Source organism: Mesocricetus auratus, unplaced genomic scaffold (assembly GCF_017639785.1).
Source record: "Mesocricetus auratus isolate SY011 unplaced genomic scaffold, BCM_Maur_2.0 Super-Scaffold_100020, whole genome shotgun sequence".
In the NCBI taxonomy this organism is placed as follows: domain Eukaryota; kingdom Metazoa; phylum Chordata; class Mammalia; order Rodentia; family Cricetidae; genus Mesocricetus; species Mesocricetus auratus.
Window position 1 is genome coordinate 19,209,111 of NW_024429201.1, and position 141,048 is coordinate 19,350,158.

The window sequence follows — 141,048 nt, forward strand, 5'->3', positions numbered from 1 at the left end:
AGCCTTCAAAATTAAATTCTAGAGTTATTGCTGACTCAGGCACCACAACTCCCCTCTTACTGTACATCCAGGCTTTCCAAGCAAGCCCCTGAGCACTTTGAAATAGGAAGGGCATGTGTGTCCCCATTGTACCTCCCAGACACCTACCAAGAACCCCAGGCTGGGGTGGTGCCTCTGCAGTCTGTTTCACATAGCTTTCTTTCTCTCTCTCTTCAAGGCCCCCAGCCAATCAACAGTGTGCACGCCTGAGTGATGGTGGTAAGGGGGGTTTCCTATTGAAAGACATCCTCCACTGTGTTCAAATACATCAATAACCCCTCACAAGGGCCAAGTGATACACTGCCCTTAGCAAATCTAGGCAATCATTTGAAGATGGAGTCTGAGAGTCCAGACGGAAAGTATCAGGCAGTCCATGGCTCCTGCCTACAAGCATGGACGTTATGGGGGAAGCTGGATTATTAAAAGCCTGGATTGAGCCAGAGAGATTATCAGGCTTGCAGGTACCTGGGCAGAGAAGCATTAAAGAGGTCAAGGGAACTGGGGTAGAATGGTAAGGTAACCCAGAAACACTTAGAAGAAAGGCATTCCTCCTGAGCAGAGCTTGAACCTAGGCATGTCACATCGGGAAGATGTGCTTAGACCCTACCTCACCCAATGCCACCATTGGAAATGACCTTGAAGAGCTGAACTCCAACTGTTTGGGTTTTTAGACAAAGTAATGGAAGCTCAGAGAGGTCAAGTGCTTAATTCCAAAGCACACAGCGAAGCAGTCAAGTAGCTGGATGCCAGGGCAGGGTTTCTGGCTTTATGTCTGGTGTTCTTTCCTTCCGTGAGGCTGCGCCCTCTTCCATGCGGCTTCCTTCCCTCCTAGTACTGCGTTTTAGTGAGAGAGTGTTGTCCGTCAGTCATGCAGCAAACATGGAGGACACCACGATGGCTGCTGGGACTGAATGAAAGCTGCCACCCTGGGAATTCCCCACGTTGCAAAGAAAGTGGCCGTGAATCAGTTATGACCAGCAATGCAGAGCAACTGTACCAGGGTCAGGCTGTCTGTGCCATGAGCAGAGGAGGGCCTGCAGTCAGGCACAGCTTCGTGAAGGACGGCCAATAAAGTAAACAAGTCGTTTCCCTAATTATCAAGCTTTAATTATTGCTAGTTATGTCAGACGCTGGCAACAGCCCAGCCACAAGAGGAGAGTAAGATGGGAGAGGATGGGCTGGGGCTGGTAGAGATATGGGCATGGGCCCTTTCCGCTGAGCTCAAGTGGGCAGCAACACTTCTCACTGGTGAATAGGACTTTTATTGACCAGAATCATTTGGAGCATGAAATGAGAAAGTGCCAGGGGTGACTATAGCACACACACACACACACACACACACACACACACACACACATACTCACACACACTCACACACACACACACAGTGAGCCCCATCACTGCAGGTGTTCCAGGGGTGACTATAGCAACACACACCCAAACACATACACACACACACACACATACTCACACACACACACACATACTCACACACATACACACACAGTGAGCCCCATCACTGCAGGTGTTCCAGGGGTGACTATAGTACACACATACTCAAACACACACACACACACATACTCACACACACACACACACATACTCACACACACACACACACAGTGAGCCCCATCACTGCAGGTATGCCAGGGGTGACTACAACACAACCCCCCCATACACAAACACACACACATAGTAAGTCTCATCATTTCAGGTGTGCCAGGGGTGACTATAGCACACACACACACACTCACACACTCACTCACACACACTCACACACACACTCACACACACACCACACACTCACACACACACTCACTCACACTCACACACTCCCTCACACACACACACTCACACACACTCACACACACTCACACACACTCACACACTCACACACACTCACACACACACTCACACACACTCACACTCACACCACACTCACACCACACTCACACACACCACACTCACTCACACACACTCAGTCACTCACACACACTCACTCACACACACACTCACACACTCACTCACACACACTCACACACACACACCACACTCACACACACTCACTCACACACACACTCACACACCACACTCACACACACACTCACACACACTCACACACACACACACTCACACACACTCACACACTCACACACACACTCACACACACACTCACACACCACACACTCACTCACACACACACACTCACACACACACACCACACTCACACACACACCACACTCACACACACTCACTCACACACACACTCACACACACTCATACACCACACACTCACTCACACACACACACACACTCACACACACACACACCACACTCACACACACACACCACACTCACACACACTCACTCACACACACACACACTCACACACCACACACTCACACACACACACAAACCACACACATAGTGAGCCCCATCATTGGAGGTTCTATGTGATACTTGACTGTGTGAGTTCAAAGTTCTGGGAGTCCAGCAGCCTATTCGTTTAGCTATAGGAATGATGACTCTGTTTCAGGTGCTCCCCCAAATTCTGATGTTCTCTTGGGCAGGGGCCCTGCTGTGTTAATTAGGAAGACTGCAGTCATAAAACATTCGGCTTTTCTTTTTTGTCACTCAAAAAAACAAAACAAAACAAAACAAACCACTCTTTTGATAGGCACCATGAGCACATGTGCAAGGCCTTGCAAAAATGTGTGAAGAATACAAACACGGTGCCACCTCCTCTGACACCAACCCCCACACATCCGAGGTAGGATGGAGGAGCACCTTGTCCCAGATGGCCTGGATGGCTGTCGTTTGTACTGGAAAGAAGAAGCCATTCTCCTGATGGCTCCCACTTGAACCCAGGCCTCATGAGCCTGAAGCATTGGGGAGCACGGGAGAGCATGCAGCATTGGGGAGCACAGGGAGCATGCTGATGAGCACCAGCCCGGTGAGAACCACATGCCCCCACATGCCCAGAGTGGGCTCACACATGGGTGGGCCGTACCCTCACGCTCCTAGGCTCTGCTTCCAACCATGACCACCTGGACCAGCTTCCTGGGGGTGGCAGGGAGGGATTGAATAGGAACACCGTGAAATGAGGAAAGTAGAAAGGGAGGGAAGCCAGGACTCCAAACTCCCCTCTTCCACGCCAAGTATCATTTCTGGTTAACTAAAGGGACAAAACATGGATACTGGGGCTAGTATTTCCTCAAGAATCTGCTATTCCCCGCACCCTGACCCCTGACAAGATTTAGCATTTCTTCACGTCCTTCTAAAGGCATCAGTTAACCTGTAGATGTCAGGTGGTTCAGGTTTGGTCACAGAAGTATGGCAACACATGCCCTGTGAGGATGAGAGATTGGTCATGAGAGGGCCCTGCCCACTTTTCTCAAGGCCTCACTTCTCTGTTTGGTTCCTGTCCGCCTCTCGGGACTACTACAGACACCGGAAGCCCCGTCATCTTTCCATGCCTCCCAGACTCTGTCTCCCAGACCCAAGCAGCTCTAGTCATTTTTGCATTCGGTTTATAATAGAAATTTCAGAACGTGCTTTCATCTCATAGAGGAAAATCACCTAAAGGGACTCTAATCTGCTTCCCAAATGCACATAGAGTGACAGCCTCCTCAATGGGATGGAACTAATCACGGCAAATTGGTTTTTCTGGTACAATCCAGTGTCCCTGAATGTGCTGCACAGCTTCTTCTTGGAGTAAAGCAGAATCGGGAGCTCACCAGCCTTACTCCTCTCTTCCCAGGGCAACATCTGGACAGCTGTGTGCACTAAGGGCAACAGGGTAATCTGGCTGTGGGTAGGAATTAATGAGACTACAGCTCTTAGGAGACATAAGCTGTCTGCCCCCTCTCTAAACATAGTTGAAGGGGGTCTCAGGGGCCCCAAATCCACAGACAGATTTCCTTCAGAGCTCTGCTTGAGGCTGCCGTTGCTAGCCCCCACCCCTGAGCTGACTGGGGAGATGGCGCAGGGACACGAAGATGGGGAAAAGGTTTTAGATAGCAGTAATCGGACACCTTTGCTGGTTGAAAATGTCAGCAAACCAAGAAAATGAAATGTTTGAATCAGCCCACAAGAGTTTAAGTAGGAAAAACAAAAGGGAGGGTCCACCGAAATTTTTGGCAAACATTTTTTTTCTTCCCTTTGGGCAAGATGGAGATCCAGTTTTGATTGATACAGAGAATCAATGGTCATGATCCACTCACTTCAAGGGGTTAATTAAACAAATCTGCTATCTATCTATCAATCATCTTTCTGTTGTTTATCTTTCTATCTATGTGTGTACATATATCCGCCACTGCAAACATAGGTATATGTAATTGCAATAGCACTTTGCATTAAGGCTGTCTACCCTCTTCCTGACTTTCTACAGGGACCTAAGAGCACATTCACTGTGCTATAGGACAATAATTAGAAAAGCTGGCAAACTGAAAACCAGTCCCAAATTGCCACTGCTTTGGGAAGACAGAAGTATTGGTTTCAAGAAAATATCACTCATAATAGCTAAGTATCTTCCCCTTCCCACATTCCCTTGTGACTTTCTCAATTCCTTTCCAAGCAAAAAGCTGATATTTTCTGTATGAGCTGTGTGTTCACACCCAGGAAAATAACACACCGAGGGCTGGGTGACTGGGCTTTGGAACTGCTTTCCTCTCCACAGCACAGGCAAGCCCTCTGCCGCCCCACGCAGCTGTCTGAGCACGCTGTCCCAGGAGCTGGCCTATGGTGGACACCGTGTAGACTCGGGACTGGTGAGGGTCTTTGTTTGTGCTACTACAAAGCAGGGCTGCTCTCTCCATGTGACTCCCCTTCTCTGGGGCTGTACCTTCTCATGGGGTTAATTACACCAACCTGAATCTCAGGGAGTGTGAGTTAATTGCCAAGCACTTCACAATTATCAGGAGCCCACACGGTACTTCACTGCCATAAAGCAGTACATCTAATTATTGTTCATAACCATAAAGTAAAGGTTCAGAACCAAAGAGGGCTCCCATGGCAACCTTAACACACACACTCTCCCTCTCTCTCTCTCTCTCTCTCTCTCTCTCTCTCTCTCTCTCTCTCTCTCTCTCTCTCTCTCTCTCTCTCTCTCTCTCTCTCCCTCTCCCTCTCCCTCTCTCTCTCTCTCTCTCTCTCTCTCTCTCTCTCTCTCTCTCTCTCTCTCTCTCTCTCTCTCTCTCTCTCTCTCTCTCTCTCTCTCTCTCTCTCACAGACACACACACACACACACAGAATTAAATGCAACTCATAAACCTGCCATGCTGCTGGGGAAATATTTATTTTTCTAAGTGGAGATAAGTAGGCAGCACCGGGGGAAGGATTCTTCTCAATGCCATTGACAGACCTGCTCCTCAGGCTGATGACACTCACAACCCTGCTGAATCCCAGCCAAGGCTTTGCTTGCTCTGCGCAGCAAAATCGTTATCGAGCAGACAGCATGAGGATGTTACGTGGGACTTTTTTAGAATGGTGTTGTAGTTTGTCAAGAATAGTCCAAGGTTACCGAGAGTGTTCTATTAATAAACCAAAGCATGTCCCTAAGTAAGCAGTGTAGGAGACGTTAAACTATCCATCAGTGGAAAGGCTATTTACAGAGAGACGAAGGGCTGCATCTCAGAACGAGGGGAAAGGGCTATGACACAGGTGTGGCCGCTTGGTTAAATGAAATCGCTAAAAGTTGGGTATCCCATTATGACCTCATTCACACAGAACTACTTGAAACTCCACATATGTCTGGCTGGAGGCATGTGTGACATGAAGTAAGTGGCTGGTTTGAAACTGCTGCAAATGCCTGCAGCCATCAAGGAGAAAGCCTGCATTTCTGCTTTGATGGAAGGTTCATCAGTTGCCCCTCTTGTCATCAGTAGGCGCCAGGAGACCTGCTTTCTTCTGGTCGACACATGTGGAGCCCAGTCATATTTTCTCCTTGGAAAAGAAAAACGAACTTGGGTGTGCTTGGTTTCAGCACGGAGAGAGGAATGGCAGGATGGTAAGGTCCCTGGGGAGATGGTCGCACTGTGCAGAGCTGTGCAGGCAACAAAAAAGAGATATTTTTCTAGAAAGACCATGATGGCGGACCCTGAGGCAAGAGAGAAAGTTAGCAATACAGAGGGGAGAGATGTGATGCTGCAGCGAAGGCGCGCCCTGAACAGCTGGCATTGTAGGCTGTGGCAAGAGCCGCAGGGGAGCATCAGCCAGCATGGTGGGTGCACTCCGCTGTGCCGTCTAAGGAGGAGTTTCAGGAGGAGGACAAAGAAGAAGAAAAGACAGCTACTGTAAACTACTTTTCCTAGCAGCCCTGTCTCTTATTAGTTTACAGACTATGTGGCTAGGGAAACGGATAAAAACGCGAAAAGACCAGGACAGGCCCCCAGGAAGTGGATAAACAATGGAGCATTACTCGAGGCAGGTTCCCATGGAGCAACGAGAAGTGAGGGTCAGGGTGTGGCTCCGAAAGCTCCCCCATGGGAGTAAAGGTTCAGGCTTCAAAGACCTGGGCTGGAATCTGCAGTCATTTTGAGACTTTGGGGGACATTATTTCACTTTTCCAGGCTGCCATTTCCTTTTGTAGAATGAGGTACAATTATGGTATGTCTTCAGAGGTAATTATGAGAATTGAGACATGGGCTATCTTTTTATTGACTTGGGCAAAATCAAATATTTGCCCCATTGTCTGACACACAGGGAATATTCCATAAACCTTAATGATCATTAATCTTAATAGGTAGGGTTTAGGAGCTGAGGGGGATACAGAATGAAGTATCTGAGTATGAGTATTTATTGTCTTAAGTGCTGACATACAAGGTTTCACTGCTGAAACTCAAGCTAACTTTGCCTCTTAAGCATGTGTCTGGCGGGCTAATTACCTTTGTGCCTCAGTTTGCCGGTTTATCAATAGGGATGATTACAACAATATCTACACACGCGATTGTCCTGGGAAGACAATGAGTCAACGTGTAAGACAGAACCTGACATACACCGCTCGACCGTGTGCTGGTTTACTATTATTAACGTGCCATGTGCTTCTATATAATTAGTGAAAGTACTTGGTGTTGAATATAAAAAGTTATTAATTATTAATCCCAATTATTTAAGCATGAAATGCTTACTGACAAAGTAGCCCATGAATATGTCTGATGCATGCTGTCATTAGCAACTTAATGTGCTTACACATCACAAAATCATTGCTTTTAATTTCTTTTAATTATATTAAAATTTCAATAAAAATTACAACGCAAAGGTTCTAAGCCCTGGGGAAAGTGTCAGAATTTGTACTTCCTTCAAGCATGGAGTGGCAGGGAGCCTGTGTGGCCAGCTCACAAGCCTGTTACTCCATATGAACTCCCTACAGAAGCTCTGGCCATCTGGAGGGAAAGGTGGGAGAGGCAGTTGCTAGACCATGCATGGGAGATGTGACACCATTCCTGTTGATCCATGCATGTGCTCATTCAACAAATACTTGCTTTGTGTGCCAAACTCTATGCTGGGTTCTGAGGTACCACAGTGAGCAGTCAGACATGGCTCCCAGGTTGTTGCAAGGCCCGGTGCTACAGCAGATGGAAGCACAGGCCATTTCGAAAGAGAGGAGGTGTTGAGCTACCCATGTTGGTAGTCCAAAAGCCCAACTAGGCAGAAAAGGAGGGAAACCATCCAAATGTGGTTTTGTAGAGCAGAACCAATACATTTTTCTAAACTCTCATGCAATTCTTTAAACTGCAGAGCTAGCCATGACACAGAAGACAGCTGAGTGACACTAATTATAACCAAAACATCATTTTCATCATGTTACAAGTTCCTGGCACTTGGGTAGGGCAATACAGAGGGGGGGCGTATAGGAGCAGTCATGGGACAAGGCCTGAGATTAACAAAGCCTATAGAGTCGGTTCCCCTCTCCAGATCGCTGCAGGGATATTCCTCTCTTCCAAGTGCTATGAAGATGGCTGGCATTTAGAGCAGATTTCAATTTGATATTTCTGAAGGGCTTCAAAGACACACATGAAAGGCCAGAGACACATAATAAAATCTGTGATACATGGGTCTCCCCTCTCCATCCATCACCTCATGCCACAATTCCTTGTCCAATTATCTTCCAAGGAAGACGTGACGTTTAAAAATGAAGTGGGAGCTAGGACCATAAGCAGTGCTGTTGGTGCCTAGTGCACCAAGTCGGTTTTCTTCCCCAGAGTGGGGAACGTCTCAAAACGTAGGCATCTGCTCAAAGGGTGGGGACCAGCTCAGAGCGTGGGGTCTTCTTTTCTTGCAACTTCTTCAGGTACTCAGCCACACCTGAGGCGTATTCAGGAAGTTTGGGGTCAGATATATGGAGTTCACGTATGCCAATAGCAATTTCTTTTTCTATGGTGCAGAAAGACTTCTTCGGAGTCAGAAAGTTCATGGCAGTGGCCCCTGAGAAAGGAAATGGGAGGAGTGAGTGAAGGAAGACGGCGCAGAGAACACCGAGACTCATAACTCACTGTGATGAAACTGCTCGTTCACAGCGTGGTCTGAAGCGCCAGTGCTTTCGCTCCGTATTTAAAGCCTCTCTTAACGGGATTAATTTTTAAAATGACAGGTAGTGCTGCCCACAAGGGGAAAATAACTATTTATGTATCTTCCCAGATTACTTATTAAAAGGCATTTCATCGCAATTTAATTTAGTAAGTCGCAATCCTCACCCAGATGAGTTATCCAGATTGGGTAGGATGCTCATTAGCTGAGTGAAAGGACAGAGAGGCAGTGAGGACCGGCAGGGTGAGGCCGAGGGGAGTCCCTGGGCACGTGTGTCCCATTCAGCAAAGCCCCCGTAGAGGGTCTGCAGAGCCCGTAGCCTATGCTGGAGGCATGCTAGCCCTTTTATAAAGCAGTTAAGCAAAAGTGTCGAAGTGTGCATACCGCCCTCCACGGGCTCGGTTTTTAAGTGAAAGCTCCGGTGCCTTACTGTTACAAAACAAACATGTGTGGTTGCTGAAAATAATTGCCAACTTTTTTTTTAAGGCACAAAGAAATAAGTAGTCATTCCTCTTTTCTAACGTATTTACTCCTATGACATTCTGCAAGAGGGGCAATATTTGATGGCAAGTACAAAAACCCTGAGGTGGGAACATCTTGGTGTGTCTCAGGGACAGCAGAGAGACCAGTGTGCTTGAAGCTGGGGTGAGGGTGGGGATTTGAAAGGGAGGTCAGATACAATGTAGGTGCTTGCAGGCCATAGTAAAGAGTTGGTGCTTCATTGTGAGTGACATTGACACCATTGAAGGAGATTCATGGGAAGAATGCCTCAGTTTTCCACCAGGATCTGGCCTCCTGAAGAGGGAGGAGGTTAGCACAGGGTAGGAACATGAAGAAGTTTTAGTAGTCCAGGCAAGACATCGTGATGATGATGATATTGTTGTTGTTGGTAGTGCTGGTGGTGATGGTGATGGTGTTGATGATGATAATAATGTCGCAATGGTGGTTCAGACAAGGATGAAGTACCAGAGGCAGTTTAATCTGGGCAGGATTCTGGTGGTGACTTAAGGTAATGGCTATGGAGGTTAACCTCCATTGTCAACTTGCCTGGATTTGAAATCACCCTGTGAGATACACTTCTGGATATGTCCATGAGGTTATTTCCAGAGAAATTTAACTGAAGAGGAAGGACTGGGAGCATCGTCACCCCATGGGCTCGTCTCCTGAGCTGCATAAGCAGGAAGAGAGGAGAAAGATGAGTGTCAGTGTCATCTCTCAGTGTGTCTTGACTTCAGAGCCAATGAGACAGGGGCATAAGCTCCTACCATGGACTTCACCACCATAATGCCCTTTGTAGTTGAAGGTTTCTCATCCCACATGCCAGCTCCCAAATAACCACTCTAAGGCTTAATATTAATTATAATTGTTTGGCCAATGGCTCAGGCATATTACTGACTTACTCTCACAATTAAATTAACCTGTTTTTACTAATATGTGTATCATCACATGACTGTGCTTAGTGGTAATGTTCTGGCATCTAACGCCTTTGGTGACTATATAGCGTCTCCCTGACTCTGCCTTCTTTCTCTCCGTGTATCTCTGTCTGGATTTCCTGCTTCTGTCCTGCCATAGGCCCAAACAGCTTTGTTCATCAACCAATAAAAGCAACGCGTATTCACAGCATATGGAAAGACACCCTGGATCAGTCCTTTTCCCTCACACTGTGAACCAAAAGCAACACGTATTCACAGCATATGGAAAGACACCCTGGATCAGTCCTTTTCCCTCACACTGTGAACCAAAAGCAACACGTATTCACAGCATATGGAAAGACACCCTGGATCAGTCCTTTTCCCTCACACTGTGAACCAAAAGCAACACGTATTCACAGCATATGGAAAGACATCCTGGATCAGTCCTTTTCCCTCACACTGTGAACCAAAAGCAACACGTATTCACAGCATATGGAAAGACACCCTGGATCAGTCCTTTTCCCTCACACTGTGAACCAAAAGCAACTCTTCCTTCCTTAGATTGCTTTTGATAAGTATTTCATCATCACATGGAAGAAATGCATCCTTAAAAGATTAGTGATAAGCTGCATTGGAGATGTCAGAGACGGGTAGGGAAAGCGGTCCCTGGTTTTGCCTTGAACAGTAGAAAGAAGAAACTGCAGTTTATTACAAAGTGGAAGAGCAGCGAAAAGGAACCTGGCTGCGCATGCGTCGCATTTGAGTCGTCACTTAGACCCTCCACGTGGACACGCCAGGGTGGAGGTGCAGTTGGGCTTGACTTATCGGGGCTAAGGGGTTAGGTCTTGGCCACACGGTAGTGGTGCTGAAGGATGCTGAGTAAAGGAGATCACTTGGGAGGAGCCGGGATGGGTCTGAGACCAAACCAGCAGCATTTAGAAGCTGGGAATAAAAGGGAACTCGAGAAAAAGAAACTGGAATGTGGAAAGGGGGACAGCATGAGGCTGATGCCCCAGAAGCCAGGGGCAAAATGTTTGAAACAAAAGGCTGCAGCCAGTTATCAAACGCGACTGAGTGACTCTTGTGGAGACGCACCCTTTGGTTCTAGTGATGGAGAAGTTATCTGTGGCCTTGACAAGAAAGCTGACGTGGAATATTGGAAATGACTCAGGTTTCCATCATCCTTGAAGCCCGATCCCAGCACACTGAGTGCTCTGGAAAGTTCTTGAGATACCGTCTCCATTGTCTGTCAGTGTGCATGTACCCTTTCACCCAGCTCCACTCTCAGTCACACTCACAAACGGTATACCCCAGAGACACCTGCTGCCTCCAAGGGGCAGGAGCAGCAGCTGCTGCCACTTACTTTGTTTGGGTGATGTAATACAACAACCAGATTGGGGAGAGTGGGTTAACATCAAGCTCTACTAAATATGCAATTTCATTTTCGTGACAAAATCTGAGCTCAGGCTGGTTGTGAACTCACTGTGCAGTATGTAGATGAGTCTGACCTCAAGCTTAATCTTCCTGGCCCGACTCCCTAGGTGCTGGGACTGCAAGAAGGCCACCAATATTGGCTTTCGGGTGTGCTACTTTCAAAGTGAGAGGCAGGGCTGTTTCACAGGCTGCTGGCTGAATGCACAGTCACAGAACCAGGTTCAATATTTAGCACTTAGCAGTAGACACCTCAGAGAAGGTGTGAGGACACAGCGCCCTGGAAGAGAAAGCCACAGAAGCGTTGAGAGCAGAAAAGGACACCAGGGTTCGGAGAAATGTTGCCCCCATAAACATCGCTGACACTGCATTGGGGAGGATATTTTAATTTCTTCTGCAAGTGGTAAGAACGGATGAGGTTTTTAACATGTCCATTCTGGAAATGGCATTTCATCATTCTTAAAAGCAAGATGAATCATTCATTTTCCTCATACTCCTTGATCAATAAAACAAGAGGTTTGGCTTCTGTTGGAGAGTCTGATTCCACACTTGGAACATGCAGTCAGGAGATCCTGGTGACCACAGGTAAAAATGGAGGCCAGAATCATGACTTGGGGGAGTCATATTGGTCTCCATTTTCCTCCTCTGACAGATGGGAGCAGTGTGCGAGTCTCTGCCAGGGACACTATTTCTGGTACCTCGATGTGAACATTTAAACCTCAAGGGAGGTGGGATGTGGTGTGCACACCTCTCAGCACTAGGGAGGCAGAAGCAGGCACATCTTTGAGGTTCAAGGCCAGTCTGTCCTACAGAGGGAGTTCCAGGACAACCAGGGCTGTTACACAGAGAAACCCTGTCTCAAAAAACAAAACAAAACCCCCAAAGGATGATCACTCTGATGTGTCTATATGAAAGACAAGGGTTTATTTATATTGCTAAAACTTTAGCTGGTTAAACGCCTCATCAAACACAACCAGAAAATCAAATGATGCGGAGAAGCATAGATAACACATTTTCAACAACTGAAAAAGGTTTGGCTGGAAGAGTGAAGATAGAGTAGCTGTGGAAGTAAAAAGCTGAGTGAATGTGTGCACCTATAATCAAAATAGTAAGGAGGTGGAGGCAGGAAGATCACTGGGACGTGTTGACCTGCTAGTCTGGTGAAACTGGTAAGCTTCAGGTTAGGTGAATGACCCTGTCTCATAAAATAAGGCAGAGGGTTACCAAGGAAAACATTGACAACCTCTGATGGACGGACACACAACGCACACACACGCGCACGCGCACGCACACGCATACGCACACACAGAGCTTAGATGAACCTCAAGGGCACTATGCTGGGTGAGAAAAAAATAGTCACAGAAAGTCATATACACTATGATTCCATCTATGAAACAAATACTAAAATGACAAAATTCTACAAATGGAAAACAGATTGCTCAGGGTTATATATGGTGGGAGGCTGGGTAAGGGAAGAGTGTAACCATAGCAGGATGGCACAAAGGAGATCATGGTTTAGTTCTGTTCTCTCTCTGTATTTTTGTAAATTGTTTGCTTAATCAATTTTTGTAACCTGCTGAGTCCAATTAGGGCTTCCTATATGTACATGGCCGAAGGAACCACACCCTCAAAGGAAATGGGCCGTCTCTCCCAAAGAAGCTGTTAACTGCCAATAGCTCCTTGGCCAAGGGGTGGGGCCTCATGAGCCCCTCCCCACACATGAAACTGGCTTGATCTAGTTCAGATCTTGTGCAAGCAATCACCATTTGTGTGAGCTCCTGAGTCCAGCAGCCCTATCTTGTCCAGAACATACGCCACCCCTGTAGTCCTCCCTGAACTCTGGTCCTTAGCATCTTTCTAATCCCTTTTCCAGAAGAGGGATTAGATCCCTGGACCTTGTGGTGGAAGAGGGTGTGATACAGATGTCTCCTATTCGGTGATGAGCACTCCACACTCACTTAGTGACTGCTCAGCAAACACTTCTCCAAAGTCTCCATGTTGCCTGCTGTGGAAGGCTACTATAAACACACATATTTAGAAGGTAGTTTAAAACTATGTCCAGTTAGCAAAAATAATGGTAGTAAGATGTCCTGTGGGGCCCACGACAAGTTCTATATCTTGGTAGCAGTGATGGTTACACAAATCTGCACCTGTGTCAATGGCATAAATGTGTGTGCTGACATTGTTGTGATGTCTGTTTCCTCTCCTGTCTTTGGTGTTGTACTACAGTTATTCAAGAAAACAGACCACCTCTGTGCTATCTTTGTGAGTCTTAATTGGCTCAAAGTAAAAGGTTTTTAAAGGCCACAGCATCCTGTGGCCCAGGGAATGATAAGACAAGCACAGGCTGGGAAAATGTACCTCTATACAAATGGCTCACATTCACATAGATAAGGAATTCTTACAAATCAAGTTTAAAAATACAAGTCAATAAAAATGGACAAAAAGAGAGAGCCAGCTTCCTAATGGGCACTGCATTTCTAATGCTCAGCATCATTAGTCATTAAGAAAATGCAGATGCAGTGCAAATTTAAACCGAAGAGGACTGTCAGTACCCAGCTATGAGAATGGTTCAGTTAAAAGAGACTGATGTCAGATCTGGTGAAGGTGTAGACCAATCAGAATTCGCCTGTCCCGGCCAGGACTGTAAACTGGACTGGCTAGTCTGGAAAGCTCTAGCATTTGACTTTCCCAGGAAGCTAGCAATAACGATTAGTATGCAGGGAGTTCACTGGGCAGCATGTTCAAGACCAATGTAGAAGGGGAGGAATAAGGGAGAAGGGGAAGGAAAGGAAGGAGGGGCTGGGTGCAGGGAACAGCTACTCACATGGTACTCTCAGGAAAGATATCAGCAGACCACATAGGGAAAGCCAAGCTGAGACTGATATTCTGAGATGTTCTCAGTGGGGCAAGAGGACTTCGTTTCATATTTCAGTGATGAACGGTCATTAGATGAAGGCTGTCCGGGGAAGGAGTATCTGGGTGACATCAATCATCAATCAAGGCAATTCCTGAAGAGGGCTGACCCAGGGGCTGACTTCAGTCTCGCTGTCCCCTATCTGGGGACATAGCAATATGACACAACTCCCCTCATCCTACCCTTGAGCCACCTGGCTTCACTGCCCACTTTGGGGAGCAGCTCCTCCAGCATCTGTGAACAGAACATGGTATTTTTCATCTGACTCATCTTCTGCATCCTCATCCTCACAGTCTAGGTTCCCTCATCCTCCACACTGAAGTGCTGGGCACAGTGGCTTATCTGCAGGTATGACCCAGACTCTTATTCTTAAAAAACACCTTGTCACTGGTCACCGTGGTCATCTCAGGCTGGGATTGCTGGGCTTGCCTGTGTGTGTGCATGTGTAAATCACAGGTCAACTTCAGTTGTTCTTCAGATGATGCCCAGCCTGCTTAGAGACAGAGCCTCTTATTGGCCATCAATTAGAATAGGCTAGCTGGTGGTGGAATCCCAGTGACCCCCACCCCCATCCCATCCCACCCCACCCCACCCCCGCCCCAATACCCAGTGCTGAGATTGCAAGTGCAAACCACCATACCCATTTGGGTTCTGTTAATCCAAAGCAGGTTCTATGTTTGCATGACAAGCACTTTACTACCTGATGGGGGGCTATTGCCCCCACTACTTGCCCTCTTGTCAACAAGACAGAGCACAGGTGCATGAAGAGGGTTACTCTCCTGATAATCTGGTGAATTGTGCTTGTCAGTTCAACACTTGTCTATTTGTTTACTTTTTCTGATAGCCGGTCTCTTAGCCTAAAATTCCCAACCAGCAGTCAGTGGCACTCATGCCATGTCCCCTATGGGAAAGGTTCCTGTCTGGGAAACAGGATCTCTAACCCACAGAGGCCCAGATGCAGCAATGAGTCATGTTAGGTAAGACCCCATTTCTTCCACACCTTGGCTCCTGGACCAATACGTTCAATATACTGAGCATAGAGCATGATGTAAAGGCTGTTGACTTAGCATGGCTACCCGGTCCTTTCAAATGCTACTTGCAAACAGACACTTGAGTTGCACCTTTGATAGGGAATTCCATCTCTCCTGTGCTGACTGATTCTGGATTACATGATGCAATCAAGTTTGGCCTGACTAGTAGACCCCAAAGTGAATTCTTTGCTTTAAAGTAAGGGTTAACTGTAGGAATCTTCCATGATAAGGGTATTTGTAAAAGGAAGCTTTTCCTTGAGAGAAGCCTTCCCGCCAGCCTGGTTCTAGAGCCGCATCAGTCCCAAATAAACACACAGGAGGCTATATTCATTATGAAGCTGTTGGCCTTGCTTGTTTCTTACTGGCTAGCTCTGACTTAAGTAATTACCCCATAATTGTTAATCTAAGTATGTCTCTTACTGGAGAAGTTTCCGGGCTTCCTACCCCATGGCATTACATCTCGACTCTCCTGTGTTTCTCCTTCCCAGAGTCCTCCTGGACTCCTAGTCCCACTTATCTAGATTCCTATTGGCTCAACAGTACTTTATTGACATAATCACAGGACTTCCTCCACATCTCCTCTTTTCTGTTTAAACAAAAGAAAGGTCTTAACTTTAACATAGTCAAATTATATACAACAGAACAGCTATCATGCAAGAACACAGTTACAACATTTTGTCTATCAACATTTAACAAGATTTAAAGAAAATATCATCTATCTAATTCTTGTGAGTCCAAAGTCCTATATGTAGTTTATCTCTTATCATAACTAAGGAAAACTATAATTATAACTATCTGTCTTCAACTCCATCAAAGACCACAGAAGGATAATATATAAACACTAAGATTGACAAAGACATCTTACTGCCTGGACAGTCACCCGAAGTTCCTCTGTAACGTTGGGGCATCCATCTTCAGCCCATAGGTCACAATGTATCCACAAGATTTCTCAGCAAAGCAGGAAATTTCAAAACTGTCCATCTGCATTGGCAGTCTGTCAGCCATTTTTCTTTGTCCTGTAGAAAGTCTCGTAGACTCTTTCATGAAGCAGGAACCCTGAAGGACTATTTGAGTTCAGCAGTCACTTTCCTGTGGGTCCTGCATATCCAGATTATACAACAACAGTCAAGCAGTCCAGGCAAAAGCAGTTTCTTGCCCAAATGGCTAATCTTGCCATGTTGAAAGCAAACTCCATAACAAGTTTCTTCGATGCCCATCTTCCTCTCAGACGTAATTGGTGCTGCCAGGAGCAGACATTTCTCATTGTCAAGAAAAACCCTAAACCATTTTAAATGCCATTTTCTGAAGAAGGTCTTTAAAAGGTTTGAAGACTGTTTATCTGTCTCAAATACACCTCTATCTATCTAGAAAACCTAACTATAAGTTCTGACTATTATAAGTAACTATCTATAATCTGTATTAATTATGCATTACATTTTAAAAGATCAGTATAAGCATAATACTTAATCAACAGGAGCAATATACATATCACAAAATTGACCTTGAATTTGTATCAATAAATGAAAAACAATACCCATACCATAATTCCCCTTTTTACCATTAAAAGAGATTGGTTGTGATCATTAACCAATTATAAACAATCCCATTTAAATGAAAACAAAGATTTATAAACAAGATGGGAATTGGGACGTGGCTCATTCCAAACTGCTTCGTGCTGGAAGGGGGCACTATTTATACCATGGAGATCATGACAAAACTCAGAAGCCTGTATAAGTCCTTATTTTCGGGGTCTGTAAGACTGCATCATCTTAGCTGTTTCGATTGGTGGAACACCTGGCCCACTGCTTCCGGGGGTCTTGGTTCATCAAACCACAGAAGCCTGGAAGGAATCCTCAGCTTTTCATTTTCTGTAGAAACATAAACAAAATCTCCTTTCCCAAGTAACATATTCTTATACTTAAATTTTGAAGTTAAGGCATTTTTAAAAGATATAAGTTGAGTTAATTCAGCAGCATTTATAATCAAGTGTACTTTAGTAGTTGTTCCTTCCTGAGCAATCAAAAAACTGAAAAACACAATAGCGTACAGTATCCAGACTCTCTGTGTGTTTTCCATCTTTACTTGGCTTATTTATTTATCTATTATTACTTTATTTGTTTTACTTTTATTTCTTTTTCTCTGGGACAGGGTTTCTCTTTGGAAATCCGCCTGCCTCTGCCCCTGGAGTAAATATTACCTGCGTGTGCCACCACAACGCCGGCTTTTCTATTTATTTACCACTTTGCCGTTTCATTTTCTCTCTCAATCTTACGTATATTTTTAAACACACTGTAAACCTTTAGAGGTTTTGTTCATCCAAGTCTGACTTTACTGTAAATCTTTACGTTTTTCTGGTCACGTGTCTTATCTGTTAAATCCGCGGCTGTTTTAAACTGCCGTTTCCAAGATGGCGGGCGTAAGCGTGACTCCAGCTGCTGGCTTGGAGATGTGGTCACTGCCACTTCCAGCTGTACGTACAACTTTTAAATTGTTAGCAAAGCCTCTTAAAAGAACCTTGCTGGTTTTTTTTTTTTTTCTTTTTATGCCGAGTCAGGAAGACTCCCGTAAGCGAGCCATGTGAATCTCGGCTTGTCGCTAGCAGAACAGAGCCCACCTGAGAAAGTGCTGCTACCAAAAATCTGTGCTTCTCTCCGTTCTTCTGTTTCTAAAATTCCTTTAAAGTTTTTTGTCATTCTGCGTGGAAATTCATGATCCCACTCCTGATCACCATTATGTAAAAGGAAGCTTTTCCTTGAGAGAAGCCTTCCCACCAGCCTGGTTCTAGAGCCGCAGGTATTGAGTTAGATCATCTGGGCAGGAGAGACAAACCTGTATCTAAATATTCACCTGCTATTTTCAAAATGAAAGAGGACCCTTCGTTCCATTTGTTGAGTGGGAGAGGTCCAACACAATCAACTTTTTGGCAAGTGATGGGCTGACCTGCTGAACAGAAGGTACCACATAGGGAGCTTATCAGTGACATCCGTTACTGGCAGTTTGGACATAAAACAGCAGCTCTAACAAGATCAGCCCTCATCATTGGTCCATTGGTGTGGTTGGCTGTCTCTGTCTGGTTTGGTACTTATTGGCCTTACAGCTTTTTAAGGACGCGGACAATAGCGAGTACCCTCTAAGTGTTAGCACACACGCCAGGACATTTACACACCATGCTTGTTCCCTTGTGTTCATTTTTCTCCCTAGGACTTCATTATTCTTGATCTTTCAGTCCTTGCCCAACCAGATAAACTGCTGGTCTATGCCTATGAGCTTATTATTTTCTAACTGGGCCACTTCTCTCATAACACAAAGTCATCGACCGTGCCTGAAGCTTTCTCACTGAAGGAATTTTCCCTCATTACAATATTCCTGTGTACTTGTGTGAGCCATCATGCATGCTTGGCTTCTACTCACACCCCTAACAGCCCACGTGTGAACTGAACACACGCTTTCCCCTCCTTTGTCTGGAAATACTGCTTAGAAGGACATGTTATCGTGTTCACTAAAAGTTGTGTGTGTGTATGTGTTCATGTGTGTGTGGGTATGTGTGCTGTGGGAGGAACCAATGTGTGTGAATATTAGTGGAGATCAAAGGAAAAACCTTGGATGTCACTCCTTAGGCACCATCTACCTTTATGTGTGTGTGAGAGAGTGAGATGGGGGGGTCTCAAATTAGCAGTTAAATCTGGACATAGATCCAGCCTAGTAGCAAGAAATGAGTGGCTTCATCCACAGAGTTTCTTATATAATATAGCAGCTTAATTCACAATAGCATCAAGATGCAAACAGCACAAATGCCCATAAACTGACGAATAAATACATAAATAACAAAGAACTTTATCACACAATGAAATATGTGTGGAAACTGAAATATGAAAGAGAGAACTGCTATTCCCAGTGATGATGAGTAATTCCTTCAGATGTAGTTGAGTTTAAAAACCCAGAGCCAAGATAACACACATCAGTTATCAGGGGTTAAAAAAAACTAGCTCATGGAATTAGAAGTAAGAATAAGAGGCCTGTGTGTGTGTGTGTGTGTGTGTGTGTGTGTGAGAGAGAGAGAGAGAGAGAGAGAGAGAGAGAGAGAGAAAGAGAGAAAGAGAGAGAGAGGGAGGGAGGGAGAGTGTTGTGTGTGTGTGTGAGAGAGAGAGAGAGAGAGAGAGAGAGAGAGAGAGAGAGAGAGAGAGAGAGAGAGGGAGGGAGGGAGAGTGTTGTGTGTGTGTGTGTGTGAGAGAGAGAGAGAGAGAGAGAGAGAGAGGGAGGGAGAGAGAGAGAGAGAGAGGGAGGGAGGGAGAGTGTGTGTGTGTGTGTGTGTGTGTGTGTGTATTAAAACGCTTGCTGAGTAAGCCTGAGGACCCGAGTTAAATCCCAGCACCCACCTTAAAATCCAGGCACAGTGTTTCGAACTGTACTGAGGAGGTAGAGACAGATGGATGCCTGGGGCTCAGTGGCCAGCCAGACTAGCCCAATTCTAGGACCCAGTGAGGGATTCTGCCTCAAAAAGCAACGTAGACAGTCACTGTGGAATGACACTCAAGGTCAAACTCTGGCCTCTACATGTATGGGTAAAAAACACCTATGACCTTTTGGGATAATGGAGAAATGTTTTGTGTCTTGGGCATCATTATGTTGAGCATGTATTATGATGAGGCTTGTAAGCAAAATTCAAATTTATTACCCTATGTGTTTATGATTCATAAGCTTTTTTTGTACTTTATACCTCAAGTGAAAAAAAGGAGTTATATAACACTGTGCCTAAGGCAGGGAATACAAGTGGAACATGGTTTTTGGTTTTTTTGTTTTGTTTTGTTTTTGTTTTTTGAGACAGGATCTCACTATGGCTGTCCTAGACCAGGATGGTGTCGAACTCACAGAGATCTGACTGCTGCTTCTCCCTTCCAAGTGCTAGGATTGGGATTAGTCAGCACGCTCTGCTTAGAATACAATTTATTAAAGGCAGCTTGTGTGAGTCCTTAATCTGCAGTGCCTCTTTTGATCTCTTCTCGGGCATTTTTAAGAGGCTATGCCTCAGGACCACTGGCTACTGAATCCCAGGGCTGTGTGTCTCTCTGCTCTGATTTTCAAGAGGAGGCTGGGAGATTTCTGCTTTCTGTCTGCAGCAGCCTCTCACTCCAAACTTCTGGAATAATATCCATTCTGGATCAGACTGCCTCTTAAAAACATGAACAAGCTGGAGTCCCTTCACCCCAGTCTCCAAGTCTCCCAAAACTGGTGTCCCTCGCCTTCTACGTTGGAAGCATCTATGTTCCTATTCCTTAGCTATTTTTCAAGTACCCTGGTGCTTCCCTTTCCCCATCCCCCAAGGCTTTCTGGGTATGAATGATTTATCAGTACTTGGTAATCAGATATTTAAAGGGACATTCTTCTTTTAAAACAATGACTTTTATTTTACACAAATGAATTACTTCAACACCAAAAAATGAGTTATATATCATCCTTGATTTCATGATAAATGAGCTGGGCAGTGATCCTGTTGGTGTTGTACAACAGGGCCATTTACTTCTGGTTCTGGAGTCATTTCTTCATCTGTAAAATCCAGAAGTACCAGGAAGAATAAAGTTATTGTGGGGATTATGTCAGCAGACATGAAACACTAAAGCAGTTCTAGAACACACTGAGCCCCTGCAGGAGAATTTCCAGTGAGGTGGAGTTCTCTGAGCATGTGCACAAGCAGGCCTGAAAAACAACTGCAGAAGAAATCTACTATGTAGATCACGCTCCTCCCATGGGAGGGGCAAATCCCAAACAGGAAACCAGCCCCGCTGTGAACACGCAATGATCTTCCATTGTCCTCAAGGCAGACAGAATGATTTGTTACGAAGAGAATTTTTCTTTAAAAGATCGAGTTGAATGAATTATTAAAGACACGTTATGTGTGGGCAGGGTAATGTCAGGAGCTCTCAATTATTTATGCTTTATTGCGCTTCGTCTGTGGGTGTCTGAGCCGTCTCCTCCTCTGCTGGGGGTTTCTGCAGCGCGTTCTTGGCCCGGCGTATTTTCTGATAAAGCATCTCCCAGCATGCTCTTGCAGCATCTCACTCAATTAAAATAAGTGTAAATGTTTGAATTATGCTTTGGGGAATACCTTCTTTGTGTCACAGAAGCTATCTTTCACTTTAAGATGTGTGAGAGTGAAAGGATTTTCCGAGAAGTATGTTCACTTTTGAATGCACTACCAATTCTCTGCTATCTGAAACAGTCCTTGGAAGGTATCATCACTCAGCTTCCTACTGCTTCCTGTTTTGGTACCTTAGATTCCCAGATGAGCCAAAGCGCCCATGTACTAGGTTGAATTCCTTAATGCTAAACAACTTGAGTATCCTGCCTACACATTCCCTAGGCTAGGTACACATAAATGGGAAGGGGACCAAGATGTCCCCATGGTTCCAAATTGCACAAATCTAAGAGAAGGGTATTTACAAACAATCATGGAGAGAATTTTGCTAAGAGGCAAGAGCTCATTGGCCAACCTGATGCTTTTTTCTCAACTTACCCTATACAGCAAGAAACAGAGGAAAAATTCTATTCTAAATTCATCGGAGTGAGCATCTCCTTAGCATTCCAGACCCACCTTACGTCTGCTCTGCCTGCAGAAGCAGGAATGACAAAGGAGACAGATTCTAGAAGAGTGTAATGCACCTCCAAGTCTCTATAACAAAATATTCCCAAGACAGTCGAGTTCGGGCTGTGAGCAATCACCCAAACCTAGGATTAAAGATGGATGCAGGGAGATGGGGGGTGGGAGCAAGGACTGAGGATTTCCTGGGGTTTCTCTCTGATTACTGTATCCTGATTAAAAGGTCACTCTGGGAATCTCTGTGGTAAGATGCATAACTCGGCTGATAGCTTTTGGATGAAGAAAGAAGCTAGGAATGTGAGGGACATGATTAGAAACTGAATCAGAGCCATTGGCAACACTTGTTTTCTTTCTATAGTTCTCCCCGTGTCTGTGAGCATCTAACTTCTTTCTGGTGTTTTGACCACCCACGGTGATGGCAATGGGGTCTTCAGATTATCACAGAATGCATGAGGGGAGACCAAAAGTTCCTGCTTCTAATCTTCAGGTGTGCCGGATGAGGTCTGTGGATCCAAACCCCATCTTCCTCCCCTCCCCCTCTCAGGAGCAAGTAGTAGCTGTGGGTGGTTCTGCTTGGGAAGTCTTGATATTGGCCTTGGGGGTAGCTATCTGTGTCCCAGAAGGAGTGGAGACCAGAAGTTATTGGGCAATGATTTAAGATGCTGTCTGAATTCGTTTTTATATCTTGACTCTAGTACTCGTGTCCTAATTCGAATGGGCAGCTAGACCCAAACACTCTAAACTCGTTAGCTTATAAATAACTGAAATGTATGGTTCTCGGGCCTGGGGGCTGAGAAGGCCAAGACCAGACGGCCAGCAAGTCAGTGTCTAGTGGGGGTTGCATCCTAGCCACAGATGGGACTTCTTTGCTGTGTGCTCATTGGTGGGGAGGGCCAGGGCGGCTCTCTGGGGTCTCTTCTAAGAACACTTTCTTGGTCATGAAGGCTCCCGTCCTTATAACCCAGTCAGTCATCCACCTCCTAATAACATGGGGGTGGGGGTGTTGAAGTTTCAACATGTGGCATTCAGGGACACAGAAACATTTCAGGCCTTAATAATTTGATGGGGGTTTCTAGCCTCTCTGGGAATGTTTATTGAAATGAATTAATTTAGAAGGACATCTCCAAAGTAGCTAAGGTGGGTTATCTTTCCATCCCTCCAACCCAGGGTGACCATTTTCTTCCTGGCATTTCCCTTTGCGCCCCTGTCCCCTGCAAGGGCACAGGGGTGTCACTTTCCTTCCTTTTCTCTGTCCTCCCCCATTTTTGGCCCACATCTCTGAATGTTTTCCAGACCTTTAATGTTTCTTTCCAACCCCGACCATTGCTTCTTCATCATTCTGGGCAACTCTTGGCTGGCCCACTGCTTCTTCCAGGAACACTGAACAGGACCTGACAGGACACAGGTCCTGAGGAGCTGGCAGCTAACAAACTGAATACCCTTCACTCACCTACAGTTTATCTTCAGCCTCAGTTTCCCCTCCCCTCAGAGACCTCAGGAAGACATCTCTGATATATTAGGTTTGTTGAAATATTTCTGACAAGATTCCAACCTCTTCTTTCTCCTCATACCAGAAGTGCTCCCTTTTCCCTTCACAAACAGACCTCTTGGCTGCTCACGGTCCCCTCAGGTTCTGTCACAGCAGCCTTGGAACTGGCTAACCAGAGTAGGAGGGAGGCTAAGGAATGAGCAGGAGAGGACATGTTCTAAACACAGCGGCTCTTAGCTAATTAGAGCTCAGGCAGGTGTGTGTGTGTGTGTGTGTGTGTGTGTGTGTACAGTTGTTTACATTTTCTCTCATTGGGAAGCTCACCCTACAGTCTACTGACACTCAGGAGCAGGTATCCATGCTGGCCTCTTGTGATGCATAAGCCTGGTACGAGGAGCCCTTTATTTCGCCTGTTATGAAGTATCTCTGAGAAGTGGAGCCTGCTATTTTCCCCACTTTTCGGATGAAGATGCGCATGTCCAGGGAAGGGCAGAGCTCTGCTGGAAACTCCGTTCCAGCCCTGCCTTGCAGCATTTGCTTCAGCCGGAACATTGCCGTCCCTCCTCTGAGGCTGCCCCGCCAGCATCTTCAGCCAGATCATGTGGGAAATGGAGGGACACAGACTAAATCAGCATCGACAGACATGTTACAGTGGCAGTGCCGTCTGCCCGGTCTCACTCATCTTTGCTGTCCGTGCGAGGGCTCTGGCTCCTGCCACCCTGGGTTGCCTTGTGATCACTTCCGGTGCTGTGTCCCTCTGTCCTGCAGTGTACAGACCCCAGTGTGGTCACTGTGCAGTTGTATGCCTGCCTGTGTGTGTAGCTGTGGTTTGAGGTGGCTTGTTTGAGTTCACCTCTAAATGTTTTCCCAGGCAGGATTGGACCCAGCCTCCTTATCCATCTCTGTTTAGAAGCCCAGATCTGCTCTCTGCTCTGTGAACAATGCCAGTGGATTATCATGGCTGCCCTTCCTTCCTGTTCCCGCTCTGTGACTGTCCTCTTCTACGCCTTCAAAGGCCCTCAGACATGTTGTGTTTTCGTCTAAGAGGCAGTGTTCCTTCTGTGACTCCTGCTAGGCCATCAGGAGTAGCCTAGGACATAGTAGACAACTAGCAAATGCTTACTGAATGAATGAATGAACGGATGAATGAGTCTCTAACAGAACTGAATTGCTGTTATAATTCCTTTTGAAAAGCACTTCATTTAGGAGTGGAAGGATTGGGGCAGCAATTAATTAGCCCCCCCCCCAACGCTGTCCAAGTTCTGGAATTATATGTGTATGCACCACCAGGCACGGTTTACTAGGTTTTTCTAGAAGCGAGGGCCTGGTTCATGCTCTACCAACTGAACTTTGCCTCCAGCCCCTATGACTCACCTCTTGATAGTTCCTGGGTTAGTCTGCTGTCTCTTGGTCCTGCTGAACAGAGTCCCCCACATTTCTCAGGGCACCATGAGGGCTTCCCATCCCAGCTCACTATTTCCCTACAGAAGCTTGGAAGAAAAATAACCATTTTTCCTTTTGTTTCTTGGATAGCCCTATGGGCTTTTTTAGGGTCACTGCACAGCCATCCAATCACTTTGTGAAGTCCAAGTCGGTGGGACCCCATATGGAATGCTGGATTATGATTGAGATATGAAACTTCAATGTCTAACTCTCAGCTCAGAAGGAAAGAATATGGCCTTACCAAGGCTGTCCAGCAGAAAGTGCATAAACCTACATAGTTCATCACCAAGCAGGGTACTGTGTCCACTCAGGAAGTGTCCAAAGAGTTCCCCGTGTATATTTGTTTCATCATCCAGTCTTTAGCCAGGCTGGATCAGGTAGCTATTGTTGGCTGGATACCATCTCTGTGTTCAGAATATTGCTTGACTCTTGGTTCCTTTTCCCTCCACACTGCCCACCCCTTAGCCTAACTCGCCTCTTCTAGAACCATCTCTGTCCTTCCCCAAATGACTGGGAGAGATTCACTAAGTGCATTGCCCCAGATAGCTCCCAGATGCTGGCTAGAGAGACCGATTTATAGGAATACAATGTCCCCAAGTTGTAACTGGGTCATTCTCCAAAACTTTGCAAATTGGCCACTGGAATCAACAAGCTTCTAATCTCTTAGAAACAATGCTATGGAGGGTGTCAGAACATACCCCCAGAATGCTGTGGAAGGTGTCAGGACATACCCCCAGGATGTTGTGAAGGGTGTCAGGACATACCCCCAGGATGCTTGGAGAGTGTCAAGACATACCCCCAGGATGCTGTGAAGGGTGTCAAGACATATCCTCCCCTCCCCCTCCCCCAGCCAGCTGATCTGTAAAGCAGCTGATTAATTACTCAAGTGAGAGATCTACACGCAGAATATGTGTGGATGAGGACATTGTGATGCTGTAAGATGGAGGACAGGATGAGACCTGGTAGGAAGAAGAGATTTCAACCCTCTTTATTAATGTGGTTCTAGTCCTGGACCAGAGGGTTAGATAAACAGTCTTGCTCATGCAGCCGCATGTGGCCTTAGGGCTAGCAATGAGTGGAGTTCATGGTTCCACGCAAGTTAAGCCATCTCCTATCAGTTCAATCTATAAGAGCAGTTACTCACCAATAGCAAGTCCCCTAGCTGAGCACGCGGCTGGCAGTGTTCCCTGGTTACAAGGAAGCTGGCGCTGTCGGAAAACTCTGTGGTGAGCATCCCTTAGCTGAGGGTTTTGTGACAGAACATGCACCCAATGCCTGAAGGAGCAAAGAAGCAAAGGCAAGGAGATGGAGACAAAACAGACTTTAAAGGCCTGCCTCTACTGATCTGTTTTTCCCAAATAGGTTCTGCCTCCTCAAGGTCTCCTACTGCCTGACAGTGCTAAGGTCGGCATCCTCACTCCCATCCTCTGGCCACAGCTGCACCATGCATCAAGTCTTAGCTCTTAGCTTTGGAGGAAGGACCATCCAGATCCAGACCAAAATAAGCAGCACATGGAGGGCTGGACAGTTTGGACATTCTATTCCCTCCTCTGGCCACACTATTCCTCCATTTCACAGACTTCCTGGCCCTTGGCCAGCCTTAGTCTTGCTCAGACTGTGAAGTTATAGGTTGAATAACCAAAATCTGAAATGCTTGGGAGCGGGAGTGGTTTGGACTTTGGATTTTTACATATTTTGGAATATTTGCACATATTTAATGAGATAGCTTGAGAAAGGAACTTGGCTTCAACCCCAAGATTTGCCTGCAAGCCACAAGCACCTTAAACATATGACCTGGGTCAAATTTTACCCAATAGTCCTAATGTCTTTGTTTGTGGAGTTTAACGGCATGGAATTCCCTACTTGTGGCATCATGTTGGCACTGAACACATTTCAGCGCTCGACACGTTTCAGATTTTGGAGCATTTTGACTTATGAATGACGTTCAACCTGAATCTTTGATCAGATCAGACCCCAAACCAGCAGATCTAGAATCCATTCTGATTCTCCAAAGTTATGATTTTGCCATACTTTGATTCAATATGTGTGGATTTAACAGGCATTGAAGAATATCTGTGTTCTCATATACATCACTTCAATGCTGTGTTTCCAGCGCCCACACTACTTATACATATACATATACATATATATACACACACACACATACATGCACAAACACACACCTGCTGAATCCAACTAGTGTTGTTCAACATGTGACCAGTTGGGATTGGATAGTCCTTGGAGAAGACTGGTTCTCCCTCTCTTAGCAGTTATTAATAGTCCAACCTCTTTATGTAAAGACAGGGCTCTGTGAGATTTCCCTCATCCACGTTGGCATGTCAAGTGTCAAGTGGCGTTATTGTGCAGGTCTTGTTTAGATGACCACATTGTTGAGATTGCATGGGTGCTGCTTCCCTGTCATATGAAGAAGACACTTAGAGCAGATGTCTGTCTCGGTCCTCTGCTCTTAGGATCCCCATTCCCACCCCCACATCTGTGATGTTCCCCAAGCCCTGCACATAGGGACTTTGTTGTTACTTGTTATCTGCATTTTGACCAACTGAGGATTTCTGGACTAGTCTTCCTTGGCTACAAAAAGAAGTTTTTTCCATAGATGTTGAGATCTACACTTATCTGTGGGTATAAGGACAAATATCTAGAATGCAGTAGGAATTACCCTGATTTTTGATTCATGTCCACCCAACCAGCCTACAGAGAACACTGGAAGCCACACTTCATTGAACCGACGACTTTGAACATCCGATGCTTTCACCTCTACCTTCTAAGTCTGCAATTACAGATTTGCATGACCTTGCTCAGTTTAGGTGCTGCTGGGCATTGAACCCAGGGCTTCATGTGTGCTAGGCAAGCTCTCTACTGACTGTGCTGTAGTCTTGGCCCTGAATAACCTACTTTTAATTCAAGTTTTTGTCAAGGTAAAATATTAAATTTAAATTGGACCTTGGCACATCCAAATTCTAAGCTCCCTGATTGTATTTCAAGATCTTAGAAACAAAGTAAGCCTTATAAGCCAAAAGAGCAACCTGGTCTACAACGGTGCAGAATGGGTTTCACAAACATAATAGACTTATTTCACCTTTTTTCGTGATGCTGTGTTCCTCAGCAGTTGACAACAGGAGCTCAAATTGCAGGAACGCTGACTCCCGCCCCCACCACCACCTCAGCCCTGCAAGGTGCAGCCACAATGCATGCCGGACTAACAGGAAGAGAGCTGTTAGAAGCAGTAGTGACTGATTCAGTGTAGCTCTTTTCTCAAAGGGGGAGAGCTAAGGTTTCAGAATAAATTAAAATGCTAACTTTGACGTGTGCTTCCTTAAACCACACAAAACGAAGTAATACAGGCACAGGAAGGCTTCAAAATGGAAAGCTATTAACTTCCAAGTAATTTCTATGGTGTAATAGAAGATCAGAATGCAAAATTAACACAGACCGGTGGGGAAATATCTAACACAATTAATTTTAATTATTTTGTGTGTGGGGGGGTGCCTTGCTCCACTGTGCATGTGAGGAGGTAAGGAAGCACCTTCCATAACTAGGTTCTCTCTATGTGGGTCCCGGGGATGTCAGGCTTGGTAACAAATGCTTCCCTCACCCCCAGACATCTTGCTAACCACACGACAGGCTTATTTTATTCTTTATTTTCTGACTAATATGTATTTTTATTTTCTTTCTCTTTTTCCTTTTTTCTTGTTTCAGCACTGCTGATTAAAACAAAACAGTAAGCTTAGAATTCTGGCTGTGGGAGAATCTCCTCTCCCCTTCTCTGGAATTCTTTACACTCCATCTCCTCTCTTACCTAGACTTGAGCCCCAGCACCCTGTATCCACCTCTCCTTGTTTCCTAGCAACGAGGCTGGCTGCTGGTTTTCCTGGATTGGTCCTCTCCTCCTCCACTCTCATTTAAACTTCTCCCCCAGATCAGGAAGAATTCATCTACTGCTTAGCCCAGCACAGAGGAAGCATGGTGCTGGGTACCCTTCTGTGTTAATCCCAGCTCCACATGTGGGCTGAAAATAATGGTTCTGAAACCCTATGGGACCAGTTGCTTAGATGCTCCACATGACTAATTCCTTCAGGACAAGCAACATGATCATCAGAGTCAGCCAGAATGACCGGAAGACCTCTATTGCCTTTTTGCTCTGTGACTTTCGACTGCAAACAAGGCAAACCCCATAGGAACCCTACCCCTTGGAATAGTGGGGTGTACCCGGATGCTGTATTCCACACCCTCTCTCAGAGGCCAGCTGAGGTTCCCTACTAACTGCTCTGCTGTGTTTGACTCGTTCTCCACCACCGGCTTCTGAGAATACCAGTGGCTACGTTAAACACCCAACACGTTTGCTACATGAATGCAGAGAGCACTGAAGAAACCAGTAACCTCAACATGAATGAGCTGCAGTGTTTGCATGCATGGGCCTGCCACTGCAGGAGTGGGCACCATGCTAGGCTAGGATATTGTGATGGGGAAGGGGGAAGCTACACACGCTCTCACGCATTTGACAGTGACCTCGGTGACAGGGAGGGGGAGAACCCCAGTATTTCCCCTGCAGTCAGAAGACTGTCTTCAGAGTCTTGGTCCTTAGTTCACCCGTCATGGATGCCTTTGAGTCCCCTTTTCTCTTCTGAACCGTGAACTTCTTGAGCACGTGTTCATTTTCATGCTTTTCTCCAGGTCTGTCTGCTGTATTTCCCTCGTGTCTGTTACACGATCTCTCTAATATCCTTACCTTATGGGGTCAGTGACCAAATCACATGAAAGCTACTGACTACCCAGACAATCCCCAAAAGAAGTGACCATAACAGGACCCACTGAGCCTCGCTAGTGGCACGGTCTTCCGGGACTAATGTGGTCTCACCCCCCTCCATCCCGCCTCTTGGCTCACAAAATTCCAACCTTGGCCCCTTGGCTCCCGACTGGCCAGTCAGACACGCTGGGCATCAGGGCCTGCCTCTGTTCTCTGAAATAAGGGACATTCCTGTCTTATTGTCACATAAGCCCTCAATCAACTGATCCCACCGGCTGCTCAATAGTTCCTCCACAGAGAGGTAATCAGTGCCTTCCAAAACAGAATATTTGCAACTCCCTCTCTCCTGATGCTTGCTTTCTCTGCAGCTCTGTTCCTAGCTGAAGCATCATGCGTCTATTGTCTCACTTTTAATCTGAATGCTAGCTGTGTTTGGGACAGATTTTTGTCTGTCCTTTCCAGCGTTCCATCCCTTACACCTCCCCTGAACTAGGCCCAAAGTGGGCTCACAGCATGCATTGTGACTCCTGGTTATGTGCTTCCCAGGGAAGAACCCTGGCCGTCACACAGGCTAGGCTTGTACACTACTCTCCCAACAGTGCTTCGTCCCCAGCCACACAGTTAGAAACACACACACACACACACACACACACACACACGCAGAGAGAGGGGGGGACAGAGATGTGATTTAAACCTAAAGTATCTGATTCCCAAGTTCATGTTCTCTCTCTGTGTCTGTGGTCTTTCCTTCTTCTCCCCTAAGCTTCCAGATTTTCCATGGCAAGCACTATTTATTTTATATCTCATAAGCCAAAGTTATGTTAAAGTTTCTGGCATGTGGATGGGATCCCATAAATGTCAGCTGAAACTACACAGTTAGCTCATAGTTGGTGACTGGAGCAGACAGGAGTATGTTTCCTACAGGGACCCTGTACAGACAAGGGCACAAGGGCCCGAGAAACCCAGGGGGAAAGCGCAGTGAAAATGCCTTCCTAAGTGGTGAGCTTCTCACCCGGGGCAGCTTAGCCAGTGTGAAAAATAAAGTCTATTGAACGGGTATAATCGTCCTTCATCCCTTTCAGCAGCTGGAGTCCCTGCATCCACACCTGGCCTCACAGCCCACATGCAAGTTTAAATGCCTAAAATAACCATGTTAGTCTTCAAGAGACGTCTATATGATGAGACACAGCCAGGATAAAAATGTGTTAATCTTTAAAACAAGGACAGATGGCAGATTGATAGTACTATGGTGCAATCAGAGGACGCAGCACTGGTTTGGAATGTCTAGCGGACACCAGACGCCTTGTTCAGGTTTACAGAGGGAGTCTCAGCTCAAACCTGAGTGATTTGGTGTCTAAGCAACAGGAAGACTGATGCTTCTTCGCTGAGGGGCTTTAAACCCTCCAGGGAAGTCACAGGGCAGAAGGCTGCTGTGGCACAATCGATTGTTCCCTGTTGCCAAGCTCACTCCCTTCTTTAATCAGCACCTTGAGTCTGGGAGAAAATGTAACCAGAGCCCTCCCTTGGATTTGGCCCATGTAACTCAGGCCAGGCCGAGGCTCTTACTGGTTCTTGGCAGCAGTATCCATGATAGTTCCTCAGCTTCTAGGTTGTGTACGGTGACACACGTCGCCTTTATCTGCTGTGGACATTTGGTCACTTATAATGTACTCCTTTTGTAGGTTACAATGGTTGCCATCCCTTTCTCCTATCTGGTTCTCAGCCCCTCTTCCCTCTTCACAGAGCTTTAACCTCTTTTGTCCCAAACTCATCGTTAACTTTTAGTAACTCGGCTCAGAATAAAAGAAAACGAGCTGTGTGTCCAGCTGCATTGCGGAGTTTGATTATTCCGTTCTGTAAAGATGTTTTCTACATTAAGCCAGCGTGTTTCCCAACCTCTAGAGCGAGCCTTCTTCCTCTGGGAGGATACAATGCACCTCCTTCCACAGGACTACAGACTAGAAAGCAGCCATCATCCACTCACTGCCCCCAGATCTCCTGGGGATCCTAACTGCGCTGCTCGGAAGAGGCAGGAAATGGTGACTCACAATGAAGCATGCTGGGACACTGATGGGCTGGGTGGCCCGTGGAGAAGCAGGCACCAGGCACCCCACCAACTCCATCTGTGCAGAACAGTGTGAGCCCCCAGCTTGGCCAGGCAGCCTCTGATGAAATGTGAACACAGATTTGGAAACGTGCCTTATAACTAATAACAAATACATCCCCAGCTCGCACAGATGTAAAGAATAAGGTTAATAAAATGTGCTGAGAAAGGAACGCTCACCAGACCATCAAAACGATGGCAATGCTTGCCTGCTGCTGGCAGGGAGAGCACTGCGATCCATAGCTGCTGGAAATGTAAATGAAGCCACTCTGCTTTCTTGTGAAAGCTGCTACATTGTAAAGGACACACTTGCTCAGATGTGTCCTAGTGAAGGCAGCACGTTCCAAACATATCTATGCCTGCCATGTTTTAGTCTCTTCACAGGTTTTCCTAACATCTGAAATTAGAGTAAGATGGAGTACGCTCCTTTTTATATAAGACATTACTTATGCAGCTTCACCACTGTATTTTACATACAGTAATGTTACCATATACTAACATATGCTAGCATACACCAGTGTGCTGGTGTATGCTAGCATATTAGTATATACTTTTATAGTTCATGTATGCTATTATGAATTGCTTTTAACTACACAGTATGATGAGTTTTAGAAAAAAAGTATACCTTATACAGCCATCACCATAATTCAGTTTTGGAATACGTCTATTGTCCTGAAAGACTGTAGACAACTGGAACTCCATCTCCCTTGTAGGACCCAGCCTGTGAATCTGCACCCTTTGACTTCACAGTGCATTCATCGTTAGCATGATAGATGATGCGTTGAGATAAATGAAGACTTTTGTCTTTTCCATTTGTCGCCTCTCTGCAACAGCTTTGCTCTATCTATACTGCATAAACATCTTTTATCACACTCTTTGTACTCTTCTTCTGACTTTTAGCCACACAGCTCTGAAGTATTTTTGGTGATTACTCTAGAGATTAGGATACTCATTTTTCAATAATTTTAATATGTTCATGAATGTTTGTGTGGTATGTGTGCACCCACACATGCCCGTGCATGCATGGGGAGACCAGAGGAGGGGGTTGCGAATCCTCTTTATCAACCCCCACATATTCGTCTGAGGCAGGATCTCTCACCGAGCCTGGAGCTTGTATATTTTTTCCAGGTTGCTCGCCTGTAAACTCCAGTGACTTCTTATCTCTGTTCCTCCCCACATGTCGGGGTTACAGGATGCACAGAAAAAAATCCTGGCTTGGTACATGGGTGCTGGGATCTGAACTCAGCTCTTCAGTGTTGGGCAGCAAGCACTTTTAACCACAGTCACAAAAAGACAAACATGGTATGTACTCACTCATATATGGATTTTAGACATGAATCAGGGGAGTGTCAGTTTACAATCCCACTGCCAGAGAGGCAGGGAAACAGGAAGGACCCTAAGAGAGATATCTATGGTACCCCAGAGAAGGTGGAATGAGGCAAGATCTCCTGAGCAGATTGGGAACACAGGGTGGGGGAGGGGAAAGGAAGCCAGGAAAAAGAGAGGGAGAGAAGAGGAAGGGAGAGGAGGACATGGGGGAGCAGGAAAGTTGAGTTGGGGGAAGAATAGAGGAGAGCAGGATAAGAAATACCATAATAGAGGGAGTTATTATAGGTTTGAGGGGCGATCTGGCACTAGTGAAATCTCCAGAGATCTACAAGGATGACACCAACTGGCAAACTAAGCAGTAGTAGAGAGACTACTTTAAATGCCCCTCCCTGATAATGATTTTGACGACTATTTTATATACCATCCTAGAACCTACATCCAATGACAGATGCAAACAGAGGCAGACACCCACAGCTAAACACTGAACTGAACTCCTGGAACCCAGTGACAGAGAGGGAGGAGTGATGAGCAAAGGGGTCAAGACTAGGCTGGTGAAATCCAGAGAAACAGCTGACCTGAACAAGGGAGAGATTTGGACCCCAGACTGATGGCTGAGAGGCCAGCATGGGACTGATCCAGACTCCCTGAATGTGGGTGTCAGTGAGGAGACCTAGGCAATCTTTGGGGCTTTGGGTAGTAGATCAGCATTTATCCCTGGCTCACAAATGGACTTTGGGTGCCCATCCCACAATGAGGGATGCTTTCTCAATCTGGACACTTTGGGGAGGGCCTGGGCCCTCTCCAGAACGAAATGACAGACTCTAGAGATCCCCCATGGAGGGCCTTACCCTCCCTGGGGAATGGAGTGGGGATTGGATAGGAGGGAGAGGGTGTGGAGGGGAGAGCTGGGACTGACATGGGAAGCAAGCTTGTTTCTAATTTAAATATATAATAAAAAAGTGAAAAAAAAAACATAGAGCCACATCTCCCACCCAAAAACATGCATCTTTATGTTACCATAGCCCAAGGTAATACCATGTGTTTTAAATGTGCCAATACAATATTCTGAGAATATCTCTTACATTCTAAGAGGCTGGAACTTTTGCTGGACCTCATAGCCAGAGAAAATAATATATCCTAAGGTCACTTTAGACTGGTACCTTGTGTACTCAAACTGTTTAGCCTACCTTTAAGAGTACCAGTGTAACAACCAACCTTACTTGTTTTCCCATGTAGTCAACTTTTACAACCCAAACTAATGCTGAACTGTAATCTTAAACTATGTATTCTTCCATGCCCCTGACCCAGAACAATGCACATGTATCATTTGCTGAAAGCAGCAAATTTGAAAATAAAGAAACTTTCTAAAATCTACTATAAATGTTGGAAGCATCCATTTATGAATATTGGTTGATAAACAATGATATTCGTCATCTGGGTCAGTAGGAACCTTCTGGAGCCAGTGACTTAATCCCTTACAAAACTCTGTTTCTGGATTCACTTCCCCATATGATGTCTTCTGTACTGTTCAATAAAGACAGCAAAACACACAGACATGCAGATCATGTAACACACAGACACAGAGACACACACAAATGGGAGCAGACAGCCGTGCACAGGAGACAGACACACATAGATCTAGGGACAAACAGAGTCACCAGACAGCCTTGCAGCAGGCACAGAGTCCATCTCAGACAGACAACAGACAGACAGAGGGCAGAAGGCACCGGGAGCATGAGGCAGAGAATTCGAATCACAACTCCAAGGGGAAGTGCTTTCATTTCGTTTTTTAATGCAACATCAATGCATTATTGGTGACTCGGAGTTAATTGCCAATGTGTATAATCTATGCATTTAACATGCTCCAGTGCACCCTTTTGTGCTGTTACTGTCATATGTGTTATCCTTTCAGCCTGAATGACTTCCTCTGACATTTCTTGCATTACAGGTCTGTAGCACTGACTTCATGCTTTGCTGATTTCAAAACATTTGCTTTGATTTTTATTTGCCTTTGAAGAACAATTTCACTGTTCATGCAATTCTTGGAGCATTTTTGCACTTTGAAAATCTCTGTCCAGCATTCTTCAGAGTCTACTTATGATGTGGTTGTCGCCTCCTATGTCACTGTCATGATCTTCTGCTTTCAAGATTTTCACCCTCTCTTTGGCTTAGGTTCAGTGATGCGTCTGGCTGAGGTTGCCTTTGTGCCTATCCTACCGGGATGCGGCAACAATTTTGGACCATAAGGTTAATGTTTTCCTCAACTTGTGTAGGGCCTTGTTATATTTTTTCCAATATATTTCTGCCTCTTTCTCTGTCTTTCTGAAACTACAAAAACTTGTAGATGGAATATTTCCTATTTTACTATGCATTTATGTCAGTTTTTCTTCTGTCTTTGTTCTCTGTGATCTCTGAATTTATTTTCAAGTTCACAGGTTTTATTTCTTTTCTTTGCAGTTTTAAATTTGCTGTCAAAGCCATACATTAAAATGTTCATTTTAGTCAGTGTGATGGATGAGTATTTTGTTGTTGCTGCTGGGTTTTTTGTTGGTTGGTTGGTTGGTTTTTGGTTTTTGGTTTGTTTTTTTTTTTTTTTTTGGTTGGGTTTTTTGCTTATTTTTGTAAACTTAAAGTGAGTTAGAATCATCTGAGAAGGAACCTCAACTAAGACAATTTTCTCAGTTAATGTTTTACATAGAAGGACCTGGCCCATTGCCAGTGGTGCTACCCCTGGGAAGGGGTTCTTGGAGTATATTTTTATTATATAAAACACACTAAGCAAGCTAGAAAGAACAAGCTTACATGCCAGTAAGCAGTGTTCCTCTGTGGTCTCTGCTCCAGTTCCTGCCTCTGGGATCTTGCTTGAGTTCCTGCCATGGCTTCCCTTGATTAGGACTTAAAGCTGTAATTTTCTTCCTCAGGTTGTTTTTCTCGTGGTATTTTATCACAGCAATAGAAACCTAACTAAACCAGAAGTTGGTACCAGGAGTGGGGTATTGCTGTGACTGACCTGGTCAAGTTGTTTTGGAGAGAGTTGTGGAAAGAATCTGGAACTTCGAGCTGGAAAAGCTGTTGTATGCCAAAAGCTTAATGGCCTTTTCTGTGGGAGCTTAGAAGAGACCAGTGAGAGCAATGCAGACGACAGAGCCCCGGACTGTGACGTTTCAGAAGGAAGCTAGGTGTTTCTTTAGGACTCCTTCAGAGCCGTTCATGTGATATTTTGAATTAAGAATCTGTGATTGTGGGTGTCTACAGCTAAAGGATCAGCTGTGACTAAGACGAGACTGGAATCACTAAAGGGAAACTTTTGCTTTACTGGGAGGATTGATTCTGGTCAGCTGGAGCTGAGAAATTAGCTGTTATTAAAAAGAAGCCAACACCGCTGAAGTGGAGTCTTCTGGGTGTGTTTCTTCAGGGGCAGCACACAGGAGCTGTTGTCCAGGGGACCAAGAGATGCACCTCATGCTTGCAGCCGAATTGGTAACATGTAAAAGTTTCTCAGGTGATATTGGTTTTTGCCAGCTTGGAAACCTCAGAATTTAAGAGGTCACGGAAAACAATTGAGGCTCAGCAACATAAGAGGTCACAAGAGACTACTGGTGAAGGTGAAACTTGAGTTACCATAAGAAGTCCATGATGGAAGAGTTTTTGGAGAGAAGTTGAGGGTTGGCTCCATGTGGCAGGGTCAGAGTCCCTGAAGAAAGCCCAGGAGAGGCAATTAGTGAAGGTGCCACCAGGTTGCAAATGAAGACTCTAGCATGGTGGGGGTTCCAGGACTTTGGGGTGACCACCAAGGACAGTGACAGTAGGGAGTGGACCTGGCCTGACCCTGTGTGACTAGCTGGGTGCACTACAAATGGTAAAGGTGAGAAAATGAATGTTCAGGCCCTCTGGAGACCAGATACTGAGTGAGTCCCAGGCATTGAGCACTGAAAACTCCATGCTGTTGAGTGTTGGTTTCACTTTGATTCTAACTGAGCCCTGGTTCTTCTTTCTTGGAATAAGAAGTATGTAACTTATTTTTTTTTAATTACTGTATAGAAGCCCACAGTGGGGAGGCTTTGGGCTTTTAAAAGACTTGGATTTTTAGAGAGATTTGAGATATTTTAAAGAGACCAAACTTTTGAAGGCTGTAGGACTTTTAAAGTTACAAATGTGTTTTATATTGTGACATATTGACATGACATCTTGGGAACAAACAAGAAAGCCAAGTTTACGGTTTAATAGTGATACATGTGTATGTCAAGTTGACAGGGGGCCAGTTGTGTTGATTAGTTTTTTGGGTTTTTGTTTTGTTTCGTTTTGTTAACTTGGCACAAGCTAGAAGCATCTGACAAGAAGGAATTCCAATTGGAAAACAAAATGTCTCTATAAGACTGGCCTGTAGGCAAGCCTGTGGGGTATTTTCTTTGTTAATGCTTGATTTGGGAGGGCCCAGCCACTTGCGGGTGTTGGTCCTGGGACATATAAGAAAGCATGGTCTTGAGTTCCTGCCTTGGCTTCCCTCAGCGATGAACCATATTTGAACTTACAAGCTGAAATGAACCCTTTCATCCACAAGTTGCTTTTGCTCATGGTATTTTTATCACAGCAGTAAAAACTGACAAAGACAGTCAGTACATCTCTTTAATTGCATTTTTAAAAATTAAAAGACGGTTTACATAAACAAAGGAACATATGCTAATAATAATGAATGAATCAGTTATATATATACTCACGCCTTTAATCCCAGCACTCGGGAGGCAGAGGCAGGCGGATCTCTGTGAGTTCGAGGCCAGCCTGGTCTACAGAGTGAGTTCCAGGACAGCCTCCAAAACAATGCAGAGAAACCCTGTCTCGAAAAACCAAAAAAAAAAAAATCAAACAATCAAAATCTTTTTAAAGTATTATTCATTTATTTATCTATTTATTCTGAAGCAGGGTTTTGCCATGTAGCCTAGCATGACCTAGAACTCTTGGATCTCTTGTCTCACCCTCATGAATGTTGGAATTACAGCTGGGTACTAAACTCAAATAGAAATTAAAGTTTCTGCTTCAGTTTTTGTCTTTTCATTAATTTTTAAACATTTTAATTAATTATTTACCATACATTAATTGTATTATTCACATGTATTATACAGCATATATTATTATATATAGCATATATGTTAGTATATGTTTTTGTTAGTATATATTGATTATACAAAATAACAAGTTAAATTTTGCAATCTAGTGATTTCAGATGAAATCTAGACAGTATACCAATGCATAGCAGAAACTGTGCATTTTATTTTACTGATGATTTTGAAGGGTGGGGCTAGCCAAAAGCAATCTACAGATTCAATGCAACCCCCATCAAAATACTGGCACAACACAGACCTTAAAAGAACAATAATCAATTTTATATGGAAAAAGAAAAGACCTAGGATAGACACAACAACCCTGTATAATAAAGGAACTTCCAGAAGCATCACCATCCCTGACTCCAAGCTCTATTATAGAGCTATAGTTTTGAAAACAGCTTTGTGTTGGCACAAAAATAGACAAGTAGACCAATGGAATCAAAATGAAAACCCTGATATTAACCCACATACCTATGAACACTTGATTTTTGACAAAGAAACTAAAATTATACAATGGAAAAAAGAAAGTATCTTCAACAAATGGTGCTGGCATAACCAGATATTGGCATGTAGAAGACTGCAGATAGATCCATGTCTATCACCATGCACAAAACTTAAGTTTAAATAGATCAAAGACCTCAACATACATCCAGCTACACTGAACCTCTTAGAAGAGAAAGTGAGAGGTACCCTTGAACAAATTGGTACAGGAGACCACTTCCTGAACATAACACCAGTAGTACAAACACTGAGATCGACAATTAACAAATGGAACCTCCTGAAACTGAGAGGCTTCTGTAAGGCAAAGGACGCAGTCAACAAGACAAAAACACAGCCCGCAGAGTGGGAAAAGATATTCACTGACCCCACATCTGACAGAGGGCTGATCTCCAAAATTCGAATATTGAAATTCTAACCCCATTGTTATACTAGGAGGAAAACATATGTTATGAAACCTTTAAGAGGTAGTTGTGTCAAAAATCAACATGAATGAGGTTGCAATGCCATATAGTTACAAACACAGCATGAAGAAGGCTTCGACAGCTTGTCCAGCAACTCCAGGGTGGCAAAAACATTCTCTGGTGATGCAAGAATGCACTCGTGTCTATGGGAATCGCACGGGAAGGTCACAACAGGAAAGCATATTAATACTGAGATTCTAGGAATGGGTCATTTTCTGCAAGGGACATTGAGTATGCAGCTTTTTATCTGGGATTTTCCTGTCATTCATTGCTCTGTAGGAATATTCAGCTTTGCTGATAAGAAGGGGCAGGTTTTGTTTAAAACTGGTGAGGAAAAAAATGCTTTTTTTAGTTTTAAAAACAGATGAAGGAGGAAATTTATGGCAGAGATTTTTGGAAGCAAGGAGACATAGAAGAGTTGAAATAATGAACTCCATACAGATCCCTGACCACTGCTAATATACACTGGCATATGTACAGGAGCCCTCAGGTGCTGTGGAATGAGGAGGTCTGGGGAAAAGGCTGGAGAGTGTTTTGGTAGTATGCCACAGAAAGCCTTCCTGCCTTCTTTACTGGAAGCCATCTTTTGGACTATCTAACCAAGCAGTAATCAGTGGCAAGAGCGAATGCACTGAGAATTCATAGCACCTCCCTATGGCCTCTTGGTTTCTGTCCCAAGGCCATGCCCATGGCCAAGAGTCATATTTTTTTGAAAGGCAGATCATGCATGAGCTTGTACACAATCTAGCAAAGAGTAATTTGTTCAGAGGTTTGGTGTATCTATCTATCACTCATTTGTTGCTTTGTTTGTTTGAGAATGCAATGACCTTCTGCAGCTACAAAGGTCCATTATGCCAAGCCATAGAGTTGGACAGCTCCAGATGGAAAATGATGGAACTGATGCAGATCCATACCTCCAGAGAGCCAGAGGGCACACACTGATTCCCATCATCCCACAGGGCTGAACCAGCAGCCATCCCCCAGCTCATACCGGTGGTCATAAGAAGACCCTCATGTCATCAGCCAGGGAAGGAAGAAGAAGGCCAACTTGTATAGCTGGACTGATTCAGTATGAGAAAGCCAGCTGAAAATGGGGTTATAGCACATCAACCTGTGGGGGTGACTTTAAAGCAGAAAATCTTTCTCAGTAGGTAGAGTTGTAAGTGGCAACCTTAGTCATTTACTTTTAATAGAAGAAATAACCGGAGGTAAGAAAATATAAATAAGTATCCATATAGATATTCTGTATATTCTATAATAATATACATAAGATATAAAAAGCTTCCACAAATACAAAATCAGAGGCAAGACTGAGTAGGGTAGAGACTTGTGGATGGACACATGAGAGAGGGAGCAATGTGTGAAGAATTCATATCAAGGTTTAACACCCACCAGAGAGCATCCAACAGAAGAACCATTGAATAACGATGTAAACAAAATGATTCATTCGTTGACATTAGCCAGCCCTCATCACTGCCACCCCAAAATTGGAAGCATGGGTGCATAAACACAGTTGCCATGGTTGGCAGAGGCGGAAGCATCTGTTCTTGGAACCCATTTCACAGCAACAATCGGTGGAAATGGACTTCTGTCCATGGCATCCACTGGCAATGTCATGTACCACATTAGGGGGTGTACAGCATACTCTGGCCTTGTAGGACATGGGATGGCTACTGACAGCACCACTAAAATCACAGCATGGATGCCTACTATCTAAGATCAATATAAATAATGACTGTGTTTCCCAATGTATGAGCTGACAGTAGCCAGTGATGTTTATAAACCTTAACACTGTAGCATTAATAGAAGAGATCAACTGGTCACTTCAGGGAAGGTTTAATAGTGGAGATCCTTCTATTTTAAAAGGGACAGTAGCTTCCCTTATAAGATGTCTTTTCTGTCGTGGACTTACTTCTCTTAACTGCCCCATGATTCTGAGGAATGACTTCATGGTTTTGGAATGTTTGACAGGAGTTTAGAGACCCACCTAGCACGGCTGTTGGGGAACCCACTTCACAGTAAGAGATTTATCATCACAACCTCAAATGGCATAACACATCCAACCATACCATTGGGTTCTCTCAGAGCATGGGAAAGACCTGCTGGCACCCTACCTGGATAAGCTTAGAGTCAAGGCTGTTCTGTTCCTTAGACTGCGGTGTCTAGGATAAATCAGAGATCTCTATGGGGCCATATGGAAAACTGACTGTGTCTGGAGACCAAAGATGAAAGGAAAAGTGGCCCCATTTGTCACTTTCCTCCATGACCTGTAGACAGTCTCTTGCTTCGCACCCACAAAACCGAGTGTCACAGTCAGCGCAGTGCCCTGAGCAGATGTCCTGCCAACCCTAACTTGTGGCTGTTGCCAGTGTACATTGGTCACCTAGTATCAACAAAACAACAAGAAAACAGGTCATTACCTTGAAGAAGCAACTAACTGATAAGAAGGTCAAGCTGTTTTCACATAATCGAGCAATGTAGAAGCCAGATGACCTACTTGGCACTCCTGGAGTTCAGCTCTCTCCACCAATGGACATAAGCAGTAAACTTGGCTTGGAAACTCTCAAACTCTTCAATGACGACTTAAGCACCTCAAGAGGCAAATTACCATCTCCTGCAAAAAGGTTCGCTGGGGATAAGGAAAACCTAGGGTAGAGAGTGGCAATGGGTAGAATGTACATACCTCATGCAGTTGTGTCAGCATCTACAGCAACTGGCTGTCATTAACCCAGGAAGCTCCACCTTCTGTTCTCTCTGAGAGAAAGGGGTCCATGATGCATCTGGAACATACGCAGAAAAGAGCACCTATACAGCATTACAGATGTTCTCCGGTGACCATGGAGGTTTATTGCCTGGTTCTCCTTGTAAAAAAGCCTATTGTGGGAAGTTGTTGATTGATAACTTCTAATCACTGCCTCTGGGTTCACCACAGCTTCCTGTCTACTTTTAGCTTCACTTGGCTGCTGCCAGCCACCAGCTGAGCATCATGGAGGGTGCTAAAGGGAGTCCATTTTGGCTCAATGCCAGACATATTAAGTGGGCAACCTTTGTTCACTATCTCCTTCAGCTAATCAAGACTTCCTTTGAACTCTACTGCAATCCAAGAAGCCATGGTCTTGCCTCCCTCCTGTTACAGGTTTCCAACCGCCTGAGGGTACCTCCGCTTCTCTATGCTCTCTCAGCCTTTATCCTTTGTAGATGCTCCCACAGTAAGTCTCCTGCTTATCTTTTTTAAAGATCATTTTTACATTTATTTATTTATTTATGTGGGGGACAATGGCTGGGAGTTGGTTCTCTCCTTCTACCATGTGGGTCTGGGAATCAAATCCAGGTTGTCAGACTTGGTGTCGAAAGCCTATACCCACTGAGCCACTCGCCAGCCCCATGGATGGCATGTCTAATCCCTCCTTGCTCTCAGCTTTTTAAGGAGCTCAAACCAGAACTTTTACAAGGAACATCATTACAATGAGAAGTGAAAGATGTGTTCCAGTGTAGAACAAGAACATATAGCTTTTTTTTTCCACTTGATTGGTTGGTTGAGATTTAATCAATTGATGTATATGCTTGTAGACACATGTATGGAGCTCAGGGGAAAAGTTTCAGGATTTAGTTCACTTCTTCCACTATGTGGAAGGCTAGGGGTTGAATTCAGTTTGGGCAGCAAGTACCTTTTCCCGGTGAGACATCTCACCAGCCTGTACATAGCTTTTTTCCTTTTCAAAGGCCAGTTGGTAAGCTTTAAGGAAATATTTTTAAAATTATCAGTCAATCTAAGAGAAGCAGGGGGAAGGGCAAGAGGATTTTTAAAAAGCACAGATGAATAGAAAAGTAGCAAGACAGTAAAATTAAGCCCAACCATATTGATAGAATATAAATGGATTAAAGACTCCAATTATAATACAAAAACTGTCAGATTGAATAAAAGGAAAATAGGCAACCATATGTTGTTTATGAGATGTATGTTTTAAATATAATGGAGGCAAGGTTGAAGCCAAAGAGTAGAATTACCATACCATAAAAGACTAGTTACAAGAAATCCGGTATAGCTTTATTAATATCAGTAAAAATCAGTTTCATATAAAAAACAAAGAGGAAACCATAAAAGATGTTTCATAATAACAAACAGACAGTTCATTAAGAAGGCAGAAGCAAACCCCTCAAACTGACAGAACCAAATTAAAAGCTAGGCACCGCATAACCTTGTGTAGGAGTTTTGACACTTCATCTCTGAGTAACTGAGGTAACAGTTAGACTGAAAGTCAGGAACTTGACTCTGAAGATTACCCAGTGCAGCCCGTGGAGCCCTCTGGCTGGCTGTATGTTTGTGTTTGCCCATGGCTGGTTTGCACTACAGAAGGGAGATGAGCAATTGCTTCAGTGAGGGTATGACACATGGAGCTGAGATGATAGCTTTCTAGTGTGCTCCAGGGAAACTCTTCTGACTTCAGGTATAAAAGACCTGAATATTCCAGTCAACCAACTTGATCTAGTAGCTATAGAACACCCAATAACCACAGAGTGCACCTTCTTTTCAGATGTTCATGGAACATGCAGCATAAACCAATTCAAGTGGCTGTGCATATGTTGTCTCACTATAACACATGAAGTTAAAAACCAACAATAAAAATGTATCTACAGAAGTTATTAATTATCTGAAAATTCGGTAGCACAATTTCTAAATTACCCACAGATCAACAAAGAAGATGGTGAACACCCTTCTTCAGGGTCTTAGCTAGGTAAGTGTAGTCCTCACCCCTCATCAAGGAAAATTGTCTCTGCAGTAGGCAGAGATCATTACTGAAAACCACAACCAATCAAAATATAGAGCTGTGGATCCCAGTCCTAACTGATGCACCCACAACACAACTCCCACACTTAAGGCTCGGTGATGCTTGTGGAAAGATTGTAACATGGAAGGCACAGGAAGTTTGTTGTGACACCATGTCTACTAGAAATGCCAGATAGTTGTAAACATGAAGTCTCACAGATGCAACTACCTAAACATGACCTTGCCAAGGACACCAATAGATATGCTAATGTGGGAATGGGAATGCTTATAAGGCCTCAATTGTAGGCAAAGAACTATAGGCAACTAAAGATTTGGAGAGTGGGAGAAAGAGTCTTCTCTAGGGAAGAGAATACCAATTGGTTATCCAATGCCAAATGGTCAGCCCTGAAAACATACGCATACAAGTAACATGGTTTTAATCTATGTATTTGGGAATACACACACACACACACACACACACACACACACACACACATATATATATTCAGCAATTATAGCAAAAAAGAATCTATGAATTTGAGAGAGAGCGAGGAGAAGCACCTGGGATGGTGTAGAGGGAGGAAAGGGATAGGGGAAATAATGTGATTATTTGCAATTTTAGTAGAGTGGTCCAGGGAACTAATGTTGGTTTAATATTGGGAAATTTACAGCTCCCATAAACATCCAAAGGATAATAAAAGTCATAAATAAATTTTAATGTCAATAAATTCAGGAATTTGGAAGAAATAGATAAATTTATTGACATATATAACAAAAGTAATGTGAGAAAAAATACAAAGTATGCCATCTACCTATCTATTAAAGAAATTTAATTCATAATAATCTTTACCGAAAGAAAACCCTAGTAGGCCTGGTTTCCTTGGTGACATCTATTCAATATTTAACCAAGAAATAATATCAACCTCACATTACCTGTCAGAATAAAGATGAGAAGGGAATACTTCATAATACCACACGAAGGCTGATGAGGACACTGAAGAAAAAGATTACAGATCGATAGTCCTCATAATCCTAAACGCGGAGATCCTTCTCAACACCACAATGAAGGAACCGCATATAAAGAGGATGGTGCAGCAAGACTAAGTGGGCTGGCTGGTCCAGGGAGCCAAGGCTGGTTTACTGTTAGGAAATCAGTAAGAGAAAGTCAGTTCATTAACAGAACTAATGAAAGTGATTAGTTCATCAGACGCAAAAACTTTTTTTTTATCAAACTCCAATATTTCCTCACAATGAAAGTAAAAGTCAGAACAGCCAATGCACAGAAGGAAATTTCTTCACTCTGATGAAGACCATCAACAGGATATCTAAGCGAATTTGATAACAATAGTAACAAGATAGTGACTGCTTCCTGCCTAAGACCTGCAGCAAAGTCAGGACATGTTTTCCAGAATAGAATACTGCCTTGTAGTCAACGTTACACTAGAGGTTTGTATCGTTGTAAAAAGAAATGAATGATTGAAGGATTAGGAAAGAAATAATATATTCCTTCAGGATGAGATAGCTGTATGCACTTCAAATCTGACTTCTATCCCAAACTATTAAAACTAATGAAGGAATTTAACAAAGTCACAATATACAAAATCAGGATGTAAAACAAAACCCAATGTTGTGAATTACATTGGGAATAAATAGTGAAATATGAAAGTTTATATTTATAGTGTCTTGCAAAGCGTAAAACACTAGGGATAACTATTTGGAAGTGTAAAACCTCTATGCTAAAAACTGTAACACTGAAACAAAGGAAGGAGACATAAAGGCCTGGAAAGATAGGTTGTAGTCCTAGGTGAGATACATTGTGTTCCTAGATGTAGTCCTAGGTGAGATACATTGTGCTCCTAGATGAGATGCATTGTATTCCTGCATTGTATTCCTAGATGAAGAGACTCAATACCCTAAACTACCATCTTCCCAACTGAGGGGCAATGTAATCCCTATGGAAACCTAGTAGATTTTATTTTTCTGATCGAAATTGTGAACACTAAATCTTAGACCAAATAAAAAGGTTAAAAAGTAGAGACAATCTTGGAAAAAAAGTAACAAAGTTAGATAAATTAGGACAGTGGGTTTTTTGTTTGTTTGGTTGGTTGGTTGGTTTTTGGTGTTTTGAGACAGTGTTTCTTTATTTAGCTTTGGAATCTGTCCTGGACATTGGTATTTAGTACAAATAGAACAGCATGGAAGCTAGAGTTCAGCTGTGGGTCTATATCTATACAGTCACTTTGTCTTCCATAAACAGCCAGAGCAATTCAATAGGAAGAGGAAGTCTTGCTCACAAATGATGCTGGAATAAGTAATCAACTGGCTAGCAGAAACTCACCTTAGCTCCTACCTCACACCGTATAGAAGAATTGGCTTGAGATAGACCATTGCCCTAAGTTTAAATTTGACATTAAAAAATCATAGAAATTCTCTTGGCAACCAAAGAGGATGTTCTGTTTTATCCAAAAAGTTATATAAGCATAACTATTAAAAATTAATTTATAAGTGGACATCAACATCAAAAACTTCTGCTAGACTCCACATTTGATATGCTGTATTTACTTTTTGAAAATATATTTATAATTATAATATTTAAAGAGCTCATTAGTACCACTAATTAAAACAGATACATTTTGCAATATGCTCCCTACTCCTAAGACTCGGAGAAAATCATAGAAGAGGGGACAGAAAGCTTGTAAGATCCAGAAGCCCAGAACATCTGCTGTGAAATAGTGTCTCCCATATATGACAAGGAAGGTGCACCCATGAGCCTGTCCATATGGTTGCCTGGTTGACATGCCAATGTGGACAGAGGAATTCCACATGGTCCCACCCCTGGATAGGAAGCTTCGCATGGTCATTGTTTGGGGACAGAGGGGGGATTTAGTCTCCTCTGGATGTGTTCTTCTACAGAGGTTATCCAGTTCTAAGTAGTCAGCTCTGGACACGTGTGCATATGAGCAAAGCTAAATGGGTTTGATGGGTTATACATGCATGTATATGTGTAAAAAGTGTGTGTGTGTGTGTGTGTGTGTGTGTGTGTGTGTGTAACAATGTAATTCTTAAAAGAACATAAATTTAGAGAAAGGGAAAGAATTGGAGAGCAGAGAGGGGGAGTGAGAATAACGTAGATGCGGTGCTCATGTATGGGGTTCTCAAAAATAAGAAAATTATTAAAATATAAACAATATAAAAATTGCTCAGAATTAAGCAGATACTCCACAAAACAAGATACATAAAAGCTAAGAACGCACATGAAAATAATTCCAAGGTTACTGATCACCTCAAAAATGCTAATTAAAACCACACTGAATATATTTCACACCTACTAGAAGGGCTAAAATTAGAATGATTAACACCATCAAAATTACTGAAAATAAATATCACTAGAATAATCCCTACTTTTAAAAATCACTTGTCCTGTTCTCATCAAGTTAAATGTGCAACTATCCTACACCAGCAAGTCCATTCCTCAGTCTTTACCCAGAGAAAGGAAAGCATCTGCCTACATAAGTGCTTATTCAGGAATATTCCTGACTGCTGTAATGGGGACCAAGAAAGTCAGTACACAACTATCTGCCAACAGAATGCACAAGTTGCCATGTACTCACAAACGTAACCTCTTCAGCATAAGTAGAATGCATCCTTGAAACCCACAAGAAAGATGAAGATCATAAATGCCAAGTTGAACAAAAGTCATAAATAAAAGTGGACGTACATATTGCATGGCTTAATTTATATAAACTCCACAGTAATCCACAGTAACAAAATCTGATTTTTTGTTTTGTTTTGTTTTTGGTTGTTGATGTTTTGTTTTTTAGGCAGGGTTTCTTTGTGTAACAGCCCTGACTGTCCCGGAACTTGCTCTGTAGACCAGGCTGGCCTTGAACTCACAGAGATCCACCTGCCTCTGCCTCTCCAGTGCTAGGATTAATTAGTATACACCCCTGCCATCCACCATGATAAAATCTTAATTGCAGATATGTTCTAAAGAATAAGGAGGTCAGCTGTGACCTTAGAAAACATGTAGGGTGATGGAAATAGTCTCATCTTGATTTGCATTTGGATTAGATGCATATATACATTTGGCCAAAATTCATCATACATCTGAAATCTCTGCATTTTAGTACATACAAATTATTATTTAATTCTTAAAATAAAGAGAAATGAAAAAATCTTGAGTATCTGCTATAGATGAGGCACTGTTCCAGGGATATAGTTTATACAGACAGAAATACCCCTGCTCTTGTGAAAGGTGCTTCTAGACTATACATCAGGTGTATAAATAAAATTCCTATACGCTAAATTAAAGCATCGCTAGTACAAGTTCCCCTGAAAGTCACCCCTCCTCGCTGTTTCCTGTGGGCCATCTAGTTAGGAGAGAGGCCAGCTCTCCTGCTTAAGAAGTGATGTGTTGACATTTGGGATTTCCTGAGGGCCAAGATGTGCTAACAGAACTGAAAAACAGCCCTAGTAGGAAATCCCTGGGGGCGATATTTCATTTCTATGCAAAACAAGATTCATTTGGTTACCTGCTTGAGGGAGATTCTGGAGGCCCAGCCTGTTCTGGGTGAACGCTTTAGGGGAGATAGCAGTGAGGCTGCCTCAGAAACCATGGTCTTAATCTTCAAATGCTGGTTCCTATGCCAACTATTAACTATCCTTTCAAAAGTACATTTGGCAGGCTTCAAGAGATGCAGGAAGGCATAAGCCACCTGTTAAAACAGAAGTTAAACCCAAGCAGCAAAGTGAGCAACTGCAGACATCCCATAGGCTGCCAGACTTTTGCTAGGTTCCTTGTCTCCCCTTTGCAGTAGTAAGGTCCAACTAGATGACGGGCCATGAGACCAGAGAAGGTAAGAAGTAGCTGTGGCTAATTCATTGACTACGCACTTCCTCAGGACATGGGCAAGAAGAACCTCAGAGTATGGAGGGAAGTTCATGGGTAGGACTAAAGAAAGTGATGGTTAACAGTGGGAAAAGGGGACTCTCCCGAGCCATCCTGGGAGGAGGGACAGCTGAAGTCAACGTTGTATGTGAGGGCAGAAGACCCAGCTGAAGAGTGCATTGCAAACAGAGACCAGAAGAAAAAGATGTGTTAGGGCCATTGAGAAAGAACTCCCAAGCCACTGGTGGCAGGGAGAGCTAGGAGCAAGGACGGAAATGGGTGTCTGCCGTCATCAAGGTCAGGTGGACACAATGACCGTGATGACTGGCCATGTCAGAAGGAGGACAGCCATAGACTCTTGAGCATAGGGAACTATAGCTCTGGTCCCTGTGACATGGTCCAGCAGATGGGGAGCTGAGAGCATGGGGAGACAGAGATCCCTGAATAAGATCTAAACGGTTCAAGCACAATTAATGTTCTGACCCTATCTCCATCTGAGTCATTTGTCTGGCCTCTGAAGACAGGAGACAGATCAAAGAGGATGGCGACAAATCACCACAGGCCAAAGGAGGCGGTAGACCTGTTTACAGGTGTTGGACACAGTATCTCACTATAATGTTCAATAGAGCTTCAGGGACACAGTATGTGGCTACTGATTTGGCATTCTTTTCTAGTTTACCTAGAAGTAGAATCAGAGACAGCTTGTGTTTCCACAGACTATGTAACAGCATTTATTTGGTTTTGTCTCAGGGATGTGCTAAATATCCACGTTGGTGCTATAACACAGTCTGACTAACTTTGAACTATCCAGGAGCCAAAATCTGAAAATACAGGTGACCCCCCCTTTCCTGTCACTCCCAGTGACACACAGGGACTTTTTACTTTACCTCACAATTGTGAGCCTTGCAGGGTTAGAGGTTCTAGTCTCAGAGAGGCAGCCAATTATCACATGTTTTATTGAACTACAGGTTAGAGGTGCCACTGAGGAACTTTGGACTTCTGTTTCCAAGAGATCAGCAAGCCAGAAGAGGTGAGGTAATTGTCCCTGGTTATCAGGAAGGAAAGCTGCAGTGGGGGGGGGGGAAGCAAACACATTTTAGCATTCTTTCTCCAGGTGTTCTGGGGGCTCAGATCACGCAGGAATAGGAGTGTAGAGTCAATTCACTGGGCGGCTATCGTGATCTGCTGAGGTGACACTGAGAAGGAGCGAATTAGGCGGAGACATGGCCAGCTGCAGAAATGTAGCTCCTCACCTCTCTGTTTCTTTCAGGAAGAGAAGTCCTCGGGACCTGGAAGGGAGCTACTTGAAGAACACACACGGGAGAAGGAACTTTTGCGGCACTGGAAATGGAGGACATAGACATTGTCTTACAACATGAGTAACAAAACTTTTATTTAAAAAGCATCTAATTGGGGCCTGGTTTACAGTTTCAGAAGCTCAATCTATTATCGTCATGGCAGAGAGCATAGCAGCACTTGGGCAGGCATGAGGTTGGAGTGGTAGCTGAGAGCTTTATATCCTGAATCACAGGGGGAGAGAGAGACTGGGTCTTTTTCCTTCCCATGCCTACTCCAACAAGGCCACACCTCCTACTGCTTCTCTAAAGTTCCACTCCCTGGTGACTAAGCATTCAAATATGTGAGCCTGTGGAATCCATTCTTATTCAACCCACTATTGCCATGGACACGGTCCACACAGATATCGTACTATGAGGAGAGTAGACCTGGGGCCTCCAGCTATGCACATCTGGAGAGAATTTGGCATTTGTGCTGAAGCGCTACTCTCCATAGGCTGACCATACTCAAGCATGATAAGACCCTAGGACAGAGCCACACCTGCCCAGCTTGGCACCCTCTGCTCCCTGCTGGCTCGGCTGAGAATCAGTCTGGCTGCAGTCTGAGCCTCCTCCCAACTCTGGTCTCCTTTTCTGTTGCAGCCACCAGCACGCATCACAAGTCTGGTCTCCTTCTGCCTCCCCCACCACACACAGCCCCTTTCCCAGACATTCCCTGTCCACTTAGTTCATTCTGACTGCATCTTCTTTAATAATGCAGTGTGACACAGCAGGACACAGAAAATAACATAATTCCCCCACTAAACAAACTAGTAAACAAATACAGTCCTCTAGCGCAGTGTGGGGAAGTGAACGGACAGAGTTTTAGGACACCCATTTCTGGGCAGTTTCAGAAATACAAGGAAACACGAGTAATGGCCATGGAGAAAGCTCTGCCCTTGATTTCCACAGGATGTCATGACAAGGCATCAATACACTTCACTTCACAGCTTACCTAGATGGAAGAATATTTCCTTACCTGCCTTCTCATTCCCTACTGTGCACCCGCCAGGCAAAGCTGAGATTCTGAGAGAAGAGCATCTTCTTGGGTAGCATGGACAAAAGGGAAGGATATAAACAAGACAGGAATGATGGACTCCTCTGTCACTCCCAGCCAGGGTTCCTGCAGACACAGAAAAACATGCCAGTCTGGAGAACACTATTCATCCTTGGGCAGCAGTTGCCTGGAACCTCAGATTAAATTTTATTTCTCTGCCGTCTCTCCCTTTGCCTAAGGGAGTGGAGGTACCAAAATAATAACACTGGTTTTGACCTAACCTAGTCAACTTGTTTGTCTTGTGATGCTAGTGAATATGTGTAGCTTAAAATGCATTTTAAAGCCAGGCGGTGGTGTCATGCACCTTTAATCCCAGCACTCAGATGGCAGAGGCAGGTGGAGCTTGAGACCAGCCTGGTCTATAGAGTGAGTTCCAGGACAGCCAGAGTTACACAGAGAAACCCTGTCTCAAAAAAGCAAAAACCGAAAAGCAAACAAACAAGCATTTTAAATACATCTTCCACAGTTTCCATCTTACCTGAAATCCAAGGAAGGTCCTCCTTTGTATTCAAGAATCCTATCACGAGGTCTTTCGGAATAGTTAGGCACTTAGTGAACAAATATTGGACAGGATGGAATTGGTGATAGCTTACTTGCCTTTCTCACCGGTCACTGAGTTCCATGCAGGCAAGAAACTGTCTTTACAACCCTGTGTGCCCAGAGCATACTATCAAGCTGAACAATGGGGCAATTAATAGCTGTTTGGTGAATGGATGAATGAATGAATGAGTGAGTGAATGAATGAATGACATCCAGACATCCAGAGCCAGAATGCACTGTCAGGAATGGGTTTCTGGAGTAGATAGCAGTGTAAGACCGTGGAGATTATAACTAGGAGAGGACCCAGGACGTCTCAGTTAGTGTGAAGTGGAGGAAGGACAGGGCTGGGCGTGGGGGAGAGAAAGTGAAGCTCTGAGAGCATCAAGTCCGCGCACTGAAGCTCACGAGAGTGGGCTGAGAGCACTGGCCGTGAGGTCTGGCGTGGCCAGCGGCAGCGGGCAAGCATAGCCGGGACAAACTCCACGCCTCTCTACTGCTCTGAGAGCATCAAGTCCGTGCACTGAAGCTCACCAGAGTGGACTGAGAGCATCAAGTCCGTGCACTGAAGCTCACCAGAGTGACCTGAGAGCACAGGCCGTGAGGTCTGGCATGGCCAGCGGCAGCGGGCAAGCACAGCCGGGACAAACTCCACGCCTTCTACTGCCCTGCCTCACCTCCATCGCCAGCCTCGGCATCTCAGACTGTGAATACAGCCCGTGTTAAACCCTACGCTAGCCCTTGTTTTCCAGCCGCGCTGAATGGCATGTAACCTTAGCAACAGTCTCCTTCAGCCAGCTCCCTCACTCTGAGTCCTTGGCCCGATATTCTATGAGTGAGAGGCAGCTCACTCCAATAACCTCCTCAGTGGTGGAAGTGAGTGATCTGAAAGGCTTTTCCTGTAAACATGAGTGGCGGGCACCCATGTGTGGGAAATTAATGAAGTGCTTCATTCACCCACTCATCTTATCAGGGTAGAGTAATGTGAACACATGATTCTTCATCTGGGGGAGTCCTGTATGTGGGTCAGCTCACGCCTTAATGCAGGAACGTGCTCCCGTGAACAAGACAATAGGAATCATTTCTGTGGATCTGCAGCCATGACAGGAGCAAGCAGAGCCAGTGTGAAGGCTGGGGGAGCATTGAAATCCACCCTATGAAGGACTACCAATTTCCAGTTTCCAGTGCTGGCATGGTCTTCTGTAAATGAGCAAACATTTAGCAAATGTTCACAGAATTAAAGAATCTGATGAACTGTGAGTTTGAGGGAAACTGAAAATATGTGCTGTTTGAAACCTGATGATGAGAGCAAAGAAGACTGAATGGGTGAACAAATGACAAATGTCCTGTAAATAATAGACAGACAGACAGACAGACTGACTGACTGACTGACGGTACCCAGGCCATTAGTGCCTCTGGGCATGCCGTTTTTGTGATGCCTGCAGTGGTTTTGATTACTGCTCTGTGGTCCTCTCCAGGACTCTGACGATGGGTCCCTGGGGGTGTTGCTGACAAGTGCAGTATTGTATGGGGACTCAAGCATCATTACAAAGGATCAGGCTCACCCACTAATTCTACACTGTGGTCTGTCCCAGCAGCCTCCACCCAAGACTCAGCTCTTACAATGGCCACTTGATTCCAGTGACTTACGTTTGTCATTGGAAAGCCTTTTCACATTGTAAACAGAAAGTAACACAGATGGCTATTTCTAATACTATATTAAGTTGAGCAGATAGTTAACTGTCCAGAGAGAAGGTCTTGAGTCAGCTGAATCTAAATGTTTTGCTTCCTTTCACAATTGGAAACTGAATTACTAAATCCAGAGTGACCAGATCAAAAGGATGGCGTCTTCACATTTGATGGGAGAAGTGTAAAGCATTCTAAAACCTAAGGTTGAAGAAGGGTCCTGGGGATTGGAGGGATCTACCTCAGAGACTAAGCACCAAGAAAGGGGACTCTGTCTTCTGAGTAACTGGAACATTGTAACCACACTCATTTTTCTTCTCCCAAATCAGTAACTGAAAAAGGAAAATACAACTCTGTTGAACCAGACAGTTTCTCAAAACTCAAGTCATTCCATAAATGGAGGAAGTGAGGCAGATGGATTAAGATGGCCCTGGTGATAACAATGGTTGCAACTGCCAGAGACTGTTCAGTATGCCAGGGGCTTTATCTAGGATGTGCTCATCTGGCTGATGGTGGTGGCACAGGCCTTTAATCCCAGCATTGGAGACAGAGACAGACAGATCTCTGAGCCAGAGAGCGAATTCCAGGACATCCAGGGCCACACAGAGAAAAACCAAAAACCAACCAAACACACAAACCAGAGACCATAAGGTTGGTGTGGTTCCCTGTAACAGACAGAGCCCAGGGGGCTACCAAGCCTCAGAGATGTCAAGTAACTCTCTCAGCTCACCCAGCTTGAGCAGGCAGGGTCCAAGCAGGCTTGTGTGTCTCCAAAGACTGTTTTCTCCAATTCTCATCTTCAACTGAGAGGAGGAGGGAGGAGGGTCAGGGGGAGTCTGGGTGATTTTCCCAAGAGCAATGAAATCAAGAGGGCACAATGAATGTTCTAACAGGCGGCAAGAGTGAGCGCCACGGTGGTAACTGCAGCCGTGCTGTGAGCATTTAAAGAGTAGCGCATATGTCTTCCGAACAACTGTGTTCCTCGTTTGAGCCCATCATCTGGACCTTATTAGGGCTCAGTGGATGCTTGGAGCCAATAAGCAAATGTGTACCTCTATCAAAACAAGATTGGCCTTTTGCCTGTGCAGTGGGTGTTTCTGTGTGCTTTAAATTTCCCCTCTCGGACAGTAAGCGTTTTAACATCAATGGCTTTTCCATCTGTGCTGCTCTGTATGGCCAGTGAGCATCATTTTTCTTGGAGCAGTGCTATGAGGCCTGGACAGCAGGAATTATTTCTCCTTATTTGTAGGATTCTGGAGCACAGAGAAGTTAAGTGATTCACCCAAAGTCACACAGCTAGCTTTGCATCTGTTCTCCTGCCAATATTCCATGTCCTTTTGGGAGACATGTCCCTTTCCCGTTCATCTCTGGAGTGTAACACCATCAAACCTACACCTTGCTCCCAACAAGGTTGCATACTTCTCTTGGGTGGTTTTAATGAATGAATGACTGTATAGTGAAGGAATGAATGAAACACTGCATACAATGGCCTGATGAGATTTGTACTGCAGCAATGTGACCTTCAGATTTGGCTGGAAAATAGCCTAGCGAATTCTTTTGCCTGTGCCCATTTCATTCAAATGAGTGACCTCCCAAATGCTCAAATGAGATCATTTTGCCGCACTTTCTAGTTGGAGAATGTTTGTTTTAGGTCGTTTGTAGCCATAAATCTTTCTAATCGGCGCCTAACGGTTCTGAGGATGACTCAAGCAAGTATCCCATTAATTGAAAGAAGAATGTTGTCATCTGTCACAGAGATTTCTCATTATGTTCTATCAAATTCAAAACAGAGCCAGGTTTGGGATTCTTTTGTGAACAGTGTAATTACACCGCATCCTATGGTGTTTGGAAGTAGTACTCACAATTAGTTAGCATCCCTGTCATGAGTGGGAAGTGATCCGTGCTAAACAGGAGTGGGACCAGATGGGCCATCACCAAGACCCCGCCCCGCCCCCTTCAGCTCCATTAAATTAAGTTGTCCCTGTATGTGTGGAAAAGGCATAAATCAGTCTTTTACCTCTCTGTGTATTAAGGAAATGTGTCATTTACATTCATTAAAAGCCAAGCATTGCCATTTGCAGTGGTAGGGCAGAACTGGCATTTATTCCAGAAGATTCCAGAGAACCAGCTAGAGGCCAGTGAAGATGCCCCAGGCCTCAGGCAGGCTGGCTGGTCAATGCGAAGAACTCAGATGACAACCAGCCTTCCTTGCCCTTGTCCTGGGAGGCAAAGAGCAGCTCCCCCGCCCCCGCAAACCCCCGGGTTTCTGTTTCCTCACTGCAAAGGGGCCACAGTCAGTACTCTCCATGGCTCTGCAAAAGGCCCCGCCCTCATGAGAGGGATTCCTGCATTGTGAGTCTCACCCAAAACATTCACTTTACCCCAGGGCTCCAGTGTCCCCTGATTCTGACAGGGTTGTGTTAATGTTGCTTTTGGTTTTTGTTACCTCACCCTCTACCACCCCTCCTTCCCCACCCCTGCACTGCCTTCTTGACTCTGTTTCTCCTTCTTCACGGGCAGCAGCTCCCAAGGCACACGTCAGTCACTTGCATCTTGGGAAGAAGTGTAACCAATATGACTTCCATACAAACTACACACTGAGCATGTGCAAACACACAGCTTGTATATAGTGCCCATACAGTACAGAAACTGCCCATGCGTACACACAGTGGAGCATATGCGAACACACAGCTTGTATATAGTGCCCATACAGTACAGAAACTCCCCATGCGTACACACAGCTTGTATATAGTGCCCATACAGTACAGAAACTGCCCATGCGTACACACAGTGGAGCATATGCGAACACACAGCTTGTATATAGTGCCCATACAGTACAGAAACTCCCCATGCGTACACACAGCTTGTATATAGTGCCCATACAGTACAGAAACTCCCCATGCGTACACACAGCTTGTATATAGTGCCCATACAGTACAGAAACTCCCCATGCGTACACACAGTGGAGCATATGCGAACACACAGCTTGTATATAATGCCCATACAGTACAGAAACTCCTCATGCATACACACTGAGCATATGTGTACACACAGCTTGTATATAGTGCCCATACAGTACAGAAATTCCCCATGCGTACACACTGAGCATATGCGTACACACAGTTCTTATATAGTGCCCATACTGTACAGAAACTCCTCATGCATACACACAGCTTGTATATAGTGCCCATACAGTACAGAAACTCCCCATGCGTACACACAGTGGAGCATATGCGAACACACAGCTTGTATATAATGCCCATACAGTACAGAAACTCCTCATGCATACACACTGAGCATATGTGTACACACAGCTTGTATATAGTGCCCATACTGTACAGAAACTCCCCATGCATACACACTGAGCATTTGTGTACACACAGCTTGTATATAGTGCCCATACAGTACAGAAATTCCCCATGCGTACACACTGAGCATATGCGTACACACAGTTCTTATATAGTGCCCATACTGTACAGAAACTCCTCATGCATACACACAGCTTGTATATAGTGCCCATACAGTACAGAAACTCCCCATGTAGGAGCACTGTTCATTCTTGCACCTCATTACAGGGAGAAAAGATTTTATGCTTGACTAAAGTTCTCAGATGTGCATCTTCCTTATATCAATGACCTTTTTGTCTGCCATAAAATAAATATAATAATGGACAGGTTGGGGGGGGACTTTACATGAAACCCCCTCCCTCAGAATTAACTACTACAGATATTTTGATGTATTTTTCTTTTTCAGTTATTTTAACATAATTTTATAAAAATGTAGAGAATGATATATATGTATGTATATATATATATGTATATATATATATATCCAATCAAGCAAAGAAAAAAAACACTTGATAATTCACTACCTTGTAAGGGCTAAAAGTGTTCTAACTGTGAAACATTCCAGGCCTTCCTTTATCATTTCTACAAACACATATATGTATGAATAAAATATGATCTTGCTTGCACGCTTTCAAACTCCAAATATGCCTCTATTCTACAACCTGCTTGTATAAGCATACAGCTCTCAATTTCACTCCTGTCGTGTTTGAAAGTGTAACCCTGATGCCAGCCTCTGGCTTTGGATACTCACTTTAACTTCTGCATAGCATGGTGCTGTGCAGAGGAATGTAACTGTCTATTGCCCATTCTCCCCGGGATGGGTGATGGCCCTCTGGGTTATCTCGAGTCTGTTGCTATTACATGAGAACACGTTTTCTCCCCACGTACTTATGTGAGGGTCCTCCAGAAGGTTGGTCTCAGAAGCTGTGGCCTGGACTGGCACGTGTCATAAAAAACAAACATAGCTTCTAGGGCTGGCTCCGGCGGAAGGGTGCTGCGGTGCTCAAGGGTGGAGGGAAGAGGGAGGATACGCTAAACCTTCCCTCTGGCACTCAGAATCTGCAGCCCAGGCAGCGGAGGTGTCAGGGGCTGCTTGCTATAGCTTGGACACGTTTTGAGTGTTTCTCCCCAAACATTCATATGGTAGGAGCATGCTCATCAGGGCTGTGGTGCTGAACAGTAGTACAACTGTTTTGTTTGTTTGTTTTTTGCGTGTGGTGTTTTGCCTGCATGTACCATGTGTGTGTCTGGTGCCATCAGAGGCCAGAAGAAGGCATCGATTCCCCTGGAACACACACTATGTGTGTGCTGAGAATCAAACCAGAGTCCTCTGGAAGTGCAGCCAGTGATCTTAACCGCTGAGCATCTCTCCAGCCCCTGTGATATAAGTCCTGAGAGGTGACTCCCAGCAGACATTAATTAGGTCATGGGACATGCCACTGGGAAGAGCTGATGTACTTCGGGTTGGTCAGCTGCCTCTGGAGCAGACTAGCATGAGAGAACCCGTACCTCACCTGAACTCTTGCTTCCAGCCTCTCCATGTGATCCCATAGGTTCTCCCTGAGGTGGCATCCACCATCCTGTGAGGCTGCCGGGAGACCTCACCATGGTCTGAGGTGACCACACCGTACTGGGCTTCCAGACCGTAGCAGCAAGTGAAATAAACTTATTTCTTTTATAAGTCATCCAGGCTTGGGTATTTTGCTATGACAACCAAAATCAGATAAACATAAAAGTTGACTTTAAGGTTTCAAAACCTTGCAATTTATATATTCAGGGGACTGGAGAGATGACTCAGCAGTTAAGAGTACTGACTACTCTTCCAGAGGACCTGGGTTTGATACCCAGTGCCGATATGGTGGCTAATAACCATGTGTAACTCGAGTCTCAGGGGATCTGACGCCCTCTTTTGGTTCCCTTGGACACTGCATGCACATAGCACACAGACATACATGTCAGCAGAACATCCATACACATATAACAAGATAAAAATAAGTGAAAATGCTCTTAAATATCTATATAATTAGTATACATTTAAAGCAGGCTTGCTTGTAGTTCACTGCATTTAACTGGGACCCCTTCTACCAACCTGCACAAGTCTCGGGACTGCCACATAAGTGAACTTAATATCACTCATGTGCTTCGTCAGAAGGAGGACAATACGGTCCTGGTCTTCCTTGGGCTCCACACTGACAGTCCATTCTTCATTTCCCTGTTCACAGTAGATTCGTGATCATGATTTTAAAATATAAATACACATTGTCAAGGAAGGTAGCAGGCTGGAAAGAGTTACAACTCCCCACTTCGGCCCTCCTGAGTTTCTCCTCCCACACGTGCACAGAACACTGTGGAAAACAAAGACTTGGACAGAAGGGTTGGGCCATTAGCAGTGACGAATAACTCTTCGTGTGCAGAGTGAAACAGACATCAGGATGTAGCTTTATGCTCCTCGGAGAAGGCTGAATTCTGTGGGGCTGTTTAGAACCTCTCCACTGAAACCAGTTATTTAAAAACCTCTCTAACTTCATGGACAAAGTGCTTAATATATTCAGTTTACAGTCGAGTGAACACTTTCACGGCGGCTGTCTTTGTAACACGGCTGTGAAGCCAGCTGCGCATGTATTTGCACGAGAACTGAGATATCTGTAGGCTTCAGTGTCATGGTCAGGTTGGCTCATCCACGGTCCCTCAGGCTCTGCACCCTGCATGTGCCACCTCCTTTCCTGGAACCCTTCTTTGGGGACCCAGGAATGGCCACCAAGAGGTTAAAGCTAACAACACTGGTCAGAAATGGCAGCCTCTCTGTGTGGTCAGTAAAGCACACACGGAGGACCCACAGAAGCTCTGCTAGTGATCTGACCTCCTTGGGCCTCTATGTATACACAAGCAACACAGAGATAGCATGGTTAAATGTGTTCATTCACATAGTGTTTACACACACAAAAAAAACTAATATAAAACACAGATTACAATCCTTTCCTAACCTGTAGCAGAATAGATGTGAATTTTTTAAAATGGGAGGGTTGGGCATGTGGTAGATCATATGTCTAGCATGTGAGAAGCCCAGGACTCAATCCCTAATCCAAAGCAGGGGTAGAGGATTACAAGCAGTGGGGGAGAGGGAGGACTTGGACAGAATTATGCATCCTGCCCTTTATGCAAAAGTATGCACAGACTCTGTGGTGCTTCTGTCTCCTTTTATTACTAGGTGGGTTTATTCCACTGGAAATTGTTGACTTCTATTTTTTAACTTGGATTTGTATCTCAACAAGCTATGTTATGGTCCCAGAAACTGGAACAGCCTGTCTCTGCTTCTGATTCATGGTGTGGGTCAGATCCCTATGTTTGCAAAAATTGGGAACATTGTTAATGGCATTTTATTAACAGAACATTTTAGTAAAACAAGCTTGAGGTACACAGCGAAGCTATGGCCATGCCCAGACTTCATTGCCAAGTCAGATAAAGGTTTCTGCTTTAGGGAAATCCAGGTGCTAGGTGCTGCTGTTTAAATGGTGAAAAGATCCACTTGAACTTGAGTTTTGTGCAGGGTTCTGGATATGGATCTATTTCTGTTCTTCTACATGCTGACAACCAGTTATGCCAGCACCATTTGTTGAAGATGCCTTCTTTTCTCCATTGTATAATTTTGACTTCTTTGTTAACAATCAAGTGTCCATGGATATGTGGGTTTATGTCTGGGTCTTGGATTTGATTCCATTGATCCACCTGTCTATTTTTTATGCCAAGACCATGCTGTTTTTAATTACTATAGCTCTGTAGTAGAGCTTGAGGTCAGGGATAGTGTTATCTCCAGCAGTAATTTTATTGTACATGATAGTTTTATCTATCCTGGGCTTTTTTTTTATTCCATATGAAGTTGAACATTGTCCTTTCAAGGTCTGTCAAGAATTGTGTTGGGATTTTGATGGGGATTGCATTGAATCTATAGATTGCACAGACCCAGAGAGGCTAGGTAACAAGGAGGACCCCAGGGAGGATGCATGGATCTCCCTGGGAAGGGGAGATAGAGATGTCCTGGGTGGGGTGGGTGTGGGTGGGCATGGGGGCTTGATGGCTTGGGTTGAGAGTTGGGTGGAGAGGGACAGTGCTGAAAGAGATGACTGGAAAGAGTTGAGCAGAAGCCTAATGCTAGGGAAACTGCCACAAGTCTACTAGGATGGCCCCAGCTAAGACTCCTGATAGCACTGAATGCATAGCCTAAACTGGCCGTTCCCTGTGATGGGATTGGTGACTACCCTGGTTGTCATTGGAGAGCCTTCATTCAGTAACTGATAGAGGCAGGTTCAGAGATCCATGACCAACATTGGACCACACTCAGAGAGTCCTGCTCAGGCAAGAGAAGAGGGAGTGTAGGAACGGGGTGGGTTAGGCTGGGGAGTGAGGGACATTGCTGGAAAACCCACAGAAACAATTAGCTTGACTCATGGGGACTCACAGAGTCTGAACCAACAACCAGAGAGCCTGCATGGGACTGACCTAGACCCTCTGCACATATGGGACAGTTGTGTAGCTTGACTTCTGGCAATGGGAGCAGGGGCTGTCCCTAGTGTTTTGACTGGCTCTTGGAAACCTGTTCCTTATGCTGGATTACCTTGCCCAGCCTGAATACAGAGGAAGGTGTTTGGTCTTATGGCAGCTTGATACACCATGCTTTGCTGAAGCCCATGGGAGGCTCTTTGAGTGGTTACAGAGGAGGGATGGGGTAGGGGTAGAGTGGAAAGAGAGGTGGGAGGGGAGGCTGAGGTCAGGATACAAAATAACCAGATTATTTTTTAAAATATTTAAAATGGTGAAAAGACCTGAACTGACTAGCTTCTTACCATGCTCACAGAAGCCACGGGACCATCCTGGGTTGGTGGGAATGGCAGCTGGGAAACCATAAAAAGATCGCAGCTAGTCTTCAGAAAATAAGTGTTAGTTGATGCAAAGCCCTTCTCTTTTCATATATCCCCTAGAGGCTTGAGCTGATTGAATGATGTGGGTCTGCTCTTCCTGGGGCAGGCAGACATTTTTTCCCCGCTGGAATAGACGGATGCAGACTGACAAAGCCCATGGCTTACTGAGCCATCCCACCTCCTACAACTCTGACAAGAAGGAAGATGATAGGAGAGGGAGGCTCACTTTAGAAGAGTTTATGCTTCCATTTCCTCCTAAAGCTGCCGTTTTCAACCTGGGAGCCACAACTCCCTTGGGTTATACAGTAGATATTATGATTCATGACAATAGCAAAATTTCAGTTATGAAGTAGCAATGGAAGTAATTTTATGATTGGGGGTCATCATAACATGAAGAACTGTATTAAAGGGTTTCAGCATCAGGAAGGCTGAGGGCCAGTGGTCTATAGACTCTTACTGACAGAAAAATCGCTTTGCACTGGGTTACTCTTATAGTAGTGAGCTACAGTCCCCTGCTTTGAATTACTTAGTGTGTGACATCCCAAACCAAGTTGAGTCTACTGTCCACTGTTTGCTGGTCCTTAATGGTTCCTCTCCATGATATAGGCATGAGTTCTTGTGATCTGTAAGAATCCCTATTTCAGGATTTGAACATTTACTAACCTAAAATAGGAGCTTCCACTAGAAAACAAAACACATAGTCACAGCACTTCACTTTTGAAAACCTTTTATACCTCATAGATACCGTGCAGCTGCTGGAACATAAAAAATTACAGTTGAGGATAAAGTATGAGGGCATTGTTGTTCCCATTAAAGATATGGGGGCAGGGGTCACAGGTACTAGGTGACAGAGTAAGCGCTGTCCCTTTCCACGCTGGCACACTTGGTCCAGGTACTGTTCTGACACCAGGATGCTGACTTACCCATGGTTATTATTAGCTGATGGCAAATGTTTGCGTCCTGCTTTCAGGGCTGAAGTACCCTGATAGCGATGATGTGGCATGAACTACTGCAGGACCGATGTCTAGATGTCTGATATTCTTGTCATTGTCCAGCTCCAAGGCTACTAAGTTCAGAAGAATTTGTATTAATACTCAAGAGGGTTACCGGATGGTGGCGGTGCACACCCTTAGTCCCAGCACTCGGGGGAGGCAGAGGTAGGAGTATCTCTATGAGTTCAAGGCCAACCTGGTCTACAGAGTGAGTTCCAGAACAGGCTGCAAGCTATAGAGAGAAATCCTGTCTCAATAAACAAACAAACATAAAAAAGAAGAAACAGTCAGTCTAGCAGAAGGGTGAAATAGTCCTTATGTTGCACAACCAGAAACAGGAACACTTAACAACATAGCATCCCTCCTAAGGTGAGCACTCCAATAATATTCTGAAATATTTAAGAAAAGCATGTGAAAGGGTTATGTGACACTAAAGCTTATTTGGACCAACTGGCAAGCAGGATTAGCCCATGAGTCCCCCAAAAGAAAGAGCAGTGAGGGGACTTTGCCTTATGGAACCTGTGACTTACTAAGGCAGTGGCTCCTTCCATCTATGGCTCTGGCACCCTCACACTGTGAGAGGCCTGAGTTGATCTGAAGTCTGTGCTCGTTCGTCCCCAGCCAGCCAGCACTCCATTTACAAGGAGACAAGTCTGGCTGTGTACAAAGCCAGCGGAGTCAGACACAGGAGGGTGACTCAGCTTCCTGAGGACACCGTGAGACGAGGGTTCAGCAGGCTGAGGAGTGTGCTGGTGACGGTGTCCTGAGGCCAACAATGGAAGCTGCTGCCAGCCCGGGACTGTCCTGCAGGGACACAGGCATGCACGCCACACAGACAAGGGTCTTCTCGAACACCTAAAAGTCCTGCCTTAACAGGACCCCTTTCTTCACTTCTGAGCCCTACATCATCCAATACCTTCCAGTGTCATCAATTGCAGAATGAGGCCTTTGCGGGAGGGGCTTAGGGAACCGGAAGCCATTTCCTAGTGTCCTCTGGAAAGCACGTGTCTATAAGATCAGAGGGCCAGCAATCAAAAGCTGTAGTGTTTCCGAGGATCCTGTGTGCTGGAACTGTCCTGACACACTTACTAAGGCTCCTCTCTGGAACGCTCTGATACCCTGATACCCTGTTGTGTATAAGGAAGAGACGACCTGTATCTCAGAGAAGGAGAACAACAACAATAACAACAACAAAAGCCACAACAACACTAAAAACAAAACAAAAAATCCAATGCTCCTGGAGAACAGACCCTCCCTTGTGGGTGACCTTGCATTGCCCTCTAAGACAGTATGAGGGTTTCCTGTACCCCCAGACCCCTTAGCGTGAAGTTCTCTTAGAGTGACTTAAGGGACCTGAGGAAGGCTGGCCTGAGAAGCCTTGTGTTTTCATAAACAGCAAAAATTCTAGAGAATTCCATGAAATGAGTCCCTTCTGTGCTTTCTGTGTGGGAGCAGAACATGGGGGTACAGGTATGTGGGGGTGTAGATGTGGGGGGTGCAGGTGTGTACAGGGGAGGGCGTTCAGGTGTGTGTGGGGAGTGACAAACATTCCTCATATAAGAAGGACAGTAGAAAGACAACATAGAGAAATGTTCTACATAGCTGGAATCCTTTCCTGTTTGCTGTGCAGAGGGAGGAGAAAGAAAAAGAGAGAGGCAGAGAAGGAGTGGAGAGATACATGTAATGTCACATCGCTCTGGGTCATCTCACCCCCTGACCCCAGTGTCCAAGATGAAGCCAATAAGAAGCTGCCTGCTTGGGTCTAGCCATCACTGTCTGCAACACTGTGACGTGTCTGTTTCCATGGAGACGAGCAGCTCTCATAGGAAAGAGGGCTACATGGAATGCCAGCAACCAGCTAAAGGATTTTCTATCTTTCTTTCTTTCTTTGCCTGTGCTTCAGTTCACGGGCCTCTCCCTGGGTAAGTTGCTTCACAGCGGGCATGGAAGACCTGGCTACTGTAACCAGAACCTGAGAATTTGGAATTAAGATCTGAAAGCCATTCACGGACTAAAATAAGGAGAGGCAGGAAGGAAGGCTGCAGCCTAGGCACCAGATTGGCCTGCTCCCACCTGAATCCATTCTGCATCCTGCTAGTCAGAAACCCACATCTCTCCTGAATAACCCACAGGCTGTAACCTGGTAACCCAATCCTACCCCTGCCTCTGCCTTCCCACCAGGGTCTTCCCTTCCACTTGGCCAAGGCCAGGCATTTCAAAGCAGGGAATGTCAGTGCTCAAGGCCCGTGACTCTGAGAGGCATAAAGTAGATGCTCTATTCACCTGAAGACTAACCCCTGCCTCTTCCTGCCGGATACACTCAAGTCACCCCTCAAGATGACTTTTATGTCTTAGTTCAACGGTTCTCAACTTGGGAGGTGGGGGGAATCACAACCTTTTGTTAGGGGTTCTTAAGTAACCCTTTCCCAGGGGTTGCCTAAGACCATCAGAAAACACAGATATTTACATTACAATTCATAACATTATCAAAATTACAGTTATGAAGTAGCAACAAAGGTAATTTTATGGTTGGGATTGCTACAGCATGAGGAACTGTATTAAAAGGGTTGAAGCATTAGGAAGGTTGAGAACCTCTCTCTTAGTAGGATTCTGTGTGAATAGAGACCTAAGAACAGTCTGCCTAAGCCACAGTTTACTTTTTGGATAGAGAGTATAGCTCCCTGGCCTGGCTATTGTTGGCATGCTTCTCTATGTTCTCTCCATGGCCAAGGGATGTCTATCTCTCCTCCAGCCCATCACTCCAGGAAAGGAGAATGAGGAGGAGGAAGGGGAGGAGGAGGGGGAGAGGGAGGAGGAGGAGGAGGAGGAGAAGGAGAAGAAGAAGGAGAAGGAGAAGAAGAAGAAGAAGAAGAAGAAGAAGAAGAAGAAGAAGAAGAAGAAGAAGAAGAAGAAGAAGAAGAAGAAGAAGAAGAGGATGAAATGTGAAATAAGGGTCTGTGCCCATATCAAGACTTTTCCAGATCCTCAGATTTTTCACTCCTGTAACAGATTCCCAGACCTGAGCACAACTGAGGCACCACCCTAACCTTAAAATGCATCACATTGTCCCCAGTACCTGTCAAAATGGGTACAAAGACCTAATCCATCAAAGACCTGGTCCATAGTTCCAGGATCCAGTAAAGTCCCTAAGAACGCACCAACCTTGCTTCCTGGCTTCTGCAGTTCTGCTTCCACTAACTGTTCCCTCTAACTGAAGCATGTCAACTAGGATGTGGCTTTTGTGCCTAAAAGACAAAACAACAGTGAAGCTTGGGGCTGCATGATTTGGGCAAGTTCCCTGTGCAGTCACCAGCCAGCAACACAGACTTTCTATCTGGAGTTGATGCATGTCCCCTGCTATGCTTACCTCACCACACTCTCATGTCATTGGCTAGAGCTGGGTCCTGTGGCCCCAGCCCCGAGCATCCAGGAGCTGGGATGTATAATTGTATAGTTGAGCCAGTGGCTTCCATGACAAAACAGTAGCTATGCTTTAAAAGCAAGATCAGAATGAGGAAAGGAGATGGCTCGAGCCCCGCCCCCTTCCTGCATAGTTCTTCTGATTCCAGCCCATCCCCCAGCTCCCTGTTAATTGGCCCCAGGTGGCGCCATGGTAGAAAATGTTTCACCCCCAGCTCTTGGGGACAAAGACAGCACTAAGCCATAGCCTTCACTGCTTATCCATGTTGTAAATACATCCACTGTGGCCAACGGCAGCAACCACATGATGCCCGATGAGGCTGGAACTGAAAACGGGAACCCACCATTCTAGATTTCTGTCACTCACGAAGACACACAAGAACAAAACAGTAGCATAAACTGTAAAAACAGAAAGGGATGAGTTCTAAAATATTTGTTCTCATTTTTAATAGAACTTACTTAATGGTAAGTCCATTGAAGTTTTTACTAGTGGCTGCGAGCAACTGACTACACAACCTTGCTGGGAAGTGACCAGTCAACTTTTGGTGAACACTCTCCACTAACACATTCCCCTGTTGGTTCTAGTGTCACTGTGGCAACGTGAGGGGCTTAAGAAAGGAAGGGAGAAGGACAGAGAGAGAGAGAGAGAGACAGAGACAGAGACAGAGACAGAGAGACAGAGAGAGAGAGAGAGAGACAGAGAGAGAGAGAGAGAGAGAGAGAGAGAGAGAGACAGAGAGAGAGAGAGAGAGAGAGAGAGAGAGAGAGAGAGAGAGAGAGAGAGAGAGAGAGAGAGAGAGAGAGAGAGAGAGAGAGAGAGAGAGAGAGAGAGAGAGAGAGAGAGAGAGAGAGAGAGAGAGAGAGAGAGAGAGAGAGAGAGAGAGAGAGAGAGAGAGAGAGAGAGAGAGAGAGGAGAGAGAGACAGAGAGAGAGAGACAGAGAGAGAGACAGAGAGAGAGAGAGAGACAGAGAGAGACAGAGAGAGAGAGAGAGAGAGAGAGAGAGAGAGAGAGAGAGAGAGAGAGAGGGAGAGAGAGACAGAGAGAGAAGGATTCACCTGTCTTCGGTTTCAGTCCATTTGCTGCTCTGCTGCCTGAGGCAGACCCTCATGGCAGCGGAGTTTGTGGAGAAGTGGCGATTCACAGGACAGTGACATGAAGAAGCTAGTACACACAGGAGCACATTTTGCCGTGCTCCTAAGTGTTCCTCAGTCTGATCCGGGGACAATCATGTTTGACCATCACCCCGCTCTTCTGTGAGAGTCCCTGGGCTCTTCCTGGTTGAGCTTCTCAGAAGGGGTGGTCACTGAGCTGTTGGTGTGGACTGGTGGTAAGAATCTGTTTCTCCCACTGGACCCTGAGCTCTGCTGAGGCAAGGCTTGTGCCTAGTTTGGGTCAAAATGCACGGAATACAGCGGGTATTCAGTAAGTGTTTGGGACTTTGAAAATATGTTTGGAAGGGTAAAATCTGGGTCAAGGCAGCACACATATTCAAGTATACACGCATAAGCAAATAAGGCAGTAAGTAACCAATGGGTACACGCTGCTGCTGTTAGCCTCCCAACCACAAGCTCTTACATCTCAGCCTAAGGCTTTGGCTCTCCCTTCTCCAGGAGTAGGCAGTACTATGTGCCATGCTTTTAAGCATGGTCATTCCTGGGCTTTGCTGAGGTTCAGATGTGTGACAGTGGCTTGGCACCTTTTTGAATATCTGCTACTGGAGCTGGTTACCAGCCCAGAAAGACAGGTCACAGGAGGGGCCAGCTTGGTTATGTGGCTGCTCTAGAAGAGAAGCACAAACGTTGCCAAGGAAATGAATGCAGTGGTCCACGACGATGGAGTCTGGGATTCATCACACCAGACTGGACTCTAGGATGGCTCAGGAAACTCTTCCTGAGAGGCCAGATGGCTTCAGAAGACTGGTTTTCTGGATGTTAGCAAACCCAACTTCCTCAAATGGCATCTGGAAGAGTCTGTGACTTGGCTTATTAATAATTCAGACTCTTGGGCTCTTTAACCACTTCCAAGAAGTGAAGTTTCTGAAGGAGCAGACACCTACTTCTAGTTGCCTTGTGTGGTACCCTTAAAGCTTAAATTTATTGCAAAAGGGGTGTCAGCCGAGCCTGGGGTCTTGGCATACACAGATACTGTTGTAAGTCATCAGTTACCAGTACTCAACTGTACCTCCTGCCAAATCAATTAATGCTTGGCTTTTGGGTACTAATAAGCAACACTGCACCTCTAGGTACCTGAGCTGTAGGCCCAGTGCTCAAAGAATCCGGTTCAATGGGCCTCAAGAAAGGTGTGGTGTGTCACAAATTCAAATGCTACCATGGCCTTTAAGTTGGTGAGGTTTACCATCTTAAAAGTTATTTTACTCACACCAGAGCAGTCAGCGTGCAAACTCTGCAAAGCCCAGCAGACCCAGCCTGGTGCTTTGCTATGGGAGCTGGAAGGAACCTGGACCCCGTCTGGTGAGATGTTTCTGCTGACTGGAGGCTCAGAGACTGCCAGGTTCTTTACTTCCTCCAGCAAGCACTAAGTGGGCCGGCTGAGGAAAACCAACAAAACACATTCTAGAATTTAAACGGAGTGTACGAGATATGATCTAGACATCCAGCCCAGGCTGCCACCTGCCATTCTCTTGAAGAGGCTCAAACCCTACAATCTGACAAGTGAATGGGGACAAGCCTGGGACAGAAGGTGACAGACTGAGAACCTCAGCTGGTGCTGAAAATAACATTCTGCTTTTGGGGAGAAAACTTGTCTGCTGGGAGTTACAAAAAGAAAGAAAATATTTAGGAAGCTGTGCTGGCCCAGGACAATGCGTGGGTGAGCCTAAGGAGGAGACACAGCCAAACAGACCTGGGGTGAAATGACCTTCAGGGTCTAAATGTCAGCAACACCTGGTGTAAGCTGACTCTGCCCCCAGGAAGGAAGAGGCTCTATGTGGGGAGGAGCTGGGCTGTAGGAGGCTCATGAGAGCAGTCCTGTAGCCTACTCTGAAGGCCACAGAACTCAGAGGCCTCCTCAGATCCAGACTAACCTTGGCTGGATGCTGGCAGTACTCCTGGATCCTGACCTTGGGAGTATGGGGGAGAAATGGGATCCCTTCCAGTCAGTCCTCCTGTTTACAGAACTGGAGGTCAGGGCCTCCACTTACTGAGGTAGCTAGGTCAGAAGCTAGGTTTCCCATTTGGCCTTTGAGATCTCCCACCTAGTAACCTCTTCATCAGCTCCCTGTGGAAACTCCCAGTTGATCTTCAAGGCAACTCTCTCTCTCTCTCTCCCCATCTCTCTCTCTCTCTCTCTCTCTCTCTCTCTCTCTCTCTCTCTATCTATCTATCTATCTCTATCTCTCTCTCCGACATACACACACTCACTCACACACACGCACTCACATACCACAGTAAGCATCAGGGTTTTTTTTTTGTTTTGTTTTGATTTATCAAGACAGGGTTTCTCTGTGTAGCTTTGTAGGCCAGGCTGGCTTCTAACTCACAGATATCCGCCTGCCTCTGCTGGGATTAAAGGTGTGAGCCACCACCATCCAGCCAGCATGAGGCTTTTTTATAAGCTATTTTTAGAGCACCTTCTATGTGTAATTCAAGCTTTAGTTCACAGATTTCCCATAACGCCCCTCACCCATTCCCACACACGCATCACCTGTCTCTTACAGATGTCCCTCTTCATGGGTGCATGGCTGCCAATGAGGAAATATATTGACACAGTCATTGTAAGGATTCGGGCATTATGCTGGCCTGCCTCTGTTACCTGGCAGAATGCACTCAGGCAGTACCCTGGTCAGCCCAGGGTTCCATGGTTGTGTAGTCTGAACGCAGGTAGACAGACCCCCCCCCCCCGCCCACTTATGCTCTCTTTCCCATTCTCTTTTCTGCTGTTCCCCTGGGGCAGACAGGACTTTTCCTGTCTTCTTCTCTTCTGCCCTCCCTCCCTCCCTCCCTCCCTCCCTCCCTCCCTCCCTCTCTCTCTCTCTCTCTCTCTCTGTCTTTACCTCTTTTCTCTTTCCTTCCCCCTTCCCTCCTCTTTCTAATAAAACTTCTCACTTAAGCTCTGTCTGCCTGGCATAATTTGTCCCCTGCCGGGTCAACCTAGCCCACCATGGAATCTGCCAAGGTTCACCAAGCACATTATCGTAACAGTCACTACTCACAGCCCATGGTTAACACTAGGTGTCTTAGTTAGGGTTTCTGTTGCTGAGAGGAGACACCATGACCAAGATGACTCATTCGAAGGAAAGCTTTTAATTGGAGGCTTACTTACAGTTTCAGAGGGTTAGTCATTATGGTCATGGTTGGAAGCAGACTGGCATAGTGTTGGAACAGTAGCTAAGAGCAGTAGACAGAGGGGAAGGGAGGAGGAGGGGAGGGGGAGGGAGGCAGGGAGAGAGAGAGAGAGACTGGACCTCATGTTGATTTCTGAAGCCTCAGAACCCACCCCCTCCATCAAGGCCACACCTCCCAATCCTTCCCAAGCAGTTCCACTATACAGGGCCTAAGCATTCAAACATACGAGCCTATGGGGCCGGTCTCATTCAAACCACCTGGCTAGGGTTTACCTCTGGACAAATGTGTGCCCACTGCTACATGATTATTTGAACTAGCTTCACTGGCCTCAGTCCTTCCTGAGAGAGTTTTCAAAACACCCCTGTGGCAGAAGCTGTAGCAAACAACCCCTACGACAGATGCTGTAATGAGGCTTAGTCCTGTTGGTCCTGGAGCTCTCTGGAACACAGCTAGGCGGATACTCACTGGCTTCATGATACTCCCTTTTCCTTCTGTCTTTGTTGCTGGCACCCAGGATGGCAGTGTTTCAGTGTAGAAGTAAAGGATGAAGATGTGGGCATCTCAGATCGATGGAGTCAAACGACATCATAGTTCAATTCCGTCTGTGACGCCTCTGCTTCTACCTCACCACTGCCTCCACTTCCAAAGCACGCTACCTCTTTTCCTTTCGAGAACAATAACGTCTCCAGTTCCTCCTAAGGCTCCAGGCACCCTTGTACACCGTGTTCCCTCTATGTAAAAAGTGCTCTCAGGAGATGTCCAAGGTCAGGGTTTGGCTATTCATATCAATTGAGGTGCTCAGGTTTCCCTTCCTGGGGACATTTGCTCTGTGGACCTCAGCTTTCCTTGTAGAACAAAAGCATCTATCTTAGACGTCTAAGGTAGTTAGAAGATGGAAAGAAGGTCCTTGCCTAGAATTTGAAATCAACCCAAACAGTACCTCCTCTGCTTTTTGCACTGCACGCCATACGTTGCCTTCAATAGAAACAATGTTAAGGGCTAAGGCCGGATGTGAAGATCCAAAATTCAAGTTACACTTTTCTCAAAATAGAAAGCAGGAAAAAGCTTGATGCTGGTCTGAGTGCTAGGATCCCAGCATGTTGACGGTAGAGGCGGGATTACTGGAGTCCCAGGTCTGTGTGAAAGTAGCTGGGTATCTACAAATTACACTATCTCTCTGAGTCTTGATTTCTTCCTTTCCATAATATTCCAGCTCTAGCATCACATAATTCCAGAGACAGAGTTAAAAGCAATCTAGATGAACCCAGAGCTCCAGTCCTCACACGTCGTTGGCTTTGACGAAGGTGATTATAATGCAGCTTGAGAAAGCTGCTTTGTCAAACCTTGGCCTATACCTCAGGCAGAGGGTGCTAATGTCCAACAGATTGCAGATGCCCCCGTGACAAGAACTCTGCTCCGTTTTAAAGGAAAGTATATTGATTTATTTTTTGGAATAGCCATCTTCTAATGCCTATGACTTTGAGCCAAACAAAAAAATTATGAAGGTTCAGCTTAGTCTTATAAATTTTTAAATCAATAATTGCTGCCTGGAAGAACCTTGCCATCATAGTGGTTCAAAAAAGCAGATACAGGGGTATTTGTGCTGATATCAGATGCACAAGTTAAATCAAGCCGTATACAGGGGTCACTCCTACACAATCTGGCTGTGTTATACCTAAACTAGAGGATGGCCTCTCAGACACGGATTCTGTCTCTGATACTAATCGTAGATAAGCATTATTTGCAAGCTGGGATCCATATCTGTGTTGCTATTAGATCCAGTGCATGCTCTGCAGTGCTGCCTTGGCTCTCCTTTCCTTCAGTCCACTTGCCACCATTTTCCTGAGTAACAGTTACAACTGGCTAACTTACTGCTGTGAAGAAAAAACCTTCACTGATTGGTCATTCTCCAAGCTGCAGCCAGAGTATTCTTTCTAAAACACAAATTTATTCACATTTCTCCTTATTCAAAAAGTCGGGATGGAAGTGTATCCCAGTGGTAAAGCACTGTTCCTGTATGTGCAAGATCTCGGGTTCCATCCCATCAATACACACACACACACACACACACACACACACACACACACACACACACACAGAGAGAGAGAGAGAGAGAGAGAGAGAGAGAGAGAGAGAGGAGAGAGAGCCAGTCTTCTGAAATTCTCAGAACATACCCTTATTTTCTTTTCATGTCTGTAGGCTCTATAGTGATGTCTCTCCCCTTCATGGTCTGAGGTATGGTATTTGGCAAATGTCCTAAATGCCCTTGACAAGAATATGTTCTTCAACTCTTTTGGTGCATTGTTCAGTTAGGGTAAGTTGTTTAATAATGCTGTTCAAACTTCTGCCTCCTTAATGATTCCTTTCCCTATCTATTTTATCAGTTGTTATGAAAGAAATATTAAAATAAAAATTTCATCTATGAAGGCATACAAAATTGATGGGTTTGAAGATTCAATATTATTTTTAGGATATTAGTTTTCACAAGTTGATATATGGGTTCAATGTAATTTCAATAGAAACTCTAGGGGACTTTTTAAATTACTAAAATGTTAAAATTTACATAGAATACAAAGTAGCCTAAACAATTTAAAAAGAAAACAAAGAGCAAATCTTTGGCACTTGTGTTTCCTGAATAAAGTTACTGTAAAATCATAACCATCAGTTGGTTGTGGTATTGACAAAAATACTGATGACTAATAGTTAAAAAGAAACCCATATGTGTGACCATGGATTAAACTCCATGGTGATTCCCTTGTAAAAAGATTGGGTAGGGATAACAAATAGCTACTGGGGTTGGGTGTGACTCGATATTTCTTGAAAATCATAATGCTTTATTTGCAGTAGACCATATATCTAAGTACAAAAAGAAAATATGAAGCTTCTAGAAGAAAATGAGTATTTTCTCTATGCTAAACAATCATTTCTTAACAGAACACAAAAATACTTAATCATGGGGCAATAATAAGTTGTATCTCTAAATTAAAACTCTGGCTTTTGCTTCACAGAAGGTTCCTAAGAAAACATCAGTGTTAGACAGATGGGCCAGTGGTTAAGAGAGCTTGCTGCTCTTCCAGAGGTTCGGTTCCCAGAACCCAGGTTACATCCACCTGTGACTCCAGATCCAAAGGAGCCAACACCTTCCACAAGCATCCATGGCACATGTGTGCATATGCATATAAAGATAAAAGTAATTCTTTTTTAAAGAAAATAAAAAGCAAGCTGCAAAATGAGAAAAAGTATTTATAAAACATATCTAGCAAAGGACTGCATGAAGAATTCATAAGTTGTTCCTTAATAACCACAGAAAGCAAACAGCCCAGCATTTGAAATGGGCAGGCAGCATGGGCAACATTTAGCAAAATTCTCACGTTGTTTGATCCCATGTGTCTCTAGGTGACCCAAATGAATCCCTATCTCTTTTTGCACACCTTCCTTTACCCTAATCTAACCTGCAACCATCACACTTTTTTGTCTTGTTGACTCATCTGTATGTTTTGAACAAGTTAGAATCATATGTATCTTTGTATTTTCAATGCCTGTCTTGCCTCTGTTAAGTGACCGGCTGCTTCAGTTTCTATGATTGAATATGTTTCAGAATCAAGAATCTGTCTGTGTATATTAAAGCAAATTTGCATATTAATGGTATGACTGTGATTGTTTTCACATAAAGCATTGAATCTTGGCTAAATTTTTGATACTTCAGTTCATAGAACATCTTCAATTTTCTACAGTCAATTAATATCTTGATTTTATAATTGTCAATGCGGAGAACTCTGCTTCGCACAAATACTATAAAATGGTGGTATGTTTAGTACATTCAGGAAAATGGAACTATTGCCATAACCTCAAGTCAACACTTATGAAATGGTGAAATTGAACTGGGCAGTTGGGAGTGGGGGGTAAAGGAGAATTCTCTCTGGGTTCCTTACTACCTGGAAGCTTCCAATCTCAGCATTGTGAGTGCTGGTTTGGACTCTAGAGATGTCTTCTAACTTCCCCATGGCCACCCTCAGTGGTGTTTCAGGACACTGATCCCTGACTTTGTCCCTGTGGCAGAGGCTAAGGGCAGGGGAAAAGGTACCATGTATTTCCCACCAGAAGCTCCTGTTGATCCATCCACCATGCTCAGACAACCTCAGGCCCTAGACCCAACTCTTCATCGTGAGGCACAAAGATTTTGCAGTGTGGTCCCTGGAGGCCTCTTCAGTTTTACAGCCTGCCTTGCTCCCTACATTCCCTTCTGCAGCCACAGTGACAGGTGACAGCTCCCCCAAATATACCTTGTCTGCTCTTGCATGAGCTAGGCCCTCTGCCCAGCAGCCCTTTAATCTAATCCCCTAGCTCAATTCATCCTTCAAAATGAGATTTCATCAGCAGTAGGAAACTTTCCCTGCACATCCTTGGTTTGAAGCATCTCATAGCACATACAGAAGTGGCCAGTTATTTGTTTGCTCCTTTATTCAATAACATATCATGTTGTTAAGCCCGTTAAAGGGTATTAGGAAGTATCAAGCCCATTGGGCCTCAGGTTTCATAGAGCTGATAGGAACATAGGAAGATCTAGGCAAAAAAAAGTAGGCATATGGAGTATAGTCTAAGGAACCATCTGTTCTGTGGCACTATTCTTGGAAGACATGAATAAATGTCTATTCATCCCATACGGTGGATTGACAACAGTAATAATACCATCAAAGTCCAACTTCATGAGGCAATGAGTGTATTACGGGAGTATAGGTAAGGGTGTATGGAAATTACAGATAACATAATGCATCAGCATCACTGAAAGCCCATCCTTCCATGGGTGACAAATCATGAAAGCTGTCACTCTCTGCACAACTTGCAATCAACTGGGCAAGTTTGAGAGTCACTTCTCTTCAGAAGGCCTTATTGCTTATATAACCTTATGGAGGGAGGGGTCTTGTGACTCTGGTAAGCTTCAGGGACTTCCTGAGTCTTCTGAGATGTTTAATTTTTGAGTCTTAATGCTCCCCACCCTTAAACTTCTTAAGTCTTAAAGAACTTCCCAGTGCTGTGGAATGTTTTGTTTTGTTGTTGTTTTGGAAACACAGTCTCACTATGTAGCTCTGGTTTATCCAGAACTTTCTACACAAACCAGGCTTGCCTCTACTTCACGGATATTGTCCTGCCTCAGCCTCCTGAATTCTGGCAGTGAATGGAATGCTTACGTTGGGAGGAAATTGTTACACAACATCATTATACTCCAGGCTTGCAGGGCAAAGGAGGACTTCCAATGGCTTTTGCAGATGAAGAAATAATAGGATATAACTTCTCTTAACCTCTCTTGATTCATCATCTACATTTACTGAAAGATGAGATTACAGAATAGGCTGAGAGGGTAAAGCAGGAGAAACAGGAATTCGAGGCTATCCTTGGCTACACAAGTTTGACCCAGCCAGGGCTACATGAAACCCAGTCTCAAAAAAAGGAAGAGGATGAGGTGGTAAATGATGAGGAGGAGGCTAAGGAGAAGTGGGTGAAGGAAAAAAGGAAGGAAAGAAAGGGTGTGTGGAGGAAAGAGGAAGAAAAAGAAGGAATCATTTTCTTCTGGTCATCTCATTTTTTTAAAAAACTACATTTTTTTCAATTTTGTGATGTCATCCAGGGCAGACAGTTATCGTTAGCAGTTATTATGCATGTTTCATGTAATTTTCAAAGCTTCCTGAGTATTAGACTAAAGGAACACAGTTAAGAGCTGGTTCTGAGGCTGGACTACCTGAATGCCTATGGCCAATGAACCACTTACTTGCTTTGTGACCCGAGCCAAGCATGAAAACTCTCTGAGTTGAAGTTTCTCCATTGACAAAATTAGAATAGCAATGGTACCCACCTCATTGCTTGCTGTAAGGACTAAATGAATGATTCTATATTACAAAGTGTTGAAAGGAGTTTAACAGGCACAACCAGCATGCAATAAGGGTAACCATTCTCGGTGAAATATGCAAATGACTAGACAATGCTGCAGACACTTCTCCACTCAGCATTACTCCATGTCTCCCTACCTGCCCCAGGCTTACATTACTCACAGCCTAATGAAGAGTGACTGACAAGCAGTTTAAATGTAATAGCAAAGAGCCTCAGGCATCCTTGGTTATTTTTCTATCTGTTATCCAAAAGGAAAGCACTGAACTATTTCTCAGGTCTGGAGAGGTACTTCAGCAGTTAAGAGTGCTGTTCTTCCAGGGGACCAAGGGTCAGTTCCCAGCACCCACAATGCTCTATGAACCTAGAGGATCTGATGCCTTCTGGTCTCTTCAAGTATCAAGCATTCACATGGTACATGAACATACATCAGACAAAAAACATCCACAATACATAGATTTAATCATTAACAATTATTGAAAATCAAATATCTTTATACTTCTCTCCATATCATTTACCAAGTCTGGAAAATCCTCATAGCTACTTTTTGTCTTTTATTTTTTCATTTCTTCTTTTAGAAGTAAAGTTTTAATTGGTTGCATATCTGATCTCTTCTGTAGCCTGTAAGCTTGCTGCCTCTTAATTGAGACTGGACTTCATAGACCAAACACTGGTGTTCAGTGCTCCATGCCATCAGTCTGGCATCTACATTCATAGCAATCTACCCAAACCTATCCTTTCAGGTCAATTTTTTTTGTAACTTCTACCTCAAATCTCTCTGCCTGCTATCTAGAATTATAGGTGGGCATTGATTATGAGACATGAGCGGAGCTTGAGCTGAGAACAGACCAACATGCAGCATTTTTCTCTTCCAAGTCCCAAATGGAAGTTTAGCACCCATCACTAACATAAGAGTGGTGAGCAGAGGACCCAAGCGCAGCGACCAAAGAGAAAGGCTCAAGTTGATTTCCTCAAGGCAAAACCATCTCTGCCCCACACAGCGGGCTGTCCAGAGAGGAAATGAAGAGAGTGCCGTAGCCAGTTCACCATCTTAGACGATCCAATATTCCTGGTCCACTGTCAGAGCATGGATTTGCCATTGGTCTAAAATCTGACCAAATCTGTGATGCGTAACTCTTCCTGGAGCAGGAGCAATATGGAGTCCTGGTGCCTCCCTTTCCCCAAAGCCCATCCCTCACATTGTTGCCATCAAGAAGGTAGATACATGTAGTTAGCATACCAAAAGTTACATTTTCTTATGCTGAGGATCATCACACAAGGTTCACACTCTAAGTTCCTACCTATGGTCCTAAGCCTACCTCCCTAAGGCTGTTCATCTGTGTGATGTATCTTAAATGAGGTCCGGTATCTAACAAAAGTCTGATTTGAGGGTCAGAATCCTGGGGGAGATTCTCCAGCTGCAGGGTGGATCAAGGTGACATCTCCAGATGTGTAGAGCACAGCTTTACTCTTGGTCTCTGCTTATATACTGTTTAGTGGGAGTCATGGGGTCTATGACTGTGTCTGGTTATCTTGAGTGGGTCCTAGCTATCAGGGGCATCCTTGAGTGTAGTGGGGATCCTGACTAAGCCATTTTCACATGTCTAAAGTGAGCATTTTACCATGCTCATTACATATGTGTTCCTGCCTTTTTACTTATGTTCATTATTAACCATGTCTTGACTATCCCCCCCCCCCTGCTTGCCTGATGAAATCCTACTTAATTATCAAGATCCAGACACCTTCTGCCTCCTGATCACTTCACCACAAATCTGCACCATGCAAGCTCTAACTGCACTGATGGCACTTCTAATTACATGCTTATCACCTCCTGCCTTGCCTTATTAGCCATGTCTTCTTGAGCAAATATGTTGACTCCAAGCTGAACTGACAATTCTTCATGCTACAGATCAAGTCTACTTGCAAATCTGGGGAAGTTAATTAAAATTCCCTGCTTCCATTTTTTGACTCTAAGATCAGCAAAGCTTGATAATTGTTTGTTGATATGTCCGATGTTTTATGCATTAGGCTCTAGTCAAAGGTTTCAGAGTGATGATCAAAGATGGCAGAAATACAAGGATGTTCACTGTTGCCATGTTTACAATGGGAAAATATGGGAGTCAACCATGATGGGTGAATGGAAACTCCTACCCATACATGTTGAAAACCTACACTGGGTAAAATAATAAGCTAGATGCATGCAGATTAACATGAAAGAAATCTAAAAACAACACTAATGAAAAAATCACCCTTTGTATAATGTGTCACCACACTACCGACTCTTTTCTTTTTTTGTATGTTAGTTGGTTTGTTTGGTTTTTGTTTCTTTTTTGTTGTTTTTTGTTTAAATGTTATTTAATTTTTGTGGGTAGGTTTCAAGGACAGAGGAGGATATGAAGAGACAAGGAGGTGAATGGGGTCAGGATGCACGATGTGAAATCCACAAAGAATCAAAAAAAAAAAAGATAAAAAAGTCACCCTTCAGGGGGGCATGGGAAGATGGGAAGGAGAGGGAACCCGGATTGATATGTAAAATAAGATTGTTTCTAATTTAAATTAAAAAAGAGAGAGAGATAACCAACCCCACCCCACAAAAATCATCCTTCAGAACAGAACTTGCCATGTATGTAAGGTTTTAAACCACAGATAAGAAAATATATTCTTCCCCTCGTGGGTTCATGGATAAAAGTGGCTATAAGAATATGCATGGGAAAGCTAGGCATGGTGGTGCACACCTTTGATACTAGCATTTAGGAGACAGAGGCAGGTGGATTTCTGTGAGTTCAAGGCCAGCCTGATCTACAGAGTGAGTTGCAGGACAGCCAAAGCTGTCTCAAAACCCCAAAATCCAAAAGCAACAACAAAAAGGAAAAAGAATATGAGTGAAAACCAGGTTGAAGATGCTGGAGAAATAGCTCAGTGGTTAAGAGTACTTGCCTCTCTTCCTGAGGACCTGGGTCAATTCCTAGGTCCCACAGGGCAGCTCACAACTCTCTAACTCCTGTTCCAGGCATCTGATGCTCTCTTCTCCTGGCCTCCTTGGCACCAGACATCCACATGGTGCTCAAGCATACATGCAGGCAAAACATAAATACAAATAATAAAATAATTATAAAAGCCAGGCTGAGAAAACAACCACCCCTCAACTGAAGAATGGATAAAAAAAATGTGGTACATTTATACAATGAGTACTACTCAGCAGAAAAAAAAAAAAAGTATGGGATCTTGAAATTCACAAGCAAATGGATGGAACTAGAAGAAACCATCCTGAGTGAGGTAACCCAGTCACAAAAACACAAACATGGTATGTACTCACTAATATATGGATTTTAGACACAGAGCAAAGGATTACCAGCCTACAGCCCACTCCGCCAAAGAAACTAGGAAACAAGGAGGATCCTAAGAAAGACATACATGGTCTCCTGGAGAAGGGAAAAGGGACGAGATCTCCTGAGAAAATTGGGAGCATAGGGGAAGGGGAGAGGCAGTTAGGGCATAGAGAAGGGGAGAAGAGGAGGGGAGAGGAGGACATGAGGGAACAGGAAGATTGAGTTGGGGGAAGAATAGAGGAGAGCAGGATGAGAGATCCCATAATAGAGGAAGCCATTATAGTTTTAAAGAGAAATCTGGCACTAGGGAAATGTCCAGAGATCTCCAAGGTTGACCCCAACTAAGAATCATGTTACAAATATGGATTCTAGGGCTGAGGAAGAATCAGAGTTGGTAGAGTGATCACCTAGCATGCATAAAGCCCTGAGTTCAATCCTCCATACAACATAAAATTAATTAGTCACTCCTGTAATTCCAGCACTAGGTGGGTTGAGGCAGGAGGATCAGAAATTCAAGGTTAGTCATGGTTACACAGCAAGCTGGATGCCAGCCCGGAATACCTTAGATCCCTCTTTAAAAATATAAATGTGTAAATTTGAAACTCACCGTTTCGTAGCATTAATGTATGGAAATGAGCGCATACTGTGAGCCAGCAGGTCGGAAGTAAGGTTCTGGGTTTTTCCTAAGGTCTTAGCTGACACTGAGCTGTTGCTGCACTGCACACACTGGTAGTTGACAAGAGAGTAGATGCTGTTGATGTCTGCTCTGGGTCAGAAACCCTACAGGGAACAGCAGGCTTAGGGTTAGGGAATGCACACACCCTCTAGAGAGTCATAAAGGAACAAAGGTCATCTGTTATGGTTCTACCTGATGCCCTCAGAGGCTGCCACTAATGAGAACCACCCCCACCCCTCCACCCCTTCCCCCCTCCCCTACCTCCCCCATCCAAAAGGTGGCAGCTAATAGATGACAATGTCCCCTCATTTGCAAGTCCTTTCTGACAGTGAGAGTTCCCTCAGCTTCTGTGTTGCCAAGCAGAATGGGGAGGATGGGGGCGGGGCGCATAAAGGATGGGGTGGAGACCAGGAGCTGCCAAGGTTTTCCCTAACCCTGAGAATCTGCAGTTTTGATTCAGGACAGACAGGCTGCTCAAAGGAGACAGTGATGGGCTGCAGCCTCGCCTTAACAGCTCTCCCTCCCCTTAGGCCACATTTTTCCAAGCCATTTGTCATTCCATCTCTGTCTATTGTGCATTTGGATGAGCCATCCGAAGCCGAAGCCGGCTTCCCTCCCTCCCGAGGGTCACAATGGGTTAACACCACCAATACCAGCAGCAGCAGAGGAGAGTGGTTTTAATGCGAGAGGAATGTTGACAGATTTGTACAGGAGACATAATTAACTCAGTGCTCTGGTTTTCCAAACCTCCTGGCTTTCCCACAAGTCTTAAAACAAACAAACAAAGAACCTGCTTCATTCGTCAATGGTTTGGCTGTGAGCAAAATGCTCCCACTGAATACAATTGAAATTTGGTATCATTTGGTTGGTTTTGCTGCCAGAGAGACTCAATGGTGCTAAGCTAGTCTCTACCACTGAGCTAAAAGCATGGCCCCTGGTCTCTTCTTGGAAAGAAGTAACACAGATGCTGTGGAGAGTAAAACACTGTACTGACACCTGCCCTCCTGCCACCCATCTTCTTGTGACAGTCTAGCTTTTTCAAGTGCTTCTGAGCTGGGCAAAGGCCACTTATCAAAGGCAGAGAGCTCAGAAGTACAAAGGAGCGCCATGCCGGCCTCAGCAACAGAGGCGGGCGGGGCCTCTGTATAGAAGGAAGGCAAGCTTGGAAGACTGCTGAGAATAGCAGGCCCGCACTCGCTGTCCCTCGGAGACGCTCCGTGGCCTTTTCAATACATCTGTGACAGAAGCTTGCTGCAGAAGGGCCATCTCTCATCTCTGAGCCTCTCTGTAAAACAGGGTGAGCACATTTGCATAACAGAAAAAAGGGACAGATTGCCACTCCGGAAGGACCCGCTGGACACCTGTCAGGAGTACTAAAGAAGCCAGGTGGTACTCCCTCAAAGTGGGAAATGCTTCACGTCCTGGTGTTGAGATGGTTGAAGGAGAGGCCATGTGAATGTGGGCCACGTCCTGACAACAAGCCTTCATCTCCTCTCCTCTCCCTCACTCCATTTCTGGTGCCTCCGGACTGCTGGTTCCTTTCACACAGGATAAAGAATGTGGGTCTCAGGAGCCCATGAACATTTTTTAAGACCCTCTCCCTTACCTGCGGCCCCTTCCCATATCCCATGCTCTCACCCACCGGCCTCCAGTGTGGGTTCCAGGAGATGTGTTCCTGTACGCAAGTCACATTCGGGCCACATAACAAGCAACATTATTTTCAGTAGACAGCGCTGAAATCACGAAGTTGGAGGATTCTAATTCCAGCCCAGCGTGAGTTAGGCTTTGATGACTGCCTGGGTATTACACTGCTTCTGGGAACATGAATTCCAGATGAGCAAACCAATCTAGGGAATGTGACTTGATTTCACTTCAGAATGGGAAGGAAGCGCTCATCTCCCTGGACTCCATTATCTAAGGCAATCGTAGGGGCTGTGAAGCGAATGGAACATGTGTGGGGACGGCCAGTGGAAATGCACCTTCACAATTTTGTATGTTCCCTTGGCTGTAATCCACGGCACTAGTGGCTGAGCCAGAGAACAATAGGTTTGGCACCCAGCTTCTTTATGTAGAATGAGGGAAGTTCTGCTCTGCCTTAGAGATGTCTGGGGCCACGAAGACAAAGAATCGGAAGGCGGCTGACAGGACTCAGAAGAGGGGCCATAGTGTGATGAGCAGAAAGGGACAGGAATTTGACAGAGAGGCTCTATGTAATATGAAGGTCCCTGGTCTCCAGCAGCTCCAGGCAGCCAGTGGGGGAGGAAGAGCCTGGAGAGTCCCAGCTTGGGAGATGGGAGCAAGGCCAGAGCTGCCTGCTGGTGACTCAGAATGGAATTTTCCTCCCAGACAGGGAACACAGGTGCTGAGGTTTCTGTTGTTATGGTTCATATTGGTCTTCTATTGTTCTGTCTCTTTCTCACACATACACACAGACAATTAGAAATAAAGCAAATCGTCTTCTAAAAAGATGAGTGTGGGAAGAAGTGAAAACTACACAGCTCTGGAGAGCACCCGCTCTCAGCAAAGCTGTGGTGCCTAGCCATGGGGTCATGTGAAGCTGAGGGTCGTAGCCTTGGACCCAAGGAAGCTACTGAGGAAGCTAGCTGGGATGGAGGGGAACCAGGCTCTGGCTGCCAGGCACAGCCACCCCTGTGCTAGGGTGGTCTACAAGCTAGCTCCAGCCATTGGTTGCAAAGGCTCATGTGGGCCAAGCTCAGTTTCTTCTGCACATGAGCAAAATGGCTCATTTATTTCTGACGAAACACCAGGTGAGAGTCTAATAAAATGCCTCGTTAATATCTGACCCTTTGTCACTATTAAGCAGGAGTTGCAAGTCAACTACCCCATTTTTGAAAGACTGAGACCAGCGGAAGATTCCCAATTCAAGGGTGGTCAGTGGTCTTGATCTACCCTAGACCTGTGCAGTCTGGATCAATTAGTTAATCACTAGCGTATTCTTCACTGAGGCAGTGACCCTCTACTGGTTATCTTCAGGGTTTGTCTGTTTTTAACCATAAGCCCTCTTGGGAGGTTGATGTTGTCTGTGAATACTCACTCTCAAACAGACACCCACAGGCCTCTACCTCTGGTAAAGCCCCGGGACCTCATACTAAGAATTCCTGCCCTAGTGTTTCACCCATGTGGAGCTCTCCTATCTGTCTCTGGAATCAAATCTTTCTGCTGCTCTAAAAATAGAAACCATACCCAGAAAGAAATTACAGAGCTGTATGCCAGAAACTGACAGAAACGGGGAGCAAGCAGTTCATCTTCCCACCTGCAGGCAACATAGAAAATACCACCACAGGCAGGAGGGAGGCCAGAAGCTTGCAGGGTACAGCTCTGCCTGATAGTTCATCTAAACGCTCCTGCTTTGAGACGAACCTGCTGTCAAGTCTAGTGGGCGCCACCGCACGGTCTGTAATGCCAGCATGATAGATAATGAAGCAGGTGCACAAGATCAAAGCTAGCCTGTGCTAATAGTAAGTTTGAGGCCAGCCTATTTAGGAAGACTCTGTCTCAAAGTAACAAAACAAGGTTAGCCTGGTTTCTTTAGTCACTTCTAGGGAAACAATGAGGCAAGTGCTCATCCTAAAAAGGATACTTGGAATGAATGAACACACACACACACACACACACACACACACACACACACACACACAGGAGTGGGGAAGAGGGGTGGATAGGGATTTTCTTTAGGCAAAATAAGCAGCCTCTGGTCTCTGCTCAGAAAACCTGGACCCCTGGCCTGAACTAAGATAGAGACACAGCCAATGAGACTCTGGGGAGCAAAGTCTGAAGGGAAAGGAGAGGCTGGGCCTCTCACAGATTGTTGGGAGACAGAGTAGTGAGTTATCTTCTTTTCTTGGTGACCCAACACATGGGGCCAGTGAGATGGCTTGGTGAGTGAAAGTGCCTGCCACCAAGCCTGATGACCTGAGTTCAATCCCTGGGACTCACACAGAGACAGAAGAGAACTGACACCATCAAGGTGTCCTCTGGTATCCACATGCAAGCCTTGGCACAAATGCACCTCTCCCCTACAATAAATAAATTGTAAAACTTGTAAGTGGGGAGCTTTGCAGCCTTCGCTAGAAATGCCTGCCAGATACATCATGTTACCCCACAGCCTAGTTCTCATTAAAGCTTCCTGTTAGTTAGAAGTAAAACTTGCCCAGAATTCTTGAAACCAAATATATGCATGACTGCCTTGTCTTCCCAAAGCAAAACTATGCAGTGAGTTAAAAAACAAAATAACAACAGCAAAAAACCACCAGTGAGAATAAAACCGTTCGTAAACCAGTGTCTGATCACAGGGGTTAGGAAGAGATGACTCTGAGAATAGTTTTTGTCGAGATTATAGTTTATTTAAGAAGGACTTTGGTAAATTGTGAAACTTCCTAAAGGAACCAGAATCACAAAATCAGTCAAAGTGAGGAAAGATGCAGTAAGTTCCCGGAAGAACTTAGAGGGTGAAGAAAAAGCAGACTCGGTGTATTGATTGTTCATGTCTGAGCTTTGACCACCTGAGCTACATGAGGTTTGTGGAAGCATGGGGTTTCAAAACTTTTATGCCCTCTCAGGTCTCCAGCTCCCTTTGGTGTGTGTCCTGAGCTGGCATCAGTCTCTCCTAAGTATCTCAAGTAGAGACTGCTTGAGATTTGGCTATTCCCTCCATGAACAGCACACTACCCACAGGAAATTCACCAGCTCCACCACACAGTCTTAGCTCAGGGTTCTTCAACAGAATGCCATATAGTGAAACAGAAGGCATTCACTTCCTACGGTTCTGGAATCTTGGGGACTCAGGCTCAGCGTGTCACCAGACGGTGTTTGGTGAGGGCCCACATCCTGGTTTACAGGTGGCCATATTGGCATTGTGTTCCCACCTGACTGAGGGCAGAGAGAGGGAGTAAGCTCTCTGGTGTCTCTTCTTCATAAAGGCTCTAGTCCTACTCAGAGATTTCCACTCTCACAACACAGTTACCATCTTCAAATATCATCATCTTGGGGACGGGGTTCCCATTTGGGCTTTGGGAAGGACATTCCCCATTTATAGTAGATTACTGTGATCTGCATGTGAAATGTCTAGCACAGGTTTGAACACTTGGTCCTCAGCCAGTGGTGATGTTGTCAAAGGTTGTGGAACATTTAGCAGATGGAACTTGACCTGAAGAACTGGGTCCTTGGTGGGTAGGCCTTGAGGTTTGAGGGCGTGGCCTCACTTGCAGATCATTTTCTGTTTCTTGACTACAATGTGTCCAGTGGCTCTCCTGCTCTCACTGCACGCCTTCCCAGCCATGATGGAATGTATCCCCTCAACCTGTAAGCCAGAACAAACCTTTCCTTCCTTAAATAGCTTCTTGACCGAAATTTTGTCATAGCAACAAAACAAATAGCATACAGATCCAATTTTACTAAAAAAGTAGCTCCAGTTAATGACGTGGTCTATACTGAAGTCCGTTTCTGAACACTTAAGATAGTGAAGCATACTCATAAAAGGCCAATTCTTTTGAGGGAGTTTAATAGCTCAGTCAAGCAAAACATTGAAATATTGGGTCCATCTACTCTCGCTACATGATATTAAGCTCTCATGGTTAGAAGACTTCTGAAAATTGTCCTCTATCCTCCATGCATTTACTGTGGCATGCATACCCATAGGTACACATCTTGCACACATCCACAATAATAATTAATTAATTAATTAATAAAATGTAAGTGTACAAACATTTTGGCGTAGAACCTTCTTTAAAAAAACACAAACATCATGTGTTCTTCCACTGTCCAGACCAACTGCTCTGGAGAGACCCTGTTGTTCTAAACCATGATGCAATGAAGGAAGAATGAGAAAAGACATGGAAAATATAGTTGGACAAATTATAAGGATTCCTTAGAAGGGAGCATCATCATCACTGCCACATCACAAGGAAAAATCATTTCTGTGCCCTTTAAGTTACTCCACACATGGGGCCCCGGGACACAACTACAAAAGAGTTGTGCCTCCAGGCAGCTTCACAGGTGGGACTCATTGTGTCAGTCAACTGAGATTGAGGCAAAGCAGCCCAATGACATGCAGAAATAGATTTTAAACAACCCATCACACAGGGAACCCCTAAGGAGGGATTCTGGTCAAAAGATGGGTCCAGTCATTGGCAGCATCCCTGAGAAGGACTGTCTAAGAGACACAGAGTTGGATTCTTCTTTGAACAATCATCACAATCATGATGCTCTGCTTCAGTAACAGATACTCACACTCCAAACTAGATGATTCTACAACCTTTAGGTTGTAACTGAGAGAGATTGAATTCCTCTGGTAAGCCCTTGTTTGATCACAGATGAGGGGCCAGGTGAGGATGACAAAAGGTAGATGACAGGGTGGGACAATATGGAAAAATCAGACTTCACGCTTTCCTTTGGTGTTAGTCATGATTCTGTACCAGCCAGAAACTCTGGAAAGGGGAAACTCACTCTGTTAATGTCCAACCTCATCCTTTGAAGGAGCTAATTAAAGACCTAATTAGCCTAAAGAGGCTGGAGGACACCATGTCCTTTTAAATGGGAGGAACTGGGCTCTGGCAAGTTGCTGGAAAAAAACTGTCTTCTGGAACACTGCCTCTACAGGAAGTAGAAATCTACAGGGAGTGGGGATGACCGGAGAAAATATCCTGGATATTCTCAAACCTAGAGCTTACACACAGGCTTTTCCTCAACTTACAGAGTTGGGTCTGTGTGACTAGCTCTTTCCTTTTCCACATCTGGGGAGCCTTGCAGTTATTCCTGATACTAGAAACAAAATTGTTTGCTTGGTTTAGGGAACTTTAAGGAGTTCTTCCAAAGAAAGTTACTTGCAACTGTGCTTGTATTGAGGAATTTTAGTATGCCCATGTGTTTCGTGTGTGTAGTTGTGAAAGAGCACACTAAAAGTCACCCTTCCCTTTTCTTTATCTATTGAGTCCAGTCACCTGAAGTGTGGAAGTCATGCTATGTGGCAGCCAGAAATTCCCTACTAGGTCTTCATTAGAAAATACAGATATTTTACCTTTCCCTGGAGGAAATGTGTACTGCCATGTGGTCTAAATAAACAAGAAGGTATCTACACTATTTTATAAAAACACTGCCTAACTTTAAGTGCATTCTGGTTATAAATGGGTAGTTTCCCCTTTCTACAGCAGCATTGAATGCCAGGCTCTGTGGTGTAGACCAGCAGACCCCTCATGTGAGAAGCTGAGGTGGGCCAGCCAGTGGACCACAGCAGTCAGCCTGAGCAACCAACATACAGGTGTACATAAAATTAAATAAAACAAAAACTTGTAGAGCATAGGGAAGCTATTTGCCTAACGTGCAAATCCCTGGGTTCATTATCATCAATAATAATAATAAATATAATAATACCTAAAATTGAATCTTCTTCACCCAACCATCATTTCTAAGTAAGTCCAAGCTGCCTAGTTATCTACAAAACAGAGATTATATGGCCGGTTTGACTTAATGACTACCCTATCTGTATTCTGATTTTTATACCTAAAAACCATTATGAACTAGGCACTACTTTGTGTCTCCATATCCTGGAGATGGGTCTTTGCACTGTACCTCCTAGGATAGGCAGCGGGGCCTGATGATGTCAATGTTCTGATAGGTGGGAGGCTTCTGAAGTCAGGTACTCCACACAAGGACTAGTGGATTTTACAAGGCGTTATGAAGGATGAATGGGCAGGTTGGTTCCGTTGCAAAAGAATGAGAGATGAAATCACTGGACAACGATACTGAGAAAGAGAGTCAAATGGTGGGACTCAATGGGAGATTCAAGATCTTTATAGGCAAGTGTCAGACAGACACGGTGAAGGTGTCAGGTGCAGTTTCTGATGAAGACTTCTGATTAAAAATTGCTGTCCATGAGTGTTCACAGCAGCATCGTTCACAACAAGCAGAATGTGGAGCAACCTCCATGCCCATCAGGTGACGGGTGGATAAGCAAATGTGTAAAGTCGAAACACTGCAATAAACATTGTGTGACCAGAGCAAGGAATGGGGTAGCAGCATATCTACAACACACATGTAGAAGACACCATAGCTAGAGAATTATGTTACATGATTCCCTGGTAGGAGATATATATCTGGAATACACACAGCTACACAACAGGTGCACTAGAGGCTGATGCAGGTGAGACTGTGAACGGACATGGTACTTCTTGTAGGGATGTTAGGACTCAGGTAGAATCAACGTGTTGTGATGGCTGTGTAGCTATATGACCTTACTGAGAATCATCAAATTGTATAGTTGAGGTTTTTTTAGACAATGTGATATTTTTATTAATTGTTTGGGAATTCCATACAACTCATCCTGATCACACTCACTTCCTTTTCCTCCCAGGTACACTCTCCCATTCTTGCAATCTCCCCAAAAACAGGAAGAAAAAAAATACACCAGGTCCAGTTTGTGTTGCCTGTATTCTCACAGAAGCATGGTGGCCGGGCCTCCTGGCGGGCTGAAAACATAGTCCTGTGTCTGCGGCAGCCAGGGTCCCACACCTGGAGCTGCTGCTGCATCTCTGGTTCCAATCTCTCTGCCAGGCGCGCCGCTCCACTCAGCCATCTTTTTCCATTGCTATGAAAGCCCCAAGCATTATTTTTAAACGGTAAATCTGATGTGTTGGATTCACCCAGCATCAACCAAAAATAAGGCAAAATGGCAAATCTTAGTGTCTTAGCCTATCCTACAAGGCCCCGTCATGAAGTTCTTATCTGCCTTCCAGACTGGCTCTTTATCAGTCCTTCCGTGTCCCCACATATACGGTCCAGGCATACCCTTTGACCCTACTCCCTGGGCATGTTTCCCTTTCTCCTATTAAAGGAGCTCTCTGTCTCTGTCTCTGTCTGTCTCTGTCTCTGTCTCTCTCTCTCTCCTCTCCCTCTCCCTCTCTCTCTCCCTCTCTCTCTCTCCCTCCTTGCCTCCCTCCTTCCCTCCCTCCTACCCTCCCCCACCCCCATCTCTGTGTGTGTTAGTGTGTATGTGTTATATGTATATGTTGTGGATAGGCTTCAGTATGCAAGTACCTGTGCCCATGCACACATGCATGAAGCCCAAATCAGGACATTGGGACCTTTCTTTATTGCTGTCTACTTTATGAGCTTAAGACAGTCTTTCTCACTGAACTGAAATATCATATCACCATTTTGGTTAGGTTGGCTTTGCTAAAGAGTTCTTGAGATCCATCTGAATCTGCCCCAATGATGTCCAGGTTACAAACACAGACAGCCATTCTGGATTCAATGCTGAGCCCTTACGCTGAGCAGGGGTTCTTAGCATCTCAGTCATTTTCCCATGCCCAAATTCCATGCTTGAAATGGGTGATTCTGTGGTATGAATGTTACACCTCAATAAAGCTTTCAATAAACAGAGATTACTATCTGGCAGTATTGTCATTGTTCTGTGTTTTCAAGGACTACCTCCTCTATGTAGTGGTTATATGTATTTGTTCTATTTTTCTTTCCTGGTAGGCACAGTTGCATTAGATGTTACTAACTGGGTGAACGACTAGAGACTTGGTGTCCTGGGGCCACAAGGGAGGGTTAGAGAGGAGGCGTTGCCTCCCCCACCACCCACTGTTCCTCCAGGTGTACTGTCTCTCCTCCAATTGTAAGCACCTCATCGTTCTCCAAGTTCAGAGGGGGTTGGTATCATGATGGATACTGGGGCTCCTGAGTTTCTGGAGTGAAGACTGCCTGGCAGAGGAGCAGAAAACAGAGTGACTTCCAGTGAGGGAATGCTGGAAAATAGCAGCAGCCACACAGCCCTGAAACCAATGTGGGATAACAACTCCAGCTAGCAAGAAAGTTTCTCATCCCCTCATCTGACTTTATTTCTTCAAGGCAGATGGTTCTGAGTTACTGTGAATAGCCACACATTTGCATAATGGCTTTTCCTAGTTTTTTCTGGTTTGTTTTATTTCTATTACCTCCCCCTAATTGCTTTGGAATAACACTGTTATTTCCAGCAAACTCCTCTTGTTAGGAAATGGTGCAAACATAAAAAACATTCACCCAGGCCAGGAGTCACAAGTGGACCAAGGACGGTAGAACCCAGTGAGAGGAGTAAAGTTGCCATGCCTCCCACCACGGCAGAGGAAGCTGGGGGGCTCAAGCTGCCATGCCTCCCACCACGGCAGAGGAAGGAAGCTGGGAGGGGGTTCAAGCTGCTGAGGGCCCCCCTGGGGCTCCAGATAGAAAGTCATGAAGCACAAGACACTGTCTTGGGAAAGTCAGTGAGTTTTAATACCACCAGAAGGAAGACTTACCAGCTTCAGAGATGGAGTCACCTTTGACATGAACCAACAAATGTCGAACTTGCTGCTTCTCTGCCATTTTTGACAGGGCAGGATCAGCTAAAAGGTAGCCTGAGGGGAGGGATGATTTGAGTTGCAAAATGGTACATAGCAGTGGGTACATTGATTGGTTTCCACCTTGGGTAATCCACACTTATTACTTTGGCTAAACCTGTTAATGGTGGCCTAGTAAATGGGTATGAAACAGCCCTGCTTCCAAATAAAGAAAAGTTGATTGGGTTGGTTAGAAGTTCTACGCCTGTCTGACTAACTTACTGTTCATTGTTGTGATGAAACATCATGACCAAGGCAACTTATCAAAGAAATCATTTAAATGGGGGCTTTCTTACAGCTACAGGGGTTGGTCTAAGGTCATCATGGCAAGAGCATGGCAGTAGGCAGGCAAGCATGGCACTGGGAGAACATCCATCCAATCTGAAAGTTGTAGGCAGAGATGGGTGGGTGGTAGATGGATGTGGATGGATGGATGGATGGATGGATGGCTGGATGGATGGGTGAGTGGATGTATGGGTGGGTGGGTGGGTGGATGGATGGATGGATGGGTGGGTGGATGGGTGGGTGGGTGCATGGGTGGATGGATGGATGGGTAGATGGGTGGGTGGGTGGGTGGATGGATGGATGGATGGATGCATGGGTAGATAGATGGGCAGATAGAGAAAGAGAAACTGGGGTTGGTGTAGGCTTTTGAAATCTTGAGTTCACTCCCAGCAGCACACCTTCTCCAACAAGGCGACGCTTTATAATCCTTCCCAAACAGTTCTAATAACTATAAACCAAGCATTCAAACATATGAACCTATGGAAGTCCATTCTTAATTCAAACTACCATGCTGTTTATTTTATTTTTGAGACAGGGTTGCAGCTTGTAACTGAGGCTGACCAGGAACTCACTATGTAATTCAGGCCAGCCTGAGAACTTGCAATGTAGCCCAGGTTGGCCTAGAATTCACTATCCTCCTGCCTCAGCCTCTGGAGTACTAGGATTACAAGTGTACACTACTATACCCACCTCCTGGGCCTGTCTTTAGAAAGATGTTATTTTCCATCAGATACGTGAATGTGGCCTAGAAACTTACTGATTTTAAGCAAATATATTCCCCAAATCAAAATGGTGAAAAACAATTTAAGTAATATTTAGCTTTTTTTCCACATGCCACTGAGCCTCCTGGTTCTGTTACAAATCTCTGCTATCAAGGACTGAGACTGAACCTCAGACAAAACAAGATCAGAGACATCACCCTTCCCCTTTGTTACATGGCACAATAAAGAAGGGGTTGGGATTGTGAGCGGAATTCAGTATTGCAGCTTGTAAAATCTAGGCGAAGTTTTTGCAATCTGGGGTAAGCTAACACAAAAATGCAGCCTGATTTGCACTCAAGGAGGCTATAGTGCATGGCTGGCACTTTGGAATATTAGTTGTTTTGAAATGAAGGCAGTAAAGACACGACACTTGCTTGAAGGGCTCTTTTGACCTCTGCCTTCTAAGTAAAGAGAAAAAATCTTTAATGAAAAAGATGCCCTCCTATACCAGGAAGAGGAGGATATTCTTATTCCCGGATATGGAGAGTCAACATTGACATGAGTCTGTGAAACACACCTACTGAAATAACCTTACCTTCCATAGGTTACCCATCTATTTTCTAATCCTCTCCCATACTTACTGGCCCACACCAGACCCCTATTTCCTTCATCTTGTCAATCTCATGAATTCATCCTTGTGTGTTACACTACAGAAGCCCCATCTGCTTCCTGGGGACTTCATTTCTTTTGCTATAAAACCTCCATGATCACATAAAACTATTCACAAAACATATACAAGTTTTTGTCTGTTTTGTTGTGTGTTTGTTTGCTGTTTGTCTGCTTTGGTCATTGTAATTCTCAGGCCTCACACACAGAACCTAAAGGCATAGGGGAAAATCCTTCCCCTTACAATATAACTCCTAAATTTTCACATGAACAATATTCCCTCCTCTGAATAATTCAAGGGTTCTCAAGAGCCACACAAACAAATCAAGTAGGAAAAAAGAAATCTCTGGTAGTCTTTCAACTTGTTTGTATTCCTGTCTTTGTGTGTGTGTGTGTGTGTGTGTGTGTACCATGAGTAGACTATGCTAACTGCCTCCTAAACAATCAGTTCTTTGAACTCATTAATCGGATATAAGAAGGGAATGTCTGTTCACCTACTAGGTCCTACAATAGGGAGATTTTTTGTGTCCTATTTTCAAGGCAGTATCTTGCTACATATTAAGTCCAGGCTGGTCCACAACTTACTATGTCGCCCAGGCTAACTCTGCATCTTCCAGATTCAGTTGTGGGATAAGAGGCATGAGCTACCATGCCCAGCCGGGATGAAAGGCTTCATTATAATTTCTCTCCTCCAGACAGCATGCGATGGAGTTCTTACGTCTGAAAACTCACAACAGAAAAGAAGTGATTGTGGGAAGGATGTCATCCCTACACTAGGAGATAGGAAGGGAAGGCCGTTTGCTCAAGTGTTTTCTGAGAACACTCATGTCTAAGCAGGTGCTGTGTCATTTAGCTCCAACATTATCCTCCAATTTGCCGTCACTGGGGACTCATAGGAGCCCCTCCCAGGGGTGAACGAAGCCACATGTGTCCTCACCCTTTCATCATCCTGGCTTTCCACCCATCCATTTCCTGCCATGCAGTTCTGGGCCTGGAGCGCCAGGCAGTGGTGTCCTGGCAGCTTTAATTAAGCCAGATGTTGAGCAATCTCAGGCATTGTGTCTGCAATTGCCTCACATTTGCTCTTCAAGCGAAGCCTTCGGGAAGGGTGTTCGGAGCATATTTGGGTTCCCTTAATGAGCACCCTGACAAATGTCTGCCTCAGAGCAGATCCCTGTGTGATCCGCCAGCTCACCAGGTTCTGCACGATCTCTACGGAGAGGGAAGCTTGTGACACAAGGTGGAAAGATGGGAGCTTATCTTGTCAGCCTTTTCCAACTCAGGAGCCCTAAGATGTTACAGGTGATCCTGGGCTGCGAACTCAATATCAGAAGAGAGGGTTTGTTTGGGGCCAGGTGGTGGTGGTGCACACCTTTAATCCCAGCACTCTGGAGGCAGAGGCAGGCAGATCTCTGTGTGTTTGAGGCCAGCCTGGTCTACAAAGCTACACAAAGAGACCCTGTCTCGAGACCCCCACAAAAAAAAAGAAAGAGAGAGAAGAAGAAGAAGAAGAAGAAGAAGAAGAAGAAGAAGAAGAAGAAGAAGAAGAAGAAGAAGAAGGCTTGTTCTAAGCATATTTAGGAATGACCTGTTCTACCCAGAAACATGAAAAAGCAAAAACAAAAAAAGCCTACCAATTGAAGAATGTGTAACTTAGTCTTTTTTTTTCTTTTTTTTGGACAGGCAGGGGCAGTCTCAAGCAGTCCAGCCTGACTTTATAGCAGAATATGATCTTCAACTTCTAATACTCCTTTGTCCTCCCCCAAGTGCTGGGATTATAGTTGTATACCACCAAGTCTAGTTCATGCAGTGTTGGGAGGCTCAAACCCAGGGCTTTGTGAAATCTAGACTAGCTTTCCTCTAACTGAGCCTTGCTTTGGTAGTGACCAGGGTAACTGAATCGAAGTGCACCCTTCTGGTAGCCTATGTTATAAATTTAACAAGCATTTGTGACACGTAAGAGTTAGGGAAGCCTTTAACACCAAAACGTAGATGAAGAAAATCAGCAGCAGTTTAAATCACTATAAGCATGCTTTAACTTGCAGTGGCAGGCTTGATTCAGCAGCCTGGGGACTGTACCAGGGGCTCTGTCATTTTGTCACGTTGCCCAGTGGCCCCAGGTTGGAGAGACATCCACCAACACACGTGCAGAGAAGCAAAGAGAAGGAGGAGCGGGTACCCCCAGCAGGCAGTCTGAGAAGAAAGTCTTTCCTGGGGCCCCCAGGGGACTCCCTCGTATCTCAGTAACCACAGTGAATTCCTGTGGGCTTTCAGTGCTGCTAACAAGCCTGGGAAGTAGAGATTTAGCAAAGGATGTCAGGATTATTCTATACCATGTTATCGTTCCCAGTCATCTCCCCCCACACCAGAATAAAAGGGGGTTGTACAGGGATGAGAAGTGGTGGTGTGGGCCTTTTTGAACCCATAACACAAAATCAGAATTCTACAAAGTGACTATGGACTACATACAAGCTGAGATATATGAAACAAGACAATGGTTTTAGAGCAAACTATGTTCAGAGTTCAAGAACATCACCCAACTTGCAGTTCTTGCACGGTGGCTTGGAAAACTCCTACAAGTCTGCATGCTTACTCTGTGTGCCTAACCCCCATACTAAATAAATGACAAATGTGAACGAATAAAGTAAGAAAAGAAGCCCAGGTGAAGAACGGACTTGATGATTCCCTGCTGGAAATATGGGACAATGTTTCCTGTAGCACTCCAATGGTTTCCAAAAAGCTCCTAAGTTCAGTTACTAAAGTCATTATTTATAAGATAAAACATTTTACTTGCAAAGGTACATCCTTTAATGATAAAAAGAGGAAGTTCTAAAAGCAGACAGATCTGTGTATTCAGACTTCCCACTTACTAGCCTTGGTCAAGCCTCAAGTGTCTTTCTGCAAAACGAAGCTAACGCCAGCACTTGTCCTCTCCATTGCTATGAGTCATGAGAGAGCAGTGAATATTAAACCTAGTCCACTGCCAGGCAGAGTAAGGCCTCCCTGTCACTCCTGGTGGTACTTTGATTTTGACCACATTTTAATTGTTGATTACAGTCAATTTAATTTCTGGTCTGATCTCACCCACTGGTAATGGTGATTTTGTTTTAGTTTGCAGTGCTGGGGATTTGACCTAGTAGAGTCTGACTCATGTGAGGCAAGCCCTCCATCACTGAGATACAGTCCCCACCACACACACCCAACAGGGTTGTCAACTTTAATGCATTCATGCATTGCACCTTGTCATGCCTTTCTGCCAAAACACATAACTTGAAAGATATTCTGGGGTGTATTTTGGTAACCCATTAATCAGACCAAGACTTTATAAAGTCTATGGTAGTGAATTGGATCACATCTGATGGCATCCCAGTATTTCCTAGATGGCATTAGTCACAGCTACTAGCCATAGTGATAGCCCTCCACAGCGTGGCCTATAGGCCCTGGACACAGCAGTTTGAAGCTATCTATGGAACTCCTGAGCGATCTTAATAGTTTCTCCCCAGACTCTCCAAATCTCCACAGAAAACATCTCCTTACCCACATGTTCTTATTTCCATCCTTGGATGGTTTATATTTTTGAGCCCAAATGTAAAAGGAGACCAGTTGCAGTATCAATTTTACCTCCAAGGTTATTGTGAGAGATGCCATGTGTGGTGGCTTATGCCTATTAATTCTAGTACTCAAGAGGCTGAGGCAGGAGGATCACCTATGAGTTCAAAGCCAGGAGTTCACACAGTGCAATTCTGTCTAAAAAAAAATCAACACACAGCCTAGGACACAGCTTATAGACGTGGGCTTGGAAACTCAAAATGGGCAAGAGACTGCCTCGTGTCATTCAGGTGACATATTGTGGTAGCCATGAAAATGTCCCACTCCAATCTGCTACAGGAGCAAAGCTGGATGATGGCTGCAGGGGCTGCCCCTTGGGACCACACTTATGCCAAGTCCATGTATTCACCAAACTGATGCCAGCCACTATGGTGAGAGCACTGTGGCAGGCTTGTTCCCGTAAGATGTTGGACTCATCCAAGGACATTTCCCAGACTTGCCTTGAGCTTTCCCCATAGACCTGCTTGAATCTCTCTGGACACTTCTCTGTGATCTGGGTTTGTGTCTTCTCCCTCCCTACATTCCTCTTTCCTTCCATCTTTCTACAGGTGTTAGCTCAGCATTGCTGTCTGTAGATTCCTTTTGTTTTCCTGCTCGCTCCTCCACATCTAATTCCATCATGGCATCTGCTTCTGGGACAACCAAAATAATACCTTCAACATTTCTTTCTCTACCAGCCAAACATTGCTGCCACTCTAAAAACAAAACACAGCATCTGCTGTTTGTGGGGTGAGACACAGATCCCATTTTCTTCTCAGTCCCATGCTAAGTTGGAAAAGAGAGCCTCGTTTCTTTTCTTCTGATTGGCTAATCAGCAATTACTCCTGTATTTTGTAACTTGGAAGATAGGGACAGCACACTATTCTAGGAATTGGCATTCTTCTTAACCATTGGGATGATGAAATGAGAAATGAAAAGGCATCTTGGTGCTGACGTGGGACTTTTAGGGGACACATGGCATTTGCAGCTCTCCAAGAATGCTGTCAGCTCTTCAGAGACAAAGCAAAGATTTCCCTGTCAGTTCCTGTGTCTTAGACCTCACTGACCTACCGTACTGGTTAGTTGTTTTGCCACCTTGACAAAAGCTAGAATGATCTTTGAGGAAGGAATCTCAATTGAGGGATGATCTCCATCAGGTTGCCAGGCAGGTCCGTAGGCATTTTCTTCACTGATGATTGCTATCAGAAGGCCCATCCCACTGTGGGTGGTGCTACTCCCTAGCAAGTGGTCCTGAGGGATATAAGAAAAGATAGCTGGGCTAATCCTAAGGAGTAAGCCAATTAGCACCGTTCTTCCATGCTGTCTGCTTAAGTCCTTGCCTCCAGGTTCTTGCTTGAGTTCCCTCAGTGATGCACTGTGATGTGGAAGTGTAAGATGAAACAAACTCTTCCCTCCCCAAGAAGACAGCTGTTCTCCAGATGTGAACACCAGACAACCAGAGGCTGTCTGCATTTTTTCTTGTTCTTCCTACTGTATCCCAGTAGTTTTGGGAGTGCCTGGAACATAGTAAGTGTGCTCAATAAATACTCACTGAATGACTATGAACCTGGATGGATCATCCGTTTTCTTTTCGTAGGTTCTGGGTAGAATTCCTACTTGTCTGTAGAAGCTGAATAGATGAAGGTAAGGTACAGAGTGAAGACACGCTTGCAGGTTCCATAACTGAGCAGTTAATGCCCAGTTCATAGCTAAGCCTTGGTTCTGAGACTGCTGAGCTCAGAAGTGACTCTGCCTGGCGCTCTTCTGCCTTTTCTTGTGCAGAACTCCTCTTAGGATCGGAAACTCAATCTTTGCAAAACTCAGATACTTCCTTCAACTCCATCCTCCCTGGAATGCCGCACCTCTACATACATGCTCACATGCACGCTGATCATAGAAGAAAGTGCAGTACAGTTATGGATTTGTAATACGGCAACTCAAAAGCTTTACCATAGCAGAATTCATTTTGACTATGGATAATTAATTACAGCAGCCTTAATGGGAAAGAACTTTATAAAAGTCAAAACACATAATCCAGGTTCTGTAGGACAGCACTCCATCATTCAGGGACCTAGGCTTCTAATTGGTTGCCCTGTAATGCATGGCTTTGTCCAAGTTCACACTATCGTGCAAGATAGATCACTCTAGCTCTAGATATCACATCTGTGTTCCAGAAAGATTAAAAAGGAAAGAGAATGCCACATCACCTTATTTTACAAAACCACATCATCACTTTTTGCTAATATTCCATTGGATAAAACTTTGCTACCTGGCCTGAGCTTTGTCACATGGCCAAAGCTGGCTGCCAGATAGACTGGAAAGAATTTGGATTGTCTTCTGAGTACCCAGTGAAAGTTTTATGACAGTAGGTGAAAAGAACAAACCCTGGGAATACCATCTCTCTATGTTGTCTCCAGTTGCCTTCTAATAAATACTGTCTTCCTAACCTGTTCTCAGGGGCCTTGGCATCCTCCCAGGAGTCAAGGTGGGACTTTCTGAGATCTGTTTACAGAAAACAGACATTCACCCCACACACTCCAAATATGTAGTGTTAGAGTAAGGGTGGTAAATACTGGAGAAGAACAGGAAATTGGAAACCCAGAGTAAACAATGGCCCATGATAATTATTCAGTCTCACCAGGAGACCATGTCATTATTGGATACTCTCAGTGCTACAGAATAAGGCTGTAGTAGGCCAGGCCTGTGATTTCTTTGACAATGCAATTCTCTCAGACAGTTATTAGGCTTCTGACTTACTCTATTCAAGTAAATGCTATGCATACTGACGCTTGGAGAGCTGTGAAATAAACTCATAACAGTCGAGACCTTGTGTGGACATGGGTTTTAAACCTGAGATCTCTTCTCACTGCCCTCAGTATTCTATGTATCCTTGACCCCAGCTTAAGGGCAACTGCCCCCAGGCTAGGTGAGGCAGCAAGATGCTGATAAAGGTAACACTCCTAATCTAATTTTACACCCTTAATTTAATCTTTGCTGCCAGACTGGTTTTCTCTGCCTAGCCGAGACACCTAACTGAAGGCAATGGAGAAAAGCTTGAAGCATAAGCTGAATTCCTTCCTGTGGTTAGCATTCAATTTCTTAATTCTTTCTTTTTAAATAATTTATTTCTATTTTATGTGCATAGGTATTTCCATCTGCATGAATGCCTATTTAAGGGTGTTGGATCCCCTGGAATTACAGTTGCAGACAGCTGTGAGCTTCCATGTGGGTGCTGAGAATTGAACCCAGGTCCTCTGGAAAAGCAGCCAGTGCTCTTAACCTCTGAGACATCTCTCCAGTCTCCCAAGCCCTTCCAACTCCTTCATTCTCAAGTTCAGAGACATGCATTTAACTTCCTGAAGTACATCAAGGAACAGGCAGTGCCTCGCCCAGTTGATCCCACCATGGGCATATGTTTATCCTGCAGGAAGCCATGGGCACCCCACTGCACAGTTGCCTGACTTGGGAGACCTACTCTGGCTCCATATCTTATGTACCAGCAGCACATGTCTTTTGCTTCTGGGGTTCCCTTTGCTACAGTCCCTCTTAAGAGTGTGCCAGGGAGATAGACGTCTAACACCAAGACATGCCCTGCAACTCTGAACCATTACCCGCCTGCCCGGCCACTCCTCTCTCTGAGTGATCATCTTGCCTCAATTATCTTCTCCTCACCAAGTCAGTAAGTCCCAGCTTTAGCAGATACATCATCCAGAGCCTGGACCACCAGGCTCACTGGAGCCTCACCACTTGCATCAACTTTAGTGGGGGAATGAAAAGTCACTCACCAAAAAGACCTGAATATTCCAAACACTTTTTCCTCATTCTCCCCAATTCCTTGCTTGTGGAACCAGTATCTTGTGGTTAGATATGGGCAGTTTCTGTAGTAAACTTCCTTCTACAAACCCTGTGAGTTCTAAAAGGGACATAAATTCGTATTGTGACATACTTAGAACTCTTTGACCTCAACTTTTGATCCAGTTGAACCTCAAAGAATGAGGTTGTTCATACAAAATAATGAAGTTGAACACAACACCGTATGTACTTTTAAAAAAAGCTAAACTTAAGAGCTAAAATTGTAAACTCCTAGAAGAAAATTAAATGCAAATTTACATGACTGTGAATCAGACAATGGTTTCCTATATATAACACATAAAATATAAACAACCAAACAAAAACAGGTTAATTATACACTGAGAAAATTCAAAGCAGTTGTGCTTTAAAACAAGAAAATAAAAAGACAATCCACAAAACAAGATTCAATCTTTGTAAATAGTAGATCATATCTAGTATCCAGAACATGTAAAGAGCACGTATAAGCAACCACATCTAGCTGGGCAGTGGTGGCTCATGCCTTTAATCTCAGCACTCGGGAGGCAGAGGCAGGTGGATGAATCTCTGTGAGTTTTAAGGCCAGCCTGGTCTACAGAGTAAGTTCCAAGACAATCTCCAAAGCTACAGAGAAACCCTGTCTCAAAAAATAATTAAATAAAAAGTAACCACATCTAAATGAGCAAAGTATATGAATACATACTTCTCCAAAGAAGAGGTGTTTAGTTAGCCCCCCAAAAAGGTGCAAAATACCACAAGATATTAGGAGAGGCAATGAGATGCCACTTCAAACCCCTTAAAATGAATGAATAGAACATTGGGGATGCGGCTCTGGTTGAAGTGTTTATTGTCATGCAAGTGCAGGAGCGTAGTTCAGATCTCCACCACCCACAATATTCCAGGCAGATATGGCAGCCTGTCTACAATCCCAGTCTTCAAGGGAAATCTCCAAAGGGAAGGAAGTGAACCTCCCAAGCAAGTTGACCAGCTGGACTAGCTGAATCAGGGAGGGGAGTTCTGGTTTCTGTGAGGACCTGGCTTCAAAACACAAGGCAGAGAGTGACTGAGGAAGATGCTCGATGTCAACCTCTGGCCTCCTCTACACACACACAGACACACAGACACACAGACACACACACACACACACACACACACACACACGCACGCACGCATGCACGCATGCACATTGAATGAGCATCTGCACATACACACATGCATGCACACACATAGTCAGACCTATGCATATGCAGGTGCACTGCACACATACACTCAGAATGAACCTAGACACATCAATAAAAAACAAGTGTTGAAAAAAGATGAGGAAACTGAAAATCTTCTACCTTGCTGGTGAGAATGTAAAATAGTATATAGTACCAACTACCCCACAGCCCAGAACCTCAGCACATTTGCTATGTACAGTACAATGAGGAGGCATTAGCTACTGTTGGTAGGCGATCAGGAGGAAGCTGCAGCTGCTAGTTTTTCCACACAGTGGTCTATTGTCCAAAAGGAAAATTGTCCTTAGCTCTAAGCTTCACCTGGGAAAGGCTTTGTCACTCCCAGGGGTCTGAGGCATTGAGGTCCTTGACATGATCATGCTTATGTCAACAACACATGTTCACTCAGGAAGTCATCCATTCCTTACACACCCACTCAGGGCTTTGTCTGCTCCCCACACATACATATGTCCCAGAAATTCCTAAGTATATACTCAAATAAATTGGAAATTTATGTTTAACCAAATGCCTGTACATGAATACTTGTAAACATCCACAAAAAGGACAAACACCCCAAATGTTCATCAAAAAGCAAAAGACAAATAAAATGTGATGTATCCACATAGAAAAATGTTTTTCAGTCATCAAAGGGAAGGCATGTTACAAGATGGATGAACCTTGGATACATAATGCTCTGTGAAAAATACCAGACATGAAAGGCCACATACTATATAATTATGCTTATATAAAATGACCAGAATAGGCAACCCATAGAGATAGAAAGTAGATTCATGGTTGGCAAGGGGGATTCAGGAATCAAAAATGGTCACTAGTAAGTATGGGACATCTTTGGAGGTGATAGAAATTAGAAAATGATAGTTTTACAACTTTGTGAAATAACAGAAACTGCTAGAGCATATATTTAATAGTGTGTATTTTATGGTATGTTAATTTCATCTGAATTAATTTTTACAGTTAGCGGGGCATGGTAGCATGTAATTGCTATCTTAGTTCTGGAGAGGTACAGGCAGGTTAAACCATCTAGATTAAGTAGTGAATTCAGGCCAATGAAAGACCTTATTTCAAGACCTGGGTGGACAACACCTGGTGTCGGCCTCCACAACGTACAGGAGCACTCACATGGGCGCATTCATGCAAACACACACACACACACACACACGTACATTTTTTAAAGTTAGTAAAAAAATCAGGCAAGGACTGGGCATGTACCTCAGTAGCAGAGTGCTTGTCTAGCATGTGTGAGCCCCCAAGTTTGATCCCTGATATCACACACAAAAACATCAAGCTATAGGGAAAGTCTCTTTCAACTTTCCTGTTATGATGGAAGCAAATTGGCACCAGTGGGCTAGATTTGTTTGAAAAAAATATCGATAGATTCATACTAGAAGCATGTTTTAGTATACATTTTAACGCATGCATCAAGTTTTTTCAGAACCAAAGCACATACCTGCTAGTACGTGAATCATGCCACTTAAAGTCTTGTGATCCTCATGTTCAATTGCTTTAGCAGGTACATATACAATTCTCTTAATCCTGGCTATCCTAGAGCTCACTACGTAGACCAGGTTGGCCTTTAACTTAGAGAGATCCTCCTGCTTCAGCTTCCTGAGTGCTGAAACTAGAGGCAAGCATGACCTATCTGGCCTATTTTATTTTATGTGTATGGGTGTTTTGTCTTCAAGGATAACACATATAACCATATGCATGCCTGGAGGCCAGCAAGGTCAGAAGAGGGCACTGGATGCCCCTGACCTGGAGTTACTGGAACCTGAGCAAGCACTGAGCTCTCTCTCCCATTTGTGTTTTTGAGACAGGGTCTTGCTATGTAGCCCAGGCTAACCTCTAACTTACAGTATTTCTCCTCTCTCTGCCTCTTGAGTCCTGAGGTTATAGGCACCACTCTCCCACATGCCATCACCCTACCCCACCCTACACCCCACTGCTGCCTTTCTCTTGGGGATGGCTCCATTCTCAGATACTCCTTTCCTGACATGGACAGATGACCTCTAGCACCTCCAGATATGAATCGAGGTAACTCCTTTTTGAGTTTTGTTTTGTCTTGTCTTGTTTTTGATTTTTGGTTCTTTGGTTTTTCAAGACAGAGTTTCTCTGTGTAACCCTGGCTGTACTCAAACTCGGAGATCTACCTGCCTCTGCCTCCCCAAGTGCTAGGATTAAAAGTGTTGCCACCATGCCTGGAAAATTCTAAATTATCTTTAATGAAAAGAGGACAATGTTGAAGGCTGCAAAAATCAAGAACAGAATCAACTCTTATAACATTGCTGAATTTTGTAGCACATTTATTGTTATACATCATTATAAAGGCTACCACAGTGTAAAAAATAAAATCAGTACTCAAAGCCAACTTCGACAGCTCATTTCTCACAGTAAAAATGAAACTGGGTCTCCTACTAGAGGCTATCTTTTATTGCACTAGGTTGTTGTAAACACTCTGAATGATAAAAGTAAGTTGCAATTACAATCTATTTTCAGTTTCTGTGTTTTAACTTATTAGTCATACCATTCAATAAAACAATTTATAAAAACATATCCATTTGTTTGCAAGCACATTATAAATAACATAAAGATGCCTTGCTAATTTGATAATTAAATACCATTATTTGTTTGTAAAACGCCAATTAAGTAGGTAGAAATTTACTCTGTTAAACATTCTCTCTCTCTTTTCTCTCTCTCTACACACACACACACACACACACACACACACACACACACACACACCTGACTAACTTGGGTGAGCAAAAAAAATATTATATCAGAATTCATAGAACACTAAGGAGCTCATTTTGCCAAGGAGTCTATCTTAACAGGGAGCTGTGACTATGTAGGGGATCAATAAGTTGGCCACATGGGTGGTCTATGTAACCCTTAAAATGCTTGTAAAATGTGATAATGTGTACCATGTCCATGCCTTGTGACCAAGGAGGTCAGAAGCATAACTTTCTTCTGGAGTGAGGACCTGTAATTCCCAGATTAAGAAACTGATATCCTATGATGAATGAGGACAATTGTACTGAGAAACTTGGAGGACTTGTCGGATGGTCCTGGTCTAGTGTGTGAGGAGACAGCACAGATTCAGGGGATGCCAAAGCCTTTAAGGACAAGAATTTATCGTGCAAACAAACCAGAGAAGTGAACCATGGAGTTACTTATAAGTATTCTCATACTTATAAGTCATGGAGATAGTAAATTAGTCTTCTTCTAGGACACAATTGTCTGCTACTGCATGGAGGATCAGGATTCCCGGAAAAGAGGAATAAGCAAGGGAAGGCAGAATAAGTGGTGAAAGATGGGAAGAACTGTAGTGAACTGAACAGAAGCAGAGAAACCAACAAGCACTGATCCTGGAAATGTGGTTTAAATGAGAAGCATCCCCCATAGGCTCATGTCTTTGAACACCTGGTTCTCATTTGGTGGTGCACTTTGGGGAGGTGATGGAACTTGGAGAAGATACAGCCTTGCTTGAGGAAGGGGAGGGGATGGCTTTGAAACACCATAGCCTGTCCCCACTTCTAGTGTGCACTCTGCTTTATTCTTGTGGTTGAAGACATGATCTCTCAGTTCTCTGCTCCAGCCAACTGCTGCCATGCTTCCCTTACTATTATGGACTCTCCCCCTGGAACCATAAGCCAAAATAAATACTTTCTTCCATAAGTCACCTTTGGTTATGGTATTTTATCACAGCAACAAAAAGTAACTAATACAGGAAGATATTGGTAGGTTAGGCTTTTAACATGGTTTTCAGGGAATGAACAGAAAAGATGCAATTAGTTACAAAAACAAAACAAAAACCTTGAAAATGGGGCTGGAGAGATAACACTGCTGTTAAAAGCATGTATTACTGATCTATCTGAAGAATTGAGTTCAATTCTCAGTACCTATGTCATGTGGCTTTGTACCTCCAGATTCAGGACATATAAAACTTTCTTCTGGATTCTATGGGCACCTGAATTCACACACACACACACACACACACACACACACACACACACACACACCACAATTTACTTTTATTAAGTGCCTGGGAAGACAGAAGTCAAGCTAGATAGTCCATATGACTTTATTAAAATCCACCCACCATGAGTTACTTCTTCATTTTAAGTACTCTGAATGCACCCCACAACTATCAGTAGACTCAATCAGAACAATATTTCCTGTGATCTGGCAAATTGGTTTATAGCCACTCAAGAATGCTGAATTTTATTTGTTCCTGATTCTGCCTTCAGAGCCTCCCTTTGGTATCTTGAAATTGGTTGTAATCATTACACATATGCACGTATATGTATAGAGGTCATCAAGTGCCACAAATTAGGATGTAGTTGTCAAATATTTACTAGCATTCACCAATCACTGCCTAGTAGTGGAGCAGGGGCTGGAAGTGTGAAGCCTTAAACAGGATTCACCATTAGGGAAGCATTTGGGCAGACCAGATAGAAGTAAAGCAACCAATCATGGAGATATCTGAGAAAAGAGTATTCTTGGTGCAGGAAATAGAAATCAATGCAAGGCACCCGATAAAGGATGCCCTTGGTGTTCAAGGACAGCAAAGGAGGTCCATATGGCTAGAGCAGAGGGAAGGAAAGAGAGAGGAATAAGGAAATAGGAGGGAGGAGTAGCAGATGAGGTGGGAGACAGATTACTGGAGGGAGGCAGATTATGAAGGACCTTTAAGTTGATGATTGGATTAGCCTTTACTCTAAGAAAAAAATTAAGAACCACTGGAGAATACACAGGAATAAACTGACATTAGTGGGATTTGGATTTTCATCTTTTACAGTGACATGAATGATAGGACTAGTTGTGGCATGTTCTAGTTTTATTTCTATGACAAGTAAACCCCACTACTGGTACCATGCCTGTTGCTATGACAAATAGCATGACCAAAAGCAATTTGGGTGAAGAAAGGATTTATTTGACTCCCACTTCAAATACTTGTTCTGTTATTTGAGTGACTTCAAGAACTTAAGGCAGATACCTAAAAGAGAAACCCTGAAGGAACATTGCTTGGTGGCTTAGCCACTCATAGGATCATGCTTAGCTAGCTTTCTTATACAACCCAAGACCACATGTTTAGGAATAGTACTGCCCGTGGTGTGCTGGTCCCTCCTACATCAATTAATAGTTAATACCAATTTTTAAATATGTATTTTTAACTTTGGGTGGATAGAGACATTGTGAACTAGTGAATTGTAGCTGAGTCTTGTCTGTAGATAGAAAAAAAGCCACCTGTGAGGTACAATCCAGGGAAGTGCCTACCTATCTTTTCAGATCCTCGCTGAAATGTCAGGTCAACTGATTTTGCTAACTCCTCAATCAAGGCTTTTTTCTTTTCTATTTTTTCTTTATTTTTTCCCTTTTACTTTCTATGTTGTGTCAAGTTGATTAAAGCTAACTAGGACATAGAGGGAACAAGTGATATTATGTATATGAATCCATTAGAATCATTATCTTTAAGCATTGTCTTTGTTCAAGAGAAGAAAGTCCTTTCTGATCAAGATTTTATAATCTCCAAGAAATCATCAAGCTACTTGCTCCATGAAACAATCAGACCACCAAAGATATTGCTCACCAAAGATATTGTGGAGGAAAACGATTCAATGGAGATGCTTGCTCTGACTGGCAATATTCCCATAACCTATGAGCTTGACTACACAAGAAGATATTTCTGTTGTAACTTGATAGCTAAGTTAAGGTAAAAAGTGAAACTAGAGTTTTGTTCATGGACTTTCATATTTTTAACTAGCATGTATTCATTATGCAAAATAATGGGTTTCATCTTGATATATTTATGCATGTATGTCACATACCTGGATGATGCTCTCTCTTCCTCACTCCCTCCATCTTCCAAATAGTCTCCCTGATACTTTCATGTCTTAAAATAATATCTAGATTCCACGTGTGAGGGAAAGCATGCCAAGTTTGTCTAAGTCATCATGATTTCATTCTTCTTTATGGATAAATAAAACTCCATTATATATTATATATAACTTACACACACACACACATACACCACATCACATTTTCATTATCCACACACATACACCACATCACATTTTCATTATCCACATATCTGTTGATAGACATCTAGGTTGATTTCATAACTCAGCTATTGTGAATACTGAAATGAATGTACGTGTACAGATATTTCTGCTGTATATTAAATTAGACTCCATCAACAATATACACAGGAGTGATATAGCTGGTTTAATTTTTAGACCAGAATATTAATGACTTTTTACCCCTGTGGAAATGTTAATGTGTGGAAACGTGAATGTCGCTTTCCGTGGTGCTTAAATTTCAAAGTTTGCAGGATAATGTTCACCTAACTTGATGACTTTATTCTTAAAGAGTTGAGGTTACCAGGCTCACGTTTAGTATTAATGTGAATAAATATGGTGTTATTGAGGATCTTAAAAACCAAACAATGGACCAAAAAGATGTCTTAAAAATTCAGAACCTAGACTGGGTAGTGGTGCTGCATACCTTTAATTCCAGCACGAAGGAGGCAGAGGCAGGTGAATCTCTGTGATTCGAGGCCAGCCTGGTCTACAGTGCAAGTTCCAGGACAGCCAGAGAAACCCTGTCTTGGAAAAAAAAACAAAGTTCAGAATCTTACTATTGGAAAGAATTTCAGGGTGTATCTGGCATAATCCCTTAATTCTGCTACTGAGGAAACGGGTGCAGAGAAAAAAATCACTTTTTCTACGCAGTAAAGATTCAGGACTCAGTGGATGAGATACAATGAGAAATGGATAGCTCTGTTGGTTGTTCTTAACATTGCCAACAAATGTTTCTACCAGTTGGGTGTGACCCGTTTATGGCATCATTGACAGTGCATCCGCATAGCATGTTTTGGCTTGTACTTGAACTTCCCTGAATGTTCCCTAGACACCACCAGTCAGGACTTCACATCCCTGTGTGGAACAGAGCTCTAACTCTGTGTAACTTCCCAGTCTTTGAAGATGACTTCTCCAGTTTCTCAATGTGACAATGCATCTAACTGGTCTACCATGATTTCTAAATGCTGGGTTTTGAGGGAGTCAGATAAGTAAGAATGTTACCCTTTGTTTATGTGGCTGACTATGCTTAGTGGTACTGTAGATCAGTCTTTTGGTGACAGCTAGTGACACTGCAGAACAGGAGAAAGAACAGATGGGTGAATTCATCCTGTAGAGGTTCAGTGAAGCAAAGGTTCATCAACAGATTAATCGTCTGGTTAATCTCTCAAAGGGAAAAGAAGACAAGAATTTGCTGACATGGATAATCATGATGGTCAAACACTGGGGAGGGGTTTGTTTTTGTTTTGTTTTGTTTTTAGACTGGTATCAGTTAGGGACATGCCTAAGAGATAAGATTTACAGACATGAAAAAGCTGCTTTAAGTCTTCATTTTCATCTTTATAAAATTCTAACTCTGTGTGTGTGTATTTTTAACACAGAGACATTAAGAACTAGCGAATTGCAGCTGAGACAGAACACTGACTGAGACAGACAGAGAGAGAGACCAAGAAAGTTGCTGCCTGCCCTTGCAGAGGCTCATTGACACCTCAGGGCTCAGTTGGAGGCAACTCAGCTGCTCCAAGAGTCATTTGCTCTTAGGGTCCCAGAGCCAAGAGCAGGTGCAGGCCACTGGCCTATTCTCCCAGAGGCTGGCAAGAATTACCTTGAGACACACAGAGTGAGTAAAAGCCCAGGAAAAAGACTTTCTTGGATGTTCCAGTAGCCTGTGCCAGAGATGGAGACTCGATGTCAAACAGAAAGACTGTTCTCATGTACTCCAATCCCTCCTTCTTGCCTGTACACACGTTACTTCAGACCCAGAGATGCTGAGGGTACCTCCAGTCCTGCCTTTGTATTCTCTCTGACTGAATCATTTAAGCACTGATGAAAGCCTCTGCCATGGCTGCGCTGTCTTTCTCCCACACTAGAAGATCAGCATCTATCTATCTATCTATGTATCATCTATCTATCATCTATATCTACTTAACTGTCAATCATATATACATCATCTGCCTATGCATCATCTATCTATGTATCATCTATCATCTCTTTATCTATCTATTCTCAGTTATCTTTTCCACTTAATTTAATGTATCATTTCTTTACAATTATAAGAACACTCCCTCTTGCAGACATTTTTCCCCACAAATAAAGTGTACCGACAAACCAGGGCCTTCATCTCTCATTATGCAGAGAGAACCTAGGAGCCCAGGTTTGCCCTCCAAAATGCCAAGAACTAGGAAAGTGCTGGGTCGGAATGCTGCTGCAAATCAGGACCCTCCACCCTCATCCTCCCACAGAGCTCAGATTTCCTGAGCTGACATCAGGGAAGTTTAAGGAAACTAAATAAATGATTGGGGCTGAGGTAGGAAAGGCTCCTGCGTCGTGTTCCGGAAAGGCCCTCGGGAGGCTACCAGGCAGCACCAGATCCTGCTTTGCAGGCTGAAGCCGACTTAATTGCTGGTAATTAAGGCCGGATCTATAGTTTCTGGGCATGCCCAGTGGGGGAGGGGCTGTGTTTCTGGCCTCCGGTGAGCTGCGGGGAAGCAATCAGTGTTCCTTGGAGCTTGCGGCTCCACAGCTCCTAGTGGAGGGGCCTGTTGCTGGGCAGTTTTCAGCACGAGGGGTCTTTGTAACGCTGCTTTCTGAGGCAAGAAACTTTTTTTCCAAAGGAAATCAAGATAGAGTAGAAATGGTTAATCCTTGCGGAGCATTTACTAGAGGTCTGGCACTGTGTTAAGCAGGCTTAATTCTCAAAAGATGGTGGTGGGTGAATTTTTAATTGCTGATGGTAAGATTAGATAATTCACTCAAGATCCACAGTTGGCACAGAATTAAAATCTAATTAATTGGATTCCAGAAGCCCAGCTGTTGGGGTTTGCAGTCTTCAGCCGAGACTGCAATTTGGTAACCTTGTAAGTCTTCAAGGTGTGGCTCCTACATTCTCTTTCTTCTTCTTCTTCTATTAGGTGTAAATGTTTGCAAACATTACCAACATCTTATGCTAGCGGCAATGGTGCTAGAGAGTATCGCGCAGTCTCCACGTCTCCACGCAGCAGGGCGAGAACCACCAACTATGTGATAAACGTTGTGATGAACCTTGTGGTCCTTTCCTTGCCCGTGGTTCTTGCTGCCTGCTGGTGTCAGCCCACACATCTGTGCTGCCTGTGCTTTGTGGACTGCTTTGGTGACCCACTGAGTGTCAGGGTTCCTTCTGAGAGCTTTAAGGAATGGCCCAATGAAGATATCGCTAAAGACTTTATATGTAGAATCTCCACTTACAGCAAGAACTCAAGACTCTCAAACCCTGCAAACTAGCCGTTTAACACCACGATGGAATGGCTTGTGGTAACATTCACCTTTAGAAACTCAGAGTTTGCAGCCACCATGGCTGACAAGAATCCTGTGACATAATCCATCTGAGTACCTTATCCAGCTGGGCAGTCAAAATAAGAGAGCTGGCTGTGTTGCCAGCAGCTGACCCTCAGGAGAAAACGTGTCGCTGTTGCCTGCCTAGCTCCTGCATGTGCTTGTGTATCATCTAAGCTCACCTGCCGCTGTCTTAGAGGGAAAGGAAGAAGCCTTCTTCCACAGTACCTTTTGTGGTTTTGCTCACATTACTTTAAAATACGGAAGTGGCCGCCAGGTGGTGAAGGTTCAAGCCTTTAATCCCAGCACTTGGGAGGCAGAGGCAGGAAGATCTCTGTGAGTTCGAGGCCAACCTGGTCTACAGAGTGAGTCCCAGGACAGCAAGGACAAAGAAATCCTGTCTTGAAAAACAAAAACAAACAAACAAAAACAAAAACAACAACAACAAAAAAGGAAATAGCCAATGAAATTTCAGATTTCTGATAATACAGTCATGGCAGCAGTGATGTGGGTCTGAGTAGCCATTGCCCCTTCAACGGAGGTAGCCTCTAGCTGTTCCCGATGCTACTACTACCTCATCTAAATCCTAGCCTATTTCTGGCCCTCCTTGGCATGCTGAGACTGTGACAGTTTCTCATAAAGCAAAGTACACTGGAGAATGAGCAAGGGGTGGAATAAAGGGGTGGAGTAGTGAGGCTCAGACACACCGGCAGCAAGGACACTTGCACTCATTCTTCAAAGAGGAAAAACTCATTTCTGAGTCCAATTTGTCCTCAGTCTCATCTCAAAGCTCATAGACAAGCAAGCTGACTCAGGGTGGCATGAGAGTCACAGAAATCCCAAGATGCATTGTGGTCCCAGACCGGGTGTCTCTCCTAGTCTGCTTTTAAGAGATTGTTTTTCAGAAGGTTTGGCTCTAAGCTCTGCTGTCTCATCCCGGCCTGCGCTTCCAGCTGGACAGAATCCGTGAGCTAAAAGCTTGAGTCCTCCAGAGAAGAAGGACATTTGGCTGCCTGCAGCTGGCCAGTCTCACCAGCCTGCTTGCTCTGGGGTAACCAAGTGGGAAATTCCATCTGTGTTTCTTGTGGTACCTGTCTGCTCCTGGTACCTGCAGGGTTCAGGTTCATGTCTCCACATCCACAACCCTGCCCATTAAAAGGAGACCTGGGGAGAAGAGCCACTCAAAGGCAAGAGTTATCATGAACTGGGGGTGGGGGGAGGGAGGTGCCGAGGTGCTGTTTGTGACATACATTAAGGAGGCAGGAATGATCTCATAAGTACTCCCTAGGAGGCACAAGGTCAAGTCCTCCCACTCCTCAACACATGCACCGACCTCCATCAGACTCCAGAGGGCTTTGTCTCAGAGTACAGCCTTCTACACATTGGAGGGACAATGAAACCTGGCTATTGACACTGACGGTGACTAGGTTTCCTACTAATGACCTGGAGGGTAGCTGACACGCTCACACTTTGCTCAGCTGCAAGACTCTAGTCTGCTATGTGCATGTTTCTCCTTTTCTCCCAGATTAGTTCTTGAGACTCCCTACAGACTAACTCAAACAAGGCTGCTTCTCCCTCAGCTTGCACCTCAAAGCTTCCTGGAGAACGAGAACGAGCAGAGATAATGTCATGGTCTGAATGTGACATCTCTCCCCACCATTGAACGCTTGGATCCCAGATAGTGATTGTTTGGGGAAGGTTCTGAACTTAAGGAGATGGAACCTAGCTGGAGGAAAAGGGCCATTGGGGCAGGGATTTGGGGATATCTTGTCTCTAGTTTCTTCCTGTCTATCTCTGCTCTCCATTCACCCTGAGGTGACCAATGCTCTCTGCCACCCAATTCTACCACTATGATGTTCTGCTTTAGTATACAGGGCAAAGAGACCGTGGTCTGAACCCTCTGAGACTGTGAGACATGCTAGTCTTCTGACGTGGTTATCTTGTGGTTTTTGTTTGCATTTCCCTAGAAGCTAATGTTGAGCATCTTTTCATGCACTCACCATGTATTTTTGTCTTCTTTGGAGAATATCTATTAAAATCTTTCACCTATCTTAAAGTCATGTTATTTATATTTTTAATTGGATATGAGAGTTTCTTAATATAGTCTATATGTAAGTTTCTTTTAAAAATTTATTTTTATTTTATGTGCATTGGTGTTTTGCAAGGGGTGTTGGATCCCCTGGAACTGGAGTTACAGACAGTTGTGAGATGCCATGTAGGCGCTGGGGATTGAACCTGGGTCCCCTGGAAGAGCAGTCAGTGCTTTTAACCACTGAGCCATCTTTCCAGTCCTATATGTAAGTTTCTTAACTGATAAGTGATTAAACTTCAATACTGAAGTATTATATGTTCTATTATGTGTTCATGAACTTTTAAGTATTAACAGAAATTTTTAAGTTAATTTCCTGTATGAGAAGACAAGCATTGTGATTTGAATTTGAAATGCTCTCTTTACCACTTGAATGTTTGGTCCAGCTGGTGGGGCTATTTGGGGAGGAACTGGAAACTTCAGGAGGTGGGACCTCGCTGGGAAAAGTAGGTCACTAAGGATAGATCAAGACAATATTGTCCCTGGCTTCATCCTGTCACTCTGCCTGCATCCTGTGTCCTGTGGGGTCATGGAATTCATTTGCTACATGCTCCTGACATCAAGATGCCAAGTGACTATGAGCAGAACCCTCCAAAATTGAGAGCCAAAGCAAGTTTGTCCTTCCTTTGACTGCTATGTCACAACTTTTGCCACAGCAACAAGAGAAGTAATTAAAACAGCAATAAGCTTTGTGAAAGGAAAAGCAACACCAAATGGGCTTAGAGCAAAGGCTCCCCTGGGACCAGAGGTGAAGTCCCAAGAAGGCACACAACCACCGGAGGTGGGGATTCTGGCCTATCAGACAGTCCACATTCAAACAGGGAAGTTATATACTGTTCATTTCTAGCACTGACTGACTTTTCATGTATTTCAAACAAGTCTCCCTGGTTAGATAGACTGTGTAACCCTCGTTCCCTCTCCCTTTCCATGGCTGCCAGTATAGTGCCTGGTACCAAGCTGAGGTGGACCAGGTTCCAATGGCTGAGATAAAGCCAGCTTCAGAATTCAGAGCTTTCTGGCAAGAGCCTACCTGTTTCTTCATCCTGGCTGTCACCAACAGCCAGGTGGCTTTCCCATAGTCTTCAGTTGTTCATGTCTGGATGACCCAGGAGGGTAGAGGAGCCTGCTGGTATTGCCAACCAAGGAAGTAAGTGGAGATGGGAAGGGGCAGGAGGCCTAACTCAAGCTTGTTTAGAGGGGCCACACCTGGCTGATCAGGGAACAGCACAGATGTTACCCTGTTAAGCCCACAAAGCCTAGTTGGTTATTTAAAAGGTAGGTTTATAGCCATTTAAAACAGGGAAAAAATGGCCTAGACTAGTATGGTGTGTGTGTGTGTGTGTGTGTGTGTGTGTGTGTGTGTGTGTGTGGTGTGGGTCACATTTTTAAGATAAAGGAACCACCAAGAAAACAATAAAACTGGAGGGGAAAATGTGTGTGTGACCCCAGTAGTCCTGAGACCCTCTAACATCTACATTCCAGAGACAGAGACAATGACCTCAAACCAGCATGGATGTTTCAGTGACATTTGTGTTCAATTTGATTTATCATTTAATGTATTTGTTCATTTAGGCCATGACTCATTGCTTCTCAAAAGTCTGTTTTCAGCTATTGCTTCTCAGTGGGATTTTTCCACAAAGGGCAGTGTCTGCCTTCAAGCTGGAAGACTGACCATCCAGTTTTATTAAATTGTGAAAGGTTGCTGTAAAATGTCTTCCACTAAATTTGCTAAGATTGAGTTGTCACCCTGGTCACGGCACTCAGAAGGCAGAAACAGGCAGGATCTCTGAGTTTAGCCAGCCTGGTCTAGAGAGTGAGTTCCAGGCCAGCCGGGGCTACACAGTGAGACCATATTTCCAAAAGAGTGGGGAAGGGGTTGAGATGAGACGCAAGTCATTTTAAATATGTGGGGAAGGATAGCTCTGAAGTGCCCAGAGGGAACTGGAGTCGTCCACCTATGTGTTGTGGTCTAATATTTGAACATGTGATTTCTGTCCCCAGATAGAAACCCAGGGGGAATGTGAACGGAGAGGAGATGGTAGGAAGCCAACAGAGCTAGAAAGGAGGCTGCTAGCAGTGCAATAAACGCTGGGGAAAAGCAGCCGTTCTACAGAACAGCGGAATGCCCCAGACTACAGGGGTGGGGAAGCTGGGATAGGCCGGTCAGGGGACACAGGTTAGGAACACAAGCAGAGAGGAGGATGACAGCATGGCTGTTGACATATAGCCATTTGTCCTCCTTCGTTTTTCCCAGGTCTCTAAACAATGCTTATATATGTCACAGGTAAATGCGTGGGCAAATTCTGGAATGGTGCACCAGATTGGAGGAGATAAGGTGAGTGAGAAGTGGTACAAGTAAAATGGCTGCTTTTCATTGGGAGGGCTCAGAGATGTTTATTGTTCTAAATAACAAAATAATGCACTGATTAAATTTTTATGTAATTAAAGAAAATAGAATGCAAAGCTGTGTGTTTGGTTTCTAGTACTGAAAAAAGAGGAAGAACAAAAGAAAGTGGAAGAGAAAACATCAGCATGGTGGCACTCGCCTTTAATCCCAGCACTCAGGACACAGAGGTAGGAGGAGGCAGGTGGATCTTTGTTGGTTCGAGGCCAACATGGTCTATATAGCAAGTTTCAGGACCACCAAGGCTGTATACAGAGAAACTGTCTCAAAAAACTGAGAGAGACAGACAGATTGAGGGGGAGGAGAGAAGGAGAGAGAGAGAGAAAGAGAGAGAGGACATGAACAGGAGATAGTGGGGTGGGCTGTAAGATTGCGTTCCATTGTAAAAAATAAAATTAGAAGCCCATGACTAGAAGAAGCACCACACTGGGCGTGTACAGAGGCACCTGAACAAGCAGAACCAGAAATTCTCACCCCAACCTGGAGATGAGGGTTTGGAAGCCAGGCAGACAAAGCTCCACTGGGAAAGAACCTGGTACCATACCAGTAGGGCTGGGGACCAGAGGTCAGAACTAAAACGTTGGTGAGATTTCAACAACTGAAACCATCTGCTACACCAGGAGTGAGCAGGTGGGCAGGCAGAGCAGAGAAGTTTGGCGAGACATCAGAGACCAGGGAGTAGAGGGAGCAGCACCAGCAAGCAGGACTTCAGGCTTGAGATACAGCTACCAAATGGCCATCCGTAAACCCATTTTTAGTTTGTGTGTGTGTGTGTGTGTGTGTGTGTGTGTGTGTGTGTGTGTGTGTGTGTGTGCACTGGTGTTTTGCCTGCATTTATGTCTGTATGAGGGTGTCAAATCACTGTGAGCTGGATCACAGACAGTTGTGAGCTGCCGTGGGAGTGCTAGGAATTGAACCCTGGTCCTCTGAAGGAGTAGCCAGTGCTCTTAACTGCTGAGCCATCTCTCCAGCTCTGGGAAGCCCATTCTGAGCCTATTGTGATGAATGTCATCAGTAAGAGGGCTTAGCATCTGCATCCTGACTAGACTGGCTCCTGAGAGTATACCCTGAGTTAACACCACCTACCATGAAGACCTCACTAAAGTCTCAACTAGAAATGAGTCTGAAGACAGCTTCTAAAAAGAGGAGACTGTGGTCTTAGAGACCAGTATTAAATAGGGAGGAGAGGCTTGTGGTATGGAGAATAATGCCTCAGGAAGTCTGGAAGAGTCTAGATGCACTGGCGATGCTGGCTGCATTGGGCAGCCCTGCATTATGGGAATGCCTGGGCAGTGCAGGAGGCTAGGTGCCTCTAGGCTTCTTTTACCATCCACTCCTGTCCTAAACAAATGACCAAAGCCATTAATTACCTTATGCCAACCTGTATGCTCGGAACTCATCTTCGTTTGGGAAGCAGCGGACCCAATGCCTACTAAAAGAGAGGGAACTACACTCCCTCCCCAGATCTCTTCGGCTGCAGGGGCATGGAACCATGGCTTCAAACGGACTCTGATGCCAGAGCCACAAACAGTGGGGCAAACTGGAAATGGATCTGAGGAAAAGGAGTAACAGGAGGAAGGCATGGAGCCAAGAGGCAGAAATGTTGGTGAAAACCAGCCCTCACTTGGGCCTCTTACGGAAGCTAGGAAGGTCTGTATCACTCTGGGCAGAGGCAGGAACCACAGGAGAGATCCCACACAGAACCTGCTCCATGCTACCAGCTACGAAACGAGGTGCCTATGGCAGGCTTCAGGACTGTAGCTTGACATCTCATGCATTTTGAAGGTCGATAAAGGAAGTCAGTTATGGGTCCCACTCTTAGCATAGGAAGAAATGGGCTCCTGACACATCAGCAGCATTGAGCACCCATCGGTAAATTGTGAAAGTCTTCAAGCCCAGGATCTCTGCAGACTTCCAGTTAATGAAAAGCAACTATTCACAGTGTAGAGACAGTAATCAACCAATAAGCCTTGGTGAGATGTGTGTCTTTAGGCATCTCCACAACTGCAGAGCAACACAGTCTTAAGCAACCAGCCTCTCGTTGGAAGAGGAAATATGCATTGCACTTCTGGGGTTGCTCATATCCCTTTTCATAAACAGGTTAATTGATTGGGAATATTTTTACATGAGTTGTCCCCTGTATTCTGCTCCACATAAAACCACTCAAAGGGTCAACAGCTGAAAATAGTTTTGTTTTGTTTGTTCTCTAAGTTTGTTTGAGAAACAGCACCAGAGTCTAACAGGGCAGATTACAAATGCAGGGACCTGAACTGGGCTTGTAGCTCAGCGATAAAATGTTTACCTGGCACAGGAGAGGACCTGGCTTTGGCCCCCAATACCACCCACAAAACAACAAAATGCAGGGCCTTGGAAGTGGCAACAGACGCTGCGACTGTGGAATGTAAATGGGAGTCTGGATTTTTTTTTTCCCTTCAAGCATAAACCAAGTTCATCATCAAGGTTATGTAGAACAATCTTATTCCTTCAGTCTGAGGAGCTCCTGTCGGTTCTGAATGAACCTTTCCATCATCAGCTCAGATACGAGTGGCAGCAACAGCCCCGAGCAATTTCTGAATGGTAACCCTGGGTACTACATCATATAAGTACATTTTCCTGGCACGATCTTATTTAAATCCACAATATCTTAGTGAGGAGGGTTCTGATCTAATTTACAGACATGAAAACTAAGGCACCATCTAGGATGTTGTAGAACAACCCCTGACCCAGGTCTCTAAAATGGCTACCTACTGTTCTCTAGAGTGCTCTCTCTCTCTCTCTCTCTCTCTCTCTCTCTCTCTCTCTCTCTCTCTCTCTCTCTCTCTCTCTCTCTGATACTTACCTTCTCAGTGAGAGAAAAGAAAGGCAAGCAAACATCTCGTCTTGCTGTAAGATCCCAGAGGACATAGGAGGAGCCAGAGATAGACACAGGGCTGGGTTATCAGATTCTGATATCATGAAGCCAAGGTCATATCTAACATCTATTTTTCCAATACTCTTCCAAGGGCAGGCTCATCGTGCAGTTTACTAGCTTGTGGTGATGACCACATAAGTCCTCTGAGTGGACAGGAAAGAATTGGTCTCTGGAACTGGTCCCTCCCTCTGCTTATTCAGCATCTTCTCCCTGTGAGCTGGGAGCAGCTGGACTTAGTGAGCTGGAACCCAGGCAGATTCCTAGCATGCACATGTGAAGGCATCGTTAGCAGTGCACTAATGCTCACTGCACATATGTCCAGGGTGCCAGTCACCGAGTAAAGGTTAAGTAGAGTCAGTCTAATGTCAGGTGATGCATTGTACTGGAACACGGGACATATTTCTGCCCCAGTCACTTAACAGAGCTTCAGTGAAGAGGAACTCCATATTGTTTTTGAGTATTTGCAATGTTTACATAAGTAATACAATTGCTACCTGTCAATATATAGTGTGTATGTATGTGTGTGTGTGTGTGTGTGTGTGTGTGTGTAGATGGTGTGTCTGCTAGTTGCATTGTATATAAAATGAAAATTGAACATAGCTTTTGTTGCATAGTGGAAGGCAGCCAGATGTCAAGTTCTTTGACAAATGACAGTGGAAAAATAACTCTCTCGTGTTTTGCAAAATCAGGTTTTTGCAGTTTGGAGATTATTTACTTTTTGTTGTATTTTTCTTAAACGAAGGCACAATACTATAGCAAGGAATAGTGGCTTTTAATCTAAGCCTGCTTGAAAGCCTTGCTGGTGTTTTGATGCCTGCCCACGCAGGAACCCTCTGTAGGAGTGGACAGAGGGACAGACCTATGTCATCATGTCACCTCCTTCCTGACACTCACTGCCTGTCTTCTATGCATTGGCTGGGAGGCAAGGTTCTTAGCTCAAGCTGAAAAATCAATTGTATTCCTTTAAGAGCTGTGGGGCAGGGGCAGCGGTCATACTCAGTAAAATGGAATAGGAAGACAGATACATCCATTTTTCCTGATAAAAAAATTTCCAGGAACACCTCTCCTCAAAATTAGATCGATCTCATGAAATTTGACTGAAGCCATACATGTAAAACTGCTGGCTGTATCAAAGGCCAACTGGTTTGTGTCTCTCCCGGATGCAACCCAGACAGAGACATTTCTTCAGATGTCTAGCCACCAGATAAAACCGTCCTGCTTGTCGTTTGTCTCACCTAAGATCCTAAGAGGATCAAAAGAAATCACACATTCCTGTTATCCTAGACGTCCCTGGACCCTGAAGGGTAATAAATCCCATAAAGAAAGGGAAATCCTTATAGAGAGGACACATAATGATTGATCTGCTAGTATTTGGAAAAGAACTACTGGGCAGCACAGGACTAGACAAGTTTTATCTGAGTCCCGATAAGCCAGAATGCTGGGGTCAGGAAGATACTGGCTCTTAAGCAAGCCCGCAATCTAAACTCCTTGCTGGCATATTCCAGGAAAAGTGCTGAGTAAGGGTGCACTGCCCGTGCATCCATCTGTCGTGCTGCTTATGGGAGTGGGTGGAGCAACTGTCGGTGTGGACTGTTTAGTTCTGCAACACTATCTTTCTAGGACACGGCTGACCAAAGGTGGGCTGTGATCTATTTGTCTTCTTATATTGACCTTCTGCTGGATTAATTTAAAACAGCTTTTTAAATAAATTATAAAGGCCTCCAGATACCTGTAAACTGTGGCTGCGCATATAAATATTTAGGGGCCGTAATGGCATAAACATAATGTGCTTCTGAGTCTTTCACAAGTACACTCGAAAGCGCTTGGTACACAGCGACAGATTTCTTCATATATGACATCATTCGCTAAATCACAGCTGTTTACCAACAAAAAGAGCTGTTGCCTACAGGAGACCATAAACTCAGAGACTGGGGCCCGGAAAGGGTTGGAAAACACTGACTGGTTACTATGCAGCCAAAAGACAAGGAGAGCCCTCTGCTTGCATGGTTCTCACCTGGGTTGGATTGCTTGAGCTAAATTAGATGAACTAGGAAACAGATCAAGCAGGTTCGCCCTGTTGGAGCTGGTTTGTGCATCTTCAAAATCCGGACAACTCAGAGCCCGGCAACTTTTACCTATACAGTCTGTCTGTGTTCTGTGAACCTGGGTTTGGAGTTTTCTGTGGGACATTAATCACATCAGCCCTAGCAGAGACATGGTGTTCAAGACACAAGAAAGCTGTGGAAGAGATAGGGAGACCTTACGTCACTGCTAGCGTGACTCAGGAGAAGTCCAACAGAACTTTTTCCCTTTCCGATCCAGTACTGGGTTGGCCCCAAGATAAGAGGTTGCCCATTGTCCAACACATCACTGTATTCATCTTTACTGGGGTAGGGAAGGAAACTGCTAGAAACTTTCCTTGGGGGAAGAATCATGTAACTCAGCATTAAGTCCATACCAGCACATCTTACTTTCAAGAGGTCAATAAGAAATTATTTGATCTGAGTGTGAAGGCATACGTGTATAATCCCAGCACCCTGGGAGGCTGAAGCAGGAGGATTCTAGGGTCCAGAAGGGAGCCTTGTCTCAGAAACAAATCAAAGAAATGCATAAAACAAGCAAACAAGGGGCTGGAGATATGACCCAGTAGTTAAGAGCTCCTATTATCCTATTATTCTTGAGGTGACCCGAACTTTGTTCCCAGAGTCCACATCAGCTCCTAACCGCCTGCATCTCCCTCTCCAAGGGATCTGATGCTTCTGATCTCTACACGAATCTCCAGGCACCTGCACATGCCCACCCTCACATACATAAAATTAAAAATAACAGAAATAAAATCTTAAATAACCACTACGAATACAGCACATGTGGTGGCTCATGCCTGTAATGCCACACTTGGAGAGTAGAAGTAAGACGTCTTTATGTTCATGACCAACCTCATCTGTAGAGTAAAATTCAGGTTAATGGAGGGGTTTCACAGTGAGACTGTCTCTCAAAAGATGCAAACAAATGTGCATGCATGCGAACACACACATACACACACACACACACACACACACACACACACACACACACACACGGATTTAAAAAAAATAATCTGACTAAAAGTCGCCCGTCGTCTCATTACAGGTATTATATGTAGTTCTTTAAGTATGTTTTAGGGATAGTTATCCACAGAATTGCTGTGGCAAACAACAGAAGACTCTGCATCAGACAAGCCAGCAAACCACAATGGGCAAGAAGCAAATGGTAAAATCCCCTAAAGATGTGAAGTATTGTTCAAGTTTATGCTCTTTCCTGCAGTTGTGTGTGTGTGTGTGTGTGTGTGTGTGCTTTTACACAAGATGATTTACTCATATTATTTCATTGGATCTAATAGATTCTCTACCCATCTTCACCCTCCCATGACCTTGGTTTTACGATATTTAACTGTGTTGATTACAGTCTCGTTGGATACAAATCAGCTCTGGGATAGCCTGCTTGACAGTGTGGCAGGCGCCACAGATAAACAGGGAAGGCTGAATTATTAGATGCAGACGGGTCGGGGACTCACACAGAAGTGACAGCCTGCAGGGTGGGAGATAATCTTCCCAGGACCTAGCCAGCAGGGACCAGCTTGGAAACGACCAAGAACAACCCTTGCTCTGACCTGGCCTCCTCCGGGGGTCTCTGCTTCGTTCCTCCCAATCTCCCCACAGGAAGAGCCATGCATCATTCACAGTCTGTGTGCCTATAGGTGTTCACTACTTCATTGCATCCTCCCAAGAACCCTGCCAGGTGGGCTGGTAGTCTCTGCCTTACAAATGAGAATCAGATTGGATGACTCGCTCAGCTGGGCGGGCGGCTAGGGCACAAGTTAGTGTTTATCAGTGTTGTGCCAAGCAGAATACTGGAGTTTTTCTTTCTTCCTTGATTTCTTTTGATACCAAAGTTAAACCGCCTTGTTCTTCAGGCCCTCCATCTTCCACTCTGGGGATCCGGTGCTTGCACTCTTACGGAGGAAATACTGACAAATCACTTGAACTTTAAGAATTTTATCTTTGTGCTGTCACCTGCACACCCCCCCCCGTCTTTGTCAGCAGCAATGTTGAGGGTATCGGGAAGAGGGTTACTGCTCGAGAAATGCATCGTTTTTGGGTTCTGCGATATTGCTGATGGGGACTTAAATGGGAGGACCAAGGTCTTAGGGAGCCCCTTTGAGGCACAGCAGCCTCTGAGCTGTGTTCAGGCATCAACCAGAGAATCCATTTCCTCCCACAGCCTAGAACTTTGAGAACCTTCTCTGCAGTGGCTCCTGCTTGCCTATTTTTATCCCTGTCCAGTTACTGATGAGCCGAAAGTCTTTTCTTCTCGGCTAACACTCGTCTTCTGCTATTTATTTTAGGTACATTTGATGTTGTAAGAAACAAGGCTTCACCTCCACAATGCCCAAGAGAAGCAGAAATAAAGCCCCGTTTCTTCCCCCAGGAGACTGCTCCTAAGAAATCATGCAGCAGAAGTAAAGCGAAATCCAACCATGTTTTAAGGATCCGAAAAGTGAGCTTGAGAAGCTCCGCATGTAATGTGTCCCAAAAGTCACAGACTTCCCACCCTGGAGGGCTATGCAGCTGTGAGCACCTTCCAAGCATCTTCATGCCTTAGCCAGGCAGGAGGAAACCCCAAGATCCGCCATGATAAAGTGGGGGTGGGGAGGAGGGTCCAATCGCTATACAATTCGGAAAGCTAACTTGGAATCCAACTAGGCATCTCTTGTTGGAACCTTCCACCCATTCCCTTCTCGTGGGAGAACTAAAGGGATGATCCAGGAAACAAAGTATCCTTTTCAAGGATCAAGACCCCCATGTCCTGAAGTTTTGCTTCCTGTTAATTGTGCAATAAGAGGGCCTGAGTTTCAAGGGGAAATTAAGATGGAAGGCTGCCCACAGTTTATTTTTCCAAGGACAAGCTTAAGGAGAATGTGAAAACATCTGACTTCAAGGCTAGAAATCATATTCAGATTGTATTCAAGAAATAGTAATGTTTCATTGGGTGGCAACCAACTATGTTTTAGGTTTTTATTTATATTTAGAGTAAGTTATATAGTAACTCGAGAAAAAATTCCACAAAGAGCCTGACCTGGTGGGATGCAGGGAGATCACAAATTCAAAGCCTGCTTCAGCTTATGAGTGAGTTTAAGACCAGCATGAATACCTTAATGAGACCCAGCTGCAAAGCAAAAAGAGGGCTGTGGGTGCAGTTTAGTAGTAGAGTTCTGCCTAACATGTATGCAGTCCCTGGCTTAATACCAGGGCTGCAGGATGGAGAGGTACATATCTCTAAAAAGATACACTGTGAAGTTTCCCATTCCTCCCTTGTCTTCCTGTATCCCTCAAGAGATGTCTATATTCAAACAAGTGCATATCTTTTTGTCCCCTTCTCCATAAGTAGCGGTACATCATGTCCAGCACTTTGCTTTTTCTCATTTTATAGCGCATCTTGGAATCATTTGGATGTAGATAGCTGAAAAGCCTTCTCATTTTGCAGCCATATAGTATTCCATTATGTAAATGGAGTATTGCTCTTTCTCATGCTGTCATCTAACGCTGAACAGTAACTTCCTGTGGTTTGGTTATTTAAATTTGGTCCTAATCACTGAGATTAATTGAGTTTTTTTTAAATACTTGAGTTAAGTTCTCTATACACAGTAGTTTGATAAATGCCTCAGTTTGAATGAGAAACGTCCCCCATAGTCTAGGGCATTTGAATGCTTGGTCTCAGTTGGTGGTAGATTTAGGAGGTGTGGCCTCATTGAAGGGAAGTATGTCACTGGAGGAGCATGTGATGGCCAATTTTGATTGTCAGTTTGACTACATCTGGAATGAACTAAAACACAATTAGCTCAGGTAGGGTTTCTATTGCTGGGAAGAGATATCATGACCACAGCAAGTCTTATAAAGGAAAACATTTAATTGGAGTGGCTTACATTTGCAGAAGTTTAGTCCATTATCGTCATGGTAATTCATGATGGCATGCAGGCAGACACGGTGCTGGAAAGTGAGCTGAGAGTCCTACATCTTGTTCCGCAAGCAACAGGAAGTGGTCTGAGTGTCACACTGAGGGAAGCTGAAGCAAGAGACCTCAGAGCCCCCACCCACAGTGACACTCTTCCTCCAACAAGGCCACACCTACTCCAATAAAACCACACCTCCTAATAATGTCACTCCCTATGAGCTTATAGAGGCCCATTACATTCAAACTACCACACCAAGTGTCTGGGCACACTTGTGAGTCATTTTTCACCCACCCTTAGATGTGGGTCTTTTTATGTGGAGTCACATAAAGGGACAAGGAAGAGGCCTGATTGCCTTCACTTTATTGGCAAGTTCATCCACCCTGTTCCTGACACATTCCTTCACTGGTGTTAGAACCTACTTCTTGGGGAGTCCAACATGGAGTGAAAACTGGCAGCTCTCTAGGACTGCCCTGGGACTCTCACACTTGATTGGGACTACTGAGGCATCCAGTCTTGTAGACCGAACAGCTACTGGATTCCTGACCTTTCTGTCAGGAGACAGTCATTGCTGAACCACTCAGACCACGGCCTGTCAGCTACTCTAATAAGCTCTGTCAGTTCTTTACTGAAGGTACCCTAGATAGCCCGAGCATGGCAGCCGTGGCTCTGGCAGGACTTGCCAAAAATAAATAAATAAATGAATAAATAAGTAAACCCACTAGATTATGTTCCTAAAGCTAGCTCCAAGGTTCACTCCTTTCTTGGGCTGCTTCCCCCTCCTGAGGCTGACCACCAAGGCCCAACTACTAAGGCATGGGAGTCCGGCAATCAGAAGTCCCCTTAACATGGCCAATTAAAATTCAGTACCTCATCCCAACATGAGATTCCCCCCTTATCTTCATAAACTGCCGTTTGCCTGCGTGCCATGTCTGCCTGCTCTCCATCCAGTGAGGCTCGAGTACCCGTTCTCTTGTGCCCTTATTCCCTTCCCTCACCCTCTGCCCTGTCTTTGTCTTTTATCCCTGCCCTTTGTCACCCTGGGGCAAGTAAATCCCCTTTGCTCTGAGAACTTGGTCTTGGGGGTCCTGAGCTGATCCAGGTCTCTTCCGGTTCCTTTCGAGAACTCTCACCGGTACACTGGGTTTGAGAGTTTACAGACTCTCGAATTGGTTTTCTGCTTTGAGATGTGATTTCTCAGCTCTCAGCTTCCGGCTTCAGCCACGATGTCTGCTGCTATGCTGTCCCTACCAGTGGAGCCTAGCCTGAAACTGTAGTTCCAACAAACTCTTTCTTCCTTAATTGTCTTAGTCATTATGTTAGTTACCATCGCAACAGAAGAGTAACTAATATACTCATTTTCAGAAGAGTTCTTTTCGAACCATGACACTGTCATCTGAGAACTGGGTCTCCAGAGTCTTGCACCCACACAAGCCACTGGGTGGTTGCTAAAAAGAATTCTATCATTTCTACAGAATTTTAAAATGTAAACTCTATAGCATTTTATTATAGCTTAAAAGTATACCTGTGTGTACTTAAATGGGGTCGTGCTGGCATGGTTTTCAAAGCAGTGAACAAACACATTGAAACAGCAAACACGCTGTCTTTGCTCTAGGCTGCCACTGAATTTTGCTGGGTACAGTTCCCTTCGCCTTATACACACGCACTAGAAAATGATTAAATGCCTCTAACTTGGAATGTGAGCGATTAACCTTAAAGAACATTCAAGCTATATTTAATTATAATCCTCAAATCCGTTCTCCCCACTTTTGGAACTGCATTATTCATATCATTGTCATAAGGACATCTATTTTTGATAGCACTCAGGACTGAGTTCCATCGCCATTCTGTTAGAAGAGAGGCTCTTGGAGCATGCGCTTTAGTGGGGTAAAGAAGAGACCAGAGCGCAGTGGCAGGGCTCGTCCTTGAGTCCAGCTGGAGAGAAACGTACAGAGAAACTTCTGGGCGGGTCCTCAGCCAAAGCTGACTGAACATGGTGCTGCCAGGCTCCCTTTTCTCCTCAATGAATCCACAGGCCCTCAGGGGTTATCAGCTCTCAGGATTCTGTTACCAACAAGGCCCTGTTTGCCGTCCGTGCCATGGAGCATGCCAACCTGTGAGATGAGTTTGCAAAACAGAAAAGTTCTAGTTTATTCAAGAGGCACCAACCTAAACGAGGCAAGAACCCCAGACTCCCAAATGTAGATCCCCGAGACTAGGATTTAAAGGTGTTTAAGGTATAAAAACAAAATGGTCTCGGGTGTAGAAAAAATAATGGTCATTGGGTAAACTGAAGTAATCAATGGTCTGCGCTTGCGCAGTCAAACTCCGCAGGTCTTCAGGGGGCTTGTGCTCAGAAAATAGAGGTGTCAGAAGGAGGGTGGAAATGGACGCCGTGGACACCTGTCCAAAGGCAAATAAGAAAGGGGGGGGGGAGGAGGGAGGGGAGAGAGAGAGAGAGAGAGAGAGAGAGAGAGAGAGAGAGAGAGAGAGAGAGAGAGAGAGAGAGAGAGAGAGAAGGCCTCCATGTTTCTGAAAAACAAGCAAGCCCTCATTTCCATAGTGACCACACATCCACACATCGGAGGTACTCTGGGTAGCAGAACTAATGAGGCATGCAGATTAGCTGTAGCACCCTTGAAATCCATAATGAAAGCAGGTGACTAAAGCTGGGGCCTTTATTCAGGCTTCCTTGGGTTTCACCACTCCGCCCATTTGCTGTATTCCTGTTTGGATGAGGACTTGCCTGGGTGCCTCAACCTCCTCATTCCACGCCAGGTCCACAATAGATGCCAAATGTGTGCTTACTGAGTTTTATTTTCTCCGTTGTCGTCTTATGGAAACGAGAGGGGAAAGGAGCTTGTGGGAACTGTAAATGGATGTCTATTCTAATATGTATTAATACACAGATAGGAAAACAAACAAACGAGTAAATAAACCAAACTGGGCCACGAAAAGGGAATTTACTGAGTGCCACAAATAGCGAGCCCAGCACTTGCAAAGCCCTTCCCCCGTGTGTTTGCATTCATAACCTTAAAATATTGTCTTAAAGACTCCCGGTGTTTAAAGCTTTAGAGTCATAAAATTTATATCCACTCTGGGCCCAAAACAGCATATAAGCATGACTCCACTTTCAAAAATAGAAAAACAAATACGCATTCCACACGCACAAGTCAGGGAGGATACGGCTTATAATGTAAAACTGATTCTCTCTGAGTGGCTATTCCATTTGCTGATCTCAATTTTCTATGGTACTAAAAGGATCCATTAGATTTTTCCCTGTGTAAAGAAATATCCATTTGAAGTTCCTGCTCTCTCCCCAGTTTTCACTTTCATTTGATCCTTGTCTTATTTCTTCCTGTCTATCCCTAATTGGCTTCCCCCTTCCCCCCTGTAATTGGGATGGTAATATGTGAGTGAGCTGGTTCCCTCTGAGTGACACTCTGTATCCCCTGAAGGATGTACGTCCAATGTCTCTTCAGGTCGGTAAAGCAAGCGGGAGAGCGTCTGCTGTCTCTGTGTCTTGGTTCCAGCTCTAAGTCCCACTCATGCTATTTGCCCTCTCACGCCTTAGCCGTGCTGGCTCCTGCCTCTCACCTGCAAAGGAGATGGAATCTGAAAACTCTCAGACTGTAGAGACCATTGGTTTTCGGGGCTTTGTCCTCAAACTCCAAGGCCAGATGTGGACTACACCATGGTAGGCAGGTGCCTTCTGAATTCTAGTCCTCAGTGCACTCTGAGACGCTTGGAATCTCCCTCGCCATTGAGAAAGGGTGACAAAGGGTGGAAAAGCATGGTTCTTTCTCGTCTATCGCAGCCTTGCTCTGGAGCCTGGACCTCTGCGACATCAGTCTTTCTTGAGAGCACTCACCTGTCCTAGCACACCCTGGATGGAAGACTAGCAGCCAGCACACTGAGGAAGCCGTGGCATCTAGATTCATTCCTCTTAACTTGCTGTGTCCTCTGTGACCTGCCATGAAGACGGATCACAGCAGGAAAGGCCACGCTGTGAAATGGTGATAGTCCTCTTGGTAGGTTTGACTATGTGAAAAAAAAGCAGAGGCAAGAGTAAAGAGGTTAGCTTGGGAAACAGCATTCCTCCACAGGCGTTTCATTAATTCATGCATTCACTGAGTCACTTAATAAAACTTGTATCATGTTCTTCCATGTGCCAGGAAGTTGTTTCATAAACTGTGGATACAGCCAGAGGTGAACAAAATAAGGTTGCGTTTATGAATTCACAATATGCTGAAGTCATTTCCTAGTCATTGTTAGTATCGTTTTAATTTCCCTAATAATACACAGATACAGAAACACGCACCCAGAATAGGAAATAGCAGTCTTAGAGCTTTGTAATAAAGTTCAGTTACAATTAAGTTTGTGCTTCAAGAACATTAGCATGGGCCAGAAGCTCGCCATCTTGGTTCTGTTCTTGACGGCAATGGTACCAGCCTCTCACGGAAGATGAGCAAAGGCGCAGCAGCACTTTAGACCCGAAGTTTCTTCTGGAAAACTGTGAGAAGGAACAAACACGTCCAACAGGGATTGGCTCATAGCCAGCATTTAATGGCCAGCCATCACCGCATGGTCACCATCATCTTCATCATGACCTCAGGCAAAAGCAAAGGGGGGAAGCACATACAAAGGCTTGGGAAGCACGACACACGAGCTCCACATGGCTTCTGGGAGATGAAGGCTTGGGACACTGACTTAGAGATGGAGTAGAGGCCTCTTGGGTCATGCACATTTGAATAGGAAACATCCCTCCCGGTATCATGTGCATGGAGTTAGACCCCGTTGGTAAGAAGTTTGGGGAGGATGTGGAACCTTTTGGGAGTGGCCTGGCTGGCAGAGGGCCAGGGCTGAGCTTCTGGTCCATGCTCTCTGCTTCCTATTGCTTCACAATGTGAAAAGCCCCACTGATGAGAAAAATAACCAGCAAACATGTTAATGAAGTTAGACATTGTCCAGAGACGTTACTGATGGGCTGTCACTGTCTTCTACATAGCCGGAAGTTAAAGCCCTAATGGCATCCTCCTGTGACTTCTGTTAAAACATTATGCAGCCTCTCAGCTTTCCCTTCCTGTCCTCCACCATATCCCAGTCAGGGTAGTCACTTAGAGTATGTCTGCCATTGTAACCGTTTCTTACTGTAACACGTTTGTGGTTAGAAACTGTCCACAGAATTGACCCAGTCTTCTCAATGCGGCGCTCTGACTCTCGGACCGCCAACCTGGGATCCCTGCTTACTCGCCTCCTCCGTAGGTCCCTGTAACCAGCCTCTGGACTTGCTTGTTTGCTGCTTCTCCCGTGCTTTTCAAGCCCTCCTTGGGCTCCCCATCTCAAGGTCTAGTCGTGCTTCTTCTGGGAAGCCATTCTTAGACTCACGGTAAGTTGACCTTGCTGCCTCTGAGCCTCCATCTTATGTTTCCTCAGAGCTGTATTTGCTACTCCAGCACACAAGTCTGCTCCTGCGACAGGGTCATAACTCTACGACACAAGGGACGTTTTCGTATCTTCCTACTTCTACAGTAGCTGCCACAGATCAGTGTGTGGTGGTTGATGCTCCTACGGATTGCATTAAGTTCTGATAAAGCAGAGCTATTTAAAAGGTACTCCAAAAAACAAACAAAAAAACCAAAAACTAGAACATCTGGGAATCCTGCACTTTAGCTCCTCCTCCCTGTGTTCTGAGATACCGACAGCACCCTCCGTGCCCAGGACATTAATCTTCCTTTTGTGAGAATCCTTGGGGGGATGGGTGTCCTCAGCAATGTACTCCAAGAAAGACAACAGAAAAGATTGGGGACCAAGTCCCCAATCCCCCTGCCCCCCATCCCCACCGTCTCACTTTTGTTTTGCTTTCTGGTGGGAGGAGCCTGAGGAAGGGCTGAGTGGCCAGGGCCGCTCTGGGGCATCTGGCCTGTCACCGGGCCCAGGAAATGGGCAGCTGAACTGTTTCAATGTAATCAAACAGTCCCCGGCACCGAGGCGGTAGGCTGCAGATAAGGGGGGTGAGGAGGGTTAACTCCAAGGCTGGAAGCAAATCAATCATTCCCCTCCTGCCCTTGCTTCCCCTCCTCCCCTCCCCCTTCCTCCTGTTACTTCTCAGAAAGCCACCCCTGCCAGGTGGTTACCAGCCCTTGGCCCTGTGCCTGCAGGCTCGCCTTCCCAGGTTTGACCCATTCTCCAGCTTAACTACTCTTCTTATCGACTTTCTAGGTTTTCGCAAATTCAACACACTGAGTAAAGAGGTTAATAAAATGGATGAACTCCTTTGCCGTGTACACAGATTCGTTCTATAAAAATGCCAAACCTGTGATTAGCTCAGATTTAGTCATCTTTCCTACCATCTTATAAATGTTTCTAATGAACTGATTGGCTTTCCAGTGGGGGCTCTGCATAGCCCACGTTAGGTTCTTATTCCTCCCGGTTTGATTAGTGTCTGTGTATTTATAGCTTCTAACATTTCTGCAGTGAATTATTTCCCCGGTGAGTGTGTATCTGATACTCAACGAATCAGATGGGCTAGAAGTCATGACAGAAGGACGAATTAGCTCTGGCCAGCCCTGTGCCTGGAAATCACTGCTCCTCTGGGCAGCAACTTTACCTCACCTAAAACTGTTTCTTGTCCTCTCCTAGTTAGCAGGGTCCCCAAAGCCCTAAAGGATGCAACAGAACCCATGTGCAGGATTGTGTTCTTTTAAAGTAAAGGCCCAGTCTTTAAAATTCACGTATTCATTCAACAAACATCACCTGACTCAAACTGCAGAGACGCAAGCGAATCAGACAGAGACTGTTGTGGGATCCACTGCCCTCCTCAAGCTCACACACTCATGGGGTAGGCAGACATCAGAACTCCAATGTTTGTTTGTTTGAAACAAGGTCTTGCTAGGTAGCCCAGGCTAGCCTTGAGCTCCTGATCCTATCAGAATCTCTTCAGTATTGGATTGGGTTCCACAGCTGTACTACTATCTATACCCAGGCACACAGCCTTTTGTCTTGTTTTCCCTTACACACAATTACATAATTAGTAATTGGTAGGCTTTTTTTGGACAGACAAAATAAACAGGCTCAATCAGAACACATTTTAAAATCTGGTTTTATTTTGAATACAAGTAAACCATGGGCATGGAGGATACTTTTTGCTTTTGAGGGGTGGAAACTGTCCTGAAAAAAAAATAGCAAATCCTTTCGGATTGAATTTCTGTTCTGTTGAAAAGCTTGCCCAAAAAGCAATAAATAAATAAATAAATAAATATCACTGCGGCTGAAAAATAGGGATGAACAAAATCGAGCCAGAATAAATCAGGGTTATTTCAAGGGGAAAAATCTGTGATTACTGGGAGCAGTGTGTTTAATGACAGTGCCACGTATGGAAACCTTAAGAAACCTGAGGTGGTTTCAAATTGATCGCATAGGTCAGGCTCGGGTAACCGAGTCTACACAGAGGCTGGCTGCTTAGGCTGCAACTGCAGAGCTGGGGAGCAAAAGGTTCTTGGAGTGTTCTTTATATAGCCTCAGCCGGCAAATGGCTTCCGAGTGTGGGAGAGTGCTGGGAAAGGCGGAAGAAGCCTAGATGGACACTCGGGGGTGGCTGCATCGTGAAGTTCGATGAAGACTTGGTGACAGAGCGCAGGACCCACCCCTAGGCTTGCAGGAGGCACCAACACAAGGGAAAACACTCCCAGCATCACCCCAGAGGGCTCTTAAGCTCCCTGACCCCCTGCCCTAAGCACCTCAGTTGTTTTTTAATGTCCTTCAGTACTCACTTGAGTAAATACCACTTTCACTCCATTTTAGAGACCAGAGTATTAAGGCACATGCAAGTTCAGCTCTCCAGCTGTTGACTCCAAAAACCAGCACGCACTGGGGTCCTCGGGGTAACAGGTGACTGGTGCAGTTTCCACCCTGGGGGCAAGAGAAACTGGCAGCACTCTACTCTCTACTAAGTGATTCCTCTGTTTAGGTTTGCCATGGTGTTTGAAAGACAAAGCAAGAACAGCTCAGCTCATTCCCCCTGCGAAAGAGTCAACGATGGTGAGGTTGGGGTCAAGGAAAAGCTTTAACCACAAAAACTGATGTAAGGATAAAAATACTCTCAGATAAGGAATGCTCAGGAGCCAGCAACAGGGTCCAAACATCCGCAGGGCAGGGTTCCCAGGTCTCTAGGGTCAGGGAGAGGTTCAGTGGGGGGTGGGGGGGAACCTTCAGGAGATGACCCTCAAATTCGGGAGGCATCAGGAGAAAGAACGCAGCATACCTAGTGCCCAAACAAGGCTGGGCTTCTCAGACTGCCGCTCTCTGACTAACCTTCCACGAAGCAGGCACCTCTGTGGATTCCATCCCCTGCTCAGGGAGAATGAGTGCCTTACTTTAAGCCTTATTGTCATTGGGAGGAGCTGGGATTTAGATAAAATGATAGGAATGCTATCTTCTATCAAGTCAACTTCCTGGAGTAGGTAAGTCATTCCCCAAAGTGTGTACTTGGGAACACTGAGGACATGACAGTGGTAGAGGGAGATGGGAAGTGAGCAGGAACAAGGAACCTAAGTCCCACTGTGAGAAAAATTGCTCTGAACCCCCACCCCAGTGGCCTTTCTAGTGAAACAATATCCGAAAGAGGGAGGGAGGGAGGGGAAGGGAGAGAGAGGGGGGAGGGAAGGAGGGAGGGGAGGGAGGGAGAGAGAGAGAGGGAGGGAGGGAAGGGAGGGAGAGAGAGAGGGAGGGAAGGGAGGGAGGGAGAGTGGGAGGGAGGGAGGGAGAGAGAGAGGGAGGGAGGGAAGGGAGGGAAGGAGATCGGGAGGGAGGGAGAGAGAAAGGGAGGGAGAGCGGGAGGAAGGGAGGGAGGGAGAGAGAGAGGGAGGGAAGGGGGAAGGGAGAGGTGGTTTTCTTGGAAAACTCTTAGGAGTAGCATTGTGAGAGGTAGGGATGCAGAATTCATGCTCCAAATGTGGTCCTCTGCTATTCTGAAGCTCACTTCATTGTTCTGTTTCCTGAGCAGCTACATATGGGGAGGCGGGGTAGGAGGGCATGTGGGCTAGGTCTCCTGTTGGCGTGAACTGTTTATCTCAATGTCTGAGCCCAGTTGGATGGAGAGCTGAGGACTATAAAGCAGATTTTTAGCTGTCTTTTCCCCAGTCGGGGCTCCAGGTAATCACGGGGGTAATCAGGACAGAATCTGTTTTAGCTAAGGCAGTCATTGCCCAGGCTGTCCCAGCCGTTGCCCAGGTGAGCCTGCTTGGAAATCGCTGACCTTGACATTTCTGTGTTCTGGCCTCTCCATGGAGTGACCAGAAAAGTGTGAAATATTTGCTTACCTATCTATACTCAACTGTTCACAGCCATCCATACTCATCCTGTGCTACCAGGATGGGAAAACCCCACAAAGTCACAGATATGGCCTCTGGAGCCAATGAAGTCCCAAGACATGTGACTTTGATGGTAGCTCACAAAGCCTGCTTCTTCTAGAAGATGAGCTAGAACAGCATGTACCACCATGATACCATCCTTGTCTACCTACCTTTTCAAGATTACTTATGTCTTACCCCACCTCCTTCTCTGTTCTGTGCTGTCCATCTCCCAACACACCGAGCCTGGTCTCACCGCAGCCTCATCTAGAAGAGTCTCAGCAGTGTGGCTGGGTTCTATTCTTCATGTGGGTCATTCCAACGTCCATTTTCAAAGTGCCTTTTCCAATCAGATTCAAGCCTTCCTTAATTTACAATTACTCTTTATTGAGACCAGGCGTGGTGGAGCATGCCTCCTTTATTCCTAGCACCCAGGAGGTAGAGGCAGGCAGATCTCTGTGAGCTCGAGGTCAGCCTGGTCTACAGAGTGAGTTCTAGGATAGTCAGGACTACACAGTGAAACCCCAACTAAGAAAAAAAAGTAGTCATTTTTTTCCTATTTGCCACAGAGGAGCATACGGTTTAAAAGGTTGAACAATGATGATTTTGCCTGATTCCTCAAGCTGTAATATTAGCCATTATCAGCAGTGCTGATGACCTCACTGTGCTTATCAATATTCTGGGAAATGGGAGTTGGGCTTCAGAGGTGCTAAGAAGGTAATCCAGCAGCCTGGTGCCTGGCCACAATCCCACACACCTTCAGCTGGGCAGATCCTTCACGCTCCACTGCTAGGAAATCTTACTTATACTATGTTACTATGACGGCTCTATTCTTGCTGCCCAGTGTGCCTACAAGTACAGCGTGACAAGGAAATATGAGATGCCACATTCCACATGGATTCTGGAACATCACACTTTTTTTTTAAGTTTCACTTTGACTACTGAACTTCCCCCTTATTCTCTATGTAAAAAATGTTAAAAGAATGGTGAGTCTTGGGGCTGGAAAGATGGCTCAGAGGTTAAGAGAGAACTGACTGCTCTTCCAGAGGTTCTAAGTTCAATTCTCAGCAACCACATGGTGGCTCACAGCCATCTATAATGAGATCTGGTGCCCTCCTCTGGTACACAGGCATACATGAGGGCAGAATGTTGCATACATAGTAAATAAATCTTAAAAGAAAAGAATGGTGAGTCTCCTTTTCTCTCTTCCTCTGTCACACACACACACACACACACACACACACACACACACACACACATGCATGCACACACATAAGCACACAGGTGTGTGTGTGCAAAGACTCCCCAATCGGTTACTGTGGTGATGCCTGTGTTAGGTAATCTGATGATGGTAACTGTTTCATATTGTGTGAATCAAACCATCACATTATGCAAATTAAACATATATTTGTCAGTTTGGCCTCAAAGTTGGGAGAGAGAAGAATGCTTAAAATACCCACTTCTCTATTTTTCCAGTTTCCTATGTCTGCTTGAAGAGTATGGTGGTTTGGACCAAAATGTCCCCCATAGACTCATAGGGACTGGCACAATTAGGAGGTGTGGCCTTGTTTTTTTTTCTTTCTTTCTTTTTTTTTTTTTTTTTTTTTGGTTTTTTGAGACAGGGTTTCTCTGTATTGTTTTGGAGGCTGTCCTGGAACTAGCTCTATAGACCAGGCTGGCCTCGAACTCACAGAGATCCGCCTGCCTCTGCCTCCCGAGTGCTGGGATTAAAGGTGTGCCACCAACGCCCGGCTTTTCAGGTACTCTTATGCAGCTTCATGCTATGCAGAGGGTGGATGGCCCGTCCTGACTGTTCATGCAAGATCAGGAATGAGAGGTGGCAAGTCAGGGGGGTGGTGTTGGTGGTTGTTTTTGTTGTTTTACTTTTTTTTTTTTTTTTTTTTTGGCTCTTTGATCTTTTGTCTTTACTCTTCGGTCTTTTGGGGGATCTGCTGCCCAGCTCCCAAATAAATCACACACAAGGCTTATTCTTAGTTATGAATGTATGGCCTTAGCTCAGCTTGCTTCTCGTCAGCTTTTCTTAACTTAAATTATCCCAACTACCTTTGGCCTCTGAGCTTTTCCTTTCCTGTATATCTTACTCCATGGCTGGTTGGGTGGCTGGCCCCTGACTCCTCCTCTCCTTGTTCTCTTTTGCTCCTTCCTTCCTCTTCTCAGATTTCTCCTATTCATCCCCCCTGCCTGCCAGCCCGGCCTCTCCTTGCTCCTGCCTCACTATTGGCCATTCAGCTCTTTATTAGACCATCAGGTGTTTTAGACAGGCAAAGCTGCACAGAGTTAAACAAATGCAACATAAAAGAATGCAATGCATATTTGCATCATTAAAACAAATGTTCTATAGCATAAACAAATATACCACACCTTAAAAGAATATTCCACAGCAGGGGACCTTTCAGGAAGCTCCAACCCTCTTCTACATACAAGTCAGCCTGCAGGGGTGGGCCCGGTTTAGCAGAGCTAGCCAGAATCCCAGACAACAAGAGGGCATCCCAGACACAGTTACGCAAAGACCGCCCTCTCTAAGTGTCTGACTGGTTGCATGAGTGTCCCGCTGCTGTGTAACAAATTGTAGCAAACTCGGTGGTGTAAAATACCCATTTATTGTTAGACAGCTCGGGAGATCTAAAGCCCTGTAGCTGGGTGTCAGCATAGTTTGTTCCTTCTGGGGTCACTGGGTGAGAATCCATTTCCTTAGCTTACCAGCTTCCAGAGGCCTCCTACATTCATGGCTCGTTACTGTCTTCCCCCATCTTAAAGTCTGTCTTGTCTTCTCTCTGCTGCCGTCCCATCCCTGCTTCCGTGTCATTTCTCCTCAGGCTCTGACACCTTGTCTCTCTTACAAGGACCCTCGTGACCAGATCATCTCACCTCAGAATCCCCCATTCAACCACATCTGCAAAGTTCCTTCCATTAAAACAGAAGTTCTCAACCTGTGGGCCGTGACCCCTTTGGCAACCCTGTCTCCAAAAATATGTATATCACAATTTGTAGTAGTAGCAAAATTACAGTTATGAAGTAGCCACGAAAGTAATTTTATGGTTGGGGGTCACCAGAACATGAGGACCTGTGCTAGAGGACCACGGCATTAGGAAGGCTGAGGACCACGGGGTTACAATGGCACATCGGGGCACAGGGGTTACGTGGGGACATTATTCTGTCTACATTTCCTTCCAGGCTCCTCCCGCACAGCTCCAGACACCTTCTGAAAGTGACCTTTGACACTCAGCTCTGATGGCAGCTGTGCCCCTTCCTTCCGAACTTTCCTGGTCTCCTGGTTGGATGTGACTATATTTTCCTCCACACTCTTTTTGCGATCTGGACCTGGCTCCTGTTCTGGGCCTGACCCCATGTGTTGCTTTCTTGAGAAAGAGAGATTCACTGGTGTGCCCACCTTCCTAAGTGGGGCGGGGACTAGAACAGCATCACAAGGGGACAGATGACAGAGTTAGGGCTGTGTTAGTGCTCTGGGGGGGACCCTAGCATGTCTCCCTGACTTCCTGCCACCTACATGTTTCCCCTAGAGTCTCAAGGCACACCTCTTCCTCAGCTACAGTGTCTCTGCCAGCCAGAGACGCCTGTCCCAATTGTGAGCTGGAGGACGGTGTCAGGGGCTGCTGGTACCCTGGGAAGGGACTCTCATTTGTACCTGAGGCTTTGCATAGCACATGAGCTGCTAATCTGACGGCCATTGCTCTGCTGTGGGCTGGGTGGCTGCTTGTCTGCACTGACAACTGAGAAACCTGTCTTCAAGCAGGCTTCGCTATTTCCAGCTGAATTCTCTGCCTTTTGGCATGCTGGCCTCTGGTGTGTCAGAATGAATCACTTGGCATTTGAACTCCGTAAGAGCCAGAGTTTAATGAAAAGGCACTGGACGAGAACTTCCCAGTCTCATCTCAGTACCCCCACCCCCCACCCCCCACCCCCCCCCCCCCCCCCCCCCCCCCGTCCCACCACGCCCAGCCTCATCCCAACTCAGGTGGAATTTTACCTCCCCCAGCAGTGAAGAGCAGCAAGTCTGAGCTGTCCAACTGCTGATGCCAGAAGCTCAGGCTGGGGTTGGAATGGACAGAGGCAAGGTGAATGAGGGAATAAAAGCATAAAACCAAAGCACCCACTCTCGTAGATCCCAAAATCAATTGAGGAGGAAGATAAGATACCAAAGGATTACATCATGTTGTACAATCTTGTATCAGGAAAGAGCTAAGGAACTTAGGAACAAATAATTGACAGATCTGTCTACATCTGGATAAATCCAAAATGAAATATTTAAGTCTTTGGAGCACTGGGCAAAACCTAAGGAAATTCTTCTTGTACAATCGAAGAATTGCAAGGCCATTTTAAGGCCTAAGTACAATAGAGGACCCAGAAGCCATTAATGAAACAGCTGCATAAAGATATTCCCTATGGCAAGAGCTGCAAACTAGCCAAAACAACAAATGCCAACCTGAGGGAAAAAATATTTGCAAGTCATACCACAAAAAGGCCAATTCCCCTAATATAGAAAGAGTACACACAAATCAATAAGAAAAGCACGAACTGTCCATCAAAATGTAGGTAAAGGACAAAGCATACAGATCACTGAAATGAAAAGCCATCAGCATCACTTATATGACAGGGCAGTTGGGCCTGGGAGATGGTGGAAGAAGACAGAGACCTGGGTTCAAATCGAAAGGACATGTAAGAAACCTGGTGTGGTGGTGGATGCCTATAACCCCTACAGGGCAGGGATCAGGTAGACAGGTAAATCCCTGAAGCTCCAGCCAGTCTAGACAAATAGATGGCCTTCAGGGTCAATGACTCTGTCTCAAAAAAAAAACAAAAAAAAAACCAAAAAAAAAAAAAACAAAGTGGAAGGCCATCAAAGAAAGCCATGTGATGTTAGCCTCAGGCCTCCCCTCCATCTGCAAGCACACACAGGCACACAGGCACATACCACACACACACACACACACACACACACACACACACACACACACACACACACGCGCGCGCACGCGCGAAAACAACACTACTAAAATCATAGAGATACCATTTATTATCTTTAACACTGGAACCAATAAAGTTTAAAAATCCTCACTTGGAGGTGAACAGTGCAGGTGTCTGTCACTGTACACACTGACACAAAATGTAAAGAGACAAATTGTCAACATCTTCCAGCATCACAAATGTGCTTCCTTTGACTCAGCAGTTTCTGAAGCATTTCTCCTGTGGAGAGCGTCTAACTGAAGAGAAATGGCATTGGCTGCAGCGTTGTTTGCATTATCTGATTAGTTTTTAGCAGTAGCCCTGCTATTTTGATGAAAAGATTGGGAGTCTCATCAAGACAGCCATGGTGCAGTAAGGTCTGCACACACAAAGGAACTCCATGCGGGTAGCAACAGGGGTGCCTGCCCTTGGTGATGAGGATGAGGGTGGATGATGTGCCCTTTGCAAGGTGCCGGACAGTTTACTCAGCACACCACCATTTCTTCGTATATAACCAGCTATTTTCAAGAGTGAGCTCAGCATGTTTGTTCCTCCTGGGTATTTTTGCACACGCTGTCCCTTCATGGAGGTTGCCCATTCTCTATGCTTGATAGAAAAAATTCTTCTAGGGCAATTTCAAATATCTCTTCCTTTATAAACCTTTGCTGATATTCTCTCAATTGAACATGTCTGTAAAATTATTAGAATGCTAAGGTTTGGGGAAAGATAAATCCTAATAACTCATAAATGAAGAAGTTTCTTCTTTATAAGGTAGACTGAACTTGGAAGGAATGTTTTATGTGGTTAAAGCTGTCAGAAATGGACCAAAAATGCAAAACCTGACACAGAGAGGAAACATTTTGCAACGTTGATGACAGAGACTTATTTATCCAGATGTAATGAAAGTCTCACAATCAAACCAACAGGTCAGACAAGCATGGCGACACAAACCAGTGATGTCAGCATTTGAAAGGCAGCTGCAGCACAGCCAGGAGTTCAAGGTCATCTTCTGCTACAAAGTGAGTTCTAGGCCAGCCTGGGCTGAATCAAAGTCTATCTCAAAAACACAAACAGAACAGGCCAGCAGATAGCTCAGCAGGCAGAGACCCATGCTGCCAAGCCTGATGACATGGGTTCAATACCCAGAGCCTTCATCAGAGGAGAGAACCAGCTCTGGAAAGTGTGTATCAGGGCACACACACTGCCTCCTGGCACTCATATTCATACACACATACACAGCTTAAGAAATTATTTAATAAACACAAGACAACAGTAACAAAAAGCTATCGATCCAGAAGGCGGTGGGGGGAAGACATTTAGGAACACATGAGTTTAGTTGATAGAAGGCAGAGAAATGGGACTCAAAAGATTCTTTTGTGGGGGGCAAACCCTCAATTTTAGCCCAGAGGTGGTGGTGAACGCCTTTAATCCCAGCAGGCAGGCAAATCTCTGTGAGTGTGAAGCCGGCCTGGTACAGAGTGAGTTCCAGGACAGCCAAGGCTACAGAGAGAAACCCTGTGTCAAAAAAAAAAAAAAAAAAAGAAAAGAAAACGAAAAAGAAAAAACCAAAACACCCAAAGCCAACCCTCTCCCCACAAAAAAAGTCTCAATTTTAAATAAGTATGTCTGTCTATTACAAGGAAAACATCAAAATTCATACTGTGATATAGTGGGAGTATCGGCCGCTGACTTCCCTTGGGGGAGAGTCACTTGGCAGGAGTCAGCCTGTGTTAAAGCACAGTAACACGTTCAGCCCATCTATTCTGCTCCCACCATCTGTGCCCAGAGAGCTGAACACACACGGAAGCATGGCCATTGCCACATCACTTAGAAGAAAGCAAAGATCAGCTGAAGGACTGCCATCAGGGGGAAGAGGGAATGAACGGGGAAGAGTGAACTCAGACTGGGTTCCTGTGTATGAGTCTGGAAAATGGGGTCAATCTTCACATATCTGAAGAGAGCTTTCAAAGAGAGAAATGCTATTTGAAGAACCACTTGTAAAATATTATTAACTCAGGGGGCAACCTATGTATATGTGTATAAACATGCACATTCGTGTAAAACTACCTATACATCTACACAGACACACACACACACAGAGTTACTGACTAACAGTGGGGGAACTCGCACTGGTGCTCTATCTGGCTATAGGGTTTTGCATTGTTTATTTATCTGCTGTTGAAGAGTGATGGGGGACCAGCTCATGCAGCTAGAAGGGGTTTTACCACTGTTGCCTCCTAAGGTCATACACCCCACCCCAGTATTTTACCAAAAGAGGCAGCAATTTCCCAGGCAAGTACAATCAAATAGAAGTGAGTATAAGCTACTTCCCTGAAGCTGAGGTTACAAGCACTGAATTTACAGAAATGCCCTGCAGAAATAATGTAAATGGCCCTGAGAGAACAGTGCCCCTGCCAATGATACAGCTCATAGTACTATTAAAATGGTCTCTAATAGCTCATACATTATAAATCGTTTCCAAAATTTCTTGTTTCTTCCCACACTTTGCTGTTTTCTATAGCTAGCTTAGAAATTGGAAAGGCAAAGCAAATTAATGCTGAATAAAACACGGGATACATCCTTACTGCTAAAAGTGGCCTTAAGTTACTTTCTAGAATCATTTTAATTTTAAATGATGCTTTTATTTATTCTTTGAGAATTGCATAAAAACATATTTGGATAATGTTCTTTTCCTTCTTCCAAGTTTTCCCAGCTTCTCCCCATTTTCCTAACCACCCAACTTTGTATTCCTTCTTTCTTAAAAACACAAAGCAACAACAAAAGCCCACATTATCAAGTGCTTAGGAAGATGGTGGGAATTAACTCAAGGTCATGCAATCAAAATGCTTCGCACAGTGACACAGCTTACAGGCACAGTCATCTTGCCATCAGAGAGGCTTTTCAGCTACTGAATGTGCACAGGCTCCATGTGGGGCACTATAAATACCCAAGTGAGCTGGTGCGCACCAG

The 141,048-nt window shown here is 44.7% G+C and overlaps 2 long non-coding RNA genes across 2 annotated transcripts; both read right to left on the bottom strand.

The window, feature by feature from the left end:
* Window positions 1-49,740: 49,740 nt before the first annotated feature.
* Window positions 49,741-80,382, bottom strand: LOC121133202. Its single transcript, XR_005869994.1, has 3 exons — window positions 80,216-80,382; window positions 51,115-51,258; window positions 49,741-50,142 (listed from the first exon to the last, which is right to left on the bottom strand). It is a non-coding gene; the product is annotated as an uncharacterized LOC121133202 (long non-coding RNA).
* A 7,608-nt stretch (window positions 80,383-87,990) lies between these two features.
* LOC110339552 lies at window positions 87,991-113,596 on the bottom strand. Its single transcript, XR_005869871.1, has 4 exons — window positions 113,469-113,596; window positions 90,577-90,675; window positions 89,927-90,004; window positions 87,991-88,886 (listed from the first exon to the last, which is right to left on the bottom strand). It is a non-coding gene; the product is annotated as an uncharacterized LOC110339552 (long non-coding RNA).
* Window positions 113,597-141,048: the final 27,452 nt, after the last annotated feature.